The 121,896-nt window shown below is 43.7% G+C and overlaps 2 protein-coding genes across 4 annotated transcripts; both read right to left on the reverse strand.

The window, feature by feature from the left end:
- Positions 1-62,498: 62,498 nt before the first annotated feature.
- LOC142966320 (mitogen-activated protein kinase kinase kinase 7-like) lies at positions 62,499-88,068 on the reverse strand. 3 transcript variants are annotated; one of them, XM_076107013.1, is made up of 14 exons: positions 87,615-88,062; positions 86,903-87,013; positions 84,646-84,711; positions 82,333-82,378; positions 81,467-81,605; positions 80,476-80,600; positions 74,568-74,696; positions 73,535-73,665; positions 71,931-72,015; positions 71,680-71,810; positions 71,446-71,584; positions 68,902-68,963; positions 65,035-65,150; positions 62,499-63,814 (listed from the first exon to the last, which is right to left on the reverse strand). In XM_076107013.1, the coding sequence occupies exons 1-14, from the start codon at positions 87,678-87,680 to the stop codon at positions 63,643-63,645; spliced, it is 1,518 nt and encodes a 505-aa protein (XP_075963128.1). In that variant the 5' UTR covers positions 87,681-88,062; the 3' UTR covers positions 62,499-63,642. The 3 variants fall into 3 exon arrangements, with proteins under 3 accessions (XP_075963128.1, XP_075963129.1, XP_075963130.1); XM_076107014.1 differs by lacking the exon at positions 87,615-88,062 and adding an exon at positions 87,141-87,492; XM_076107015.1 differs by having other exon boundaries at positions 63,672-64,881; positions 87,615-88,068.
- Positions 88,069-91,933: 3,865 nt separating this feature from the next.
- On the reverse strand, positions 91,934-121,355 carry LOC142966322 (disheveled-associated activator of morphogenesis 1-like). The gene is made up of 26 exons (XM_076107016.1): positions 120,722-121,355; positions 115,120-115,337; positions 114,921-115,010; positions 113,177-113,248; positions 112,214-112,308; positions 111,876-112,095; positions 110,396-110,509; positions 109,948-110,058; positions 109,118-109,221; positions 108,901-108,967; positions 108,297-108,414; positions 108,069-108,207; positions 107,014-107,072; positions 106,237-106,424; positions 105,851-106,105; positions 103,864-103,971; positions 103,477-103,577; positions 103,216-103,300; positions 102,870-102,976; positions 100,855-100,943; positions 100,462-100,630; positions 98,451-98,558; positions 97,378-97,438; positions 97,104-97,238; positions 96,250-96,420; positions 91,934-96,019 (listed from the first exon to the last, which is right to left on the reverse strand). The coding sequence occupies exons 2-26, from the start codon at positions 115,303-115,305 to the stop codon at positions 95,801-95,803; spliced, it is 3,171 nt and encodes a 1,056-aa protein (XP_075963131.1). The 5' UTR covers positions 115,306-115,337; positions 120,722-121,355; the 3' UTR covers positions 91,934-95,800.
- Between the last annotated feature and the right edge of the window lie 541 nt (positions 121,356-121,896).

A 121,896-nucleotide genomic window follows, 5' to 3' on the forward strand; every position in this document is an offset into this window, starting at 1 on the left:
CTTGAGACCTGACTCTGACTCTTGACCAAAGACTTGAGACCTGACTCTGACTCTTGACACAATACTTGAGACCTGACTCTGACTCTTGACCAAAGACTTGAGACCTGACTCTGAGTCTTGACCAAAGACTTGAGAACTGACTCTGACTCTTGACCAAAGACATGAGACCTGACTCTTGACACAAGACTTGAGACCTGACTCTGACTCATGACCAAAGACTTGAGACCTAATTCTGACTCTTGACCAAAGACTTGAGACCTGACTCTGACTCTTGACACAAGACTTGAGACCTGACTCTGACTCTTGACACAAGACTTGAGACCTGACTCTGACTCTTGACCAAAGACTTGAGACCTGACTGACTCTTGACACAAGACTTGAGACCTGACTCTGACTCTTGACACAAGACTTGAGACCTGACTCTGACTCTTGACACATGACTTGAGACCTGAGTCTTGACCAAAGACTTGAGACCTGACTCTTGACCAAAGACTTGAGACCTGACTCTTGACCAAAGACTTGAGACCTGACTCTGACTCTTGACAAGACTTGAGACCTGACTCTTGACACAAGACTTGAGACCTGACTCTGACTCTTGACACAAGACTTGAGACCTGACTCTGACTCCTGACCAAAGACTTGAGACCTGACTCTGACTCTTGACACAAGACTTGAGACCTGACTGACTCTTGACACAAGACTTGAGACCCGACTGACTCTTGACACAAGACTTGAGACCTGACTGACTCTTGACACAAGACTTGAGACCTGACTCTGACTCTTGACCAAAGACTTGAGACCTGACTCTTGACACAAGACTTGAGACCTGACACTGACTCATGACCAAAGACTTGAGACCTGACACTGACTCATGACCAAAGACTTGAGACCTAATTCTGACTCTTGACCAAAGACTTGAGACCTGACTCTGACTCTTGACACAAGACTTGAGACCTGACTCTGACTCTTGACACAAGACTTGAGACCTGACTCTGACTCTTGACCAAAGACTTGAGACCTGACTCTGACTCTTGACACATGACTTGACTCTGACTCTTGACATATGACTTGAGACCTGACTGACTCTTGACCAATGACTTGAGACCTGACTCTGACTCTTGACACTAGCCTTGAGACCTGACTTTGACTCTTGACACAAGACTTGAGACCTGACTCTGACTCTTGACACAAGACTTGAGACCTGACTCTTGACACATGACTTGAGACCTGAGTCTTGACCAAAGACTTGAGACCTGACTCTGACTCTTGACAAGACTTGAGACCTGACTCTTGACACAAGACTTGAGACCTGACTCTTGACACAAGACTTGAGACCTGACTCTGACTCTTGACACAAGACTTGAGACCTGACTCTGACTCCTGACCAAAGACTTGAGACCCGACTCTGACTCTTAACCAAATACTTGAGACCTGACTCTGACTCTTGACACATGACTTGAGACCTGAGTCTTGACCAAAGACTTGAGACCTGACTCTTGACCAAAGACTTGAGACCTGACTCTTGACCAAAGACTTGAGACCTGACTCTGACTCTTGACAAGACTTGAGACCTGACTCTTGACACAAGACTTGAGACCTGACTCTTGACACAAGACTTGAGACCCGACTGACTCTTGACACAAGACTTGAGACCTGACTGACTCTTGACACAAGACTTGAGACCTGACTCTGACTCTTGACCAAAGACTTGAGACCTGACTCTTGACACAAGACTTGAGACCTGACTCTTGACAAGACTTGAGACCTGACTGACTCTTGACCAAATACTTGAGACCTGACTCTGACTCTTGACACAAGACTTGAGACCTGACTCTTGACACAAGACTTGAGACCTGACTCTGAGTCTTGACCAAATACTTGAGACCTGACTCTGACTCTTGACACATGACTTGAGACCTGACTCTGACTCTTGACCAAAGACTTGAGACCTGACTCTGACTCTTGACACAAGACTTGAGACCTGACTCTTACTCTTGACCAAAGACTTGAGACCTGACTCTGAGTCTTGACCAAAGACTTGAGACCTGACTCTGACTCTTGACCAAAGACATGAGACCTGACTCTGACTCATGACCAAAGACTTGAGACCTAATTCTGACTCTTGACCAAAGACTTGAGACCTGACTCTGACTCTTGACACAAGACTTGAGACCTGACTCTGACTCTTGACACAAGACTTGAGACCTGACTCTGACTCTTGACCAAAGACTTGAGACCTGACTGACTCTTGACACAAGACTTGAGACCTGACTCTGACTCTTGACACAAGACTTGAGACCTGACTCTGACTCTTGACACATGACTTGAGACCTGAGTCTTGACCAAAGACTTGAGACCTGACTCTGACTCTTGACACAAGACTTGAGACCTGACTCTGACTCTTGACCAAAGACTTGAGACCTGACGCTGAGTCTTGACCAAAGACTTGAGAACTGACTCTGACTCTTGACCAAAGACATGAGACCTGACTCTGACTCATGACCAAAGACTTGAGACCTAATTCTGACTCTTGACCAAAGACTTGAGACCTGACTCTGACTCTTGACACAAGACTTGAGACCTGACTCTGACTCTTGACACAAGACTTGAGACCTGACTCTGACTCTTGACCAAAGACTTGAGACCTGACTGACTCTTGACACAAGACTTGAGACCTGACTCTGACTCTTGACACAAGACTTGAGACCTGACTCTGACTCTTGACACATGACTTGAGACCTGAGTCTTGACCAAAGACTTGAGACCTGACTCTGACTCTTGACACAAGACTTGAGACCTGACTCTGACTCTTGACCAAAGACTTGAGACCTGACGCTGAGTCTTGACCAAAGACTTGAGAACTGACTCTGACTCTTGACCAAAGACATGAGACCTGACTCTGACTCATGACCAAAGACTTGAGACCTAATTCTGACTCTTGACCAAAGACTTGAGACCTGACTCTGACTCTTGACACAAGACTTGAGACCTGACTCTGACTCTTGACACAAGACTTGAGACCTGACTCTGACTCTTGACCAAAGACTTGAGACCTGACTCTTGACACAAGACTTGAGACCTGACACTGACTCATGACCAAAGACTTGAGACCTGACACTGACTCATGACCAAAGACTTGAGACCTAATTCTGACTCTTGACCAAAGACTTGAGACCTGACTCTGACTCTTGACACAAGACTTGAGACCTGACTCTGACTCTTGACACAAGACTTGAGACCTGACTCTGACTCTTGACCAAAGACTTGAGACCTGACTCTGACTCTTGACACATGACTTGACTCTGACTCTTGACATATGACTTGAGACCTGACTGACTCTTGACCAATGACTTGAGACCTGACTCTGACTCTTGACACTAGCCTTGAGACCTGACTTTGACTCTTGACACAAGACTTGAGACCTGACTCTGACTCTTGACACAAGACTTGAGACCTGACTCTTGACACATGACTTGAGACCTGAGTCTTGACCAAAGACTTGAGACCTGACTCTGACTCTTGACAAGACTTGAGACCTGACTCTTGACACAAGACTTGAGACCTGACTCTTGACACAAGACTTGAGACCTGACTCTGACTCTTGACACAAGACTTGAGACCTGACTCTGACTCCTGACCAAAGACTTGAGACCCGACTCTGACTCTTAACCAAATACTTGAGACCTGACTCTGACTCTTGACACATGACTTGAGACCTGAGTCTTGACCAAAGACTTGAGACCTGACTCTTGACCAAAGACTTGAGACCTGACTCTTGACCAAAGACTTGAGACCTGACTCTGACTCTTGACAAGACTTGAGACCTGACTCTTGACACAAGACTTGAGACCTGACTCTTGACACAAGACTTGAGACCCGACTGACTCTTGACACAAGACTTGAGACCTGACTGACTCTTGACACAAGACTTGAGACCTGACTCTGACTCTTGACCAAAGACTTGAGACCTGACTCTTGACACAAGACTTGAGACCTGACTCTTGACAAGACTTGAGACCTGACTGACTCTTGACCAAATACTTGAGACCTGACTCTGACTCTTGACACAAGACTTGAGACCTGACTCTTGACACAAGACTTGAGACCTGACTCTGAGTCTTGACCAAATACTTGAGACCTGACTCTGACTCTTGACACATGACTTGAGACCTGACTCTGACTCTTGACCAAAGACTTGAGACCTGACTCTGACTCTTGACACAAGACTTGAGACCTGACTCTTACTCTTGACCAAAGACTTGAGACCTGACTCTGAGTCTTGACCAAAGACTTGAGACCTGACTCTGACTCTTGACCAAAGACATGAGACCTGACTCTGACTCATGACCAAAGACTTGAGACCTAATTCTGACTCTTGACCAAAGACTTGAGACCTGACTCTGACTCTTGACACAAGACTTGAGACCTGACTCTGACTCTTGACACAAGACTTGAGACCTGACTCTGACTCTTGACCAAAGACTTGAGACCTGACTGACTCTTGACACAAGACTTGAGACCTGACTCTGACTCTTGACACAAGACTTGAGACCTGACTCTGACTCTTGACACATGACTTGAGACCTGAGTCTTGACCAAAGACTTGAGACCTGACTCTGACTCTTGACACAAGACTTGAGACCTGACTCTGACTCTTGACCAAAGACTTGAGACCTGACGCTGAGTCTTGACCAAAGACTTGAGAACTGACTCTGACTCTTGACCAAAGACATGAGACCTGACTCTGACTCATGACCAAAGACTTGAGACCTAATTCTGACTCTTGACCAAAGACTTGAGACCTGACTCTGACTCTTGACACAAGACTTGAGACCTGACTCTGACTCTTGACACAAGACTTGAGACCTGACTCTGACTCTTGACCAAAGACTTGAGACCTGACTGACTCTTGACACAAGACTTGAGACCTGACTCTGACTCTTGACACAAGACTTGAGACCTGACTCTGACTCTTGACACATGACTTGAGACCTGAGTCTTGACCAAAGACTTGAGACCTGACTCTGACTCTTGACACAAGACTTGAGACCTGACTCTGACTCTTGACCAAAGACTTGAGACCTGACGCTGAGTCTTGACCAAAGACTTGAGAACTGACTCTGACTCTTGACCAAAGACATGAGACCTGACTCTGACTCATGACCAAAGACTTGAGACCTAATTCTGACTCTTGACCAAAGACTTGAGACCTGACTCTGACTCTTGACACAAGACTTGAGACCTGACTCTGACTCTTGACACAAGACTTGAGACCTGACTCTGACTCTTGACCAAAGACTTGAGACCTGACTCTTGACACAAGACTTGAGACCTGACACTGACTCATGACCAAAGACTTGAGACCTGACACTGACTCATGACCAAAGACTTGAGACCTAATTCTGACTCTTGACCAAAGACTTGAGACCTGACTCTGACTCTTGACACAAGACTTGAGACCTGACTCTGACTCTTGACACAAGACTTGAGACCTGACTCTGACTCTTGACCAAAGACTTGAGACCTGACTCTGACTCTTGACACATGACTTGACTCTGACTCTTGACATATGACTTGAGACCTGACTGACTCTTGACCAATGACTTGAGACCTGACTCTGACTCTTGACACTAGCCTTGAGACCTGACTTTGACTCTTGACACAAGACTTGAGACCTGACTCTGACTCTTGACACAAGACTTGAGACCTGACTCTTGACACATGACTTGAGACCTGAGTCTTGACCAAAGACTTGAGACCTGACTCTGACTCTTGACAAGACTTGAGACCTGACTCTTGACACAAGACTTGAGACCTGACTCTTGACACAAGACTTGAGACCTGACTCTGACTCTTGACACAAGACTTGAGACCTGACTCTGACTCCTGACCAAAGACTTGAGACCCGACTCTGACTCTTAACCAAATACTTGAGACCTGACTCTGACTCTTGACACATGACTTGAGACCTGAGTCTTGACCAAAGACTTGAGACCTGACTCTTGACCAAAGACTTGAGACCTGACTCTTGACCAAAGACTTGAGACCTGACTCTGACTCTTGACAAGACTTGAGACCTGACTCTTGACACAAGACTTGAGACCTGACTCTTGACACAAGACTCGAGACCCGACTGACTCTTGACACAAGACTTGAGACCTGACTCTGACTCTTGACCAAAGACTTGAGACCTGACTCTTGACACAAGACTTGAGACCTGACACTGACTCATGACCAAAGACTTGAGACCTGACACTGACTCATGACCAAAGACTTGAGACCTAATTCTGACTCTTGACCAAAGACTTGAGACCTGACTCTGACTCTTGACACAAGACTTGAGACCTGACTCTGACTCTTGACACAAGACTTGAGACCTGACTCTGACTCTTGACCAAAGACTTGAGACCTGACTCTGACTCTTGACACATGACTTGACTCTGACTCTTGACATATGACTTGAGACCTGACTGACTCTTGACCAATGACTTGAGACCTGACTCTGACTCTTGACACTAGCCTTGAGACCTGACTTTGACTCTTGACACAAGACTTGAGACCTGACTCTGACTCTTGACACAAGACTTGAGACCTGACTCTTGACACATGACTTGAGACCTGAGTCTTGACCAAAGACTTGAGACCTGACTCTGACTCTTGACAAGACTTGAGACCTGAATCTTGACACAAGACTTGAGACCTGACTCTTGACACAAGACTTGAGACCTGACTCTGACTCTTGACACAAGACTTGAGACCTGACTCTGACTCCTGACCAAAGACTTGAGACCCGACTCTGACTCTTAACCAAATACTTGAGACCTGACTCTGACTCTTGACACATGACTTGAGACCTGAGTCTTGACCAAAGACTTGAGACCTGACTCTTGACCAAAGACTTGAGACCTGACTCTTGACCAAAGACTTGAGACCTGACTCTGACTCTTGACAAGACTTGAGACCTGACTCTTGACACAAGACTTGAGACCTGACTCTTGACACAAGACTTGAGACCCGACTGACTCTTGACACAAGACTTGAGACCTGACTGACTCTTGACACAAGACTTGAGACCTGACTCTGACTCTTGACCAAAGACTTGAGACCTGACTCTTGACACAAGACTTGAGACCTGACTCTTGACAAGACTTGAGACCTGACTGACTCTTGACCAAATACTTGAGACCTGACTCTGACTCTTGACACAAGACTTGAGACCTGACTCTTGACACAAGACTTGAGACCTGACTCTGAGTCTTGACCAAATACTTGAGACCTGACTCTGACTCTTGACACATGACTTGAGACCTGACTCTGACTCTTGACCAAAGACTTGAGACCTGACTCTGACTCTTGACACAAGACTTGAGACCTGACTCTTACTCTTGACCAAAGACTTGAGACCTGACTCTGAGTCTTGACCAAAGACTTGAGACCTGACTCTGACTCTTGACCAAAGACATGAGACCTGACTCTGACTCATGACCAAAGACTTGAGACCTAATTCTGACTCTTGACCAAAGACTTGAGACCTGACTCTGACTCTTGACACAAGACTTGAGACCTGACTCTGACTCTTGACACAAGACTTGAGACCTGACTCTGACTCTTGACCAAAGACTTGAGACCTGACTGACTCTTGACACAAGACTTGAGACCTGACTCTGACTCTTGACACAAGACTTGAGACCTGACTCTGACTCTTGACACATGACTTGAGACCTGAGTCTTGACCAAAGACTTGAGACCTGACTCTGACTCTTGACACAAGACTTGAGACCTGACTCTGACTCTTGACCAAAGACTTGAGACCTGACGCTGAGTCTTGACCAAAGACTTGAGAACTGACTCTGACTCTTGACCAAAGACATGAGACCTGACTCTGACTCATGACCAAAGACTTGAGACCTAATTCTGACTCTTGACCAAAGACTTGAGACCTGACTCTGACTCTTGACACAAGACTTGAGACCTGACTCTGACTCTTGACACAAGACTTGAGACCTGACTCTGACTCTTGACCAAAGACTTGAGACCTGACTGACTCTTGACACAAGACTTGAGACCTGACTCTGACTCTTGACACAAGACTTGAGACATGACTCTGACTCTTGACACATGACTTGAGACCTGAGTCTTGACCAAAGACTTGAGACCTGACTCTGACTCTTGACACAAGACTTGAGACCTGACTCTGACTCTTGACCAAAGACTTGAGACCTGACGCTGAGTCTTGACCAAAGACTTGAGAACTGACTCTGACTCTTGACCAAAGACATGAGACCTGACTCTGACTCATGACCAAAGACTTGAGACCTAATTCTGACTCTTGACCAAAGACTTGAGACCTGACTCTGACTCTTGACACAAGACTTGAGACCTGACTCTGACTCTTGACACAAGACTTGAGACCTGACTCTGACTCTTGACCAAAGACTTGAGACCTGACTGACTCTTGACACAAGACTTGAGACCTGACTCTGACTCTTGACACAAGACTTGAGACCTGACTCTGACTCTTGACACATGACTTGAGACCTGAGTCTTGACCAAAGACTTGAGACCTGACTCTTGACCAAAGACTTGAGACCTGACTCTTGACCAAAGACTTGAGACCTGACTCTGACTCTTGACAAGACTTGAGACCTGACTCTTGACACAAGACTTGAGACCTGACTCTTGACACAAGACTTGAGACCTGACTCTGACTCTTGACACATGACTTGAGACCTGAGTCTTGAACAAAGACTTGAGACCTGACTCTTGACGAAAGACTTGAGACCTGACTCTTGACCAAAGACTTGAGACCTGACTCTGACTCTTGACAAGACTTGAGACCTGACTCTTGACACAAGACTTGAGACCTGACTCTTGACACAAGACTTGAGACCTGACTCTGAGTCTTGACACAAGACTTGAGACCTGACTTTGACTCTTGACACAAGACTTGAGACCTGACTGACTCTTGACACAAGACTTGAGACCTGACTCTGACTCTTGACCAAAGACTTGAGACCTGACTCTGACTCTTGACCAAAGACTTGAGACCTGACTCTGACTCTTGACACAAGACTTGAGACCCGACTGACTCTTGACACAAGACTTGAGACCTGACTGACTCTTGACACAAGACTTGAGACCTGACTCTGACTCTTGACCAAAGACTTGAGACCTGACTCTTGACACAAGACTTGAGACCTGACACTGACTCATGACCAAAGACTTGAGACCTGACACTGACTCATGACCAAAGACTTGAGACCTAATTCTGACTCTTGACACAAGACTTGAGACCTGACTCTGACTCTTGACACAAGACTTGAGACCTGACTCTGACTCTTGACACAAGACTTGAGACCTGACTCTGACTCTTGACCAAAGACTTGAGACCTGACTCTGACTCTTGACACATGACTTGACTCTGACTCTTGACATATGACTTGAGACCTGACTGACTCTTGACCAATGACTTGAGACCTGACTCTGACTCTTGACACTAGACTTGAGACCTGACTTTGACTCTTGACACAAGACTTGAGACCTGACTCTTGACACATGACTTGAGACCTGAGTCTTGACCAAAGACTTGAGACCTGACTCTGACTCTTGACAAGACTTGAGACCTGACTCTTGACACAAGACTTGAGACCTGACTCTTGACACAAGACTTGAGACCTGACTCTGACTCTTGACACAAGACTTGAGACCTGACTCTGACTCCTGACCAAAGACTTGAGACCCGACTCTGACTCTTAACCAAATACTTGAGACCTGACTCTGACTCTTGACACATGACTTGAGACCTGAGTCTTGACCAAAGACTTGAGACCTGCCTCTTGACCAAAGACTTGAGACCTGACTCTTGACCAAAGACTTGAGACCTGACTCTGACTCTTGACAAGACTTGAGACCTGACTCTTGACACAAGACTTGAGACCTGACTCTTGACACAAGACTTGAGACCCGACTGACTCTTGACACAAGACTTGAGACCTGACTCTTGACACAAGACTTGAGACCTGACTCTGAGTCTTGACCAAATACTTGAGACCTGACTCTGACTCTTGACACATGACTTGAGACCTGACTCTGACTCTTGACCAAAGACTTGAGACCTGACTCTGACTCTTGACACAAGACTTGAGACCTGACTCTGACTCTTGACCAAAGACTTGAGACCTGACTCTGAGTCTTGACCAAAGACTTGAGACCTGACTCTGACTCTTGACCAAAGACATGAGACCTGACTCTGACTCATGACCAAAGACTTGAGACCTAATTCTGACTCTTGACCAAAGACTTGAGACCTGACTCTGACTCTTGACACAAGACTTGAGACCTGACTCTGACTCTTGACACAAGACTTGAGATCTGACTCTGACTCTTGACCAAAGACTTGAGACCTGACTGACTCTTGACACAAGACTTGAGACCTGACTCTGACTCTTGACACAAGACTTGAGACCTGACTCTGACTCTTGACACATGACTTGAGACCTGAGTCTTGACCAAAGACTTGAGACCTGACTCTGACTCTTGACACAAGACTTGAGACCTGACTCTGACTCTTGACCAAAGACTTGAGACCTGACTCTGACTCTTGACAAGACTTGAGACCTGACTCTTGACACAAGACTTGAGACCTGACTCTTGACACAAGACTTGAGACCTGACTCTGACTCTTGACACAAGACTTGAGACCTGACTGACTCCTGACCAAAGACTTGAGACCCGACTCTGACTGTTAACCAAATACTTGAGACCTGACTCTGACTCTTGACACAAGACTTGAGACCTGACTCTGAGTCTTGACCAAATACTTGAGACCTGACTCTGACTCTTGACACAAGACTTGAGACCTGACTTTGACTCTTGACACAAGACTTGAGACCTGACTGACTCTTGACACAAGACTTGAGACCTGACTCTGACTCTTGACCAAAGACTTGAGACCTGACTCTGACTCTTGACACAAGACTTGAGACCTGACTGACTCTTGACACAAGACTTGAGACCCGACTGACTCTTGACACAAGACTTGAGACCTGACTGACTCTTGACACAAGACTTGAGACCTGACTCTGACTCTTGACCAAAGACTTGAGACCTGACTCTTGACACAAGACTTGAGACCTGACACTGACTCATGACCAAAGACTTGAGACCTGACACTGACTCATGACCAAAGACTTGAGACCTAATTCTGACTCTTGACCAAAGACTTGAGACCTGACTCTGACTCTTGACACAAGACTTGAGACCTGACTCTGACTCTTGACACAAGACTTGAGACCTGACTCTGACTCTTGACCAAAGACTTGAGACCTGACTCTGACTCTTGACACATGACTTGACTCTGACTCTTGACATATGACTTGAGACCTGACTGACTCTTGACCAATGACTTGAGACCTGACTCTGACTCTTGACACTAGACTTGAGACCTGACTTTGACTCTTGACACAAGACTTGAGACCTGACTCTAACTCTTGACACAAGACTTGAGACCTGACTCTTGACACATGACTTGAGACCTGAGTCTTGACCAAAGACTTGAGACCTGACTCTGACTCTTGACAAGACTTGAGACCTGACTCTTGACACAAGACTTGAGACCTGACTCTTGACACAAGACTTGAGACCTGACTCTGACTCTTGACACAAGACTTGAGACCTGACTCTGACTCCTGACCAAAGACTTGAGACCCGACTCTGACTCTTAACCAAATACTTGAGACCTGACTCTGACTCTTGACACATGACTTGAGACCTGAGTCTTGACCAAAGAATTGAGACCTGACTCTTGACCAAAGACTTGAGACCTGACTCTTGACCAAAGACTTGAGACCTGACTCTGACTCTTGACAAGACTTGAGACCTGACTCTTGACACAAGACTTGAGACCTGACTCTTGACACAAGACTTGAGACCTGACTCTGACTCTTGACACAAGACTTGAGACCTGACTGACTCCTGACCAAAGACTTGAGACCCGACTCTGACTCTTAACCAAATACTTGAGACCTGACTCTGACTCTTGACACAAGACTTGAGACCTGACTCTGAGTCTTGACCAAATACTTGAGACCTGACTCTGACTCTTGACACAAGACTTGAGACCTGACTTTGACTCTTGACACAAGACTTGAGACCTGACTGACTCTTGACACAAGACTTGAGACCTGACTCTGACTCTTGACCAAAGACTTGAGACCTGACTCTGACTCTTGACACAAGACTTGAGACCTGACTGACTCTTGACACAAGACTTGAGACCCGACTGACTCTTGACACAAGACTTGAGACCTGACTGACTCTTGACACAAGACTTGAGACCTGACTCTGACTCTTGACCAAAGACTTGAGACCTGACTCTTGACACAAGACTTGAGACCCGACTGACTCTTGACACAAGACTTGAGACCTGACTGACTCTTGACACAAGACTTGAGACCTGACTCTGAGTCTTGACCAAATACTTGAGACCTGACTCTGACTCTTGACACATGACTTGAGACCTGACTCTGACTCTTGACCAAAGACTTGAGACCTGACTCTGACTCTTGACACAAGACTTGAGACCTGACTCTGACTCTTGACCAAAGACTTGAGACCTGACTCTGAGTCTTGACCAAAGACTTGAGAACTGACTCTGACTCTTGACCAAAGACATGAGACCTGACTCTGACTCATGACCAAAGACTTGAGACCTAATTCTGACTCTTGACCAAAGACTTGAGACCTGACTCTGACTCTTGACACAAGACTTGAGACCTGACTCTGACTCTTGACACAAGACTTGAGACCTGACTCTGACTCTTGACCAAAGACTTGAGACCTGACTGACTCTTGACACAAGACTTGAGACCTGACTCTGACTCTTGACACAAGACTTGAGACCTGACTCTGACTCTTGACACATGACTTGAGACCTGAGTCTTGACCAAAGACTTGAGACCTGACTCTTGACCAAAGACTTGAGACCTGACTCTGACTCTTGACAAGACTTGAGACCTGACTCTTGACACAAGACTTGAGACCTGACTCTGACTCTTGACACATGACTTGAGACCTGAGTCTTGACCAAAGACTTGAGACCTGACTCTTGACCAAAGACTTGAGACCTGACTCTTGACCAAAGACTTGAGACCTGACTCTGACTCTTGACAAGACTTGAGACCTGACTCTTGACACAAGACTTGAGACCTGACTCTTGACACAAGACTTGAGACCTGACTCTGACTCTTGACACAAGACTTGAGACCTGACTGACTCCTGACCAAAGACTTGAGACCCGACTCTGACTCTTAACCAAATACTTGAGACCTGACTCTGACTCTTGACACAAGACTTGAGACCTGACTCTGAGTCTTGACCAAATACTTGAGACCTGACTCTGACTCTTGACACAAGACTTGAGACCTGACTTTGACTCTTGACACAAGACTTGAGACCTGACTGACTCTTGACACAAGACTTGACACCTGACTCTGACTCTTGACCAAAGACTTGAGACCTGACTCTGACTCTTGACACAAGACTTGAGACCTGACTGACTCTTGACACAAGACTTGAGACCCGACTGACTCTTGACACAAGACTTGAGACCTGACTCTGACTCTTGACCAAAGACTTGAGACCTGACTCTTGACACAAGACTTGAGACCTGACACTGACTCATGACCAAAGACTTGAGACCTGACACTGACTCATGACCAAAGACTTGAGACCTAATTCTGACTCTTGACCAAAGACTTGAGACCTGACTCTGACTCTTGACACAAGACTTGAGACCTGACTCTGACTCTTGACACAAGACTTGAGATCTGACTCTGACTCTTGACCAAAGACTTGAGACCTGACTGACTCTCGACACAAGACTTGAGACCTGACTCTGACTCTTGACACAAGACTTGAGACCTGACTCTGACTCTTGACACAAGACTTGAGACCCGACTGACTCTTGACACAAGACTTGAGACCTGACTCTTGACACAAGACTTGAGACCTGACTGACTCTTGACACAAGACTTGAGACCTGACTGACTCTTGACCAAAGACTTGAGACCTGACTCTGACTCTTGACAAGACTTGAGACCTGACTCTGACTCTTGACCAAAGACTTGAGACCTGACTCTGACTCTTGACCAAAGACTTGAGACCTGACTCTGACTCTTGACAAGATTTGAGACCTGAATCTGACTCTTGACCAAATACTTGAGACCTGACTCTGACTCTTGACCAAATACTTGAGACCTGACTCTGACTCTTGACGAAAGACTTGAGACCTGACTGACGCTTGACACAAGACTTGAGACCTGACTTTGACTCTTGACACAAGACTTGAGACCTGACTCTGACTCTTGACACAAGACTTGAGACCTGACTCTGACTCTTGACCAAAGACTTGAGACCTGACTGACTCTTGACATAAGACTTGAGACCTGACTGACTCTTGACACAAGACTTGAGACCCGACTGACTCTTGACACAAGACTTGAGACCTGACTCTGACTCTTGACCAAAGACTTGAGACCTGACTCTTGACACAAGACTTGAGACCTGACTCTGACTCATGACCAAAGACTTGAGACCTAATTCTGACTCTTGACACAAGACTTGAGACCTGACTCTGACTCTTGACACAAGACTTGAGATCTGACTCTGACTCTTGACCAAAGACTTGAGACCTGACTGACTCTTGACACAAGACTTGAGACCTGACTCTGACTCTTGACACAAGACTTGAGACCTGACTCTTGACACAAGACTTGAGACCCGACTGACTCTTGACATAAGACTTGAGACCTGACTCTTGACCAAAGACTTGAGACCTGACTCTGACTCTTGACAAGACTTGAGACCTGACTCTGACTCTTGACCAAAGACTTGAGACCTGACTCTGACTCTTGACAAGATTTGAGACCTGACTCTGACTCTTGACCAAAGACTTGAGACCTGACTCTGACTCTTGACAAGATTTGAGACCTGACTCTGACTCATGACCAAAGACTTGAGACCTAATTCTGACTCTTGACACAAGACTTGAGACCTGACTCTGACTCTTGACACAAGACTTGAGATCTGACTCTGACTCTTGACACAAGACTTGAGACCTGACTCTGACTCTTGACACAAGACTTGAGACCCGACTGACTCTTGACATAAGATTTGAGACCTGACTCTTGACCAAAGACTTGAGACCTGACTCTGACTCTTGACAAGACTTGAGACCTGACTCTGACTCTTAACCAAAGACTTGAGACCTGACTCTGACTCTTGACCAAAGACTTGAGACCTGACTCTGACTCTTGACAAGATTTGAGACCTGACTCTGACTCTTGACCAAATACTTGAGACCTGACTCTGACTCTTGACCAAAGACTTGAGACCTGACTGACTCTTGACACAATACTTGAGACATGACTGACTCTTGAAACAATACTTGAGACCTTACTCTGACTCTTGACCAGACTTCAGACCTGACTCTGACTCTTGACACAATACTTGAGACCTGACTGACTCTTGATACAAGACTTGAGACCCGACTGACTCTTGACACAAGACTTGAGACCCGACTGACTCTTGACACAAGACTTGAGACCTGACTCTTGACACAAGACTTGAGACCTGACTGACTCTCGACACAATAATTGAGACCTGACTGACTCTTGACCAAAGACTTGAGACCCGACTCTGACTCCTGACCAAAGACTTGAGACCTGACTCTGACTCTTGACACATGACTTGAGACCTGACTGACTCTTGACCAAAGACTTGAGACCTGACTCTGACTCCTGACACAAGACTTGAGACCTGACTTTGACTCTTGACACAAGACTTGAGACCTGACTCTGACTCTTGACACAAGACTTGAGACCTGACTCTGACTCTTGACCAAAGACTTGAGACCTGACTCTGACTCTTGACACAAGACTTGAGACCTGACTCTGACTCTTGACACAAGACTTGAGATCTGACTCTGACTCTTGACACAAGACTTGAGACCTGACTCTGACTCCTGACCAAAGACTTGAGACCCGACTCTGACTCTTAACCAAATACTTGAGACCTGACTCTGACTCTTGACACAAGACTTGAGACCTGACTCTGAGTCTTGACCAAAGACTTGAGACCTGACTCTGAGTCTTGACCAAAGACTTGAGAACTGACTCTGACTCTTGACCAAAGACATGAGACCTGACTCTTGACACAAGACTTGAGACCTGACTCTGACTCATGACCAAAGACTTGAGACCTAATTCTGACTCTTGACCAAAGACTTGAGACCTGACTCTGACTCTTGACACAAGACTTGAGACCCGACTGACTCTTGACACAAGACTTGAGACCTGACTCTGACTCTTGACCAAAGACTTGAGACCTGACTCTTGACACAAGACTTGAGACCTGACTCTGACTCTTGACCAAAGACTTGAGACCTGAATCTGACTCTTGACACAAGACTTGAGACCCGACTGACTCTTGACACAAGACTTGAGACCTGACTCTGACTCTTGACCAAAGACTTGAGACCTGACTCTTGACACAAGACTTGAGACCTGACTCTGACTCTTGACACATGACTTGAGACCTGAGTCTTGACCAAAGACTTGAGACCTGACTCTTGACCAAAGACTTGAGACCTGACTCTTGACCAAAGACTTGAGACCTGACTCTGACTCTTGACAAGACTTGAGACCTGACTCTTGACACAAGACTTGAGACCTGACTCTTGACACAAGACTTGAGACCTGACTCTGACTCTTGACACAAGACTTGAGACCTGACTGACTCCTGACCAAAGACTTGAGACCCGACTCTGACTCTTAACCAAATACTTGAGACCTGACTCTGACTCTTGACACAAGACTTGAGACCTGACTCTGAGTCTTGACCAAATACTTGAGACCTGACTCTGACTCTTGACACAAGACTTGAGACCTGACTTTGACTCTTGACACAAGACTTGAGACCTGACTGACTCTTGACACAAGACTTGAGACCTGACTCTGACTCTTGACCAAAGACTTGAGACCTGACTCTGACTCTTGACACAAGACTTGAGACCTGACTGACTCTTGACACAAGACTTGAGACCCGACTGACTCTTGACACAAGACTTGAGACCTGACTGACTCGTGACACAAGACTTGAGACCTGACTCTGACTCTTGACCAAAGACTTGAGACCTGACTCTTGACACAAGACTTGAGACCCGACTGACTCTTGACACAAGACTTGAGACCTGACTGACTCTTGACACAAGACTTGAGACCTGACTCTGACTCTTGACACATGACTTGAGACCTGACTCTGACTCTTGACCAAAGACTTGAGACCTGACTCTGACTCTTGACACAAGACTTGAGACCTGACTCTGACTCTTGACCAAAGACTTGAGACCTGACTCTGAGTCTTGACCAAAGACTTGAGAACTGACTCTGACTCTTGACCAAAGACATGAGACCTGACTCTGACTCATGACCAAAGACTTGAGACCTAATTCTGACTCTTGACCAAAGACTTGAGACCTGACTCTGACTCTTGACACAAGACTTGAGACCTGACTCTGACTCTTGACACAAGACTTGAGACCTGACTCTGACTCTTGACCAAAGACTTGAGACCTGACTGACTCTTGACACAAGACTTGAGACCTGACTCTGACTCTTGACACAAGACTTGAGACCTGACTCTGACTCTTGACACATGACTTGAGACCTGAGTCTTGACCAAAGACTTGAGACCTGACTCTTGACCAAAGACTTGAGACCTGACTCTGACTCTTGACAAGACTTGAGACCTGACTCTTGACACAAGACTTGAGACCTGACTCTTGACACAAGACTTGAGACCTGACTCTGACTCTTGACACATGACTTGAGACCTGAGTCTTGACCAAAGACTTGAGACCTGACTCTTGACCAAAGACTTGAGACCTGACTCTTGACCAAAGACTTGAGACCTGACTCTGACTCTTGACAAGACTTGAGACCTGACTCTTGACACAAGACTTGAGACCTGACTCTTGACACAAGACTTGAGACCTGACTCTGACTCTTGACACAAGACTTGAGACCTGACTGACTCCTGACCAAAGACTTGAGACCCGACTCTGACTCTTAACCAAATACTTGAGACCTGACTCTGACTCTTGACACAAGACTTGAGACCTGACTCTGAGTCTTGACCAAATACTTGAGACCTGACTCTGACTCTTGACACAAGACTTGAGACCTGACTTTGACTCTTGACACAAGACTTGAGACCTGACTGACTCTTGACACAAGACTTGAGACCTGACTCTGACTCTTGACCAAAGACTTGAGACCTGACTCTGACTCTTGACACAAGACTTGAGACCTGACTGACTCTTGACACAAGACTTGAGACCCGACTGACTCTTGACACAAGACTTGAGACCTGACTCTGACTCTTGACCAAAGACTTGAGACCTGACTCTTGACACAAGACTTGAGACCTGACACTGACTCATGACCAAAGACTTGAGACCTGACACTGACTCATGACCAAAGACTTGAGACCTAATTCTGACTCTTGACCAAAGACTTGAGACCTGACTCTGACTCTTGACACAAGACTTGAGACCTGACTCTGACTCTTGACACAAGACTTGAGATCTGACTCTGACTCTTGACCAAAGACTTGAGACCTGACTGACTCTCGACACAAGACTTGAGACCTGACTCTGACTCTTGACACAAGACTTGAGACCTGACTCTGACTCTTGACACAAGACTTGAGACCCGACTGACTCTTGACACAAGACTTGAGACCTGACTCTTGACACAAGACTTGAGACCTGACTGACTCTTGACACAAGACTTGAGACCTGACTGACTCTTGACCAAAGACTTGAGACCTGACTCTGACTCTTGACAAGACTTGAGACCTGACTCTGACTCTTGACCAAAGACTTGAGACCTGACTCTGACTCTTGACCAAAGACTTGAGACCTGACTCTGACTCTTGACAAGATTTGAGACCTGAATCTGACTCTTGACCAAATACTTGAGACCTGACTCTGACTCTTGACCAAATACTTGAGACCTGACTCTGACTCTTGACGAAAGACTTGAGACCTGACTGACGCTTGACACAAGACTTGAGACCTGACTTTGACTCTTGACACAAGACTTGAGACCTGACTCTGACTCTTGACACAAGACTTGAGACCTGACTCTGACTCTTGACCAAAGACTTGAGACCTGACTGACTCTTGACATAAGACTTGAGACCTGACTGACTCTTGACACAAGACTTGAGACCCGACTGACTCTTGACACAAGACTTGAGACCTGACTCTGACTCTTGACCAAAGACTTGAGACCTGACTCTTGACACAAGACTTGAGACCTGACTCTGACTCATGACCAAAGACTTGAGACCTAATTCTGACTCTTGACACAAGACTTGAGACCTGACTCTGACTCTTGACACAAGACTTGAGATCTGACTCTGACTCTTGACCAAAGACTTGAGACCTGACTGACTCTTGACACAAGACTTGAGACCTGACTGACTCTTGACACAAGACTTGAGACCTGACTCTGACTCTTGACACAAGACTTGAGACCTGACTCTTGACACAAGACTTGAGACCCGACTGACTCTTGACATAAGACTTGAGACCTGACTCTTGACCAAAGACTTGAGACCTGACTCTGACTCTTGACAAGACTTGAGACCTGACTCTGACTCTTGACCAAAGACTTGAGACCTGACTCTGACTCTTGACACAAGACTTGAGACCTGACTCTGAGTCTTGACCAAATACTTGAGACCTGACTCTGACTCTTGACACAAGACTTGAGACCTGACTTTGACTCTTGACACAAGACTTGAGACCTGACTGACTCTTGACACAAGACTTGAGACCTGACTCTGACTCTTGACCAAAGACTTGAGACCTGACTCTGACTCTTGACACAAGACTTGAGACCTGACTGACTCTTGACACAAGACTTGAGACCCGACTGACTCTTGACACAAGACTTGAGACCTGACTGACTCTTGACACAAGACTTGAGACCTGACTCTGACTCTTGACCAAAGACTTGAGACCTGACTCTTGACACAAGACTTGAGACCTGACACTGACTCATGACCAAAGACTTGAGACCTGACACTGACTCATGACCAAAGACTTGAGACCTAATTCTGACTCTTGACCAAAGACTTGAGACCTGACTCTGACTCTTGACACAAGACTTGAGACCTGACTCTGACTCTTGACACAAGACTTGAGACCTGACTCTGACTCTTGACCAAAGACTTGAGACCTGACTCTGACTCTTGACACATGACTTGACTCTGACTCTTGACATATGACTTGAGACCTGACTGACTCTTGACCAATGACTTGAGACCTGACTCTGACTCTTGACACTAGACTTGAGACCTGACTTTGACTCTTGACACAAGACTTGAGACCTGACTCTAACTCTTGACACAAGACTTGAGACCTGACTCTTGACACATGACTTGAGACCTGAGTCTTGACCAAAGACTTGAGACCTGACTCTGACTCTTGACAAGACTTGAGACCTGACTCTTGACACAAGACTTGAGACCTGACTCTTGACACAAGACTTGAGACCTGACTCTGACTCTTGACACAAGACTTGAGACCTGACTCTGACTCCTGACCAAAGACTTGAGACCCGACTCTGACTCTTAACCAAATACTTGAGACCTGACTCTGACTCTTGACACATGACTTGAGACCTGAGTCTTGACCAAAGACTTGAGACCTGACTCTTGACCAAAGACTTGAGACCTGACTCTTGACCAAAGACTTGAGACCTGACTCTGACTCTTGACAAGACTTGAGACCTGACTCTTGACACAAGACTTGAGACCTGACTCTTGACACAAGACTTGAGACCTGACTCTGACTCTTGACACAAGACTTGAGACCTGACTGACTCCTGACCAAAGACTTGAGACCCGACTCTGACTCTTAACCAAATACTTGAGACCTGACTCTGACTCTTGACACAAGACTTGAGACCTGACTCTGAGTCTTGACCAAATACTTGAGACCTGACTCTGACTCTTGACACAAGACTTGAGACCTGACTTTGACTCTTGACACAAGACTTGAGACCTGACTGACTCTTGACACAAGACTTGAGACCTGACTCTGACTCTTGACCAAAGACTTGAGACCTGACTCTGACTCTTGACACAAGACTTGAGACCTGACTGACTCTTGACACAAGACTTGAGACCCGACTGACTCTTGACACAAGACTTGAGACCTGACTGACTCTTGACACAAGACTTGAGACCTGACTCTGACTCTTGACCAAAGACTTGAGACCTGACTCTTGACACAAGACTTGAGACCCGACTGACTCTTGACACAAGACTTGAGACCTGACTGACTCTTGACACAAGACTTGAGACCTGACTCTGAGTCTTGACCAAATACTTGAGACCTGTCTCTGACTCTTGACACATGACTTGAGACCTGACTCTGACTCTTGACCAAAGACTTGAGACCTGACTCTGACTCTTGACACAAGACTTGAGACCTGACTCTGACTCTTGACCAAAGACTTGAGACCTGACTCTGAGTCTTGACCAAAGACTTGAGAACTGACTCTGACTCTTGACCAAAGACATGAGACCTGACTCTGACTCATGACCAAAGACTTGAGACCTAATTCTGACTCTTGACCAAAGACTTGAGACCTGACTCTGACTCTTGACACAAGACTTGAGACCTGACTCTGACTCTTGACACAAGACTTGAGACCTGACTCTGACTCTTGACCAAAGACTTGAGACCTGACTGACTCTTGACACAAGACTTGAGACCTGACTCTGACTCTTGACACAAGACTTGAGACCTGACTCTGACTCTTGACACATGACTTGAGACCTGAGTCTTGACCAAAGACTTGAGACCTGACTCTTGACCAAAGACTTGAGACCTGACTCTGACTCTTGACAAGACTTGAGACCTGACTCTTGACACAAGACTTGAGACCTGACTCTTGACACAAGACTTGAGACCTGACTCTGACTCTTGACACATGACTTGAGACCTGAGTCTTGACCAAAGACTTGAGACCTGACTCTTGACCAAAGACTTGAGACCTGACTCTTGACCAAAGACTTGAGACCTGACTCTGACTCTTGACAAGACTTGAGACCTGACTCTTGACACAAGACTTGAGACCTGACTCTTGACACAAGACTTGAGACCTGACTCTGACTCTTGACACAAGACTTGAGACCTGAGTCTTGACCAAAGACTTGAGACCTGACTCTTGACCAAAGACTTGAGACCTGACTTTGACCAAAGACTTGAGACCTGACTCTGACTCTTGACAAGACTTGAGACCTGACTCTTGACACAAGACTTGAGACCTGACTCTTGACACAAGACTTGAGACCTGACTCTGACTCTTGACACAAGACTTGAGACCTGACTGACTCCTGACCAAAGACTTGAGACCCGACTCTGACTCTTAACCAAATACTTGAGACCTGACTCTGACTCTTGACACAAGACTTGAGACCTGACTCTGAGTCTTGACCAAATACTTGAGACCTGACTCTGACTCTTGACACAAGACTTGAGACCTGACTTTGACTCTTGACACAAGACTTGAGACCTGACTGACTCTTGACACAAGACTTGAGACCTGACTCTGACTCTTGACCAAAGACTTGAGACCTGACTCTGACTCTTGACACAAGACTTGAGACCTGACTGACTCTTGACACAAGACTTGAGACCCGACTGACTCTTGACACAAGACTTGAGACCTGACTCTGACTCTTGACCAAAGACTTGAGACCTGACTCTTGACACAAGACTTGAGACCTGACACTGACTCATGACCAAAGACTTGAGACCTGACACTGACTCATGACCAAAGACTTGAGACCTAATTCTGACTCTTGACCAAAGACTTGAGACCTGACTCTGACTCTTGACACAAGACTTGAGACCTGACTCTGACTCTTGACACAAGACTTGAGATCTGACTCTGACTCTTGACCAAAGACTTGAGACCTGACTGACTCTCGACACAAGACTTGAGACCTGACTCTGACTCTTGACACAAGACTTGAGATCTGACTCTGACTCTTGACCAAAGACTTGAGACCTGACTGACTCTTGACACAAGACTTGAGACCTGACTCTGACTCTTGACACAAGACTTGAGACCTGACTCTTGACACAAGACTTGAGACCCGACTGACTCTTGACATAAGACTTGAGACCTGACTCTTGACCAAAGACTTGAGACCTGACTCTGACTCTTGACAAGACTTGAGACCTGACTCTGACTCTTGACCAAAGACTTGAGACCTGACTCTGACTCTTGACAAGATTTGAGACCTGACTCTGACTCTTGACCAAAGACTTGAGACCCGACTCTGACTCTTGACAAGATTTGAGACCTGACTCTGACTCATGACCAAAGACTTGAGACCTAATTCTGACTCTTGACACAAGACTTGAGACCTGACTCTGACTCTTGACACAAGACTTGAGATCTGACTCTGACTCTTGACACAAGACTTGAGACCTGACTCTGACTCTTGACACAAGACTTGAGACCCGACTGACTCTTGACATAAGATTTGAGACCTGACTCTTGACCAAAGACTTGAGACCTGACTCTGACTCTTGACAAGACTTGAGACCTGACTCTGACTCTTAACCAAAGACTTGAGACCTGACTCTGACTCTTGACCAAAGACTTGAGACCTGACTCTGACTCTTGACAAGATTTGAGACCTGACTCTGACTCTTGACCAAATACTTGAGACCTGACTCTGACTCTTGACCAAAGACTTGAGACCTGACTGACTCTTGACACAAGACTTGAGACCTGACTCTGACTCTTGACACATGACTTGAGACCTGACTCTGACTCTTGACACATGACTTGAGACCTGACTGACTCTTGACCAAAGACTTGAGACCTGACTCTGACTCCTGACACAAGACTTGAGACCTGACTTTGACTCTTGACACAAGACTTGAGACCTGACTCTGACTCTTGACACAATACTTGAGACATGACTCTGACTCTTGAAACAATACTTGAGACCTTACTCTGACTCTTGACCAGACTTCAGACCTGACTCTGACTCTTGACACAATACTTGAGACCTGACTGACTCTTGATACAAGACTTGAGACCCGACTGACTCTTGACACAAGACTTGAGACCCGACTGACTCTTGACACAAGACTTGAGACCTGACTCTTGACACAAGACTTGAGACCTGACTGACTCTCGACACAATAATTGAGACCTGACTGACTCTTGACCAAAGACTTGAGACCCGACTCTGACTCCTGACCAAAGACTTGAGACCTGACTCTGACTCTTGACACATGACTTGAGACCTGACTGACTCTTGACCAAAGACTTGAGACCTGACTCTGACTCCTGACACAAGACTTGAGACCTGACTTTGACTCTTGACACAAGACTTGAGACCTGACTCTGACTCTTGACACAAGACTTGAGACCTGACTCTGACTCTTGACCAAAGACTTGAGACCTGACTCTGACTCTTGACACAAGACTTGAGACCTGACTCTGACTCTTGACACAAGACTTGAGATCTGACTCTGACTCTTGACACAAGACTTGAGACCTGACTCTGACTCCTGACCAAAGACTTGAGACCCGACTCTGACTCTTAACCAAATACTTGAGACCTGACTCTGACTCTTGACACAAGACTTGAGACCTGACTCTGAGTCTTGACCAAAGACTTGAGACCTGACTCTGAGTCTTGACCAAAGACTTGAGAACTGACTCTGACTCTTGACCAAAGACATGAGACCTGACTCTTGACACAAGACTTGAGACCTGACTCTGACTCATGACCAAAGACTTGAGACCTAATTCTGACTCTTGACCAAAGACTTGAGACCTGACTCTGACTCTTGACACAAGACTTGAGACCCGACTGACTCTTGACACAAGACTTGAGACCTGACTCTGACTCTTGACCAAAGACTTGAGACCTGACTCTTGACACAAGACTTGAGACCTGACTCTGACTCTTGACCAAAGACTTGAGACCTGACTCTGACTCTTGACACAAGACTTGAGACCCGACTGACTCTTGACACAAGACTTGAGACCTGACTCTGACTCTTGACCAAAGACTTGAGACCTGACTCTTGACACAAGACTTGAGACCTGACTCTGACTCTTGACACATGACTTGAGACCTGAGTCTTGACCAAAGACTTGAGACCTGACTCTTGACCAAAGACTTGAGACCTGACTCTTGACCAAAGACTTGAGACCTGACTCTGACTCTTGACAAGACTTGAGACCTGACTCTTGACACAAGACTTGAGACCTGACTCTTGACACAAGACTTGAGACCTGACTCTGACTCTTGACACAAGACTTGAGACCTGACTGACTCCTGACCAAAGACTTGAGACCCGACTCTGACTCTTAACCAAATACTTGAGACCTGACTCTGACTCTTGACACAAGACTTGAGACCTGACTCTGAGTCTTGACCAAATACTTGAGACCTGACTCTGACTCTTGACACAAGACTTGAGACCTGACTTTGACTCTTGACACAAGACTTGAGACCTGACTGACTCTTGACACAAGACTTGAGACCTGACTCTGACTCTTGACCAAAGACTTGAGACCTGACTCTGACTCTTGACACAAGACTTGAGACCTGACTGACTCTTGACACAAGACTTGAGACCCGACTGACTCTTGACACAAGACTTGAGACCCGACTGACTCGTGACACAAGACTTGAGACCTGACTCTGACTCTTGACCAAAGACTTGAGACCTGACTCTTGACACAAGACTTGAGACCCGACTGACTCTTGACACAAGACTTGAGACCTGACTGACTCTTGACACAAGACTTGAGACCTGACTCTGAGTCTTGACCAAATACTTGAGACCTGACTCTGACTCTTGACACATGACTTGAGACCTGACTCTGACTCTTGACCAAAGACTTGAGACCTGACTCTGACTCTTGACACAAGACTTGAGACCTGACTCTGACTCTTGACCAAAGACTTGAGACCTGACTCTGAGTCTTGACCAAAGACTTGAGAACTGACTCTGACTCTTGACCAAAGACATGAGACCTGACTCTGACTCATGACCAAAGACTTGAGACCTAATTCTGACTCTTGACCAAAGACTTGAGACCTGACTCTGACTCTTGACACAAGACTTGAGACCTGACTCTGACTCTTGACACAAGACTTGAGACCTGACTCTGACTCTTGACCAAAGACTTGAGACCTGACTCTTGACACAAGACTTGAGACCTGACTCTTGACACAAGACTTGAGACCTGACTCTGACTCTTGACACAAGACTTGAGACCTGACTGACTCCTGACCAAAGACTTGAGACCCGACTCTGACTCATGACCAAAGACTTGAGACCTAATTCTGACTCTTGACCAAAGACTTGAGACCTGACTCTGACTCTTGACACAAGACTTGAGACCTGACTCTGACTCTTGACACAAGACTTGAGATCTGACTCTGACTCTTGACCAAAGACTTGAGACCTGACTGACTCTCGACACAAGACTTGAGACCTGACTCTGACTCTTGACACAAGACTTGAGACCTGACTCTGACTCTTGACACAAGACTTGAGACCCGACTGACTCTTGACACAAGACTTGAGACCTGACTCTTGACACAAGACTTGAGACCTGACTGACTCTTGACACAAGACTTGAGACCTGACTGACTCTTGACCAAAGACTTGAGACCTGACTCTGACTCTTGACAAGACTTGAGACCTGACTCTGACTCTTGACCAAAGACTTGAGACCTGACTCTGACTCTTGACCAAAGACTTGAGACCTGACTCTGACTCTTGACAAGATTTGAGACCTGAATCTGACTCTTGACCAAATACTTGAGACCTGACTCTGACTCTTGACCAAATACTTGAGACCTGACTCTGACTCTTGACGAAAGACTTGAGACCTGACTGACGCTTGACACAAGACTTGAGACCTGACTTTGACTCTTGACACAAGACTTGAGACCTGACTCTGACTCTTGACACAAGACTTGAGACCTGACTCTGACTCTTGACCAAAGACTTGAGACCTGACTGACTCTTGACATAAGACTTGAGACCTGACTGACTCTTGACACAAGACTTGAGACCCGACTGACTCTTGACACAAGACTTGAGACCTGACTCTGACTCTTGACCAAAGACTTGAGACCTGACTCTTGACACAAGACTTGAGACCTGACTCTGACTCATGACCAAAGACTTGAGACCTAATTCTGACTCTTGACACAAGACTTGAGACCTGACTCTGACTCTTGACACAAGACTTGAGATCTGACTCTGACTCTTGACCAAAGACTTGAGACCTGACTGACTCTTGACACAAGACTTGAGACCTGACTCTGACTCTTGACACAAGACTTGAGACCTGACTCTTGACACAAGACTTGAGACCCGACTGACTCTTGACATAAGACTTGAGACCTGACTCTTGACCAAAGACTTGAGACCTGACTCTGACTCTTGACAAGACTTGAGACCTGACTCTGACTCTTGACCAAAGACTTGAGACCTGACTCTGACTCTTGACAAGATTTGAGACCTGACTCTGACTCTTGACCAAAGACTTGAGACCTGACTCTGACTCTTGACAAGATTTGAGACCTGACTCTGACTCATGACCAAAGACTTGAGACCTAATTCTGACTCTTGACACAAGACTTGAGACCTGACTCTGACTCTTGACACAAGACTTGAGATCTGACTCTGACTCTTGACACAAGACTTGAGACCTGACTCTGACTCTTGACACAAGACTTGAGACCCGACTGACTCTTGACATAAGATTTGAGACCTGACTCTTGACCAAAGACTTGAGACCTGACTCTGACTCTTGACAAGACTTGAGACCTGACTCTGACTCTTAACCAAAGACTTGAGACCTGACTCTGACTCTTGACCAAAGACTTGAGACCTGACTCTGACTCTTGACAAGATTTGAGACCTGACTCTGACTCTTGACCAAATACTTGAGACCTGACTCTGACTCTTGACCAAAGACTTGAGACCTGACTCTGACTCTTGACACAAGACTTGAGACCTGACTCTGACTCTTGACCAAAGACTTGAGACCTGACTCTGACTCTTGACCAAAGACTTGAGACCTGACTCTGACTCTTGACACAAGACTTGAGACCTGACTCTGACTCTTGACACAAGACTTGAGATCTGACTCTGACTCTTGACACAAGACTTGAGACCTGACTCTGACTCCTGACCAAAGACTTGAGACCCGACTCTGACTCTTAACCAAATACTTGAGACCTGACTCTGACTCTTGACACAAGACTTGAGACCTGACTCTGAGTCTTGACCAAAGACTTGAGACCTGACTCTGAGTCTTGACCAAAGACTTGAGAACTGACTCTGACTCTTGACCAAAGACATGAGACCTGACTCTTGACACAAGACTTGAGACCTGACTCTGACTCATGACCAAAGACTTGAGACCTAATTCTGACTCTTGACCAAAGACTTGAGACCTGACTCTGACTCTTGACACAAGACTTGAGACCCGACTGACTCTTGACACAAGACTTGAGACCTGACTCTGACTCTTGACCAAAGACTTGAGACCTGACTCTTGACACAAGACTTGAGACCTGACTCTGACTCTTGACCAAAGACTTGAGACCTGAATCTGACTCTTGACACAAGACTTGAGACCCGACTGACTCTTGACACAAGACTTGAGACCTGACTCTGACTCTTGACCAAAGACTTGAGACCTGACTCTTGACACAAGACTTGAGACCTGACTCTGACTCTTGACACATGACTTGAGACCTGAGTCTTGACCAAAGACTTGAGACCTGACTCTTGACCAAAGACTTGAGACCTGACTCTTGACCAAAGACTTGAGACCTGACTCTGACTCTTGACAAGACTTGAGACCTGACTCTTGACACAAGACTTGAGACCTGACTCTTGACACAAGACTTGAGACCTGACTCTGACTCTTGACACAAGACTTGAGACCTGACTGACTCCTGACCAAAGACTTGAGACCCGACTCTGACTCTTAACCAAATACTTGAGACCTGACTCTGACTCTTGACACAAGACTTGAGACCTGACTCTGAGTCTTGACCAAATACTTGAGACCTGACTCTGACTCTTGACACAAGACTTGAGACCTGACTTTGACTCTTGACACAAGACTTGAGACCTGACTGACTCTTGACACAAGACTTGAGACCTGACTCTGACTCTTGACCAAAGACTTGAGACCTGACTCTGACTCTTGACACAAGACTTGAGACCTGACTGACTCTTGACACAAGACTTGAGACCCGACTGACTCTTGACACAAGACTTGAGACCTGACTGACTCGTGACACAAGACTTGAGACCTGACTCTGACTCTTGACCAAAGACTTGAGACCTGACTCTTGACACAAGACTTGAGACCCGACTGACTCTTGACACAAGACTTGAGACCTGACTGACTCTTGACACAAGACTTGAGACCTGACTCTGACTCTTGACACATGACTTGAGACCTGACTCTGACTCTTGACCAAAGACTTGAGACCTGACTCTGACTCTTGACACAAGACTTGAGACCTGACTCTGACTCTTGACCAAAGACTTGAGACCTGACTCTGAGTCTTGACCAAAGACTTGAGAACTGACTCTGACTCTTGACCAAAGACATGAGACCTGACTCTGACTCATGACCAAAGACTTGAGACCTAATTCTGACTCTTGACCAAAGACTTGAGACCTGACTCTGACTCTTGACACAAGACTTGAGACCTGACTCTGACTCTTGACACAAGACTTGAGACCTGACTCTGACTCTTGACCAAAGACTTGAGACCTGACTGACTCTTGACACAAGACTTGAGACCTGACTCTGACTCTTGACACAAGACTTGAGACCTGACTCTGACTCTTGACACATGACTTGAGACCTGAGTCTTGACCAAAGACTTGAGACCTGACTCTTGACCAAAGACTTGAGACCTGACTCTGACTCTTGACAAGACTTGAGACCTGACTCTTGACACAAGACTTGAGACCTGACTCTTGACACAAGACTTGAGACCTGACTCTGACTCTTGACACATGACTTGAGACCTGAGTCTTGACCAAAGACTTGAGACCTGACTCTTGACCAAAGACTTGAGACCTGACTCTTGACCAAAGACTTGAGACCTGACTCTGACTCTTGACAAGACTTGAGACCTGACTCTTGACACAAGACTTGAGACCTGACTCTTGACACAAGACTTGAGACCTGACTCTGACTCTTGACACAAGACTTGAGACCTGACTGACTCCTGACCAAAGACTTGAGACCCGACTCTGACTCTTAACCAAATACTTGAGACCTGACTCTGACTCTTGACACAAGACTTGAGACCTGACTCTGAGTCTTGACCAAATACTTGAGACCTGACTCTGACTCTTGACACAAGACTTGAGACCTGACTTTGACTCTTGACACAAGACTTGAGACCTGACTGACTCTTGACACAAGACTTGAGACCTGACTCTGACTCTTGACCAAAGACTTGAGACCTGACTCTGACTCTTGACACAAGACTTGAGACCTGACTGACTCTTGACACAAGACTTGAGACCCGACTGACTCTTGACACAAGACTTGAGACCTGACTCTGACTCTTGACCAAAGACTTGAGACCTGACTCTTGACACAAGACTTGAGACCTGACACTGACTCATGACCAAAGACTTGAGACCTGACACTGACTCATGACCAAAGACTTGAGACCTAATTCTGACTCTTGACCAAAGACTTGAGACCTGACTCTGACTCTTGACACAAGACTTGAGACCTGACTCTGACTCTTGACACAAGACTTGAGATCTGACTCTGACTCTTGACCAAAGACTTGAGACCTGACTGACTCTCGACACAAGACTTGAGACCTGACTCTGACTCTTGACACAAGACTTGAGACCTGACTCTGACTCTTGACACAAGACTTGAGACCCGACTGACTCTTGACACAAGACTTGAGACCTGACTCTTGACACAAGACTTGAGACCTGACTGACTCTTGACACAAGACTTGAGACCTGACTGACTCTTGACCAAAGACTTGAGACCTGACTCTGACTCTTGACAAGACTTGAGACCTGACTCTGACTCTTGACCAAAGACTTGAGACCTGACTCTGACTCTTGACCAAAGACTTGAGACCTGACTCTGACTCTTGACAAGATTTGAGACCTGAATCTGACTCTTGACCAAATACTTGAGACCTGACTCTGACTCTTGACCAAATACTTGAGACCTGACTCTGACTCTTGACGAAAGACTTGAGACCTGACTGACGCTTGACACAAGACTTGAGACCTGACTTTGACTCTTGACACAAGACTTGAGACCTGACTCTGACTCTTGACACAAGACTTGAGACCTGACTCTGACTCTTGACCAAAGACTTGAGACCTGACTGACTCTTGACATAAGACTTGAGACCTGACTGACTCTTGACACAAGACTTGAGACCCGACTGACTCTTGACACAAGACTTGAGACCTGACTCTGACTCTTGACCAAAGACTTGAGACCTGACTCTTGACACAAGACTTGAGACCTGACTCTGACTCATGACCAAAGACTTGAGACCTAATTCTGACTCTTGACACAAGACTTGAGACCTGACTCTGACTCTTGACACAAGACTTGAGATCTGACTCTGACTCTTGACCAAAGACTTGAGACCTGACTGACTCTTGACACAAGACTTGAGACCTGACTGACTCTTGACACAAGACTTGAGACCTGACTCTGACTCTTGACACAAGACTTGAGACCTGACTCTTGACACAAGACTTGAGACCCGACTGACTCTTGACATAAGACTTGAGACCTGACTCTTGACCAAAGACTTGAGACCTGACTCTGACTCTTGACAAGACTTGAGACCTGACTCTGACTCTTGACCAAAGACTTGAGACCTGACTCTGACTCTTGACACAAGACTTGAGACCTGACTCTGAGTCTTGACCAAATACTTGAGACCTGACTCTGACTCTTGACACAAGACTTGAGACCTGACTTTGACTCTTGACACAAGACTTGAGACCTGACTGACTCTTGACACAAGACTTGAGACCTGACTCTGACTCTTGACCAAAGACTTGAGACCTGACTCTGACTCTTGACACAAGACTTGAGACCTGACTGACTCTTGACACAAGACTTGAGACCCGACTGACTCTTGACACAAGACTTGAGACCTGACTGACTCTTGACACAAGACTTGAGACCTGACTCTGACTCTTGACCAAAGACTTGAGACCTGACTCTTGACACAAGACTTGAGACCTGACACTGACTCATGACCAAAGACTTGAGACCTGACACTGACTCATGACCAAAGACTTGAGACCTAATTCTGACTCTTGACCAAAGACTTGAGACCTGACTCTGACTCTTGACACAAGACTTGAGACCTGACTCTGACTCTTGACACAAGACTTGAGACCTGACTCTGACTCTTGACCAAAGACTTGAGACCTGACTCTGACTCTTGACACATGACTTGACTCTGACTCTTGACATATGACTTGAGACCTGACTGACTCTTGACCAATGACTTGAGACCTGACTCTGACTCTTGACACTAGACTTGAGACCTGACTTTGACTCTTGACACAAGACTTGAGACCTGACTCTAACTCTTGACACAAGACTTGAGACCTGACTCTTGACACATGACTTGAGACCTGAGTCTTGACCAAAGACTTGAGACCTGACTCTGACTCTTGACAAGACTTGAGACCTGACTCTTGACACAAGACTTGAGACCTGACTCTTGACACAAGACTTGAGACCTGACTCTGACTCTTGACACAAGACTTGAGACCTGACTCTGACTCCTGACCAAAGACTTGAGACCCGACTCTGACTCTTAACCAAATACTTGAGACCTGACTCTGACTCTTGACACATGACTTGAGACCTGAGTCTTGACCAAAGACTTGAGACCTGACTCTTGACCAAAGACTTGAGACCTGACTCTTGACCAAAGACTTGAGACCTGACTCTGACTCTTGACAAGACTTGAGACCTGACTCTTGACACAAGACTTGAGACCTGACTCTTGACACAAGACTTGAGACCTGACTCTGACTCTTGACACAAGACTTGAGACCTGACTGACTCCTGACCAAAGACTTGAGACCCGACTCTGACTCTTAACCAAATACTTGAGACCTGACTCTGACTCTTGACACAAGACTTGAGACCTGACTCTGAGTCTTGACCAAATACTTGAGACCTGACTCTGACTCTTGACACAAGACTTGAGACCTGACTTTGACTCTTGACACAAGACTTGAGACCTGACTGACTCTTGACACAAGACTTGAGACCTGACTCTGACTCTTGACCAAAGACTTGAGACCTGACTCTGACTCTTGACACAAGACTTGAGACCTGACTGACTCTTGACACAAGACTTGAGACCCGACTGACTCTTGACACAAGACTTGAGACCTGACTGACTCTTGACACAAGACTTGAGACCTGACTCTGACTCTTGACCAAAGACTTGAGACCTGACTCTTGACACAAGACTTGAGACCCGACTGACTCTTGACACAAGACTTGAGACCTGACTGACTCTTGACACAAGACTTGAGACCTGACTCTGAGTCTTGACCAAATACTTGAGACCTGTCTCTGACTCTTGACACATGACTTGAGACCTGACTCTGACTCTTGACCAAAGACTTGAGACCTGACTCTGACTCTTGACACAAGACTTGAGACCTGACTCTGACTCTTGACCAAAGACTTGAGACCTGACTCTGAGTCTTGACCAAAGACTTGAGAACTGACTCTGACTCTTGACCAAAGACATGAGACCTGACTCTGACTCATGACCAAAGACTTGAGACCTAATTCTGACTCTTGACCAAAGACTTGAGACCTGACTCTGACTCTTGACACAAGACTTGAGACCTGACTCTGACTCTTGACACAAGACTTGAGACCTGACTCTGACTCTTGACCAAAGACTTGAGACCTGACTGACTCTTGACACAAGACTTGAGACCTGACTCTGACTCTTGACACAAGACTTGAGACCTGACTCTGACTCTTGACACATGACTTGAGACCTGAGTCTTGACCAAAGACTTGAGACCTGACTCTTGACCAAAGACTTGAGACCTGACTCTGACTCTTGACAAGACTTGAGACCTGACTCTTGACACAAGACTTGAGACCTGACTCTTGACACAAGACTTGAGACCTGACTCTGACTCTTGACACATGACTTGAGACCTGAGTCTTGACCAAAGACTTGAGACCTGACTCTTGACCAAAGACTTGAGACCTGACTCTTGACCAAAGACTTGAGACCTGACTCTGACTCTTGACAAGACTTGAGACCTGACTCTTGACACAAGACTTGAGACCTGACTCTTGACACAAGACTTGAGACCTGACTCTGACTCTTGACACAAGACTTGAGACCTGAGTCTTGACCAAAGACTTGAGACCTGACTCTTGACCAAAGACTTGAGACCTGACTTTGACCAAAGACTTGAGACCTGACTCTGACTCTTGACAAGACTTGAGACCTGACTCTTGACACAAGACTTGAGACCTGACTCTTGACACAAGACTTGAGACCTGACTCTGACTCTTGACACAAGACTTGAGACCTGACTGACTCCTGACCAAAGACTTGAGACCCGACTCTGACTCTTAACCAAATACTTGAGACCTGACTCTGACTCTTGACACAAGACTTGAGACCTGACTCTGAGTCTTGACCAAATACTTGAGACCTGACTCTGACTCTTGACACAAGACTTGAGACCTGACTTTGACTCTTGACACAAGACTTGAGACCTGACTGACTCTTGACACAAGACTTGAGACCTGACTCTGACTCTTGACCAAAGACTTGAGACCTGACTCTGACTCTTGACACAAGACTTGAGACCTGACTGACTCTTGACACAAGACTTGAGACCCGACTGACTCTTGACACAAGACTTGAGACCTGACTCTGACTCTTGACCAAAGACTTGAGACCTGACTCTTGACACAAGACTTGAGACCTGACACTGACTCATGACCAAAGACTTGAGACCTGACACTGACTCATGACCAAAGACTTGAGACCTAATTCTGACTCTTGACCAAAGACTTGAGACCTGACTCTGACTCTTGACACAAGACTTGAGACCTGACTCTGACTCTTGACACAAGACTTGAGATCTGACTCTGACTCTTGACCAAAGACTTGAGACCTGACTGACTCTCGACACAAGACTTGAGACCTGACTCTGACTCTTGACACAAGACTTGAGATCTGACTCTGACTCTTGACCAAAGACTTGAGACCTGACTGACTCTTGACACAAGACTTGAGACCTGACTCTGACTCTTGACACAAGACTTGAGACCTGACTCTTGACACAAGACTTGAGACCCGACTGACTCTTGACATAAGACTTGAGACCTGACTCTTGACCAAAGACTTGAGACCTGACTCTGACTCTTGACAAGACTTGAGACCTGACTCTGACTCTTGACCAAAGACTTGAGACCTGACTCTGACTCTTGACAAGATTTGAGACCTGACTCTGACTCTTGACCAAAGACTTGAGACCCGACTCTGACTCTTGACAAGATTTGAGACCTGACTCTGACTCATGACCAAAGACTTGAGACCTAATTCTGACTCTTGACACAAGACTTGAGACCTGACTCTGACTCTTGACACAAGACTTGAGATCTGACTCTGACTCTTGACACAAGACTTGAGACCTGACTCTGACTCTTGACACAAGACTTGAGACCCGACTGACTCTTGACATAAGATTTGAGACCTGACTCTTGACCAAAGACTTGAGACCTGACTCTGACTCTTGACAAGACTTGAGACCTGACTCTGACTCTTAACCAAAGACTTGAGACCTGACTCTGACTCTTGACCAAAGACTTGAGACCTGACTCTGACTCTTGACAAGATTTGAGACCTGACTCTGACTCTTGACCAAATACTTGAGACCTGACTCTGACTCTTGACCAAAGACTTGAGACCTGACTGACTCTTGACACAAGACTTGAGACCTGACTCTGACTCTTGACACATGACTTGAGACCTGACTCTGACTCTTGACACATGACTTGAGACCTGACTGACTCTTGACCAAAGACTTGAGACCTGACTCTGACTCCTGACACAAGACTTGAGACCTGACTTTGACTCTTGACACAAGACTTGAGACCTGACTCTGACTCTTGACACAATACTTGAGACATGACTCTGACTCTTGAAACAATACTTGAGACCTTACTCTGACTCTTGACCAGACTTCAGACCTGACTCTGACTCTTGACACAATACTTGAGACCTGACTGACTCTTGATACAAGACTTGAGACCCGACTGACTCTTGACACAAGACTTGAGACCCGACTGACTCTTGACACAAGACTTGAGACCTGACTCTTGACACAAGACTTGAGACCTGACTGACTCTCGACACAATAATTGAGACCTGACTGACTCTTGACCAAAGACTTGAGACCCGACTCTGACTCCTGACCAAAGACTTGAGACCTGACTCTGACTCTTGACACATGACTTGAGACCTGACTGACTCTTGACCAAAGACTTGAGACCTGACTCTGACTCCTGACACAAGACTTGAGACCTGACTTTGACTCTTGACACAAGACTTGAGACCTGACTCTGACTCTTGACACAAGACTTGAGACCTGACTCTGACTCTTGACCAAAGACTTGAGACCTGACTCTGACTCTTGACACAAGACTTGAGACCTGACTCTGACTCTTGACACAAGACTTGAGATCTGACTCTGACTCTTGACACAAGACTTGAGACCTGACTCTGACTCCTGACCAAAGACTTGAGACCCGACTCTGACTCTTAACCAAATACTTGAGACCTGACTCTGACTCTTGACACAAGACTTGAGACCTGACTCTGAGTCTTGACCAAAGACTTGAGACCTGACTCTGAGTCTTGACCAAAGACTTGAGAACTGACTCTGACTCTTGACCAAAGACATGAGACCTGACTCTTGACACAAGACTTGAGACCTGACTCTGACTCATGACCAAAGACTTGAGACCTAATTCTGACTCTTGACCAAAGACTTGAGACCTGACTCTGACTCTTGACACAAGACTTGAGACCCGACTGACTCTTGACACAAGACTTGAGACCTGACTCTGACTCTTGACCAAAGACTTGAGACCTGACTCTTGACACAAGACTTGAGACCTGACTCTGACTCTTGACCAAAGACTTGAGACCTGACTCTGACTCTTGACACAAGACTTGAGACCCGACTGACTCTTGACACAAGACTTGAGACCTGACTCTGACTCTTGACCAAAGACTTGAGACCTGACTCTTGACACAAGACTTGAGACCTGACTCTGACTCTTGACACATGACTTGAGACCTGAGTCTTGACCAAAGACTTGAGACCTGACTCTTGACCAAAGACTTGAGACCTGACTCTTGACCAAAGACTTGAGACCTGACTCTGACTCTTGACAAGACTTGAGACCTGACTCTTGACACAAGACTTGAGACCTGACTCTTGACACAAGACTTGAGACCTGACTCTGACTCTTGACACAAGACTTGAGACCTGACTGACTCCTGACCAAAGACTTGAGACCCGACTCTGACTCTTAACCAAATACTTGAGACCTGACTCTGACTCTTGACACAAGACTTGAGACCTGACTCTGAGTCTTGACCAAATACTTGAGACCTGACTCTGACTCTTGACACAAGACTTGAGACCTGACTTTGACTCTTGACACAAGACTTGAGACCTGACTGACTCTTGACACAAGACTTGAGACCTGACTCTGACTCTTGACCAAAGACTTGAGACCTGACTCTGACTCTTGACACAAGACTTGAGACCTGACTGACTCTTGACACAAGACTTGAGACCCGACTGACTCTTGACACAAGACTTGAGACCCGACTGACTCGTGACACAAGACTTGAGACCTGACTCTGACTCTTGACCAAAGACTTGAGACCTGACTCTTGACACAAGACTTGAGACCCGACTGACTCTTGACACAAGACTTGAGACCTGACTGACTCTTGACACAAGACTTGAGACCTGACTCTGAGTCTTGACCAAATACTTGAGACCTGACTCTGACTCTTGACACATGACTTGAGACCTGACTCTGACTCTTGACCAAAGACTTGAGACCTGACTCTGACTCTTGACACAAGACTTGAGACCTGACTCTGACTCTTGACCAAAGACTTGAGACCTGACTCTGAGTCTTGACCAAAGACTTGAGAACTGACTCTGACTCTTGACCAAAGACATGAGACCTGACTCTGACTCATGACCAAAGACTTGAGACCTAATTCTGACTCTTGACCAAAGACTTGAGACCTGACTCTGACTCTTGACACAAGACTTGAGACCTGACTCTGACTCTTGACACAAGACTTGAGACCTGACTCTGACTCTTGACCAAAGACTTGAGACCTGACTGACTCTTGACACAAGACTTGAGACCTGACTCTGACTCTTGACACAAGACTTGAGACCTGACTCTAACTCTTGACACATGACTTGAGACCTGAGTCTTGACCAAAGACTTGAGACCTGACTCTTGACCAAAGACTTGAGACCTGACTCTGACTCTTGACAAGACTTGAGACCTGACTCTTGACACAAGACTTGAGACCTGACTCTTGACACAAGACTTGAGACCTGACTCTGACTCTTGACACATGACTTGAGACCTGAGTCTTGACCAAAGACTTGAGACCTGACTCTTGACCAAAGACTTGAGACCTGACTCTTGACCAAAGACTTGAGACCTGACTCTGACTCTTGACAAGACTTGAGACCTGACTCTTGACACAAGACTTGAGACCTGACTCTGACTCTTGACACAAGACTTGAGACCTGACTGACTCCTGACCAAAGACTTGAGACCCGACTCTGACTCTTAACCAAATACTTGAGACCTGACTCTGACTCTTGACACAAGACTTGAGACCTGACTCTGAGTCTTGACCAAATACTTGAGACCTGACTCTGACTCTTGACACAAGACTTGAGACCTGACTTTGACTCTTGACACAAGACTTGAGACCTGACTGACTCTTGACACAAGACTTGAGACCTGACTCTGACTCTTGACCAAAGACTTGAGACCTGACTCTGACTCTTGACACAAGACTTGAGACCTGACTGACTCTTGACACAAGACTTGAGACCCGACTGACTCTTGACACAAGACTTGAGACCTGACTCTGACTCTTGACCAAAGACTTGAGACCTGACTCTTGACACAAGACTTGAGACCTGACACTGACTCATGACCAAAGACTTGAGACCTGACACTGACTCATGACCAAAGACTTGAGACCTAATTCTGACTCTTGACCAAAGACTTGAGACCTGACTCTGACTCTTGACACAAGACTTGAGACCTGACTCTGACTCTTGACACAAGACTTGAGATCTGACTCTGACTCTTGACCAAAGACTTGAGACCTGACTGACTCTCGACACAAGACTTGAGACCTGACTCTGACTCTTGACACAAGACTTGAGACCTGACTCTGACTCTTGACACAAGACTTGAGACCCGACTGACTCTTGACACAAGACTTGAGACCTGACTCTTGACACAAGACTTGAGACCTGACTGACTCTTGACCAAAGACTTGAGACCTGACTCTGACTCTTGACAAGACTTGAGACCTGACTCTGACTCTTGACCAAAGACTTGAGACCTGACTCTGACTCTTGACCAAAGACTTGAGACCTGACTCTGACTCTTGACAAGATTTGAGACCTGAATCTGACTCTTGACCAAATACTTGAGACCTGACTCTGACTCTTGACCAAATACTTGAGACCTGACTCTGACTCTTGACGAAAGACTTGAGACCTGACTGACGCTTGACACAAGACTTGAGACCTGACTTTGACTCTTGACACAAGACTTGAGACCTGACTCTGACTCTTGACACAAGACTTGAGACCTGACTCTGACTCTTGACCAAAGACTTGAGACCTGACTGACTCTTGACATAAGACTTGAGACCTGACTGACTCTTGACACAAGACTTGAGACCCGACTGACTCTTGACACAAGACTTGAGACCTGACTCTGACTCTTGACCAAAGACTTGAGACCTGACTCTTGACACAAGACTTGAGACCTGACTCTGACTCATGACCAAAGACTTGAGACCTAATTCTGACTCTTGACACAAGACTTGAGACCTGACTCTTGACACAAGACTTGAGATCTGACTCTGACTCTTGACCAAAGACTTGAGACCTGACTGACTCTTGACACAAGACTTGAGACCTGACTCTGACTCTTGACACAAGACTTGAGACCTGACTCTTGACACAAGACTTGAGACCCGACTGACTCTTGACATAAGACTTGAGACCTGACTCTTGACCAAAGACTTGAGACCTGACTCTGACTCTTGACAAGACTTGAGACCTGACTCTGACTCTTGACCAAAGACTTGAGACCTGACTCTGACTCTTGACAAGATTTGAGACCTGACTCTGACTCTTGACCAAAGACTTGAGACCTGACTCTGACTCTTGACAAGATTTGAGACCTGACTCTGACTCATGACCAAAGACTTGAGACCTAATTCTGACTCTTGACACAAGACTTGAGACCTGACTCTGACTCTTGACACAAGACTTGAGATCTGACTCTGACTCTTGACACAAGACTTGAGACCTGACTCTGACTCTTGACACAAGACTTGAGACCCGACTGACTCTTGACATAAGATTTGAGACCTGACTCTTGACCAAAGACTTGAGACCTGACTCTGACTCTTGACAAGACTTGAGACCTGACTCTGACTCTTAACCAAAGACTTGAGACCTGACTCTGACTCTTGACCAAAGACTTGAGACCTGACTCTGACTCTTGACAAGATTTGAGACCTGACTCTGACTCTTGACCAAATACTTGAGACCTGACTCTGACTCTTGACCAAATACTTGAGACCTGACTCTGACTCTTGACCAAAGACTTGAGACCTGACTGACTCTTGACACAAGACTTGAGACCTGACTCTGACTCTTGACACATGACTTGAGACCTGACTCGGACTCTTGACACATGACTTGAGACCTGACTGACTCTTGACCAAAGACTTGAGACCTGACTCTGACTCCTGACACAAGACTTGAGACCTGACTTTGACTCTTGACACAAGACTTGAGACCTGACTCTGACTCTTGACACAATACTTGAGACATGACTCTGACTCTTGAAACAATACTTGAGACCTTACTCTGACTCTTGACCAGACTTCAGACCTGACTCTGACTCTTGACACAATACTTGAGACCTGACTGACTCTTGATACAAGACTTGAGACCCGACTGACTCTTGACACAAGACTTGAGACCCGACTGACTCTTGACACAAGACTTGAGACCTGACTCTTGACACAAGACTTGAGACCTGACTGACTCTCGACACAATAATTGAGACCTGACTGACTCTTGACCAAAGACTTGAGACCCGACTCTGACTCCTGACCAAAGACTTGAGACCTGACTCTGACTCTTGACACATGACTTGAGACCTGACTGACTCTTGACCAAAGACTTGAGACCTGACTCTGACTCCTGACACAAGACTTGAGACCTGACTTTGACTCTTGACACAAGACTTGAGACCTGACTCTGACTCTTGACACAAGACTTGAGACCTGACTCTGACTCTTGACCAAAGACTTGAGACCTGACTCTGACTCTTGACACAAGACTTGAGACCTGACTCTGACTCTTGACACAAGACTTGAGATCTGACTCTGACTCTTGACACAAGACTTGAGACCTGACTCTGACTCCTGACCAAAGACTTGAGACCCGACTCTGACTCTTAACCAAATACTTGAGACCTGACTCTGACTCTTGACACAAGACTTGAGACCTGACTCTGAGTCTTGACCAAAGACTTGAGACCTGACTCTGAGTCTTGACCAAAGACTTGAGAACTGACTCTGACTCTTGACCAAAGACATGAGACCTGACTCTTGACACAAGACTTGAGACCTGACTCTGACTCATGACCAAAGACTTGAGACCTAATTCTGACTCTTGACCAAAGACTTGAGACCTGACTCTGACTCTTGACACAAGACTTGAGACCCGACTGACTCTTGACACAAGACTTGAGACCTGACTCTGACTCTTGACCAAAGACTTGAGACCTGACTCTTGACACAAGACTTGAGACCTGACTCTGACTCTTGACACAAGACTTGAGACCTGACTCTGACTCTTGACACAAGACTTGAGACCTGACTGACTCTTGACACAAGACTTGAGACCCGACTGACTCTTGACACAAGACTTGAGACCTGACTCTGACTCTTGACCAAAGACTTGAGACCTGACTCTTGACACAAGACTTGAGACCTGACACTGACTCATGACCAAAGACTTGAGACCTGACACTGACTCATGACCAAAGACTTGAGACCTAATTCTGACTCTTGACCAAAGACTTGAGACCTGACTCTGACTCTTGACACAAGACTTGAGACCTGACTCTGACTCTTGACACAAGACTTGAGATCTGACTCTGACTCTTGACCAAAGACTTGAGACCTGACTGACTCTCGACACAAGACTTGAGACCTGACTCTGACTCTTGACACAAGACTTGAGACCTGACTCTGACTCTTGACACAAGACTTGAGACCCGACTGACTCTTGACACAAGACTTGAGACCTGACTCTTGACACAAGACTTGAGACCTGACTGACTCTTGACACAAGACTTGAGACCTGACTGACTCTTGACCAAAGACTTGAGACCTGACTCTGACTCTTGACAAGACTTGAGACCTGACTCTGACTCTTGACCAAAGACTTGAGACCTGACTCTGACTCTTGACCAAAGACTTGAGACCTGACTCTGACTCTTGACAAGATTTGAGACCTGAATCTGACTCTTGACCAAATACTTGAGACCTGACTCTGACTCTTGACCAAATACTTGAGACCTGACTCTGACTCTTGACGAAAGACTTGAGACCTGACTGACGCTTGACACAAGACTTGAGACCTGACTTTGACTCTTGACACAAGACTTGAGACCTGACTCTGACTCTTGACACAAGACTTGAGACCTGACTCTGACTCTTGACCAAAGACTTGAGACCTGACTGACTCTTGACATAAGACTTGAGACCTGACTGACTCTTGACACAAGACTTGAGACCCGACTGACTCTTGACACAAGACTTGAGACCTGACTCTGACTCTTGACCAAAGACTTGAGACCTGACTCTTGACACAAGACTTGAGACCTGACTCTGACTCATGACCAAAGACTTGAGACCTAATTCTGACTCTTGACACAAGACTTGAGACCTGACTCTGACTCTTGACACAAGACTTGAGATCTGACTCTGACTCTTGACCAAAGACTTGAGACCTGACTGACTCTTGACACAAGACTTGAGACCTGACTCTGACTCTTGACACAAGACTTGAGACCTGACTCTTGACACAAGACTTGAGACCCGACTGACTCTTGACATAAGACTTGAGACCTGACTCTTGACCAAAGACTTGAGACCTGACTCTGACTCTTGACAAGACTTGAGACCTGACTCTGACTCTTGACCAAAGACTTGAGACCTGACTCTGACTCTTGACAAGATTTGAGACCTGACTCTGACTCTTGACCAAAGACTTGAGACCTGACTCTGACTCTTGACAAGATTTGAGACCTGACTCTGACTCATGACCAAAGACTTGAGACCTAATTCTGACTCTTGACACAAGACTTGAGACCTGACTCTGACTCTTGACACAAGACTTGAGATCTGACTCTGACTCTTGACCAAAGACTTGAGACCTGACTGACTCTTGACACAAGACTTGAGACCTGACTCTGACTCTTGACACAAGACTTGAGACCTGACTCTGACTCTTGACACAAGACTTGAGACCCGACTGACTCTTGACATAAGATTTGAGACCTGACTCTTGACCAAAGACTTGAGACCTGACTCTGACTCTTGACAAGACTTGAGACCTGACTCTGACTCTTAACCAAAGACTTGAGACCTGACTCTGACTCTTGACCAAAGACTTGAGACCTGACTCTGACTCTTGACAAGACTTGAGACCTGACTCTGACTCTTAACCAAAGACTTGAGACCTGACTCTGACTCTTGACCAAAGACTTGAGACCTGACTCTGACTCTTGACAAGATTTGAGACCTGACTCTGACTCTTGACCAAATACTTGAGACCTGACTCTGACTCTTGACCAAATACTTGAGACCTGACTCTGACTCTTGCCCAAAGACTTGAGACCTGACTGACTCTTGACACAAGACTTGAGACCTGACTCTGACTCTTGACACATGACTTGAGACCTGACTCTGACTCTTGACACATGACTTGAGACCTGACTGACTCTTGACCAAAGACTTGAGACCTGACTCTGACTCCTGACACAAGACTTGAGACCTGACTTTGACTCTTGACACAAGACTTGAGACCTGACTCTGACTCTTGACACAATACTTGAGACATGACTCTGACTCTTGAAACAATACTTGAGACCTTACTCTGACTCTTGACCAGACTTCAGACCTGACTCTGACTCTTGACACAATACTTGAGACCTGACTGACTCTTGATACAAGACTTGAGACCCGACTGACTCTTGACACAAGACTTGAGACCCGACTGACTCTTGACACAAGACTTGAGACCTGACTCTTGACACAAGACTTGAGACCTGACTGACTCTCGACACAATAATTGAGACCTGACTGACTCTTGACCAAAGACTTGAGACCCGACTCTGACTCCTGACCAAAGACTTGAGACCTGACTCTGACTCTTGACACATGACTTGAGACCTGACTGACTCTTGACCAAAGACTTGAGACCTGACTCTGACTCCTGACACAAGACTTGAGACCTGACTTTGACTCTTGACACAAGACTTGAGACCTGACTCTGACTCTTGACACAAGACTTGAGACCTGACTCTGACTCTTGACCAAAGACTTGAGACCTGACTCTGACTCTTGACACAAGACTTGAGACCTGACTCTGACTCTTGACACAAGACTTGAGATCTGACTCTGACTCTTGACACAAGACTTGAGACCTGACTCTGACTCCTGACCAAAGACTTGAGACCCGACTCTGACTCTTAACCAAATACTTGAGACCTGACTCTGACTCTTGACACAAGACTTGAGACCTGACTCTGAGTCTTGACCAAAGACTTGAGACCTGACTCTGAGTCTTGACCAAAGACTTGAGAACTGACTCTGACTCTTGACCAAAGACATGAGACCTGACTCTTGACACAAGACTTGAGACCTGACTCTGACTCATGACCAAAGACTTGAGACCTAATTCTGACTCTTGACCAAAGACTTGAGACCTGACTCTGACTCTTGACACAAGACTTGAGACCCGACTGACTCTTGACACAAGACTTGAGACCTGACTCTGACTCTTGACCAAAGACTTGAGACCTGACTCTTGACACAAGACTTGAGACCTGACTCTGACTCATGACCAAAGACTTGAGACCTAATTCTGACTCTTGACACAAGACTTGAGACCTGACTCTGACTCTTGACACAAGACTTGAGATCTGACTCTGACTCTTGACCAAAGACTTGAGACCTGACTGACTCTTGACACAAGACTTGAGACCTGACTGACTCTTGACACAAGACTTGAGACCTGACTCTTGACACAAGACTTGAGACCCGACTGACTCTTGACATAAGACTTGAGACCTGACTCTTGACCAAAGACTTGAGACCTGACTCTGACTCTTGACAAGACTTGAGACCTGACTCTGACTCTTGACCAAAGACTTGAGACCTGACTCTGACTCTTGACAAGATTTGAGACCTGACTCTGACTCTTGACCAAAGACTTGAGACCTGACTCTGACTCTTGACAAGATTTGAGACCTGACTCTGACTCATGACCAAAGACTTGAGACCTAATTCTGACTCTTGACACAAGACTTGAGACCTGACTCTGACTCTTGACACAAGACTTGAGATCTGACTCTGACTCTTGACCAAAGACTTGAGACCTGACTGACTCTTGACACAAGACTTGAGACCTGACTCTGACTCTTGACACAAGACTTGAGACCTGACTCTGACTCTTGACACAAGACTTGAGACCTGACTGACTCCTGACCAAAGACTTGAGACCCGACTCTGACTCTTAACCAAATACTTGAGACCTGACTCTGACTCTTGACACAAGACTTGAGACCTGACTCTGAGTCTTGACCAAATACTTGAGACCTGACTCTGACTCTTGACACAAGACTTGAGACCTGACTTTGACTCTTGACACAAGACTTGAGACCTGACTGACTCTTGACACAAGACTTGAGACCTGACTCTGACTCTTGTCCAAAGACTTGAGACCTGACTCTGACTCTTGACACAAGACTTGAGACCTGACTGACTCTTGACACAAGACTTGAGACCCGACTGACTCTTGACACAAGACTTGAGACCTGACTCTGACTCTTGACCAAAGACTTGAGACCTGACTCTTGACACAAGACTTGAGACCTGACACTGACTCATGACCAAAGACTTGAGACCTGACACTGACTCATGACCAAAGACTTGAGACCTAATTCTGACTCTTGACCAAAGACTTGAGACCTGACTCTGACTCTTGACACAAGACTTGAGACCTGACTCTGACTCTTGACACAAGACTTGAGATCTGACTCTGACTCTTGACCAAAGACTTGAGACCTGACTGACTCTCGACACAAGACTTGAGACCTGACTCTGACTCTTGACACAAGACTTGAGACCTGACTCTGACTCTTGACACAAGACTTGAGACCCGACTGACTCTTGACACAAGACTTGAGACCTGACACTTGACACAAGACTTGAGACCTGACTGACTCTTGACACAAGACTTGAGACCTGACTGACTCTTGACCAAAGACTTGAGACCTGACTCTGACTCTTGACAAGACTTGAGACCTGACTCTGACTCTTGACCAAAGACTTGAGACCTGACTCTGACTCTTGACCAAAGACTTGAGACCTGACTCTGACTCTTGACAAGATTTGAGACCTGAATCTGACTCTTGACCAAATACTTGAGACCTGACTCTGACTCTTGACCAAATACTTGAGACCTGACTCTGACTCTTGACGAAAGACTTGAGACCTGACTGACGCTTGACACAAGACTTGAGACCTGACTTTGACTCTTGACACAAGACTTGAGACCTGACTCTGACTCTTGACACAAGACTTGAGACCTGACTCTGACTCTTGACCAAAGACTTGAGACCTGACTGACTCTTGACATAAGACTTGAGACCTGACTGACTCTTGACACAAGACTTGAGACCCGACTGACTCTTGACACAAGACTTGAGACCTGACTCTGACTCTTGACCAAAGACTTGAGACCTGACTCTTGACACAAGACTTGAGACCTGACTCTGACTCATGACCAAAGACTTGAGACCTAATTCTGACTCTTGACACAAGACTTGAGACCTGACTCTGACTCTTGACACAAGACTTGAGATCTGACTCTGACTCTTGACCAAAGACTTGAGACCTGACTGACTCTTGACACAAGACTTGAGACCTGACTCTGACTCTTGACACAAGACTTGAGACCTGACTCTTGACACAAGACTTGAGACCCGACTGACTCTTGACATAAGACTTGAGACCTGACTCTTGACCAAAGACTTGAGACCTGACTCTGACTCTTGACAAGACTTGAGACCTGACTCTGACTCTTGACCAAAGACTTGAGACCTGACTCTGACTCTTGACAAGATTTGAGACCTGACTCTGACTCTTGACCAAAGACTTGAGACCTGACTCTGACTCTTGACAAGATTTGAGACCTGACTCTGACTCATGACCAAAGACTTGAGACCTAATTCTGACTCTTGACACAAGACTTGAGACCTGACTCTGACTCTTGACACAAGACTTGAGATCTGACTCTGACTCTTGACCAAAGACTTGAGACCTGACTGACTCTTGACACAAGACTTGAGACCTGACTCTGACTCTTGACACAAGACTTGAGACCTGACTCTGACTCTTGACACAAGACTTGAGACCCGACTGACTCTTGACATAAGATTTGAGACCTGACTCTTGACCAAAGACTTGAGACCTGACTCTGACTCTTGACAAGACTTGAGACCTGACTCTGACTCTTAACCAAAGACTTGAGACCTGACTCTGACTCTTGACCAAAGACTTGAGACCTGACTCTGACTCTTGACAAGATTTGAGACCTGACTCTGACTCTTGACCAAATACTTGAGACCTGACTCTGACTCTTGACCAAATACTTGAGACCTGACTCTGACTCTTGACCAAAGACTTGAGACCTGACTGACTCTTGACACAAGACTTGAGACCTGACTCTGACTCTTGACCAAAGACTTGAGACCTGACTGACTCTTGACATAAGACTTGAGACCTGACTGACTCTTGACACAAGACTTGAGACCCGACTGACTCTTGACACAAGACTTGAGACCTGACTCTGACTCTTGACCAAAGACTTGAGACCTGACTCTTGACACAAGACTTGAGACCTGACTCTGACTCATGACCAAAGACTTGAGACCTAATTCTGACTCTTGACACAAGACTTGAGACCTGACTCTGACTCTTGACACAAGACTTGAGATCTGACTCTGACTCTTGACCAAAGACTTGAGACCTGACTGACTCTTGACACAAGACTTGAGACCTGACTCTGACTCTTGACACAAGACTTGAGACCTGACTCTTGACACAAGACTTGAGACCCGACTGACTCTTGACATAAGACTTGAGACCTGACTCTTGACCAAAGACTTGAGACCTGACTGACTCTTGACAAGACTTGAGACCTGACTCTGACTCTTGACCAAAGACTTGAGACCTGACTCTGACTCTTGACAAGATTTGAGACCTGACTCTGACTCTTGACCAAAGACTTGAGACCTGACTCTGACTCTTGACAAGATTTGAGACCTGACTCTGACTCATGACCAAAGACTTGAGACCTAATTCTGACTCTTGACACAAGACTTGAGACCTGACTCTGACTCTTGACACAAGACTTGAGATCTGACTCTGACTCTTGACCAAAGACTTGAGACCTGACTGACTCTTGACACAAGACTTGAGACCTGACTCTGACTCTTGACACAAGACTTGAGACCTGACTCTGACTCTTGACACAAGACTTGAGACCCGACTGACTCTTGACATAAGATTTGAGACCTGACTCTTGACCAAAGACTTGAGACCTGACTCTGACTCTTGACAAGACTTGAGACCTGACTCTGACTCTTAACCAAAGACTTGAGACCTGACTCTGACTCTTGACCAAAGACTTGAGACCTGACTCTGACTCTTGACAAGATTTGAGACCTGACTCTGACTCTTGACCAAATACTTGAGACCTGACTCTGACTCTTGACCAAATACTTGAGACCTGACTCTGACTCTTGACCAAAGACTTGAGACCTGACTGACTCTTGACACAAGACTTGAGACCTGACTCTGACTCTTGACCAAAGACTTGAGACCTGACTCTTGACACAAGACTTGAGACCTGACTCTGACTCATGACCAAAGACTTGAGACCTAATTCTGACTCTTGACACAAGACTTGAGACCTGACTCTGACTCTTGACACAAGACTTGAGATCTGACTCTGACTCTTGACCAAAGACTTGAGACCTGACTGACTCTTGACACAAGACTTGAGACCTGACTCTGACTCTTGACACAAGACTTGAGACCTGACTCTTGACACAAGACTTGAGACCCGACTGACTCTTGACATAAGACTTGAGACCTGACTCTTGACCAAAGACTTGAGACCTGACTCTGACTCTTGACAAGACTTGAGACCTGACTCTGACTCTTGACCAAAGACTTGAGACCTGACTCTGACTCTTGACAAGATTTGAGACCTGACTCTGACTCTTGACCAAAGACTTGAGACCTGACTCTGACTCTTGACAAGATTTGAGACCTGACTCTGACTCATGACCAAAGACTTGAGACCTAATTCTGACTCTTGACACAAGACTTGAGACCTGACTCTGACTCTTGACACAAGACTTGAGATCTGACTCTGACTCTTGACCAAAGACTTGAGACCTGACTGACTCTTGACACAAGACTTGAGACCTGACTCTGACTCTTGACACAAGACTTGAGACCTGACTCTGACTCTTGACACAAGACTTGAGACCCGACTGACTCTTGACATAAGATTTGAGACCTGACTCTTGACCAAAGACTTGAGACCTGACTCTGACTCTTGACAAGACTTGAGACCTGACTCTGACTCTTAACCAAAGACTTGAGACCTGACTCTGACTCTTGACCAAAGACTTGAGACCTGACTCTGACTCTTGACAAGATTTGAGACCTGACTCTGACTCTTGACCAAATACTTGAGACCTGACTCTGACTCTTGACCAAATACTTGAGACCTGACTCTGACTCTTGACCAAAGACTTGAGACCTGACTGACTCTTGACACAAGACTTGAGACCTGACTCTGACTCTTGACACATGACTTGAGACCTGACTCTGACTCTTGACACATGACTTGAGACCTGACTGACTCTTGACCAAAGACTTGAGACCTGACTCTGACTCCTGACACAAGACTTGAGACCTGACTTTGACTCTTGACACAAGACTTGAGACCTGACTCTGACTCTTGACACAATACTTGAGACCTTACTCTGACTCTTGACCAGACTTCAGACCTGACTCTGACTCTTGACACAATACTTGAGACCTGACTGACTCTTGATACAAGACTTGAGACCCGACTGACTCTTGACACAAGACTTGAGACCCGACTGACTCTTGACACAAGACTTGAGACCTGACTCTTGACACAAGACTTGAGACCTGACTGACTCTCGACACAATAATTGAGACCTGACTGACTCTTGACCAAAGACTTGAGACCCGACTCTGACTCCTGACCAAAGACTTGAGACCTGACTCTGACTCTTGACACATGACTTGAGACCTGACTGACTCTTGACCAAAGACTTGAGACCTGACTCTGACTCCTGACACAAGACTTGAGACCTGACTTTGACTCTTGACACAAGACTTGAGACCTGACTCTGACTCTTGACACAAGACTTGAGACCTGACTCTGACTCTTGACCAAAGACTTGAGACCTGACTCTGACTCTTGACACAAGACTTGAGACCTGACTCTGACTCTTGACACAAGACTTGAGATCTGACTCTGACTCTTGACACAAGACTTGAGACCTGACTCTGACTCCTGACCAAAGACTTGAGACCCGACTCTGACTCTTAACCAAATACTTGAGACCTGACTCTGACTCTTGACACAAGACTTGAGACCTGACTCTGAGTCTTGACCAAAGACTTGAGACCTGACTCTGAGTCTTGACCAAAGACTTGAGAACTGACTCTGACTCTTGACCAAAGACATGAGACCTGACTCTTGACACAAGACTTGAGACCTGACTGACTCATGACCAAAGACTTGAGACCTAATTCTGACTCTTGACCAAAGACTTGAGACCTGACTCTGACTCTTGACACAAGACTTGAGACCCGACTGACTCTTGACACAAGACTTGAGACCTGACTCTGACTCTTGACCAAAGACTTGAGACCTGACTCTTGACACAAGACTTGAGACCTGACTCTGACTCATGACCAAAGACTTGAGACCTAATTCTGACTCTTGACACAAGACTTGAGACCTGACTCTGACTCTTGACACAAGACTTGAGATCTGACTCTGACTCTTGACCAAAGACTTGAGACCTGACTGACTCTTGACACAAGACTTGAGACCTGACTCTGACTCTTGACACAAGACTTGAGACCTGACTCTTGACACAAGACTTGAGACCCGACTGACTCTTGACATAAGACTTGAGACCTGACTCTTGACCAAAGACTTGAGACCTGACTCTGACTCTTGACAAGACTTGAGACCTGACTCTGACTCTTGACCAAAGACTTGAGACCTGACTCTGACTCTTGACAAGATTTGAGACCTGACTCTGACTCTTGACCAAAGACTTGAGACCTGACTCTGACTCTTGACAAGATTTGAGACCTGACTCTGACTCATGACCAAAGACTTGAGACCTAATTCTGACTCTTGACACAAGACTTGAGACCTGACTCTGACTCTTGACACAAGACTTGAGATCTGACTCTGACTCTTGACCAAAGACTTGAGACCTGACTGACTCTTGACACAAGACTTGAGACCTGACTCTGACTCTTGACACAAGACTTGAGACCTGACTCTGACTCTTGACACAAGACTTGAGACCTGACTGACTCCTGACCAAAGACTTGAGACCCGACTCTGACTCTTAACCAAATACTTGAGACCTGACTCTGACTCTTGACACAAGACTTGAGACCTGACTCTGAGTCTTGACCAAATACTTGAGACCTGACTCTGACTCTTGACACAAGACTTGAGACCTGACTTTGACTCTTGACACAAGACTTGAGACCTGACTGACTCTTGACACAAGACTTGAGACCTGACTCTGACTCTTGACCAAAGACTTGAAACCTGACTCTGACTCTTGACACAAGACTTGAGACCTGACTGACTCTTGACACAAGACTTGAGACCCGACTGACTCTTGACACAAGACTTGAGACCTGACTCTGACTCTTGACCAAAGACTTGAGACCTGACTCTTGACACAAGACTTGAGACCTGACACTGACTCATGACCAAAGACTTGAGACCTGACACTGACTCATGACCAAAGACTTGAGACCTAATTCTGACTCTTGACCAAAGACTTGAGACCTGACTCTGACTCTTGACACAAGACTTGAGACCTGACTCTGACTCTTGACACAAGACTTGAGATCTGACTCTGACTCTTGACCAAAGACTTGAGACCTGACTGACTCTCGACACAAGACTTGAGACCTGACTCTGACTCTTGACACAAGACTTGAGACCTGACTCTGACTCTTGACACAAGACTTGAGACCCGACTGACTCTTGACACAAGACTTGAGACCTGACTCTTGACACAAGACTTGAGACCTGACTGACTCTTGACACAAGACTTGAGACCTGACTGACTCTTGACCAAAGACTTGAGACCTGACTCTGACTCTTGACAAGACTTGAGACCTGACTCTGACTCTTGACCAAAGACTTGAGACCTGACTCTGACTCTTGACCAAAGACTTGAGACCTGACTCTGACTCTTGACAAGATTTGAGACCTGAATCTGACTCTTGACCAAATACTTGAGACCTGACTCTGACTCTTGACCAAATACTTGAGACCTGACTCTGACTCTTGACGAAAGACTTGAGACCTGACTGACGCTTGACACAAGACTTGAGACCTGACTTTGACTCTTGACACAAGACTTGAGACCTGACTCTGACTCTTGACACAAGACTTGAGACCTGACTCTGACTCTTGACCAAAGACTTGAGACCTGACTGACTCTTGACATAAGACTTGAGACCTGACTGACTCTTGACACAAGACTTGAGACCCGACTGACTCTTGACACAAGACTTGAGACCTGACTCTGACTCTTGACCAAAGACTTGAGACCTGACTCTTGACACAAGACTTGAGACCTGACTCTGACTCATGACCAAAGACTTGAGACCTAATTCTGACTCTTGACACAAGACTTGAGACCTGACTCTGACTCTTGACACAAGACTTGAGATCTGACTCTGACTCTTGACCAAAGACTTGAGACCTGACTGACTCTTGACACAAGACTTGAGACCTGACTCTGACTCTTGACACAAGACTTGAGACCTGACTCTTGACACAAGACTTGAGACCCGACTGACTCTTGACATAAGACTTGAGACCTGACTCTTGACCAAAGACTTGAGACCTGACTCTGACTCTTGACAAGACTTGAGACCTGACTCTGACTCTTGACCAAAGACTTGAGACCTGACTCTGACTCTTGACAAGATTTGAGACCTGACTCTGACTCTTGACCAAAGACTTGAGACCTGACTCTGACTCTTGACAAGATTTGAGACCTGACTCTGACTCATGACCAAAGACTTGAGACCTAATTCTGACTCTTGACACAAGACTTGAGACCTGACTCTGACTCTTGACACAAGACTTGAGATCTGACTCTGACTCTTGACCAAAGACTTGAGACCTGACTGACTCTTGACACAAGACTTGAGACCTGACTCTGACTCTTGACACAAGACTTGAGACCTGACTCTGACTCTTGACACAAGACTTGAGACCCGACTGACTCTTGACATAAGATTTGAGACCTGACTCTTGACCAAAGACTTGAGACCTGACTCTGACTCTTGACAAGACTTGAGACCTGACTCTGACTCTTAACCAAAGACTTGAGACCTGACTCTGACTCTTGACCAAAGACTTGAGACCTGACTCTGACTCTTGACAAGATTTGAGACCTGACTCTGACTCTTGACCAAATACTTGAGACCTGACTCTGACTCTTGACCAAATACTTGAGACCTGACTCTGACTCTTGACCAAAGACTTGAGACCTGACTGACTCTTGACACAAGACTTGAGACCTGACTCTGACTCTTGACACATGACTTGAGACCTGACTCTGACTCTTGACACATGACTTGAGACCTGACTGACTCTTGACCAAAGACTTGAGACCTGACTCTGACTCCTGACACAAGACTTGAGACCTGACTTTGACTCTTGACACAAGACTTGAGACCTGACTCTGACTCTTGACACAATACTTGAGACATGACTCTGACTCTTGAAACAATACTTGAGACCTTACTCTGACTCTTGACCAGACTTCAGACCTGACTCTGACTCTTGACACAATACTTGAGACCTGACTGACTCTTGATACAAGACTTGAGACCCGACTGACTCTTGACACAAGACTTGAGACCCGACTGACTCTTGACACAAGACTTGAGACCTGACTCTTGACACAAGACTTGAGACCTGACTGACTCTCGACACAATAATTGAGACCTGACTGACTCTTGACCAAAGACTTGAGACCCAACTCTGACTCCTGACCAAAGACTTGAGACCTGACTCTGACTCTTGACACAAGACTTGAGATCTGACTCTGACTCTTGACACAAGACTTGAGACCTGACTCTGACTCCTGACCAAAGACTTGAGACCCGACTCTGACTCTTAACCAAATACTTGAGACCTGACTCTGACTCTTGACACAAGACTTGAGACCTGACTCTGAGTCTTGACCAAAGACTTGAGACCTGACTCTGAGTCTTGACCAAAGACTTGAGAACTGACTCTGACTCTTGACCAAAGACATGAGACCTGACTCTTGACACAAGACTTGAGACCTGACTCTGACTCATGACCAAAGACTTGAGACCTAATTCTGACTCTTGACCAAAGACTTGAGACCTGACTCTGACTCTTGACACAAGACTTGAGACCTGACTCTGACTCTTGACACAAGACTTGAGACCTGACTCTGACTCTTGACACAAGACTTGAGACCCGACTGACTCTTGACATACGACTTGAGACCTGACTCTTGACCAAAGACTTGAGACCTGACTCTGACTCTTGACAAGACTTGAGACCTGACTCTGACTCTTAACCAAAGACTTGAGACCTGACTCTGACTCTTGACCAAAGATTTGAGACCTGACTCTGACTCTTGACCAAATACTTGAGACCTGACTCTGACTCTTGACCAAATACTTGAGACCTGACTCTGACTCTTGACCAAAGACTTGAGACCTGACTGACTCTTGACACAAGACTTGAGACCTGACTCTGACTCTTGACACATGACTTGAGACCTGACTCTGACTCTTGACACATGACTTGAGACCTGACTGACTCTTGACCAAAGACTTGAGACCTGACTCTGACTCCTGACACAAGACTTGAGACCTGACTTTGACTCTTGACACAAGACTTGAGACCTGACTCTGACTCTTGACATAAGACTTGAGACCTGACTGACTCTTGACCAAAGACTTGAGACCTGACTGACTCTTGACAAGACTTGAGACCTGACTCTTGACCAAAGACTTGAGACCTGACTGACTCTTGACCAAAGACTTGAGACCTGACTGACTCTTGACACAAGACTTGAGACCTGACTCTTGACACAAGACTTGAGACCTTACTCTGACTCTTGACACAAGATTTGAGACCCGACTCTGACTCTTGACACAAGACTTGAGACCTGACTCTTGACACAAGACTTGAGACCTGACTGACTCTCGACACAAGAATTGAGACCTGACTGACTCTTGACACAAGACTTGAGACCCGACTCTGACTCTTGACCAAAGACTTGAGACCTGACTCTGACTCTTGACCAAAGACTTGAGACCTGACTCTTGACACAAGACTTGAGACCTGACTCTGACTCATGACCAAAGACTTGAGACCTAATTCTGACTCTTGACCAAAGACTTGAGACCTGACTCTGACTCTTGACACAAGACTTGAGACCTGACTCTGACTCTTGACACAAGACTTGAGACCCGACTGACTCTTGACATAAGACTTGAGACCTGACTCTTGACCAAAGACTTGAGACCTGACTCTGACTCTTGACAAGACTTGAGACCTGACTCTGACTCTTAACCAAAGACTTGAGACCTGACTCTGACTCTTGACCAAAGACTTGAGACCTGACTCTGACTCTTGACAAGATTTGAGACCTGACTCTGACTCTTGACCAAATACTTGAGACCTGACTCTGACTCTTGACCAAATACTTGAGACCTGACTCTGACTCTTGACCAAAGACTTGAGACCTGACTGACTCTTGACACAAGACTTGAGACCTGACTCTGACTCTTGACACATGACTTGAGACCTGACTCTGACTCTTGACACATGACTTGAGACCTGACTGACTCTTGACCAAAGACTTGAGACCTGACTCTGACTCCTGACACAAGACTTGAGACCTGACTTTGACTCTTGACACAAGACTTGAGACCTGACTCTGACTCTTGACACAAGACTTGAGACCTGACTGACTCTTGACCAAAGACTTGAGACCTGACTGACTCTTGACAAGACTTGAGACCTGACTCTTGACCAAAGACTTGAGACCTGACTGACTCTTGACCAAAGACTTGAGACCTGACTGACTCTTGACACAAGACTTGAGACCTGACTCTTGACACAAGACTTGAGACCTGACTCTGACTCATGACCAAAGACTTGAGACCTAATTCTGACTCTTGACCAAAGACTTGAGACCTGACTCTGACTCTTGACACAAGACTTGAGACCTGACTCTGACTCTTGCCACAATACTTGAGACCTGACTGACTCTTGACCAAAGACTTGAGACCTGACTCTGACTCTTGACACAAGACTTGAGACCTGACTCTGACTCTTGACACAAGACTTGAGACCTGACTGACTCTTGACACAAGACTTGAGACCTGACTCTGACTCATGACCAAAGACTTGAGACCTAATTCTGACTCTTGACCAAAGACTTGAGACCTGACTCTGACTCTTGACACAAGACTTGAGACCTGACTCTGACTCTTGACACAAGACTTGAGACCTGACTGACTCTTGACCAAAGACTTGAGACCCGACTCTGACTCCTGACCAAAGACTTGAGACCTGACTCTGACTCTTGACCAAAGACTTGAGACCTGACTCTTGACAAGACTTGAGACCTGACTCTTGACACAAGACTTGAGACCTGACTGACTCTCGACACAATAATTGAGACCTGACTGACTCTTGACCAATGACTTGAGACCTGACTCTGACTCTTGACCAAAGACTTGAGACCCGACTCTGGCTCTTGACCAAAGACTTGAGACCTGACTGACTCTTGACACAAGACTTGAGACCTGACTCTGACTTCACCAAAAAAAAGCCCAGCAAAGACCGGCCTCCTTCCCTTTATACAGCCATCACTGAGAGCGTACTCTCCTTATCCATGACAGTTTGGTACGGCAGCATGGACAGTCGCATGCACAGAAACTGCAGCGCGTAGTCAATAAATAATTAAGATTATTGTCTCCCCCCTCCCATCAGTTGAATCACTGTATCCCAAACGCACAATCAAAAGAGCCACAAAATAATGTCGACCCCTCTTACCCGGCCCACCACCTCTTCCAGCTGATGCCCTCTAGGAGGTGCTATAGGTCCCTGCCTGCCAAATCAACATGAAAACACGAAGTACCTTGTAATTTCGGTAGTTTATTGACCAAATACTTTTATACTTTTATCTGAGCAGGTTTATCCAATGGTCATTTTTATACCAGCACACCCCTGATGTTTTATCTTCCTCTTTTTAAAAGGCAGATGAAGTCTGTGTTGTACCATCAAAACAGAGGGTGGTGAGTTAAAATTTAGTCCAACCTATCATCCAGGAGCTTTTGCTCTGTGAGTGTGTGTGTGTGAGAAACCAAATTACCGCAGAACATGTCAAACTGTTGTTGAAGGGAGTACTGGGATCTATAAAAACCTCCGCATCGCTATGGAAACTGAAGCCTTGCGTTCGGATAAATCCAGTCCCTCACTTAAACCAGACACACACCTCCAGAGCGGAGATGGCAGTTAACATCAGTAACCTGCTGTACTGTGGCTGACGATGATGAGGAGGGCTTCTGGGACAAATTGTTTCGCCCCACTCGTTTCTCAATTTCACCCACAAATCAAAGCAATACTCTCGACTTATTCCTCAACCAATTGTATCTTCTTAAACTGTCTGTTTGGAGGTGCAAGTTAAACTGAGCATGAAATTAGAAAAGAAAATACTACGTTGTTCGTGAATATATTTGGTGTACTTGGAATAGATAGCTATAGCCATCCATAACTGTCTAATTGCTGCATTTTTCCAGATGTTTGTTTTTAATCATGCTTTTTTTCCCCTTTATCAATTCAAATGTATAATACCACAGCTTGTGCTGTATAGTAATGTGCACTATTTCTTGCCCGTATTGTTTCGTTCTGCTAACATTAGGTCTTGGGAGCTATAAACCAGTGGGGACAGCAGATCGGTGGTTCAGTGTTGCAGCTGTTTGTCTCTGCGATGTGTTCTTCCAGTCCAGTCGCCAGCAAACAAATATGGTATGTTTCTGCAAACCACGGATACGTTGAATGTTGATGTTTTGGCAGCGAGCAACGTAAGGCGAAAGTTACGTGTTACAATAGTGAGTATGACAGGAAAGAAAGTCCACCGAGGGGGGGTGCAAATGGTTGTGGACGAGTGGTTACTAAGTTAGGTACATTGTTATGTTACGCTGTTATGTTGTGTTGCTACGAGCAGTTTTGTTGCCTAAACCTAACCAATTATTTCACAACGCTAACCACGTGGCATGGTTACATTTCTGTAAGTGTGATACGAGGCTGATATGAATCATATTCATCAAATGTATTTTTGGTTCAGAAACATTGACATTCAACGTATCGGTGGTTTAATTGACTTTTACAGAAGGCCTAATTGCTTTCTCACCTTTTTTTTTTTTTTTGCACCAAAACACAATTCCTTGTATGTGAAAACTTACTTGGCAACTAATTCTCAATACAAAGCTCCACCATTCAGTTAAACAGTATGAGGCACAGGTTTGAATCCAGATCGGCCATCTGGATGGAGTTTGCAAGTAAGTTCTTTAAACATAGGTCGCTGTGGTTTCCTCTCATAGTCCTAAGACTTGTTGGGCTAACTGGAGACGCTACGTTGGCTGTGTGTGTGATAGACTGGAGACCTGTCCAGGTTCTCTCCACGTCTCACCCGACGTGAGCTCCAATAGATACCTGCAAGAGATTAGGAGGTAAAGGATGGAAAGGTATTCAGTGGGCATGTTTATTTATTATTATTTATGTTCATGCCTCAAGAATTTGTCTTGCAAATGAGGCCATGTCAAACAAGTCCCCAAAATAACTCAGCCCAATTTCTTGTCCCACACACACACACCTTGCCCTACCAGCAGTGGGGCTATAAATGTAAAGTTTGTCCTCAAGGCAGCACTACAGGAAACAAACATAGGACTTTTACTCAGGGGACCGGCGTTCATGTCCCACGTGAAACCAAAAGTTGAGCTATATTTACTGACAACGTTCCGTCAAGCGACGCCATACGTCACTGAGTCACATGACGTTACGTCCGTAGCTTAAGTTCCGTAACAACTAAACATGATCACATTGATTATTAATGCACTAACTCCAGGTCACCAACAAATATTCCAATGATTCTTTTGGCACATTGAATATCTACAGCAGAATCCATCCTCCACACGATATTGTTATTGGCTGTATTGTTTGTCAGAGGGAAATTTGACCCCATAACGGGAATGCCACGGTTATTTTGCTAGTGGTTGAACTGGACCAAGGTGGTGAGGGACCGACACGTCCATCCTGGCACTAATGCAACAAAAACGGGGCTGTGAAGCATCGTTGATCATTTCTGTGTATAGAACAGTAGCTGTAGCAGCTCTTTCACTGTAACATTCAGACGAACCAGCCCTTTAACTGGCTGTGCACGGAGGCTGCGGGAATGTGAGGGATGACAGCGAGCTTTAGTGGACACGGAGGTTTGTCAGTCGTCCTGCAGACAAAGCTGTTCCTCTGCAGCACACTGTGGGCTCCGCTGCCCCGTCACCACAGACGTGCTCGCTGCTCGACGGGACCGGCCCACTACTGCTCACCACTCTGTGTACAGGCCAGGAGCCGAGAGGGCCGTGAACACAATGTTAAAGCTTTATGGGAGAGAAATGCTTAATGTCTTCATTATCATAGTCAAGATTTGTATCAATGCGTATACATTGTTCTTTAGGCACAAAAAAAGTAGTAATTATCTAAATGAATCAACATTATTGATATGTCCACTTGTTAGGTTCAAGGAACCTCTAGACTGTGGGGAAACCTCATGTAATCCAGCCGCTTACACAAAGAGAACCGGTTTCAATTATAAACAAAGCATTTAATACATCTCATGCTTTACAGTTACACCGAATATGACCTGCTCACCCCAAATAACGTTACCACCCACCCAGTGGTACAGGAGCAAGAGGCCGGAATTTCTTTATCCCCCGCCTTACATAGTTCAAAAAACCTCCCATAATGTCCGTAGTTCCTATTGGCTAAATCCAGTTGGCTCCTCCTCCTCGCAGGACCCTCGCACGGGTATGACCTGTAATTGCCTGTCTAGAAATCTATCTGTCCCTTACTCCCAACATACTATTCTTTACAGTTTAAAACATTCAATGACTGTCTTTTATGGCTTAACACTTCTATGGTAAACATTCTATATAAAGATAAAGATTTGCAACTTTTGGCAAAAACCTTCACAAGTTTCACAAGCATAGAGCTAAAGGTGCTACAAATTCTACTAAGATACACTTCTAACTACAAATCACTTGTAACTACAAATTCTAAAACACTTCTACAATTATGAATCTTCTAATTATGTATTCCAAGACACTTCTAATTATGATTTCTTATTTATGAATCATTAAACACTTCTATTATAATTTCCTAAAACATAGTTCTAAACCCAAATTTCCTACACACTCTGTATGAGGAACTTTTAACTGGTTGTGAAACAGTCTCACTTAATGCTGATGCCTCTACATGACCGGCATAGCGAGACCATCAGCTAGACATAGTTATTCTCCTCTCTGGGAGACAACACCGACACCACGCTGCTGGAGACCCAGGCCGTATGGCTGGACCCACTCGAGGGAAGGGAGGCACGGGAGAACCAGAACCAGGACTGGGAGGGGCAGACTGTCAGAGCCTGCTGCAGTAAAATGAGAGGTTTTCTCACTACGACATTTGATGAGATTAACTTCATTTCTTTGGTCAAATCATTCAAACACATTCAATTCGGGGAACAATTGTTTGGTTAACGAGTCACGATTCGCAAAAAAGAAGGAAAAATTTGAATTTCCTCCACAAAGCAGCATTAACAATCTGAAACTGGGCTTTTTCGGGCAGGGAGGTGTCTCAAAGAGACACGTTTCAGATAGAGGGTGGATAGAGGCGCTGCAGCCATGGCCAGTGAAAAAGAATGTGTTTTTGAACATTAAAGCATGCAAACATGTTCTAGTAGAAACTCAAAATAAAAGCATCAACCTGAAAATTTAAAAAATATGTCCTCTTTAAAAGGAGCGTAGGGTGTCAGCTCAGCTCCACAAGCCTTCACACTGCACTGAAAGCTGAGCAGCGAACAGCCTATTTCACCAAATCAACACCAACAATCCTCCATTTTATGATCCGTTTTATGATCCGTCTGCTAGTCAACTTGCAACTGAAGCGGTGTTCTCAATGAAGACAACGGACAAAATCCTACAAACTTTGTTTTTACTCTCTAAAAGCATATCATTGCAGTCTGTACATTTTTAAATCACAGGAGACATGTTTTATGAAATAAACTGAGATGAAAAAGATGAACTGTACAAGAACAATCCTTAGGCAGCGTCTGAAGAGATGCATTAAAACAACAAGCCATCCCAGAGTAACCCCGCTGTCATAGAAACCACCCGACCAAAGTGAGACTACAACACATTCCTTTGACCCAAATAAGTGCAGTGAAGAACAATGTCAATATCATTCTGTGAAATATAAGTGTGTGTAAAAAAAGTAACGAAAGGAAAGAGAAATGAAAGCGATATAGAGATGTCTGCCAGGTTCATTATTCCACAGTTATTTCCATTTCAAACACAAAGCTTTTCTTTTGCTCCGAGGCAGCGCGGCTCTGAAGCACAACTCCTTTGGTTACGTCTTGTATTCACAGTAAAATATTTGAAATGATTAAAATGATACGGCCCACACTGTCGGTACCTCTCCTCTTTTCATAAATCATAATACAATAGGTGATATACTGAATATGTAAAAGGTAAGAATTTACAAATTACAATCGTAGTTACTTTTAAACAACTCAAAAAAAAGAGAAAATATAGTCAAATAAAACTCACTGGCTGAAAAAAAAAAAAAAAAAGCAAGTCACCTTTAGGTCCATTTCAGAGTACAAGTCCATGTGAATGTCCTTGGTCCACCCATCAATACCAATGTGAATGCTGAAATGAACACTGACTGTTATGGCCAACCCACCATCTGATGTACGGAGGCCCAGAAAGGACGTGCTAGTTTATTTGAAAGTCAAATTGAAATCATTAAAAACCGTAATAACTAAAAAAGAAGAACTTTCACTTATTTTCCTGTAGTGTCGACACCCTCTACATTGGTGTTCTCCAGTGGGAGTGAATTTTTGGCACTGATGGGAAATGTTTGTCGTTTGAATTCAGTTTGGGACGGGTTCTCGACCAACGGCCCCATCCGTGATCTCCGGACACATGGTTCTGACGTGAGCCACATATGTCGATTTCCTCAACATAAAGGGCTTTCCCTACTTTGAATGTCGGTTCATGGAGTGATTCCTCTCATGCGTCGGAGAAAGAGCCGGTGGTGAAGAAAAGGTGGAGCGGGTCCTAGCTGTGTTGCTGGTTCTGGTTCTTGATCAGGCTCAGCTTGCTCCTCAGGCCCTGGCAGTTGGAGGAGAGGCTGCTGTTGTCCTCCAGCAGCTTGCTGTGCTCCTGGATGAGTCTGGATGAGGTCTGCTGCTCCCTCTGGTCCTGCTCCAGCTCAGACATGAGCTCCTCTCTAAAGACAAGGAGCCTCTGTTACTGTCTGCGGCTACTTTTCACGTAAAAGTCACGGCAGCAATCTGACTAGAACACCTGGAACTTTTCAAAATCACTTTCACTTTTAAAATGGCTCTCATTTTTTCTCTCTGCTAGATGAAACCGTTGTTTGAAGGAGATGTTTTTTTTAATCAAGGCCAATAGTGAAATAGAAATACAATCATTTATTTCCTAATCATTAGAATTTTGTGTTTTTATGAAAATAACCACTATGGCTCACAAAGTCAAAAGATAACATTTAGAAGTTTTACGTTCACCTCGGGACGCTTGAAATTATTTTTTTGAATTGATCCGGGACGATGGTAAAAAAAAGTTGTTTACCAGCTGCTATAACGGAAAAAAAACATTATTCATCGATGACAGTCAACCGCTAACGGTGGAAAAAATATAATCGGGGTGTGGTTAGCTTAGCATAAAGACTAGAAGCAGGAGGAAAACGCTTGCCTGGCACGAATGAATCCATCCATGCACGAACAAACAGGTTTCTTGGGGAGCTACCTGCCACTTTCCCCCAGCTTCCAGTCTTTATGCTAAGCTAGGCTAACTACGTTCTGACTCCAGGTCTGTACTTGGATTAATCTAAATCTTCTCATCTCACTCTCAGAAATGTTGAACTGTTCCTTTAAATTCAGACTTACAATTACAAGGGAGCCAGTGGCAGCAGACGCCCTTGAAAAGGTCTCGTGTATTTCAGAATGTTCAGTTCCTGATCATTTCATCTAAACTGGGTCATATTTAAATCACCCAGGTTCCTATTAGTTTTGGTTGAGGGAACATTTGTGTTTTCAGTGTTGTGAACTCACCGATCTCTTACACACCTGTTTAGTTCCGTTTATCTGGCCTAATGGAAACATGCTACCTTTGTTTCCTGGCCACACCGACTCATCGACACAGAGCATGAACGTCACATGACCCGACAGGTGACTCACTGATTATATTAAGGTGAGGATAGTTGCTGTGCAGTCGCTATGTTTCACTCACTGTTTGAGAAGGAACTGTTCAAACACACGACACACTCTCCACTTTCTAACGGATCGGGGAAAATCACATACATGTTACCATACCAAACATGTACAGCATGCTGCTCATACAGATGCTGATTTTATATTAATTAGTAAAATATCTACTATTAAAAAGAACATGTCTAAAGAAGTTCAAGCAAAGACAACAGCAGCTTACTTCCTGCGAGCGAGGTCAGCGATCTCTGACTGGATTTTAAGGTAGTCCTGAGCCATCCTGATGTGCTGTTCAAACACGGCCATGGACTCTTTGGAGTTGGGACACGGGGCCAGAGGCTGGGAGCACAGGGACAGTCGGTGATTAGTACACTGCTACAGAGCAGGTTTCATCACGACCAACACGTGAGGAACTTCTAATGTATGAAAGAAACAATACATCATCCGTCAAACCTCATCTCTCTCTGGCTCAGTGTCAACGGTGGAGCTCGATATTAGGAGATAAGAAAATATGGACTCACTTAAGTATAGTATTTTATAAAAATTGCAATATATCGCCTTGTTTATAGTATCACAATGGCAGTATATTGAATTGTAACCCTGTATCATGATATGCATCATCCAGCCAGTGGCCGACTCAAAAACATGAAAATGTGACTGAGCCTGTCTAGAGCCAGTGTTTGGTTTGTCCCTTCTGGGCTCATGTAGAAACACGGCGGCCATGAAGAGGACCCGCTGTGTATGTAGATATAAACGGCTCATTCCAAGGCAACAAAAACGAAATTATTCAGATTTTCAGGGGATTATACACTAATGACAACATACTTGTTAACATTATATTCAATTTCTGTCACTAGAGCCCCCTAAATGCTGCACACGGGCGCTTTAAGTGTTACTGGAATTCTGCTCTTTTTGATTTATTTACATTTTTGTATTGTTTTCACTTACAGTTCAGATGTACAGTGGGTACGGAAAGTATTCAGACCCCTTTAAATTTTTCACTCTTTGTTTCATTGCAGCCATTTGCTAAAATCAAAAAAGTTCATTTTATTTCTCATTAATGTACACTCAGCACCCCATCTTGACAGAAAAAACAGAAATGTAGAAATTTTTGCAAATTTATTAAAAAAGAAAAACTGAAATATCACATGGTCATAAGTATTCAGACCCTTTGCTCAGTATTGAGTAGAAGCACCCTTTTGAGCTAGTACAGCCATGAGTCTTCTTGGGAATGATGCAACAAGTTTTTCACACCTGGATTTGGGGATCCTCTGCCATTCTTCCTTGCAGATCCTCTCCAGTTCCATCAGGTTGGATGGTGAACGTTGGTGGACAGCCATTTTCAGGTCTCTCCAGAGATGCTCAATTGGGTTTAGGTCAGGGCTCTGGCTGGGCCAGTCAAGATTGGTCACAGAGTTGTTCCGAAGCCACTCCTTTGTTATTTTAGCTGTGTGCTTAGGGTCATTGTCTTGTTGGAAGGTGAACCTTCGGCCCAGTCTGAGGTCCAGAGCACTCTGGAAGAGGTTTTCTTCCAGGATATCTCTGTATTTGGCCGCATTCATCTTTCCTTCAATTGCAACCAGTCGTCCTGTCCCTGCAGCTGAAAAACACCCCCACAGCATGATGCTGCCACCACCATGTTTCACTGTTGGGATTGTATTGGGCAGGTGATGAGCAGTGCCTGGTTTTCTCCACACATACCGCTTAGAATTAATGCCAAAAAGTTCAATCTTGGTCTCATCAGACCAGAGAATCTTATTTCTCATAGTCTGGGAGTCCTTCATGTGTTTTTTGGCAAACTCTATGTGGGCTTTCATATGTCTTGCACTGAGGAGAGGCTTCCGTCGGGCCACTCTGCCATAAAGCCCCGACTGGTGGAGGGCTGCAGTGATGGTTGACTTTGTGGAACTTTCTCCCATCTCCCTACTGCATCTCTGGAGCTCAGCCACAGTGATCTTTGGGTTCTTCTTTACCTCTCTCACCAAGGCTCTTCTTCCACGATTGCTCAGTTTGGCTGGACGGCCAGGTCTAGGAAGAGTTCTGGTCGTCCCAAACTTCTTCCATTTAAGGATTATGGAGACCACTGTGCTCTTAGGCCCTGTCCACATTACTCCGTTTTTACTCCGTATTTGCTACGTTTACACTGAGCGGCCACACTACGCTGGAGTTTTGGAGCACCCTAAACGGAGGAATCTGAAAACTCCGCCGAGGTTGGAGGTATTTGAGAACTCCGGGGTTGCGTTTGCGTGTGGACGGTCGTATACGGATGTGCTTAGAAAAAATTACGCCCACACCCGTGTTCGCTACTGGATTGGTTCTTGGCAACCATGACGTCTCCGTCCCTGATTCGTCACACTCACTATCACGTGACCCGTACCCGGAAGAAAACAAACTGGGCTACCAGCGATTCATTTCAACATGGATAACTAATTGCAAGCGTTGCTGCTAGCACAACAGCTACATGATGTTGCTGCTAGCACAACAGCTAGCAGCAGCTAGCAGCTGTTGTGCAGTAAAAGTCTGCATTTCTGTGGAGGTAGCAGCTGTTGATTAGCTGAGTGATTAGCGAGCGGCGTGACCGTCATCAGCCCTATCGAGCAGCTCGTTGTTTTTAGATTCTAATGACAAGACACGCTGCACTAACGTTTTACTTCTTCCGTTTGGTAGCCTTGAGAGACCTTAGTCTGTAAGTATGTATTTATGAAGCATGAAAAGATGTACGTAGATATATTCTATTCGCGTGTTTAGTATAACATTTGTGTTGTATTAAATGCTAATCGCGGTTAGCATTTCTCCATTGGCAGTAATGTTAAAATTAGCTTAGAAGCTAGCTAGGCGGACATGATGTTCAGAGCTACTAGTGAGAACAGACATCAACAACACGGAGGAAACGAATGAGAGACCACATTGATGGACCCATAATCTAGTAAACGTTTACGTGTAAGTGTTGATGTTAAAGTAAATTTGATGTGAGAGAGAGAGCGAGAGACCCGCAGCTCTGTAACTACGTCTGAAAAATAAAACTTCTAAAACTTTCCACGAACTGTGTCTGTTTGAGTTTATAGAGGGAGATTTTAGAGGAAGATCTTAAGTATCAAATACAACCTTTCATTATTAAAGACTACTTTATTACTCTGTCGTATTATTTTTTTTTAACTAAGCAAGCAATCCACTTCCTGTTTACACCGTCACGCGCATGCCCAGTGTACGTTAATGGTCACGTGCTGTCTGCCTTCGAAGGCTGCCGTGTGGACGCAGATCAACTCGAGAATGATGCTGAAACTCCCGTGTGGACGGAGATCGTTTCTATTTGACAAATCTGCATCCAAGGAGAAACGGAGTAATGTGGACAGGGCCTTAGGAACCTTGAGTGCTGCAGAAATTCTTTTGTAACCTTGGCCAGATCTGTGCCTTGCCACAATTCTGTCTCTGAGCTCCTTGGGCAGTTCCTTCGACCTCATGATTCTCATTTGCTCTGACATGCACTGTGAGCTGTAAGGTCTTATATAGACAGGTGTGTGCCTTTCCTAATCAAGTCCAATCAGTTTAATTAAACACAGCTGGACTCCAATGAAGGAGTAGAACCATCTCAAGGAGGATCAGAAGAAATGGACAGCATGTGAGTTAAATATGAGTGTCACAGCAAAGGGTCTGAATACTTATGACCATGTGATATTTCAGTTTTTCTTTTTTAATAAATTTGCAAAAATTTCTGTTTTTTTCTGTCAAGATGGGGTGCTGAGTGTACACTAATGAGAAATAAAATGAACTTTTTTGATTTTAGCAAATGGCTGCAATGAAACGAAGAGTGAAAAATTTAAAGGGGTCTGAATACTTTCCGTACCCACTGTATGTATGCCAAACCTGGAGAAACGTATAATGAAGGGACAGTGTGTATTGAGGACACACTACAGCTGTGACCATGTAAAGTGGTCTATGAGCAGAGTTATAGAAAGCAATTTACATAAAACAGGCAACAGTCAAACAACTATGAAATTTTATTATTTAGAGTTGTAGTAGCAATGGTAGTACTATGTTGAAGAGGAGAGTTTTTTTATCTGATGAACACAAAAACATATTTTCAACTTACCTGTAACTGGTGATCCAGTTTCAGGTAGGCCATGGGAATGGAGCTGTCTAAACCATTGGTAGCTAAGGACACACACACACACACACACACACACACACACACACACACACACACACACACACACACACACACACACACACACACACACACACACACACACACACACACACACACACACACACAAAGAGCTCCTGTATCAAAAAGCACGCAAGTACAAACACTGGTAGGTTGCACTGTAAGGCCCCCTAGTGGTGCATTGTGGGCAGTGAAACATAACTCAAAGCTTTAACTCCTGATGAACTCAAGCCGTTGACGCAGGATTCAACGAGAAACAATGAATGGTAGAGATCCAGGTAAACCCTGCAGGTCTAACTTATGTATTATCATCAGGCTAGGGTTACAGAGGGCGCTCCCCTTGAAAAACACGACGGCCAACATTCACACCCGCTCCACGCTGTGATTGGTTAGCTGTGTGCAGGTGAGAAAAAAAGGCGAGATTACACCAATCCACATGGAGTGTGTGTTTAGGAGTGTATTTGACCGACAGCCACACGTCTCGTGGAACAGACACACTTCCATTTTATTAAAGGTAACACCACATTTTAATGTTTGTAGTATTCACATTACTTTCTGATTTGTAGTTTGTATGTTTGTAGTGTTCACATTACTTTCTGATTTGTAGTTTGTATATTTGTAGTATTCACATTACTTTCTGATTTGTAGTTTGTATATTTGTAGTGTTCACATTACTTTCTGATTTGTAGTTTGTATATTTGTAGTGTTCACATTACTTTCTGGTTTGTAGTATTCACATTACTTTCTGATTTGTAGTTTGTATATTTGTAGTGTTCACATTACTTTCTGATTTGTAGTTTGTATATTTGTAGTATTCACATTACTTTCTGATTTGTAGTTTGTATATTTGTAGTGTTCACATTACTTTCTGATTTGTAGTTTGTATATTTGTAGTATTCACATTACTTTCTGATTTGTAGTTTGTATATTTGTAGTGTTCACATTACTTTCTGATTTGTAGTTTGTATATTTGTAGTATTCACATTACTTTTTGATTTGTAGTTTGTATATTTGTAGTGTTCACATTACTTTCTGATTTGTAGTTTGTATGTTTGTAGTGTTCATATTACTTTCTGATTTGTAGTTTGTATGTTTGTAGTATTCACATAAATTTCTGATTTGTAGTTTGTATGTTTGTAGTGTTCATATTACTTTCTGATTTGTAGTTTGTATGTTTGTAGTGTTCACATTACTTTCTGATTTGTAGTTTGTATGTTTGTAGTGTTCACATTACTTTCTGATTTGTAGTTTGTATGTTTGTAGTGTTCATATTACTTTCTGATTTGTAGTTTGTATGTTTGTAGTATTCACATAAATTTCTGATTTGTAGTTTGTATGTTTGTAGTGTTCATATTACTTTCTGATTTGTAGTTTGTATGTTTGTAGTGTTCACATTACTTTCTGATTTGTAGTTTGTATGTTTGTAGTGTTCACATTACTTTCTGATTTGTAGTTTGTATGTTTGTAGTGTTCACATTACTTTCTGATTTGTAGTTTGTATGTTTGTAGTATTCACATTACTTTCTGAATTGTAGTTTGTATGTTTGTAGTATTCACATTACTTTCTGAATTGTAGTTTGTATGTTTGTAGTATTCACATTACTTTCTGATTTGTAGTTTGTATGTTTGTAGTGTTCACATTACTTTCTGATTTGTAGTTTGTATGTTTGTAGTGTTCACATTACTTTCTGATTTGTAGTTTGTATGTTTGTAGTGTTCACATTACTTTCTGATTTGTAGTTTGTATGTTTGTAGTAATCACATTACTTTCTGAATTGTAGTTTGTATGTTTGTAGTATTCACATTACTTTCTGATTTGTAGTTTGTATGTTTGTACTGTTCACATTACTTTCTGATTTGTAGTTTCTTGATAGCATTAGCTGGAAGGATGCCAGACTGCAGCACACAGACACTGAACTCGCTTGGTATTATTATGTGTGAAACCACCCATCAGATTTAAACTCAAAATAACACTAATTGTATGTAATTGTTGAGCACAATACATTTCAAGAACTGTGCTCAACCATTACATACAATTAGTGTAATTTTGTATATATTTACTGTGTACAAATATACTGTGTATATGTTATGTTGCCATGGATAACCTGCTGCTGTAACACAACCATTTCCCAATATTTCTATCTTCTTTTGTAGTTTGTTCAGTTTGTCTGACCTAAAATAACGTTCCCATGTCCGTATGTACACTGTTGCTTGCTGTAATTAGTACTCCTGTTCATACTGGCCATTAAGAATATGACGGGGGACAAAATCCAGTGTTCTGTGCAAAAATATACTCCAAAGTTTATCTCAGGTTAACATGAGGCTTCAGCAGTGGGACTTCATGAAACCAGGAGGGTCTTCTAAAGAAGACCGTAAAATGCTGTATAATTAACAGCTTTGTGGACTGCTGTTGTTAGCCTGCTAGCCGATTTCAGTATCAGCTGGTGTCCCTCTCATGAGGCTCCCTACCTGTGGGACTAATGGTCATCCTCAGCTCTGATTGGCCGGTGGTGGTTATGGGGCTGGTGCAGGGGGTGGGGCTTTGGGAGCGTCCCGGTTGACTGTCTACACTGGACACTTTGGACAGACCGGTACGCAACGTGGCTGTCTGAGGGGGAAGAGAAGACGTTGGCATCAATAAGGTTGGGTTAGACAAACACAGACAGTGTGAACCTGTACGATCAGTGTTCATGGTCATCTCACCTTTGAGGGTTTGAACTGGAGGGGAAACTTGGCCTCAAAGCTTTTCAGGGTCTCCTCCCTGCCGACTGAGTTCCTGCGCTCTGTGTTGTCGTCGCTCCTGTTGCTGTTCATGGTGTAGTCCGCATACGAGCCTGCAGACGGCACACACCGATTCATCAAAACACTTCCTCACCTTTCCAACTGTCCACTAGACACAGTATCTCCAAGTTGACAGGAACAATGGCGTTGGAAGCTGCGGAGCTGATAGTCACCTGTGCTCGTGGCCGATGAAGAGCCGCTTCTGTTGGGTGAAGACTGGTGAGGGAGCTTGAGTGGTTCATCGGAGCCTGGGAAGTACTGGAAGATCCAAACACAACACCCAGCGCTTTTCAACTGATTCATAAAGCCTCATTTGATGGAAAAAAACAAGTATCAAAAGGGAATTTATCGGTACCGACTAAACAAACCATGAGCACATTAAAAGGTAAAGTTCAAACATGTTTTCCTCTTTCTTTCTTAGAGTAAGAGATCAGACCATCATGTCTGTGTGTTAAGTACAGAGCCAGATATCTTATTATTATTATTTAGTCAAGTTTAAGTTAGTTTGACCTAAATCACCATGGAAAGTGATCCCTCCAGGCTAGCCTGGTCCTGGTCAGGTTAGTTATCAGGTTTAGATTCACTTCAGGCTGAACCAGTGTTACAAAATAAATCTGTCGGACTGAAACGCAGTGATTTCTCCAAAGTTAAGCCAAGTTCACTGTACACGACTTTCACAGTGGTCAGAATGCTGGAATGCGACACCACACAACTGGCTGTGTTGTAATCGGGAGTCTGGAAGTCATTGTGGTGTTCACACCACAATGACTGACCGGCGACAGGGGGGGTCCCACGCTACCAAGATTTGTCCTTTGGAATCCCCGATGAGGTCTTCAAACAACTGATTGATGATGACACATGTTCACATAATAGTAGATCAGTCACTGTGTTATGTGTTGTGTTTATTCATGCAAACATCCAACACTATGTTCAGCAACAACAACTTTTGTCGGTGTTGCAAACGCATGCAGTAAAGCTCCTGATGTTGCAGGTTTCCCTCTACCTGTCAGTAGCTCCCCGACAGACTTCCTCACAGCTCCACATGTTTAGAATGCTAGATATCTAGGATGCCTCTGCGATGCACCGGCGAGACTCTCGCCATGGAAATCAAGATAATAATCAACTTTGGCAACATTTCCACTATGTGTTCTCCCTTTAAATGTCGGCTGTTATGCTGCTTTGACAAACCACATCATCTAAATTGAAGAGAGCTTTCATCTCATGTTCCTGCTATAAAATAAATTCCCTGGCTAGTATCCTATTGGGTGCTGTTATGTTGCATCTCACACATCTTGTACGTTCATATTCAGCTCATACGATACAAAGAAAACTCACAGTTCTGACACGCCAGGAGATCAAATTGTTGACTTCATCTCTACTCCTGTCAATGTCTCCAACGGGCTTCCAAAACATCTCGTTCTTGCTCTGTTTATGGCAGCTGTTCTGTTTCTGGGTTTTCACTGTAATATTATCCTCTCAGTGCTTTATGTTTCATATGTGCAGGACTTTTGTTTTCTCGGGTCCGTGGATGGATGTGATCGGGTCTGTGTTTCATAGTCAGTTCTTGAATCAGACTTGACTTAGTCAGATCTCATTATCTCAGAGTTTTTCAAACTTTTTTCTTTAGTTCAGGTTCAGTTTGTTTGGCTCGTTCAAGACCAGCTTGTCACAATGAGCGCCTGCTTTTCAAAAATACACTTGTAAAGCAAAGCAGTATGTTATATTTCCTCCGTTTAGTACAGAATAACAGATTTAACAGTACGTGTTGGGACGATACCTTCATGAGATAGTTCATGGTGTTCTTGACCTCCTCCATTGACGGTCTCTGGCTGGGTTCTTTGTCCCAACAGCGGGTCATCAGAGTCTCTATGGGCTCTGGGAGGTCTTTGATGAGAGGAGGCCGTGTACCTGCGTCACAGTGAACACTCAGTCAGTCAGTCAGAGGCCTGGGATGTCTAAATATGACCAGCTATACTGACGCCACATTAGTCCGGATCCGAAAGTCACAGTGACACAAACAAACCAACCGATTGATGCAACGGCAGACCAGCAACTATGTCTTCTGCGAGGTCAAATTACTGATTTTGTCAATTGAGTCTGGTGGCTTTGAAGAGAGAAATGGAACGTCTTCAGTTCCCCCGTCTGAAAAGGCTGACTGATGGCAAAGTAAAGAGGTGAAAATGTTCTAAATATAGCGTACAATTAAACAGATATTGATATTTTTTAGGTGTCCCGTCCACAGCCACTTTACTTCGCCGTCAGACAGACATCTATTCAAAGTCACGGGACTTCATTTTACCTCACTGAACACGGGAGTATACGTACTAATCCTTAATTCGTTCATTTACTGTCACCGTACAACACAGGGTTCCACAATGAAATGCCACACAAGAAAAACTCAACTACAACAGTAGTGCATTCCTGCAGTGGCTGCTTGATTGAATGTTGGTGAAACACTCTACTTCATGTAGAAATAAAACAAATGAGGAAGCATTCTGACTAATCTAGTTGTCTTGATCAAAGATGAAAGAAACCTTGGTAAGCTCAGAAATGTCACAAAAAGCTTCCCTCACATCGCTCACACATCCAGCTCACTCCTGAGAAACGTTCCTCTCTTTACCATGATGAGCAGTGGGACTCTGTTTGAGCAAACCAAAACAAAGAGCTCAAAGTGGCCAAAAGATGCACTTTCATTGAAAGAGTACTCCACTGCACTTCTATCATCAAACTCACGGTGGATAGTTGTTGTTTTTAAAAGGAAAGAGAATCAATGCAGCAGAACATCATAAAAAAAACAGGATTTCTCTCACCTCTGTGGACGGCCCACATTATACAAAACGCAGAGCCGCCGATCTCATCGAAGGGCTTCTTGCGTGTGATGACCTCCCACAGGATGATGCCCCAGCTGAACACGTCACACTTCTCACTGTAGTTGCTGCCTGAGGGATCACACACACACACACACACACACACACACACACACACACACACACACACACACACACACACACACACACACACACACACACACACACACACACACACACACACACACACACACACACACACACACACACACACACACACACACACACACACACACACACATTAGATTCACCGTCTTCACGACTTGATATCCACAAGCAGAAAAATGATGCTGGTGATGCTGATAAGCTATGAGCCGAATCCAATTCGTCCGGCCTCATAACACTGCAATCGCAACGCATGCGAGTGTATGCAATGAGGGCGTGTTTAACAGCACCTGCTGCATGTAAAAGAAATGCGTAAAGAGGAAATATATGCAGTGTATGAATCAATTAATGCCATAAAACTTCCTTTTATTATCTAGTTTGACAGTCTTCCCAGCGTATGTATAAATATGACCAAATTGTGAACACTTTGCTAGCTCTGGCTAATGTCACTCTCCACTAGCACCTGCCCGATCGCACTGAGCATGTGCAACTGTCAACAGAGACGAGAAGGAAGCGAGATGGCTCACACGTTAGTACGCAGGTGATGATGAAGTAGCTCAGTACCGATCGCACAGGTGCTAGTGGAGAGAGCGGAACATTAGCCAGAGCTAGCAAAATATCAGCAATTTGCTCATATTTATACATAAACTAGATCATAAAATTAATTTATTTGCCATTCATACTCTGTATGTATTTGTTCATGTTTTACAAAAGGTTGACTGGACTAGTAGTATACAGCTGATAAAAAGTGAATTATATATGTTTAGAGTTTTTAATGCAATGCTATCAGACTGGTGGTCGGTAACAGTTGGTCAGGGGAAACAATGTGTCTGAACATCTCTGCAGAACACAGGCGGCCCACATATACCACCAGAATGAGAGACAAGTATAGAATGTGCCGTTACTGATTCTGCAGCACAAGAAATCTGTATATTAAAGTCAAACTCCGACCTGTGACCTCGACCCTATCCCTTCCACTTTAGTTATGGCCTGTCTCCCGGCCCTCCGCCCGCACCTCCTCTCTGTCATCAACTCCTCACTGTCTACTGGCTCCGTCCCTCCCGCCCTCAAACTCGCCTCAGTCACACCCATCCTCAAAAAACCTGGCCTTGACCCTGACATTCACAACAATTACAGACCCATCTCCAATCTCCCTTTTCTGTCTAAAATACTGGAACGCATTGTTGCCCATCAACTGAAAACTCACCTGGACTCAAACCAACTGTATGAACCATTTCAATCCGGATTCAGATCTCATCACAGCACAGAAACTGCCCTCATCAAAGTCACCAACGATCTCCTCCTCTCCTCTGATGAACACTCCCTCAACATCCTGATACTGCTCGACCTCAGCGCAGCCTTCGACACCATCAACCACTCCATCCTCCTTTCACGTCTCGAGTCCTCCCTCCACATCACTGGCACAGCCCTCTCCTGGTTCAAATCATACCTCTCCGACCGTGAACAGTTCATCAGCATCAACAAATTCAAGTCTGACACAGCCCCAGTCTCTCAAGGTGTCCCCCAAGGTTCAGTACTCGGTCCCCTCCTCTTCATCCTCTACCTGCTCCCCCTTGGTGACATCATACGCCACCATGGTCTCCAGTACCACTGCTATGCTGACGACACCCAGCTCTACATCTCCACCAAATCCATCACCCCCACCATCCACTCCACCATCACCAACTGCCTCACAGATATAAAAACCTGGATGCAAGCTAACTTCCTCAAACTCAACACCGACAAATCTGAAGTCCTCATCATCGGCCCCAAATCATTAAACAATTCCCACCACAACTTCTCCCTCTGCATTGATGGCATCACTGTTCCTGCCTCCACACATGTCCATAACCTCGGGATCATTTTCGATCGAACTCTCTCATATGAACGCCACGTCAATCAGATCACAAAAACCGCCTTCTTTCATCTCAAAAACATCGCCCGTCTCCGTCCCTCCCTCTCCTCCACAGCCGCTGAAACACTCATCCACGCCTTCATCACCTCTCGACTGGACTACTGCAACAGCATCCTGTACGGCTCACCCACCAAAATCATCAATAAACTACAATACATCCAGAACTCAGCTGCCCGTCTGCTCTCCCACTCCCGCACCAGAGACCACATCACCCCAGTCCTTCAAAACCTCCACTGGCTCCCCATACAGCAAAGAATCCAGTTCAAGCTCCTCCTCATCACCTACAAAGCCCTCCACAACCTTGCCCCTTCATACCTTTCGGACCTCCTGTACCATCACACTCCCAACCGCAACCTCAGATCTGCCGACGCCAACCTCCTTACCCCCCCTACTCTGTCCAAGCATCGGACCTGGGGGGACAGGGCCTTCTCCGTTGCTGCCCCCTCCCTCTGGAACTCCCTGCCCCAACACCTCAGACATTCTTCGTCACTCGCCACCTTCAAAACTGCACTTAAAACTCACCTATTCAAATCTGCTTTTAACCTCTAAAGCAGGGGTCTCAAACTCAACTTACCTGGGGGCCACTGGAGGTAGAGTCTGGGTGAGGCTGGGCCGCATCAAGTATTCCAAAAAAAAGTACAACTGATCCAATCTTCATTAATAACAGTTCAGAACATGAACGGTTCTTCAGAACATGAACGGTTCTTCAGGCTTCTCTTGCCTACTCCTTGCTACCAGAGACCTGGCAGCGCTTCCTCTCACACAGCTCAGCCACATTTGGCTTGAGGGAGGAAGCAGTTGAGACCCTCAGTATGGCTTGAAGATGCTCATCAGTAAGTTTGGACCTGTACTTTGACTTATTAAAGTTCATGGTTGAGAAGAGCTTTTCACACAGATATGTGCTCCCAAAAAGGCACATGGTCCGCTTGAACATCCTGAAAAGTTCAGGGAAGGTGGGGGGCAATTCTCTCAAAAATTGTCCAAGCTTGTCTGCTATTCCACTCACCTCCCTGAACTTGGCTTTGAGTTCAGAATTGCACTGCAGGCCAATGAGCTCCATTTGAAGCACAGGAGGGGCATCTTGCACATCAAAGGAGAAGGGGTCAGCAAACATTTGAAAAGTGGCTCTGTGTGTCTTGAAGTCTGCAAACCTGTGATCAAATTCCTCCTGTAGGTTTACAATGGCATCAGCATACTTCTCACCACTGAATGGTGTGCCCGCACCCATGAGTGCCTTGCATGTTGGGAAATGGCAGAAGTTTGTCTGAGAGAGCTGGGCTTTCCATAACACAAGTTTTGTGGAGAATGCTCTGACGTTGTCATAGGCAGCACTGACAAGCTGCCCTTGGCCTTGTAACTTCTTGCTCAGTACATTCAGCTCCTGTGTGATGTCAACAAGAAAAGCTAAGTCCATGAGCCATTTGGGATCACTTAGCACAGGAACAGCCATCCCATCCTTCTCCATGAAGGCTTTCACTTCTGCTCTCAACTCAAAGAACCTCTTCAAGGCGTTTCCCCTGCTGAGCCAACGTACCTCGGTGAAGTAGAGGACATCCTCATATTCTGACTCTATTTCCTCCAAAAAGGCGCGGAACTGCCGGTGCTTTAAGCCCCTGGATCTAATACGGTTGATGCATTTCACAACAACAGACATCACATTGTCAAACTTCAGGCATTTGCTGCAAAGGGCCTGCTGATGGATAATGCAGTGCAGAGCAATGGCCTCCTCCACACCCTCCTCTTCCAGTTTTCTTTGAACAAGTGCCACCAGTCCATTTTTCCTCCCTGTCATTGATGGTGCTCCGTCGGTTGTTATTCCAGCAAACCTCTTCCATGTTAAACCGGCATCCACAATGGCATCACACAGCTGGCGGAATATCTCCTGAGCAGTGGTCTGGCCATGCATTGGAATCACTGTGAGCAACTCCTCCATCACTTCAAAACTGTCATCAACTCCGCGGACATACATTGCGAGCTGTGCAGTGTCAGTGATGTCTGTGCTCTCATCAAGAACAACTGAGAATGCACAGAAATGTTTGGCTTTCTCCCGCAGTTGATCATATATGTTACCTGACAGGTCAGAAATGCGCTCTGCCACTGTGTTGGCTGAAAGGCTGATGTTGCTAAACTGACTCTTTTTTTCCGGACAGACTATACTTGCAGCCTGTAACATGCAAATTTTTATGAACTCGCCTTCTTTGAATGGCTTTCCCGCCTTGGCGATCATCTCACTCACCACGTAGCTCGCTTCGCCTGCCGCGTCACTCGCTTTGCTCGCTTTCTTAAAATAATCTTGTCGCCTCAGTAAACATGTTTTAAGATCGCCGACCCGGGCCTCTCTCTCTCATCTCCCTGGTATTTTGTATACTCCTCGGCATGTCTCTTTGAGTTGAGGTTGTACTCCTTATGTACCGCGACTTTCTCTGTGCATATAAGGCACGTCGGAGTGCCCCGGTGCTCAACAAAAAAATATTCCGTCTCCCACTTTTCCTGGAATTGTCTGTGCTCTTCGCCAACTTTTCTCTTCACAGCAGGTTTTGAGAAAGACATGACTGGGACTGGGTGAGATATATTTTCCTTCCACTTGGTGTCACTCCTGAATCACGTTTCAACCAAGTGACGAGTTTCGCTAATTCACGTTGTAAATATAAAACGCCCACAACGACTCGCGCAACAACTCGGCAAAAAGGTGCGCGTGAGAAAAACGCGCGGGCCGCATTAACATTACACTTTTATGTTAGGTAGGGGGCCGCACAATATTGGCTCGCGGGCCGCGAGTTTGAGACCCCTGCTCTAAAGTCAGTCATGTATGTTTTCTTTCTTTCTTTTCATGTTTATTTTATTTTATTTATTTTTTTCTTACTGTTATGTCGTATATTTTGTTCTTATTATAAATGCTTCTATTGTTTCTGTTTTTAACATGTAAAGTGTCTTTGAGTGCCTTTTAAAGCGCAATATAAATAAAATGTATTATTATTATTATTATTATTAAATAAAGAAAAATGTGATATATTTTCTTCCCAGGTTGCCTTTTATTTGTTTTATGTGACGCCGTATTAAGCGTAGTTTGTACTCGCCGTAGTGAAGCCGGTGCGGTCATGTGACTGTCACAAATAGTTGACTGATACAAGCACTGTTTACATGTCTAGGCACTATATAAAGATGGACTATTTGTTTTCAGATGCTTCAGAAACAAGAGGTGTTTACGATCTACATTTGAGTAAATAGTTTGCAGGATATTCAACCTTTGTGTCTTAATAATGCATTTAATACTTGACTTCTTTATCTACAGGACTTGTATGAAGGCAATAAAGTAGTCCATGAATATGAGGTATGAGTTTACAGATAATTACAATTCATCCTGCGCATTGTGGAGGTTAGGTTAGGGTGTCTTTTTGAGTATAAACGCCGACGTTCATGCTCGGAGGCTCGCGCTACGACGTCAAGAGCAAGTTCAAACAAAGCTTTAGGGCCTTTGTAGGTAAAAATAAATAAAATAAAAAAATAAAAAATAAAAATAAAAAGAATAGAGCCTGGGGAGGGCTGTAATATTCAGAGAGAAATAAAAGTGAAACAAACTCACAAATTTGTGAGATTATTAAGAACAAAATTTATGAGAAAAATAAATAAATTCATGACTTCTCTCGTCAATTTGTATGCTTTTTTTTCATAAATTTGCCAATTTAAACAGAGTTTTTTTTCTCATGAATTAAATCTCTGAGTTTATATGTATATGCGTATATACACACACATTTAAAAAAATACAGATCCAGATGGTGGAAAACTAATCTTAAGTTCTCGCTTGGAGCAAAAGTAGTGTTTGCAGCTCACCTTCAAACACCTCCGGTGCCATCCAGGCTGCACTGCCCTTATTGTTGGTCATGTAGGTCTGAATATCACAAGCTGTTCCAAAGTCACATATCTTCAGCACGGTGCCACGAGCCACCAGCAGCAGACTGAAACAGTACAGTGGACGGCCATTAAAGGCTGAAGACAATGTGTTATACACTCACTTCTACAAAACATATCTGTGGATGAAAATGAGGAGTTCAGATAGAAACATTTGCAGGTATTTGGTCATAAAACAGAGTATTGGACGGGACCGTGAATGTCTGAATAAAATGCCACGGCAATCCATTAAACAGAATTCAGTCTGGCACGAAAGAAACCGACCAACCAAGACTAACGTTGCCAACTAACGGTGCCATGCCACCAACCAAAATAAAAGACATAGTCGAGAAAAAGTACAAATGAAAATACAATATTTCATTGTCAATGTGAATAGGTAGTTCATATTAGATAACGGACTTTCTTGCTCAAACTGGAGGCAAGACATCAGAGAGTGTATAATTTATTACATCAATCTAAAAGTGGAGGATAAATGTAGAGGGGAGTTTTCCTTTGTGTTATATAGACTTTTCTTTTCCAGTTGTAGAGGCCGTACATCTTGTGTATAGCTCTCATCAGGCATTTCCATACATGCTTTCCTCTTAAACATGCGACATAAACCAATCAGCGACCGTTTAACACACTCGACCGCAGCTCATATTTCACAAGTCAACCCCTAAACCACAATTACCCAGAATCCATTTCCCTGTAGCATCAGCAGATGGTGGCCATTGCAGAGCTAGAAGCTCATTCATCTTTCAGGAACACGGCAGCAGTTTAAGGAGACATCACGGGGACCGTCTCAAGTTGTTGAGTGCAGTCTTCCATTATTACAAATCTTTTCTTTTAAAGCTTCTCGTGACTCATCACCGTGTTTTTAACAAACACTCTGACCTGTATGACTTTCAGTCTGTTTGATCATAAAGAGACTTACTTGGGTGGTTTGAGGTCCCGGTGGATTAAGGCCTTTGGCTTCATAGAATGCAGATAGGCGACTCCCTGGGCACACTGCAGACACCAGCTCATGGCGTGGGATGCTGTGTAGTGGGGCTGAGGGTCGGCACTGTGCAGGACTTGGATTGGGAGACAAGAAAAGAATGAGATATGAAGACAGACACGGGGCCAATCTCAAATCCATTGTGGAACTCTTGTGTGATGAGCGTGGATGGTATCATCAGTGGGGTTTTGCATATGTCGTACATTTAGCAGAAAAACAAACTAGTCAGATATTCTTTGAGGTTTAAGTGGTACATTTATGAGATTTAAAGAAAAATACATATATTTTCAAAAATTATAAAGTCATAGATTTGCGAGAAACATTAAATATTGTTTTTTTCTTGTGCATTTGTTTTTTCTTGTAAATTCACCACGTAAATCACAGAAACCCCCCCCCCCCCCCCCCCAGCTCTGACATATAAGTTTATTGTTTTTTGTACTTTTTTTTAACAATAGCCCTGACATGCTGTGGTAATTCAGCCCAAGGTGTGCCAACATTGCCACTACATCTTTTTTTTTAAACAAGACTCTTAAGAAGCTTATGTTGTTGATCATGATACAAATTAAATCAACATTTTTTTGGCACGTACACGATCCTACACATTACATTGTGTAGTGCAATTCTTTCGTGCCTAGCTTCAGAAGCAACATAGAAAAAATACATTTATTACATTAAACAGTGTAACCATAAGTAAGTTCCAGAAGAAATGAAACAACATAACCGGTACTGTACTGTACATCATGTGCAATGCGCCCAGTCAACATGAATCATCAAGAATATTCTCCAGACATAATAGGACTTACGGTTGTATAAAGAGCCACACTCTGCATACTCCATGACCAGACAAACCTGAGAACACACATCACATTCCCTTAGCAGTGAAAGCATGACAGTGAGGCGTTGGTGATCTGTAACTTCCTGTAAGCTTAGCTGCATTTATTGCTCGGCCACTGGCGGCTACCTGACGAGACGTTCACACGTCCCCTTTGTGGAGCGACAAACACGTCTTGGGGTTGGCTCTGTAACTAATCTCAACAAAGTCTACATCCACACTACTACGTTTACATTTTTTAATTATACTACTGCCGACATGAGGAGGAAGCAGCTGTTATTGGAGCGATTAGCGCGCAGCGTGTCCTGCGTATCAGACCTACGGAGCGGACGTTTGAAGTTACAGTTAGCGGCCTTGAGGAAGACGATGGACACAAAACAGAGGACTTTCCTGTCCTTATTAATGCTTATTTTGTTCTGCACAACTATTGTGAAGTCCACACAGAAACTGTAAAGGAACAAAAGCATAAATGTTCTCCAGTGTGACAGAGTCTTCAGCCACCAGCAGAGCTACGAGTGAGAACAGACAACGAAACAGTGGAAACAAGTGAGAGACGTGTGTTGACCACATTTATGGATCCATAAATATATATAAACTTTGATTTGTAAGTGTTCATTTTATAGTAAATGGAATGTGTGTGGCAGAGAGAGATGGAGCAAGACCTGCAGCCTTGTGACCAAGTTTGAAAAGTTTTTTTCCACGAAACGTGTCTGTTTGAGTTTATAGAGGAAGATTTTAAAGGAAGACCTTAAGTATCAAACATGACCTTTGTTGGAGCCATAATGTGGTTTTGTTGTTTTCTTATGTCTTTCAGGGAAACATGGGGTGTGTACACATGCAGTTCTGACATTGAACAGTGGGTGGCACATTAACCTAAAAGTGCATATATGTAAGTGCCTGGTAATGAGGATCTGGTGTGTGTGTGTGGACGGGAAGCCAACAGTTTTTGACCGTGTCAAGGTGTCGTATCAATGTAGCGTGTCAGCCGGCATGTGAGCTAGTTTCAAGGTCTTATACTATCCTCTAAAATATCCTGTATTCTGTTACGGTGCCAATATGTATTTGAATAAAAGGATCAACGGATCTAAAGACAGAGCATTGGACATTGAAATGTTTGTGGAACACGCGTCCGAACAAGGTCTCCCGTTCGCCCCCCAGTGGCTTTAATATATAAAAATGGATATTTGTTAAAGTCACTACAACCTTTTATTATTGAAGACTACTAAAATACTAGTGGTGTAACGGATTGTTGTTGATCCTGATGACCCCCCCCTCACAGTTCAGCACACGTGTGAACCGTGGATTAATGACACAGTTCACCTTCACAGTGTGAAATAAAGTTTTACTGACACCAATGTTCAGTGAAATATGTGATCAGGACATCATTGATGCTTTCTGTTCACTGATTGTCTGATAATGTGACATTGTTTTAAAGTGACTGGAGGAGAGCTAACGAACAAAGCTTCACTTCAGTTACATTATGATGCGTTCAGGCTCTGTTCGGTTATATGAGTACTGGGTGAAGGTAGATTATAACATTGTCATGTGTTCACATGTGATCTGTAAAATGTAGTGTTAGTGATAAACTTGAATAAATGCAGTTGTTTGAAGGAGACGTTTTCACAACAACATAAATAGATATTAGAGATGACTTATGAGCTGTTTACATTACAGATTATAATACATCATTAAACTAAAACTTTATTGTTTACAGACTTCAGAGTCATTGAAATGATTTTTGGGACGGTGGCAAAAAATAAATTGTATAAATCCTTGTAGACCAGCTGCTATAATCAAACAAGGGATCTGTATCTGCCAATATGGATCGGCAATTAGTATCAGCGGCAAAACAACCCGATCAGGGATCTATGAACGTTTTGTTTGCTCCATTTTTCTTTTGTGCTGATCCGATTTTGAATCCGATCCGTGATACGATCTGAACCGTGACTTTTATGATCCGTTGCACCACTATCTAACACTCGTCGTATTTTCTGTAACTAAGCAACCATTCTACTTCCTGTTTACACCGGCACCCGCATGCCCAGTGTACGTGAATAGTCATGTGGTATTCGTTTTCAGGCATGCTAGTATGGACGGAAATCATGTCGAAAACACCTGTGTGGACGGAGATGGTTTTTGCTTTGAAATGGAAACGTATTAGTGTGGATGCAGCCTAAAGTCCCGGTGATGTGCTCCTCAGTTTATTCAGGAACCACACACATCACGAGAGGAGGGCGCTGATATGATGGACGACACTCGAGCTCATAGCGCGTTGTATACTCACTGGATTGTCACAGGAGCCATACAGCTTCACAATGTTGGGGTGATTCACCCGGGACAGCTGGCGGAGCTGTGCACACAGGAAAAATGACTTATTACCATGAATATGTTCATCTCTGTAGGTCTGTGTGTATTACATTCTGAACAGGTATTATGGCGATTCTCATGTAAGGGTTTTCACAGATTCACGGTATACATATTATCATAATGCTCTCCACATATTATTTATTACCTTTGATGTATGAAAACAATATGCAACATACATGTGCCTAGATTTACAGTACAAAAGGTCACAGTAACAAACGATTCATTATTTGATCAAGTAGTTCCTGAGATAAATCCAAATTTCATACATTATAAAGGTATTTTAGAGTTTTTGTAGGGCTGCTTGTGTTTAGAGACATTTGACTTCTGAGAACTTTGGTTTCTTTCTTTTAAACGGGGAAAAAAATGGTTTTCTATAAAATTTTGTTTTCATATTCCTCAAACTACGGCCTCAAATGTAGGACTGCCCCATCTTTGTCGATTAGTCGACTAATCGCTCGTTTAGATCCAAGCTGACTAAGACTTCTTTAGTCGATTCTTCATTTGTTTATGCTTTTTCATGCTGAATGATTTATGAGCACTAGATTAAAAAAGAGTGGCGCTTTTGTGCGATTCTTCGACCTTGATTAAATCAAATAATTGATGAGTCTCCAAAACCGTAAGAGTGTTAGTCAACTAACAATAACAATGATGCAGAGGGAAGAAAATGTCATTTAAGATGGGAAAGCGAATACATGTTTGTTCTTCAAGGAGAAAACCGGGTCTGTCTTCTGTGCTATGAAGCAGTGTCGGTGATGAAGGAATATAATTCACGTCGGCATTTTGACACCAAACACGGAGCTGAATTTAGCCTCCAAGAAAAACATCAAATTGTCCAAGAATTTGGACAATTTGATGTTTCTGCTGCAATCACAGCAGAATATATTTACAGAAGCTACAGCCCAGTGCATGCTAAAGGTATGTGAGCAGGTGCGCTCCGACCAGATACAGACTTTAACAAATGTCAGTTTGTGAAGAAACACCATCGCAGACCGAGTTCAGGAACTAGCAGCAATCTAACAACACAGCTAGCTAAGAGACGAGCAGGTACTCGTCTTCTTCATTAGCTGTTGATGAAAGCACAGATAACACGGATACAGCGCATCTATCCATGTTTATAAGACCTGACTCTCAGTGAGGAGCTCTTGGATGTAGCTGCCATGCACAGGACGACGACGGGGACATTAGTGATGCAGAGAGGTGACAAAAATAGCTTTGAACAAAGTTAATGTAATAACTTGTGTTTGATGATATTTGTCTTTGTTATTTTCTTTAATAGTTTGATCTTTGATAGAGTAATGTGGGTTTCTTAACCCTAAATTAAAATGATTTAAGTTATAACAACAGAAATGTGTTTCAATATCATTTTTCATTTATATAACTGCATGTACAATATTTTAACACTTGAATAAACAATAATCAAATGCAGAGACAGTTATTTACCAATATGTTAGGGAGTAGTTACAGTTATACACTCTTACATTTACAACCGGCCCTTTGAGGGCGACCATGACACTGATGTGGCCCGGAGTGAAAATGAGTTTGACACATCTAGTTAAATGGCTCCACCTAGCACAGTGGTTCTCAAACTGTGGGGCGCACCCCTCTAGTGGGGCGCGGTGGTATTACAGGTGGGGCGCAGGGGGAAATGCAGAATCTATTTTTTTTTTTTTTGAAGTAATTAATAAATACATGGCAAATGTATGGAAGCCCGTTTCCGCCACTGTGAGGAAAAATTACAGATCCTGTAAGTCATTATAATGAGATACTATCTCAAAATAATGACTTAGCATCTCATAATTATGACTTAGCATCTCATATCAGCCAATTGCAATAAGCTATTTTTTGCCAAATTGTAGTTCTTTTTTGCACAGATATAACTTTATTTGCATTGTTCTAACAAAGTGATTGCACATTTTATTTGTTTTTGTCTGATGGAGCAATCTGGTTTACTTAAAAGTGATTGCAATTTTCTTTATTCTATTATTTGATAAAGCATTGACGGAGGAGTCACAAAATGTTATTTCAATAAAAATTCAACATGGACCATTTTGTGGGGGCGGTGGGGCATGAACATTTTTCTTCCTCCAAAGTGGGGCACGACAGAAAAAGTTTGAGAACCACTGACCTAGCAGCTCCAACCAATCAGGTTTGACTCCGAAAGGCGTTCACAGTACCTCAACTAGGAACGCGTTCCTTTCGTTTTCACTCTCGATGGTCTTGATGGCTACGTCCTGTCCTTTCCACACGGCCTTGAAGACAACTCCAAATGTCCCTCTGCCAACAGCCTGAAGAGAAGTCAACATGACAATATAATACTGCAGCTCAGGACACAATGCTCTAAGAAGGGGGGGGGGGGCTCTTTGTGCCTTGGAACCCCCCACAAGCAGGTTAATAATGAGTCCATGTACATACCCATAACATACCCTCCCCTAAATATGAGGAGACGGGCTTTAAATGCTTGCACTTTTCTTCTCTTCAAAGCACCAACCGTATTTGTACTACCCTTGCACTTTTTAGAAGTACCCACAAATGAGTTTGAACTTGATTTGACTAGAATGCCTTTTTGTTTTTTCAACGGAGGCCTCGCTCTGGTTGTTAAAATGCTGTTCGGGTTACAGGAGCAGATCTGTCGCGTTTCACGGTTTTGCTCGGACCTCAAATGTACGCAACCGTCTCCGTGTCTTACATTAGAGCACCGTAAACGGTAACGTTACAGTTACACCAGCAGGCTAGCCCGTGTCTGTCCTCTACCCTCGGCGTTGCCCGTCGACAGAAACAGCACGCAGTTGTCTCTGAACTACCAGCACCCGGAACATTTCCCCCCCTACAAAGCAAGAGCTGACGTTAATGTCCTCTCCCGAGCCTGTTGTCGGTCAGTAAGTTTACCGCTTCAACTTGGATGTCTTCATACTGGATGTCTTCAAACAGACAGCCGGCTGGAGTCTCCACCATGACAGCAGCAGCAGAGCGGCGACACTCCTCAGCGCGAGCCGGCGATGCCGGAGTTCAAAAACCGAAGCTCGTCTTGTGGTTATCGGGATAAAAAAACGAGACGTTTGTTGGCTCCTGTTGCTGAGAATACAGGAAGTGGGCATCAGCAGCTCGCGGCAGCGTCGTTGCCTAATGAAACATCTGTGGGCCGGGTGCTCGTGAACGTCCCACCGCATAGAGAGGGGAAGACAATGAGCGTAAACGGAGCGTTTCTGACACTCTAAACCGTAGTTGTATTGATTTCAGACTACCGAGCATGTTGCATTTCAGCTCTGTGACCCGCGGTTTAAATTATTCTTTTTAAAAAGAGGTAGAAGGCTTTGTCATCAAAGCACCCAGTTCCAGTTGAAGCGCAGTCTTGAATGCAGCTTTGTTTTGTTTCTGGCTGCACGAGAGCCTCCACAAGGGGCGGCAAACAATATTTCCACAGCTAATAAACACACACATACACGTTTGCCTTCTTACATACTCTTAAACCTTGTATTTATTAACCTTTAATTACTAATTTCCGAGTGAACATCCAGCATTATTCTGCCGATTCCATCTTGAAGAAGCAGTGTGGGGCGGGGCTTATACAGCTACTTCATCACCGTGTTTGGTTCAGTTGAAACTTGTTTAGGTTCAGTTGAGTCCATGCTGATTTAGTTCAGAAGTCAGGTCCAAACCAAACACGCAGCTGCATATTAAACAGCTTCCGGTTTAGTCGAACTGTTCTGCAGTTCAGCAGCAGCCCCAAATGTCTTCTCTCTCTCTCTGCTCTCTGTAGTGTGTGTGTGTGTGTGTATATATAGTGCTGGGCAAATTTTTAATCGCGATTAATCGCATTGTTATGCGCAAAGTTGAATAATGAATTCAAAAGTAGTGTATTGCGCACTTTTATTTTAAAAGTAGGCTACTGCTATATGAACAAAAGTGCAATAACATTTGGTTTGCAAACACTTTAAACAAATAAGGTTATTTTTAACAGCAGTATTCCCTTTACACAGTAGCAGTTAAAATACAGTTATAATGATTTTGATAATAGATATTCAGCCGGTGTTCACAACTTTATCTTCATGTGTGTAATAAATGCAATTTGAAATATGCTTCTTGAAAACTGCAAACCTATCTACGTCATGTTTTTATGTTTTTTAAATTCTCAGTAGCGATAACTAAATGATATGCTTATTATACATATTCCAAACAAAAACACTTTAAAAACTCTAAAAATAATAATATGAATTAATTTATTTTTTGCTTTTTTTTGGTATTTTGGTCAGACACGCTGATTACCGTAATATGTGTGGTATTTGTTATGTACGTTGGTACATAGAAGGTGATAAGAAGCTTTACTTGGCGGGACTTAGGACCCAGGGGAATGTAGGTGACGCATGTAGTCTGTACCGTGGCAGTAACCTGCATGATGAAGTTATGCTAATAAAGAGTTGTAGTTAAGAACAGTTTGTTCTCACATGCTTATATGTTTATTTAAAAACACGACAATATGTGTTTTGATATTGTCACGATTCTGTGACGAGACGATCGCGCGTGTGTGTGTGTGAGACAGCAGGGACCGATGGTTCTGGATCTGGCGTGCCACCCGGTGGGGGGGAGAGCGGCAGCAGAAGGAAGAGACGCCACACAAACACAGCGGTGAACTCGCTGCCCGGTTCTTGTGTTAAAAATGTCCACTTAATGATAAAAAAAAAAAAACTGCATTAACGCGCAATAATATAATTGTCGGCATAGTTAATGAATGCGTTAACTCGATAATAACGCGTTAACTTGCCCAGCACTAATATATACAGTATGCTACAGTACAATATGCACTGTAATGTATCACAGAACATGAACATCAGCTTCAGTATATTTTATTTCAGGGTAGCATTGACAGTTTTACAGTATTATTATTTTTAACCTCCCTGTTCTACTACTTCAATTTAAATCTGTTAAGTCATCTACAATTCTTAAAAAAAGAACATGACAAAGAAGAAAAACACATTGTAGATATATTGTTATTCCCACTTTTACATGTGAACAGACAGAATTAGCATTATATTTTTTTAATTACATTAACTCAAGGAGTCCGAATAATCTAGAACAATACAAAACTAGTTTTGGACAGATTTGTGATGACTTGGAAACATTCATTACTCAGGAAGATGCATCTTGAACCTCTGAGGTCTCTGACTAGAAATGTCACATTGTTATGTAAATAGTCCCAGATAAAGGAACATTTGTGTTGAGTGCCAGTTTCAACTAAAGAGGCCATTCAACTAAAAGGCCACATTCTCAACAGACAGAGTTGGATACCGGCAGTCTTAGGCCCTGTCCACATTACTCCGTTTTTACTCCGTATTTGCTACGTTTACACTGAGCGGCCACACTATGCCGGAGTTTTGGAGCACCCTAAACGGAGGAATCTGAAAACTCCGCCGAGGTTGGAGGTATTTGAGAACTCCGGGGTTGCGTTTGCGTGTGGACGGTCGGATACGGATGTGCTTAGAAAAAATTACGCCCACACCCGTGTTCGCTACTGGATTGGTTCTTGGCAACCATGACGTCTCCGTCCCTGATTCGTCACACTCACTATCACGTGACCCGTACCCGGAAGAAAACAAACTGGGCTACCAGCGATTCATTTCAACATGGATAACTAATTGCAAGCGTTGCTGCTAGCACAACAGCTACATGATGTTGCTGCTAGCACAACAGCTAGCAGCAGCTAGCAGCTGTTGTGCAGTAAAAGTCTGCATTTCTGTGGAGGTAGCAGCTGTTATTGGAGTGATTAGCGAGCGGCGTGACCGGCATCAGCCCTATGGAGCAGCTCGTTGTTTTTAGATTCTAATGACAAGACACGCTGCACTAACGTTTTACTTCTTCCGTTTGGTAGCCTTGAGAGACCTTAGTCTGTAAGTATGTATTTATGAAGCATGAAAAGATGTACGTAGATATATTCTATTCGCGTGTTTAGTATAACATTTGTGTTGTATTAAATGCTAATCGCGGTTAGCATTTCTCCATTGGCAGTAATGTTAAAATGAGCTTAGAAGCTAGCTAGGCGGACATGTTACATGCTGGCTATATCATGGATTGTTGTTTTGTATTCATGTAATGTGTATAGGGACAGTTTGTAAAGCCATATTTCATATTGTGTTTCCACAGTTTTACAAATAAGAAAGATTCACACTGAAGTCTTGAAACTCTTCTATGGATTCCATGGTCTTTATTTCACGGATCTACTGTTAGCGATCTGCTAAGCTTTCCTGCACGAAGCAAGAGCAGAATAGAGTGAGAGACGTGTGTTGACTACATTGATGGACCCATATTCTAGTAAACGTTTACGTGTAAGTGTTGATTTTAAAGTAAATTTGATGTGAGAGAGAGAGATAGACCCGCACCACTGTAATGCTAATCGCGGTTAGCATTTCTCCATTGGCGGTAATGTTAAAATTAGCTTAGAAGCTAGCTAGGCGGCCATGATGTTCAGAGCTACTAGTGAGAACAGACATCAACAACACGGAGGAAACGAATGAGAGACCACATTGATGGACCCATAATCTAGTAAACGTTTACGTGTAAGTGTTGATGTTAAAGTAAATTTGATGTGAGAGAGAGAGATAGAGAGAGAGACCCGCAGCTCTGTAACTACGTCTGAAAAATAAAACTTCTAAAACTTTCCACGAACTGTGTCTGTTTGAGTTTATAGAGGGAGATTTTAGAGGAAGATCTTAAGTATCAAATACAACCTTTCATTATTAAAGACTACTTTATTACTCTGTCGTATTATTATTTTTTAACTAAGCAAGCAATCCACTTCCTGTTTACACCGTCACGCGCATGCCCAGTGTACGTTAATGGTCACGTGCTGTCCGCCTTCGAAGGCTGCCTTGTGGACGCAGATCAGGCCAGGGCAGGCCCTGTCCACATTACTCCGTTTCTCCTTGGATGCAGATTTTTCAAATAGAAACGATCTCCGTCCACACGGGAGTTTCAGCATCATTCTCGAGTTGATCTGCGTCCACAAGGCAGCCTTCGAAGGCGGACAGCACGTGACCATTAACGTACACTGGGCATGCGCGTGACGGTGTAAACAGGAAGTGGATTGCTTGCTTAGTTAAAAAAAAATAATACGACAGAGTAATAAAGTAGTCTTTAATAATGAAAGGTTGTATTTGATACTTAAGATCTTCCTCTAAAATCTCCCTCTATAAACTCAGACAGACAGTTCGTGGAAAGTTTTAGAAGTTTTATTTTTCAGACGTAGTTACAGCGCTGCGGGTCTCTCGCTCTCGCTCTCTCTCTCCAAATTTACTTTAACATCAACACTTACACATAAACGTTTACTAGATTATGGGTCCATCAATGTGGTCTCTCACTCGTTTCCTCTGTGTTGTTGATGTCTGTTCTCACTAGTAGCTCTGAACATCATGTCCGCCTAGCTAGCTTCTAAGCTAATTGTAACATTACTGCCAATGGAGAAATGCTAACCGCGATTAGCATTTAATACAACACAAATGTTATACTAAACACGCGAATAGAATATATCTACGTACATCTTTTCATGCTTCATAAATACATACTTACAGACTAAGGTCTCTCAAGGCTACCAAACGGAAGAAGTAAAACGTTAGTGCAGCGTGTCTTCTCATTAGAATCTAAAAACAACGAGCTGCTCCATAGGGCTGATGCCGGTCACGCCGCTCGCTAATCACTCCAATAACAACTGCTTCCTCCACAGAAATGCTGACTTTTACAGCACAACAGCTGCTAGCTGTTGTGCTAGCAGCAACATCATGTAGCTGTTGTGCTAGCAGCAACGCTTGCAATTAGTTATCCATGTTGAAATGAATCGCTGGTAGCCCAGTTTGTTTTCTTCCGGGTACGGGTCACGTGATAGTGAGTGTGACGAATCAGGGACGGAGACGTCATGGTTGCCAAGAACCAATCCAGTAGCGAACACGGGTGTGGGCGTAGTTTTTTCTAAGCACATCCGTATCCGACCGTCCACACGCAAACGCAACCCCGGAGTTCTCAAATACCCCCAACCTCTGCGGAGTTTTCAGATTCCTCCGTTTAGGGTGCTCCAAAACTCCGGCGTAGTGTGGCCGCTCAGTGTAAACGTAGCAAATACGGAGTAAAAACGGAGTAATGTGGACAGGGCCTTAAAGATGGATCAGTGGAACACCATCTACACACCTAATGCTGACTTCAAATGAGTAAACAAGTTCTATATATGAGATTTTGAGCAGCAAACAACTTTTTGCAAAGTAAAGATATAGTGAAGTGATGGCGTCCTGACCAGGGAATGAAGTCACACTTCTTTTGTGTTTGTTGTAATCTGAGTTTCTCTATTCTGTGTTTTTGGTAGCTGGGCCGGCCACACATGCATGTGATACATGTGAGTCCCTCCCTTTAAAACTGTTGGCCCTCGCTTCATTTAAAAAGAGACTTAGGCCCTGTTCAGACCTGGCATTTACATGCGCCTTGGGTAATCCAATCACTAAGTACATCAGTTCAGACATGGCGTCTCCACATTCGTCTCGACTGACCACTTGTGATCGGATTGCACTTCCCCAGCTCTATGTGCAAATAAACATGTACATCATTTCCGTTTGCAGACCAAATGCGTTGTTTTTTAACAATGCATTTATTGTGGCTAGTCTGCCATATATTAAAATAAATAGAAATCAAAACAATACAAACTGAGTCTATTCCTTGGTGTGTTCCAGGCATGGATGGATTACTGAAAGGTCCTACCGGACACAGGAACAGGGACCTAAAGTGTCGAGGGGCCGCTGGTCTTCATATACAAAATGTCACTCAATGTATGACCACAAAGAAACATAAAACGATTTCAAAGAGATGCAAAACAGCTGCAAAGAGACTCACAAGGACTATGAAACTGGGGAAAACAACCTGAAAGGGACACAAAATGACTACAAAACAACTACAAAGAGACACAAAACAACCAGAAAAAGACCAACATGATTACAAAGTAAAACTGGAACAACTACAAAGACTTACAAAAAGACCGTAACAATTTAAAAGTGACACAACACAAATACAAAGAGACATCACATGGCCAATATGTTTATGCACATATATCTCTATAGTTTCTTTTTTGAATTTTTAGGTGTTGTGGACAAAGCCAGTTTATGCGATTTTCCTGTTACTTTCTTTTTTGGGAGCATCAGGACGCATATACACTACAAAAGATATGTAGTCAAACACCAGACCTCCTTGGCAAGCGGTTTGAGTGGTTGGTGGTTGTTTACGCCTGGATTAAGAACTGTCAACTTGTGATCCAATCACCCAATCTAAAAAAGTATAAAGGGTGCAAGAGAGTGACCCCCCCACGCAGCAGAGAGCAGTTCAAAGCGTTACACTTTAGCTGCCTAAAGCATATTTCCCTTTATGTTTTAGGTAGCTAGCAAGCTAATAATTATATTACAAGGAGTTAGGTCACTCGGCAGATTGAAGAAATATCTCCTCACCAAGCTGAATACATTGCTAATGTTACTAAAATAACTCCATACTGTAAAAAGATATATATTCCAACCAGGTGTGGCTGATGCACCCATTTCTTTTAGTCCAAGAAGCTGGTTCTCTAGTGCAACATCTAGTGGTTCTAAATGTCCTATACAGAACATTTCTAGAGTTCTCAGAATGGACCCAGGTGACTTCTGTTCAAACTCAAACCCAGGACATTGTTAAAATAAGCAGCAACAAAAATTCACAAAATTTGATCTGTAGCCAAATGAACACACTCATTTCCCAGCTTTTTCACCAATGCACCTCAAACCCACCAAACAGGCATTTATATAATATTGTTACAAAAATATCAAGGCTGCATCAACTTTGGAGCGATTGAAAGTAGAAGATCCGAAAGACAGATGTCAATGCAATTGATTGCAATTGTTTGGATTTTAATTTGACATATATGCATGCATTTCTTGTTAAAAAAAACTTTGCAACACCTTAATAAATGAAGGTTGATCGCCATCATGGTCCTTCAGTCTTCCCCTGTCCCAGTGGATTATGACCCAACACGCTGGCCAGTTATTGCTTATTCGCTTTCTGAACCAAAAACACGTTTCATAAATACGTTTCATATCAGCCTCGTATCATGCTTGCAGACATGGTTAAACAATTGGGAAACAATTCTTTAGATTTAGCCAACAAAACTACTTGGCTAAGGTTTGAAAAAAGAGCATGGTTTGTGTTCAAATAGTAACGCAATGACGCAACAACGTACCCGCACATCGTATCGTAAAAAGCTAAGAAGCGTAAACAGATAACAACTGCATTAAGTGGACTTCCTTACGTAACGTTACAACGTTACATAACAAGCAAAAACTCAACATTTACTTTTGGTTGCACACCAACAGTGGTCTCCTGGGTGAAAGTCCTGTGTTTGCTTTACCCATCCATCACCTGTCCTAATTCCTCTAATTCTTCTAATATAAACACTTCATCATTTCACCCATATTACATTTACTATTGTATATCTACCCGTATCAAGTGATAATACTGATCCTTGGTCAGAGAAGAACAATCATCATTATCCATTTTAAAGGAATGCAATCCACCCAAAATAGTTTTGTTCGAATCTATTGTAAATATTAACAATGAATACATCAACTTTATAAATGCAACTATTACATGATATAATTGTAGATATTTACAAACTGGCATTAAAAAAAATGGACTGAGTAACACTTTACAGAAAGGAAACTGTCAGAACTTTATTGTTGACAGTTACTAAATCATCCATTTTCAAAGTTTAGTATGAATATTACATTGATCAGTGAATGTTTTAGAGGATGAACTGACAGATTTTCTTAAGTTAACAATTCTAATGGAACTCACAAACCAGAGTTGTGCAAACTTGAGCAAATATACAAGGATATAATTATCGTACTATAATGACTCACATATTCGATCTGAGAACATGTGTCTTTTTGTTACTTTTTGCTTCAGGTCCATACATTCAGATACATTCATTACTGGACATCAGATACATCGTCACAGAGTGTAATTGTAGTTTCAGACAGCTCAAGTGTCTGCTGTTGTCGGCAGCGACACCATACATTCAGAGGTCACACCGAGTCCTCCTGCTGGTTCAGTTCTGTCACGGGTCTCTCCCGGCCGCCGTCAAACAAGTTATGTCTCCGCTGTTTTCTACGGTTCATTTTGGACATGTCCATTTCGAACACCTCTCCGGAGCGCAGAGCGGACACCAAGTCATCAAACTCACCGCCCCCCTCTTCCTCGTTTGCTTTGGCCTTCTTCGCCTTCTGCTCCCTGTCTCTCTTCAGCTGGACGAGAGGAGAGAGAGGTCAGGACAGGAGAGGACAGATGGACATACTGTACGTTGATCTATGACTGAGGTGATCATCAGTATATGGACACAGGGAAAGTGGGTAGGCAATGTCAGTGACTTTTTAATTATCTAACCACTATGTTTGACACCTGGTAAAGGACAATTCAAATACATTTAGCATCCTATCAAAACTCACGACATCTCTCTCTGACAATGTCTTCTAACCTGTGTCTCCATGAGTGTCCTCTTCTCCTCCTCTTCCTTGCGTCGGGCCATCCTTTCGTTGTCCTGTTCGGCCTCTGAGAAAGCTGCGAGGAAAGTGTCGAAGATCCCAAAGAAGGTATCTGGTTGCAGGTTGGACGAGTCTTCTCCAAAGTGTCTCAGTGCCTTTACAAACTTTGACAGGAGACATGATGGTGGAAGGTGATCATTTGGTCAGTTGCTGCACTCTTGTCTGAATCTGCTTCAGGCCATTATACACCAAGTTCGTGTTTCCTCCGTTGTGTCAATCACGTTTACACAACGACTCCGAAACTTCTGTCCGGGATTAAAGTTTTTGGAACAGGCTTTTTTGCATCTGTCAAAATTGTTTGACCACTCACAGCCGCCGTAAATGAAAACCTCATCATCCAAAACGGCATCTGATGAGCTGATTTACTGGGTTTCGTTTCCCAGCACAAAGCACGATAAACAAAGTAACGCAAGATTTAAAAGACAGATTGTGGCAGGAGATCACAGAACAACTTGGAATATTGCATGGTTCCAAAACAAAAGACGTAGGAAAGATTAGATGGTAGGGATTGTCCTCTAGGCAGCTTTATGATAGCTTCTTGCTAATGCCATTCATTCATTAGCCCCGTTTGGGACCGACGTAATTTATTTAGTTTTGTCTTGCATTGCAACAAATAGAATAACATGCATTGGACTCGGTGTGTGATAATTATTGGATAATGAATTAATAAAACACTAACCTGGTGTGCAGAATTCCTTCAGTATTACGACGATGTTCAAAGTCATTGAAAGCGGAGGCCGAAAACGGGACAAAATGAATGTGAATAACAACGATCTGTTTTACTCACCACTTCTTTGGCCTCGCTGAGCGACTCCTCCACCTCCGAGAAGCTGAAGGAGGCCACGGTGACGAACTGACTGACCACGGGGACAAACTTATCCGCAGGACCCTGAGGGGACTGACCCCGCTGGTACTGCAGCTCCTGGAGATGAACGAACACACGGACTGATATTCACATGTTTGAATATTATCCATGCATTGCTTCTATAGATTTACAGACCATTGGGGCGATTAAACATATAGGCAAAGAACAGATTGTAAATCACTCTGAGCTCACTCACCGCCTCAACACTCTTTAGGCCAGATCTCAGACTGCCGATGTCCTTCTCCAACTCTGTCATACTGGAGAGACAGTGCAAGAGGCGGAGGGACACATGGGAGGATGGAGATAATGAGTAACGTGACAGCTGCATATAATGAAATTAACATTTTAAACTTTTTTTGGACTTTTTGCTTCTAGGTGTAGTCGGAAATATTTCTTGGGGTGTCAACAGTTCAACAAGTCTTGTTGTCACAGTGAGGTTGCCAGGTTTGGTACCATCCCAGTGTTCCTGCACAGCGCTTGTATACTTAGTTTAAAAGGCGAGATGGTTCAGAAGCCCGCAACTGATTTCATATATACGACTAAACCATGCTGACAATATATTTAAAGGGACAGTGCGTAAGATTTGGTGGCTTCTAGCGGTGAGGTTTGCAGATTGCAACCAACTGAATACCCCTCCGCTCACACCTCCTGTGGTATATTGATCACATTAAGTTATATGGTTGAAATGAGTACAAATGCTTTTTGGACCTCAGTGAACACGGTCCTTTCATAGTAACTGTAGCGCACATGCACAGTACAGACTTAACAGTTTTCCATGGCCGAATAAAGTAACTAACACTACATGTGCGTCTGCCTCGTCAATACACCACACCTCCTTTTCCAAGACTGTGGTAACGCTGTTCACCTCGCTCAAAGGCCATGCTTACCTTAATAACTCCACTATAGGGGCAACAGAAGTCAGATGGCCGCTGGTTAACCATGGTTTTAAACTCTGTAGCTCACATTTTACAAGTGTGTCGGAGAACTATGGTGGCCTTTAGGTAACGTAAAAACATGAAAGGCTCTCTAGAGCCAGGGTTTAGTTTGTCCATTCTGGGCTACTGTAGAAACACAGCAGTGTCAGACTCACAAAAACACAACCATTCTTAGCTTCAGGTGATAGAATGACAACATAGCTATGAATATTACATTCCATTTCTGTTCATAGATCCCCCAAAATACTGCACACTGGCCCTTTAAATTTTACTCCAATAGACTTGATTCCGCATGTATTACTTCGACAATACGAGTGTTCCCGCTCGTTCTTACTTGACTTTGGCAGCCTCTGGCACATTTTGCAGCTCTTCACTGAAAGCTGCCAACTTCGGGTACTTCTTTTCCAGTACAGTGATCATGTAGTGGAGCAGAGTGACGTTTCTACAAACACACAACACATACTGTACATTCAGCAGTCAATCGTTTATCACGACTTTTCAAAGCAAACTTACAAATAGACCTTTCTCCACAGCAGACATTTGACTCGTCATTGTAGAAAAAACACAGATAAAATGAACAATCATGGCGACGCTTTCTATGACGCCGATGTTGATAATGTAATATAAACATAATGTGTTTTGATCAGCTTATAGCACTGTATGATTATAGTTATAATCCCTCATAAACATGCATAAGGCTTTAATAAACATTGTAAAGCACTTGATAATGACTTATAAAGTCAAGTATCATACTACTTCATAATTGCTGGTCACTCACTGACTTTGTTTGCAAGCCCATGTCTATAATGCATTATAAACATACTTATAATGCATATGATCTGCTTATAGTACGGTGTAATTATACAGGTAGAGTTCTTTCAGGTGTGGTCTATAATTTCGTTAGTGAAATGTAAATGTTCATCATTCAGGGGGGTCAAATTGGTATGACCTGTTGAACATTTTTACGTTTCATGTTTTGTTCTTGATTTTTATTTAGAATTTTATTTAGAATATTCTTAAAGTAAATAATGACGAATTACAGTGATTTATAACCAGCTTGTAATGTATCATATTATCCCATACATCAGGAATTTCATTACTTGGTTTAAAGCACCCACCAGCCACTTAGAATAATCACATTATAACACATTATAACTGTGCTTATAATGCATTATAAAAATATTCTGATGTATGACAACTATGAGAATTATAATACATATAATCCAGTGGTGGGCCGTCAGGGCCAGCTAAGCCTTCTCTGCTGGCCTAAACAGAATCACAAAGTTATAGCTATTTTATAATTTAATAATTTTTCATAAATACACTACATGTATTAGAATTTTTTTTCCCATTAGCTTATTTTCTCATTGCACAGCTGTCTGGCTGACAGCGTCGCACATTTTATGGCTGGGAATGTGTTTCATTGATGTGTTTCATGATGTGTTTCATTCATCTGAGCATCTTGGTGTTTGGAGCTACACTAAGCTAACCTGAGGACGCCATAGCACGGCAGGACACTACGGTGCTTTTGAAAACTTTTGGAGAAACCCGAGTGGATCTACAGATCAACGAACACGCTCGCACGGTCCGCGGAGGTGGGATACCGGCCGGCGGCCAGGGCCGGTCGCCGGTCGCACCGGCCGGCGTTCGGGGCCGGTGGAGGTGGGATCCCGGCCCCGCTGCGAACCGGCTGCCATAGACCGGCGAGATACAACTGGGGAGGCTCGACTGTCACTCGAGAAGGACTTCTTATTGGAACTGGAACGATGTACTGGGATTAAACTCTTTGTCAACAAAGAATTCGGTAAATGACACACTGCAGTCACGTTTTTATGAATAATATTTGATGGCTCGTGCTCTTGTGTGGTGGAATGCGTGGATCCGCTGCAGGTCTGCTGGATTGATGTGTCATGCTTTGTTGTCATATGAATATATGTGACTGGTTCTTATGACTTTGTTGTTATTGTGTTAATTACGTTGATTTGACTATGCATTGTCCGTTAATGACGCAGCGTCCCATCATGCACGGATTCATGTATCTGCACCGTAGCTGTTCAACTGTAGTAGGACAGCACAGAAGGCCCAGGCATAAAATGCACGGCCCCCCACTGATATAATCCCTGTGTCAGTGAGTGACCAGCAACTATGAAGTATTATGATACTTGATCTTAAAGTCATTATAAAATGCTTCATAATGGGTTGTGATTGGTGTTATACAATACTATGGATATTTATGAGCACTTATATTTATGATTATACAGTGTTATAAGCAGATTATGAACAACACCAGGTTCCTGTATTATTTCCTCCTGCTGTGATGTACAAAGCCCTGCTGTGAACTGTACTTGTCAATGCTGGACTTGGTGTCAGCTATCTTGTTGAGGCTGGACACTTTAAATCCGTAGGCGTTCCCCCGTTGTCCTTTGTTCATGTAGTTCCCGAAGGCCAGGACCACCTCCAGGAGCTGCCGCAGCGTCCCGCTCTGTACCACCTCCCTGGACGCCAGACTCAGAGCTGAGACCGCAGAGACGAAGAGGCAATGTCATATATATATATATATATATATATATATATATATATATATATATATATATATATATATATGTCCATGTACATTTAAAATCTATAATGGAATATCTGATATCTTAAAAAAAACATCTTACAAAACAGAATTTAAAGACACATATTAGTGACACGCAGATTCAAATGAACATAAACACTCTTTGGAAGTAGCCTACCTTTAATTTTAGGTTTGATGTCGGCCACTCTTTCAGCAAACTTCTTCTTGAAGTAGAGAGAGTGGAGTCTCTGTTGATAGTGGTTGATGCTGGGGAGGACACACATGAGACAGCAAAACATTGTCACTGGTAGCTGTTAGCAGGAGGAGGGGGAACTATATAGCTTATATATCACTATGTAAATCCCTATGTGATGAAACGCACAACTACGCATCAAAGGTCTTTGCAGATCCTACGTAGACTTTGGTTTTTAGGTAAACCCTTTAAGAGACAGTGTGTAGGATTTGGAGGCCTAGCTGTGATGTTACAGATCGCCAGTTGAAACTATTTGAGTGTGCCAAGCGCGTATAGGAGAACGTGCAGCGGCAGACGTGAAAACGCGAATGTCCTTGGAGAGATAGGATTTTCAAGTAAATGTACAGTGGAAGTTACCGTTTGTGGAGAAATAAGGACTGCAGCTCCTCAAGACCACCAACAGAGGTTTCCCATGTTTGGGTTTTTCAGCCCTGGAGACCAAAACAAGGGTGTTCCCACCCTGTGTTTCCCAACCACGGTCAGAAAGTCAATAACTGTGGGTTTTGTCCATTCTAGGCTACCGTATAAACATGGCAGCCAGCTTCGTGAAGAGGACCGGCTCCGTATGTAGAAATAAACGGCTCATTTTAAGCAAATAAAAACATAACGATTGTTATTTCCAGGTTTTATACAAAAGAAAACATACTTATTAATGTTACATTCCATTTCTGCCTATAGATCCTCCTAAATGTTACGCACTTTAAATGCATAAAGTTCCTTCTCTGGTCATTTGCAACCTGGCACTATATTACACTCTTCTCTGATTCATTAATTTCATTCAATGAAACTCCTCCAATTGTAACAATGTTGTGCTTTCAACGATGTCAATAATTGTTAGGCCTCATGGTGGCGCTGTTGTCTCACTGTTACTGTGAATATCACAGCCACAATTTTGAAAAGAGTTTATATGAGCTCACTGTCACGGTAACGCGATGCATTGTAGGGTCTGGAAATGAAGACGAGGCTGCTGATGGTGAGGAAATAGTTTCGTGCTATGTGATGGTTTCAAAGCAGAACAAGGAGCGTGAGAACGACGGAGCTACAGCTCAGACAATACCAGCTCCGAACAGGGACAAAGGTTACGACGCCGTCGACGTAGTGGTCCTGAGACAAGTTAGCTGCCTCACACCTTAGCTATCTCAGCTGCCTCCACAGTGCTGGTGTGCTGAACGAGCAGATAGTCCAACTTGAGGAGGCCAGAAAATCTCACACTTTCCTGGGCCGAGCTTGAGTAAAGGAAAGAGCTGTCTAAAGCTGACGAATGCTCTTCGTCAAGAAACAGAGCAGCCTCAGCCGAGGGGCCCCCACAAAAACTGCTGGAGGTTCCACATCTGTCCGTCGCGCTCAACCACAAAGAGCGGCGCTTTTGTGATTATTGTGCTAATTCAGGTTCGGTCGGTAGTAGATAGTGGAGTAGAAACTTGAATGTGTTTTTGTGTGTTTCTGTTATTGTAAATAATACATTCTGAACCCAACCAGAGCCCAATTAATGCGGCAATAGACAAATGTCGGTATTCAAATTATGCACAACAGTCGCTCATTGGTTATAACGTGAAGTGTTCCTGCTCAACTGAAAATAAAAGAGGCGAATGAGTGCACATATTTTTAAAAAGACTTGCAGTGAACCCAACCCGATTGAAGCTAGGGTGATTTTTGCGAAATTACATCCCGGTCCTAATAATGACACCATGACCTTTGGTCAGTGCTGCTATGACAAACAGCTCTGGACACGCTCTACGGTCGGGTCATGCTCGAACAGAACTAGTTATAGTTATAGTTATAGTTATAGGTACAGCTGTTCCTAACGGACACACTTGAGGACAGAGTGCATTTTTTTCAGGCAGTCTCTGCTGGAAGACATATACAGGCTGGGTTGCTGCTTATGCATGTGTGTGTGTGTGTGTGTGTGTGTGTGTGTGTGTGTGTGTGTGTGTGTGTACCTGCTCATGTCATACAGGAAGCGGTCTGCTTTGGCCATACGTTCCAGCTCGTGCTTGTGTTCTCCCAACAGCTCCATGTCGCTCTTCTCAGGAACAAACTTCAGAAGCTTCACACACACACACACACACACACACACACAAATGTGTAATGCATTTGATAAGTTCTTTATGTATGTATTTATCAGACACCCATGAGTCCTAAATAAATACAATTTTCTTCCAACACGCATCACAGTGGCTTGTTCAATATTATCCGAAAATGCGCTGCTGAAATCACGGTACATGTAGTTTTATATAACAATATCAATATATGTATATTGTGTTACTTTGAGTGTATGTTTGGCACCTGCTCCAGCATGTCTCTAGGTAAGTCCTCCTGTTCGTCCATGGTCAGGACGGCACGGCGGATCTCCTCATTGGTCAGCCTCAGACTGCGACACGAACATTCACGTTACTTTTCTTATACAGGGGTTTTGAATTCAAATGAATCCCTAAAGCAATGCGTTACACGGGCATAACATGCACATGTTTGTATTGAGGCTGTATCAGAGAGGAGTTTGTTCAACTTTGAAGAATGGAGGATAATCATTCTAGGCTACACACTGACCGTGAGAGCAGAATGTTACAGTTCTGTGCTCGGCGACCATCGATCACTGACAGTTCCTTGACTTTCTTCACAACAGCCTGCTCATCCTCAGCATCCTTCTGCTGATACACAGAAAAATGATAGAATGCAACCAAATGCTGTACAATATATAATATAATCTGTAATAAGACTGGGAACTTGACAATTCATTCATGTATACTAGTATCTTAAGATAACTGTTTCAAAACATAAACAGAGCAACAAAATCTACAAAAATAAAAGACATGACCTCTTCATTAGTTCATTTGACTGAGCACGAGAAGTGTCTGTGACACAATGAACATAGTATAAAACGACAGTGCTGCTGACGGTATGACACAGATGTTATGCAGAGTCGGTGTTTGATACCTGTGGTTTCTGGTAAGCTGAGAAGGTCCTCTGCAGCTCCTCTAGATCCAGAACTTTAAACACCTTGATGTCATTGATCTCTTTCCATATGGTTCCTTCTGTCTTGTTCTGAAACAAACAATATGTGTGTGTTCGTCAACAAAACATTTATTCAGGGTTCAAATAACTTCTTCTTCCAGAGATTTAAGCTGTTTACTCCAAAAGAAGACCGTCAGCTGTTGTTCGTCATTCGCTGATTAAAGCATCGGATGTTATTCTAGATGTTTCTTACTGTCAATAAATCCAACAAACGAAAATACAGTGTGACTTCCCTCTATGGCCCTGAGCTCCAAGCCCATTGGTTCCCTCTGAAGACACTCACAAATACTATATATAACACTTTCATTTTGGGCTGAACTGAAGCAAAGCAGGCACCAACGCTGACACAGACGCACTACTCGTCTGTGCCAGTAAAAAATGTTAAAGGTAATAAAGTTAAAGCAAAAATGCACGCATTTGGGAAGTAGTGAGCACACAAACGGATAAATGAGACTTGGATTATACAATATATTTCAACTCATCAAGACCTTTCTCTGGTTTTAGTTTCTCCGTTCAGCTAGAAACGGTTTCTTCAAGAATTCAAGGTAACACAGGTTGAGTAACTCATATACAAATGCTCATTTTGTAGGTGAAGTATTCCTTTAAAGACATCATGTGATATGCTACTTCAGGACACTTTAAGAACAAATATTACTGGGACCACTACAGACAGCTGCAGATTTCATATCCAGGAATTCATGTTATACTCTTACCAATGGCTGTGTAACATACACGGTGCAGCCAGTCAGTAGGTTTTCACCTCGTCTAGTTTAGAAAGGTTCCTCAAACAGCTGGTCACTGTAGTTTTTATCAAACATTATTAAAAACAGGGGGGAATAGTGTCTTTTGTTGGGGACTATTTTCAGCGGTGGATTAATCCATATTTGGTGCTCTAGTGAGTATTTGAGGCAGCAGGACGGTGTATATGGGATTGAGTCAAAACAAACTAGTGTGTGTGTTCATGGTAATGAAGGAACGTGTCACCCAGTGCAACAGTGTGGCTCACTGACGTGTCGTAATGGAGCTCTATAGTACAGAGGAAGAAGATACACCAGTATCAGTCGTAACCGAGGCAGCCTTAACATCTGTATGAGATGCACCAGGTTTTCAACTGACTGTAATGTAAACACATCCACGAGACTGGCGTTCGAGTCAATGTGGACTTATTTGACCATAACTGTGTTATGTAACTTACGTTGTTAAATAACGCCAGTTATTTAACAAAATGCATTTTATGTAACAATGTCACGATCAGGCTTTGCCCTGTGTGTTCTGTGTCTTTGTTTCTTTCTGTAGCTCCTCACTCACCTAATCAGTTCATTCAGTGCACCTGCCAGTCACACTCACCTCATCAGCTCATTTAGTCTCACCTGTTCAATCTGCCTAGTCACTATTTAAACCCCTGTCTTTCACTCACTCACGGCCAGATGTGTTTGTTTTCCGTCCAACCCGCCCGTTTTGCTCGTCCTGTTCCCGGTTTTCCAGTCTGCCTGTTCTGCCTTTTCCTGCCGGATTTTCCCCCTCGTCTTTTGTCTTGTCCCTGGATTCCCTGTTTTGTTTTTGGTTGATTAAAAACCTTATTTTTTCACTACACCTGACTGTCTGCGTTTGAGTCCTCATCATGCCCCGTGACAAACAAAGATACTTATTTTAACTCAGACCACAGTCTTTTACTAAACCCAACCAAGTACTTTTGTTGCGTAATGAACCTAAAAACGAAGTAAAACTCCGAAACCGACCAAAAAATGTTGGGCCACTGACCAAGTGGGGCATTCGAGAGATGGGGGTGAGAACATGTTGTACTGCACAAGTAAATGCAGTTTGTGTAGTGGTATAATATAACAGCAGCAGTGACAGTATCAGTAGGAAGTGTAGCAGCAGGAACACTAGTCCCACACTGTAAATGTACCTCAGGCAGTTTGCTCCAGTTGAATGACTTCAGAGGGTTGGATGGCTGAGGAATATTCTTCTTCTTCTGGATAGCTCCCGGTGGAGCTCCGGGTGGAGGAGGCGGGGCGAATGGAGCCATGCCAAAACTTGGCAGGCCTCCTGGAGGAGGAGGTGGCGGAGGAGGAGGAGGAGAAGAAAAAGGGCTGGCCGGGACGGGACCGGGAGGGACTAAACCGCCGGAAGACACAGGAGGTCCTCCTGGAACACTGGACATCTAACAAGACAACAGAATTGCATCCATTATGAACTGATGACCGAGACACTATCATTATGGTGACGGGATCTGACGGACACTGTGAGAAAAGGATCAGTAACATTTGTATCTGGTGGTGTTGGCGGACATACAGAGCTGAGCTGCTGCAGCCGAGCAGACAGTTCTCCCACTTGCAGCCGAGCTTGCTTGTGGTCGTTGCTCTCTCGCTCCAACTTGTCTTTCAGCTTGTTCAGCATCGCCATCATGTCCTCTTTCTCCTCGTTCTTGGCCTCGCACTCCCTCTCTTTCTTTTCAAAACGCTGCTGCAAGTTGTGATGCTCTGGAGAGAAGGTGGGACAGACAGAGACAGGTGACTTGCGGGAGGTTGTTCATTCTGCCGACTACGGTTGAGTCAATCAAAGTGTTGGCCATTCGTGCTGCATCTTGACTTATTTACCACGAGTGTTATGATTACGTGCTGGGACCTTGATGAGCCAACTTTGCAGGCTTTGTGGGTTTTGTTGATTACATAGTGAAATTAGCAAAACACTTACTAAGCACTTACCCTGTGACATCAATTTCAATCTATATTGTCTGGATATTACCTTTGTTAATACCAAGCTACCTGGTTATTACTTACATGATATTACTTAATTATTACCTCTTTATTATCAAACGATTTCCGCACTATTACCATGTTATTACTGCGCTGTAATGTAAAGTGACACCAACACAGAGATTATTGCATTGTTCATGATTATTCTTTTGTAACCTGCAGTAATTATGAAAGAGAAATATTTTAATCAAACTGACTTGTCCGGCCAAGTCCTCCATTTCCACTGTGATACGGTAAACAGGATTCAGAGTTGTAGTCCTCTCTACTACATGTATATACTGTATAGTGTATAGTGTATAATGTGAGTGTTTACCTTTCCTCGTTTTATCAGCTTGTTCTTTCCATTCTTTGACCTCGCTCTCCTTGACGAGCCTATAGACACACACGCACACACACATACAACTGAAGGAAGTTTTCCAAACATGATTTGCATCTATACTACTACTACTACTACACACTACTACACACAACATAATAGGCTTAAAATGTTCCTATCAAAATGTATTTCATTAATTACTTAGAAATATAGCACCATAGAAATTAGGCTTGATATGTTTAATGATGTAAAAATAGTCACAGGCAAACAATCTATTTGTTAACTTATTTTCTTAGAAGGTCAGAGTCGGTTGTTTTGTCCAAAAGCATTCCTTATTACTATCACCCAGGAGACCAGTGTCCATGTCCCATGTGAAACCAAAAGTCAACGTTGCCTTTTCTTGACATTGGGTAAAGCAACGTTACCTACATAGCTTTTATAAAGTACATGACATTACTACGTCCTACTTCACTTTATCTTACTTATTCAAACCCAAATCTAAATTATTTTCCTAAACCTAACTAAGTGCTTTTGTTGCCTTTAACCTAAGCAAGTGTTTTGCTGTGAAAACGGACGTTTTGTTTTTTAAAGACAGTGAGAGTGAGAACGTGTTGCTTCATGACACAATTATACGTTAGATGTACTTACTCACTTCTTTTGATCAAAATTACAAAACAAAGATGTTTTTGTAAATCAAATGTTTTTATTTAGGTATTTATTTGACTTCACTACATCATCAGCAAGTGGTGGATTGCTGTATGTTTATGGTTAATTATTCAAATCACTGTTGGGTTTCTAAAATATAACAAGGCATTTCTCGGAATCATTAAGATTTTGTAGGATTACTATTAGAGCTATAATGATTACCATTCAGATTACTGAGCAACCTGTCAAAGTTTTTTGAATGTGAAACGTGTTATAAACTGAATGTTCTCCTCTTAGAGAGCACTATTCCACTGGTAGTGTTTGAATCTCATCTGTTATCGTAACTAAAAAAACTGCAGAGTTTGCTGCACTAATGCTCCCCAAAATAAGAAACCCCAGAAACTTACATGCGTACAATATTTTGGACGTTGAAGTCCTCTAGTGGAGCGACATCGGGGTCCTCCCCTTTGTCCGTCTGCAGAACCAGCTGCTGAACTATCCGATCCAACAACACCCAGTAATGAAGAGTGGTACTGCTCTGCTTAACTGCAGACAGACAGATCATGGGTCATTTCATGCAGATTTAAATAAATGAAAAGTAAAGAAGTGAATGGCAGGCAGACAGCCAGTCTTACATGGCATCATGAGACAGTGCTGCAGTGCAGACAGGAGGTGAGGGTAAGCTTCAGTGTGGTTCAGACTCTTCTTGATCAGCTCAAACATCTGGCTGCCACTTTTAGTTTCTATATGGACCTGAGGCAGAAGACATTCATCAGCAGGCTTTACACATCTAATTTTCATGTTTTAATGGCATTCATTTCCTAATTATAATAATGATAATAAACTTTGTATATATAGCACCTTTCAAAACACTGTTACAAAGTGCTTAACAATAAATCAGAACACATTTAAAACACAAAGAGATTGAAATGAAATAAAAGCCAAGAGTAAACACAAAAACAGAGTAAAACAAACAAAAATGTTTTAAATCACAAATAAGCTCACAGCTACTCTCAAAAAGTGTATAATTGTAGAACTTATAATAGTAATAATAGTATGCAACATGTTTTAATGTGTTATTTTGTTTTCCAAGATTCCATTAAATTCCACTTAACGTTTTGGTGTGTCAGAACTAATGGTGTTTATTGTTAAAAATAAAAAAACGTAATCTTTCTTTTCATCCTTAAAGATCTTGGATCTCATATATAGAAAACCTTTCAGGTAGAAAAATGGACTTACAGCATCAAACCGTTTGGACATATGAAGCTCATCTTCATTCCTCAACATCTGAAAGAAGTCCAGATGTCTGAAAACAACACACAATAAACAACTGAACTCAATCAAGGTAAGCCGAAGTGCAAATATGTTTCCCGTCCTGCTCACTGTTTGTTAGTTCAATGGCACAGTATTGAGGTTTGAAAATGCTAGCACCTGTTGGCGCAGCTGACGTAGCTACCTGTTCAGGGTGGCGTTGTCATTGGAGCGCAGTTTGTCAATGACCGGCTGAATGCCCAACATCAGAAACTCATAACGCAAATGGATGCGGAACTCCAGGCTGGTCTGAAAACACGCAAACACATGCACGCACACATGACGTGCCATGTGCAGTTTATTCCCCAGCAGGAAGGAAGACAGTGTCATCAGCATATCCCGTAATCATAAAATGTAATCATCGTATTCATGTTCTGGGTCGACAATATGTAAAAATAAGACAGGTAGAAAAGTTATACATAGAGTTCAGACAGAGTATCAAACAAACACAAAGGCAAATATATATACCAGCATGATATCACTTAAAGATACAGTACTTATAGTGCAGCTTTACTGGTGTCTGATAGCAGTAATTATTTCAGCTTTCATTAAGAACAGCAGAAAACATCAGTGCCTCAGAATCAAAATGTAAAGGTGTGTCTCTAGATCTATTTCTTGACCAACAACAAGTCAATCAACCTGAAGAGAACAACTGGACTGCTACTGGAAACTAGAGAAGGCGATTTCTACGCCAATTAGCAGTTAAGTTATAGTGGTACTAAATGTACAGTGTGACCCCCATAGTGAGCATCATCTTTTGGACCTGGAAGCTAAAGAAAGCACCCCCCTGTGCAGGAACGGGTAACACTGCCTTTGTGTTGCCACATTACATATTAACTTTTGAAAATAAAATCAAGGTGTGAGCACCTAGACGTATATCTTTTGGGATCATGCTACATCACAAACCCAAGTCCTATAAGACATTTGACACGATGCACAGACGATATTTCAAACAGACGAGAGATGCTTCTTCACCTCTCCTGCTCCCTGGCTGAGCACGGCGTTGATGAAGGACATGATGGCAGTCTTCAGGTTCACTTCATCTCTGTAGCGGCCTGTGGATCTATCCAAGTCTGTCAGCAGGGTCTGCAGACAAAAGACAAAAAATGTTTCACCATTATAAAACATTCTTCCTTTCTTTTAACGCCCACAAAATTGGAAAACGTTGTAAATTGTGATGTGAAATTGATACACATTTGATGTGATTTGCTGCTTGTGGACTCAGATAAAATGATGCCGATTACTTTCTGTCCCAATCTGATATATGAATATGAGTGGCAAAAATGGGCTTCAACTGAATTTGGTCGTGCATCCCCGTGTTACATAATGACAATAAATGATCCTTGAATCCTTGAATTCTTGAATATCAGTGGTCTCTAGCAGAAGACTAAGAGAAGCACACACAGATGAGACAGAAGCAGACCTGAAAGCGAGTTCTCTCCGAAGCAAATTTCTGGTAGTGCAGCATGGCTTCTAGTACTTTCTTGTGGCCCCCTGGCACCAAACACACCGCGCCGAGGATCTCTAACACTGCAACCTGTAGGGAGAGGGAGAAGAGCGGAGAAAGAAGGCCGTGTTCTGTTTGTTCTGTTTGTCTTTGCCCTGTAAAGCGTCTTTGGGTATCTTGAAAAGCGCTATAGAAAATCTATGTATTATTATTATTATTATTATTACTTTATTATTATATGATCTTGTCATCAGATCTGGGCAAAAATGTTATCACGGTCAACAGAACCAGCAGACCACTAGAAGCATGCTCCCTTGTCACCTTTATTAGTGGTCACACGTCTCTTCTGACATGTTGCCATGACTAGTGTAATCCTCAGAGAAGTGCACACCTGCCTGTTTGTCTGGTCTTTTTGGTAAACTTTTGGGTTTCCTCCTCCTTTGCCCACCTGATTAACTGTCATCTGCCCAGGTGCATCTTGGAAGAACAGGCCAAATACAGTATTTATTCCTGTGTTTCAGTGACTTTATTTCTTCAGCTACATTTCCTCAACAGTTTTGTGTTGTTTCATTGTCTCTTTTTGGATTTCCGTCATGTGCTTCATAGTGGGCTACTGCCACCCGTCCTCAGGCCCTGGGGATGACTTTTTATGTGACCCTCCATTCATTGAAAACAGAACAAAACAAAAACAGCAGCATACCAATGCAAAAGATAGGCAGGCTGCAAAAGAAAAACTGAAAGCTCCCAAAAATTGAATGAGGTAATGTTTCAACAATCAGGGTCTGTGTTTTGCAAACATCCATGTGAAGGAGAAATCATTTTGTCTATTTTGCATTTATTATTTTCTCCTACAAAACACACTACACAACTTTGTACATATTTAGTTTTTTGACTCTTTGTGGTTGTATAGTCTCTCTTTGTAGTCATTTAGTGTCTCTTGATGGTCTTTTTGCGTCTCTTTGTGGTCTTATTGTGTCTCTTTGTAGTCATTCAAAGTCTCTTTTGGTACTTTGATGTGTCTTTGTGGTAATTCTGCATCTCTTTGTGGTGGTTTTGTGTCTTTTGATGGTCTTTTTGTGGACCTGTTGTGGATCTGTTTGTCTTTGAGGTGGTTTTGGATTTCTGCAGCTGTTTAGCGTTTCTTGTGGACATAATCATTTTTTTTGTCTATTTTTTAAAATCTTCTAGCAAAAAATGTCATGTTCTGTGTTTTGACGGTGACTTCAGTATTACATCTTCAAAAGAGAACTCTGAGCTCTGAAACAGGAACCGGACTGCAAAGACTCAAAGAGGAAAGGGATGGACGGGTCAGTGACACATGGCTAATTTTACCAGCTGGGTTTACCAGTCCTGGTTGGTGCAAACTTCTTCTAATTAAGAAGTATGTAGACCACTAAAATCATTCTAAAATCGAGGTGTTTCTTTGTCATCACGGGGTATTGAATGCACTGTGTACCTTGGTTTTGATGCTCTCGGTGGTGAGACTTTGGGCGATGATATTAATGCTCTCACAGTGACCCAGCACATGAGCTCTGCCTTGCGAGTTGTTCATCAGAGCTTTGATGCAGCCGATCAGAGAGGTGTGGACCTGAGAGTTGGTGGTCTCATAGTCCATTGACTTGAGGAAATTCAGGATGCAAGACAGGCCATCCAAGTCAATGAATCGAGTCACAAACCTGGAGGGGATGGATCAGAATGGCACAGGGTGAAGGTTACTCTCTAGGTCAGTACAGGGGAAAGCAATGCAGCTTTGGGAAATCTCAAAATTTCAGAATAGTGTGCATGTAGTTGTACCTCATTGGCTGTGTCCTCAGTGCTGTCTTTAGACCATCTACGATTTTATGTCTTCCCTGCTCTTCCTCATCCTCCGGTCCCAGCAGAGTCTTCCTCTGGGAAGAGAGGGGTCGGACTAAATAATGCCTGACTACAGGTCACATACTCACTCAGAGGCGATAACGGAGAGAGTTTGGGCCATAGAATCAAATGTTTCTGGTTTGTAGTGTAGGATCGGTGCACTCCGTGATATTAGCTGATATTAAGTTACAAATAATTGCAATGGCATTTGAATTATCATTATTATTCAAAGGCAGATATATATCAATATATGTATGACAATATCTATAATGAAAAATAACCCATCTTAAAGGCCCCATGTATCAAATTATTCTGGTGAAATAAGTTTGGTATACATTGTCATCTGCAGTGTCCTTGTTGACACACAGGGGGTGGAGACAACATAAAAAAACATGTTTAAATGTACTCAAAGTGGCTTTAAAATTCATCAATATTTTCACATTTTATAAAGAAAATTAGCAATAAAGATAAATCTGTCTGTCTTTGAATGAACTTAGAACAGCAGGATGTAAACAAATGGACAAATTCACAAAGAACGGATCGCGGAGGCTAATGCCATGAATTTTGCATCACTTGCAGCCACTATCCACCCGTCTCAAGTTCTGATCTACAAAAGATAATGTGCTAATAATATTACAGTTCAAAAACATCCATAAAGTTTAGCAGATAAGTGCAATTTGCCCCTTTTTTAAATCTGATTACCATGTAGCAAAGTGTAAATATTGTAGGCAAAACAAAGTCAGAGAGAAAAATAAAAATGAAATGTTCCCACCGCGAGCTACAGGTCCTGATCAAACGAAGTGCAGAGGCGTTCCACAGAACTACAGGTCAGAATTTCAACGTGACAGAGAGAAACCGTAACAGGAATTTAATATCCCTCAGTACAAACGCAGAGTTACTCACAGCAGCCATGGACCTGAGCTGATCAATATAATACTCTGGCCATCTGGTTGCTCCTTTATTCTCCGCTGCCTCCTGCAAGACACACATGTACAGACACACAGGTCAGGGCCATGGATATACTTAGTTATACTAGACAACAAATCTATGTGTCGTCCTACTACTTTGTAATTTTAAGAATCGTGCTTTGAAATGTACACAAGATGGGGATGGATTCCAGTCGTGGTGAAGGTAACATCATATGATGAAAAAGCCACCCGTAGGCTGTCGTAGAGAATTCATGACATCAGCGCAGGTTTCTGAAGTTTAGATTTGGGTTTTCTGGAGCCAGAACATTGAGGTTGAAAGGCAGGAAGCCTTGGCGGAGCTGAAGAGTGACCATGCAGTTAACTTCGAGGGTATTGGTGGAGACACCTGTCAATACTACAAAAATGCTCCCAGGACATAAGCTTTAATATTTCATTAATTGATCAAAACGTACTCTTCGGCAAGAAGAGTACGTTTTCACCTCTGTGGTAAATTACTGAGACCGTAACGTCTTGTGAGAAAAAACGAACAAAGGTTTAAGGATGCCAGCATCTCTCATCTACTATGAACCGTAACTCAAGACACGTCACTATTGATCAGTACGATGGTGTCTTCTTGAATCTATCAGCCACCGAGGGGACACATTCAGTCGTTACTCTGTGAGTAAGTGACTGAATGACGGAATGAGCAATGAAAGAATATGTAAGTTACTCACTAGGTGTTATGGTCCTTTTTCATCTAACTAAAACTAAGGTGGTTATTTAGTAGCCAGGACATTTTTGTCGTCAGTATGCTTCAAACTAAATATTTGTTGGATCAACTTCTTAATTGATTTGAGGTCGACAATTTTTTTGACTTTATGAACCCCAAAAATCTGACGTTCTTCAGGTAAACTCCTTTGAACAACCAAGAGCAACACCACGAATGTCTGTCTGAAACTGAACTCTATCCCTATTTGTTCGATTCATCACTGCTCTCAACTCTCATTTCTACCTCACGTGTGTCCATTGGACACAAATGGCAACACCTTGTATGATGGTATTTGTTTGAAGCATACTGAACTCTTAAGCTATAGTTATACTTTCCCTGTCCTTGAGTATGCAAGGACGTGGCATAAATTTCATCATCAGAGGGTCAACGCTAGTCTCTGTGTGGTCGTTCCATGGACTGTATATTAGAAGCGGACGTAGTCGTCGTGACGTCACCCATTGATTTGTGGACTGTGATGAATAATACACATTGGGGCCAGAATTCCTAACCAAATGACACCTAGAAGCTACTTCAGGCCCCTGCTGTGTCGACCCCTTGATTGACCAAATGCCAACTGTGTGTCCTTCCTGCAGGTCTGAATGTGAATGCCCCCCCTTCCTGCCCTTTGTTCATAGTCTCCTCTTACCTCTGTTTTACATACAGTCTAACCACTGCTCTGGCTCCCTGTATAAAATGCTTCTTTTTCATTTGTTCGGGGTCAACTCACCGGCTCAGATCTGCTCTGTGTCTGTGAGGTCACCAGTATACCGGTATGCTTTATTAAACTCACAACACCACAGCAACTTCTGAACTGGACTTAATGATTTCTTCAACAACTGCTGTTATGAAGCCTTGAGTTCGACGATTTCGCCGTCGCCATTTTGAAGTACGGACGTTGTCAGCTTGGCTTTTTTGCAACGAAAGTTACCATATTTGGAATGCGATGAGTGACGTAGAGACGTATCCTTACCAATTTCTTACTCCAGTAGAGCTGCCATTTCTTCTCTGCTGGCAAAGAAAACATGGCAGCTCTGTGCTCCTCTGTAAGGTCCAGTTCATCCTGGGACAGAAGACAGAAAGGATGGAGAGGGAGAATGATGAACATAAGAAGAAAGCTGCTGAATAAATATGGATGTTTGAATGCATTCAGAATAGGAACTTTGACTCACCACCAGCTCAGTGAACATGGAGTCCAGCTCTTGAAGGGGGGGCATGGGCAGGTTGGGCTCCAGCACAGCCATGGTTTTGGTGTTGTCGTGGCAGTGGGTGATCTCTGGTTGGTCGCTTCCTTTGAAGCAGCAAGAAAACAGAGAGGACAGGCCACGCCCCTCGGGCTGCTTCACCCGGGACACCATGGTTACAGCGGGGACTTCACCAGAAGTGCTGACTAAAGAGGGAAACAAAAAGATGAATCAAACGATAAAGAGTGGGGTTACTGCTGCACAGCACTTGGGCTTGTGTTCAGCACCACCATGGGGACAGAATGCATTTCTAGACCAACTTACTTCATTAAAGTTAATTGGTAATTTAATTTGTATGTATGTTCTACCATGACATTACAGGCAAAAACATAGTACATTTTGAGACTTTTGGTCTATTTTGCTTCCATAACATGTCTTCTTTCAGACTATTGGAAAGAAAGCATCTCATATATTCATTTAGGTGTTTATTTTGCTACTTTGTGTCTGTAGACTTCTGCTAAATTCACTGAAAGTTAGCATTAGATAATGCCTTGTTGGTATATTTTAACATAGAATTTGAGAAAACTTGGAATACAAACACAAATTTTTTAGATGTACGTAATCAACTGGGGAAGTTTCATGGTGATATCTATTAGTTTAAAAAATACTGTTGTATCTTACAAAATGTATCTCATTTTAAGCTACATATCTTTAAAGGATGTTTTTTCTCAGCCTCAGACAGAAATCAACACTTCAGTAACACTTACACACACCAAACTTTCCAGATTCATTCCTAGCTATATTCTGAAGGTTTTTACAGGAGTTTGTGTAAAAGCACACTTCCCACAAGTGTCTACAAGAAATGACTCATGAGTTATGAAAGAATACGTGGCTTAAGTATTAGGGGCAAGGCTAACATACAATGAAAAAGGAAAAAAACCTGCTGAGTGCAATGATGCCTGCAACAAGAGTCTACGAGAAAAACGCTTCATGAGTTTGGCCTTAGTGCTTGAACCCATTTAGAAGTGCTGCGCCCCCTTTTTGTTTCGGCCACTCTCACTGCCACGCCCCCTTTTCTGCCAATTGGTATGAAGACAAACAAACACCTTTGCACCCACACACTTGGCCGCAGAGCCAAATTTCTGCCTGCTAGGGTTGAAAACTGTGGCCACCAAAAGGGGGGTGGAGAAATTTGTGGACCTGCTGCAGCTAAAGAATACTTGTTACACAATCCTTAACAAATGCTAACTCTTCAACATCATTCTGATAGTATTGAGTTGCTGATTTCTGCAACAGATGTTGAAATGTTTTTTGAAGAAAATGTGCAAAGACCTTGATGTACAAACTTACACAACTGAAATAACAATGAAACAATTCTCTTTCCAAGCACAGCACACCTTTATGACTGATTAAATGCAGTAACCATGACTCATCAACCAGCCTGGATCAGGTATAAGTGCACAACACACCATGTTGAACTTGTAGCTAGTCAGTAACCTTCCTCACCATCATCTTATCTAGATCCATCCTTGATATGAGGTGGCTGGATCTCTCTGCTCTTGTCACTGATCCCAATCTGGTTTAAATGGGGAATGTTGATTAATGATCAGCACCCCCCCGTCAGTAAGTGAAAGTTGGCTGCGATGTCAAGGCGCGACCGGGCTGACAGGAGGTGTAGGAGTGGCAGGGCAGTTATGTGAAGCAGGATGACCTGCCAGACGGGGCACGCAGAGACACACCCTCAGCAGGAAGATGTCGTACTGATCGAGGACATTCACGCCCAGTGAAAAGTGATGCTTAACTTGATTCAGGTATGGAGTTTTTAATGCTTTTGAATAAAAAATATCTTGTCAAAAAAAAGTCCGGAAATGGTTCCCTGCTAAGTCCCGTCAGTAACACAGAGCTCTAATGGTTAGGTAGTCTGAGATGTAGCATTACTTAAAAAACACTGAAACCAACTCATACCGTGGAGGAAATATGAAAATAACTTGTATTTCAACATTTAATATTATGCTAATATTTTATTTCTCCACTGGTTTCAACCCACGTTTTCCTGTTGTCCCCCTAACGTAGCTTTACAGTTGTTAAAATCATCTTCGTCCACAGTTTGACAGTATCACATGTATTGTGCATTCATGTTTTATGCATCATTCTATCAAATAGAAATATTCTAGATGTCTTGTATCATAGAACATTCCCCAAATTTCAAGAGGAAAGCCGGTTTCAGACATACAGAAAACAGAGAAAGCCTTTCTAAGAATGGCATCCCCCACATCCTGTCTGTGTACAACAATGCTAAACCTGTGTTTGAGGACATGACGTATCTTTGTATTCATTCACCTAAGTCATCTAAAACTTTCCAGGGAAACTTACATTTTTTAAGTGTGCGTTAATTGACAGTGACCCACAACCTCACACGTGTAAACAAACCAGCACACGCCAATGAACATGCAGCTACTTAGGTTAGCCGACAATTAGCTACAACGACGATTCCTGTTCAGAGACAAGAGTTTGACCTTAAAATACTTCAACTTTATTATAGTTGTCATTATACATTAGGTACATATACATCAAATATCAATATATATCCATTGGGAGCAGTGGGCTGCTGAGAACTGCCCGGGAAGCGGTTAGGAGTTCTGTGTCTTGCTCAGGGACACTTCGACACACGTAGCAGCCAAGGATCGAACCGCCAGCCTTGCTGGTAATCCTATGATAGAAGTTTATTTTGAAAAGACACTGTCTGCGTGTAAGGAAAGGAAACTATGTTTCCTGTGAACACGGAAGTTTAAATTGAGAAGACACTATGCATGTAACTGATATCCCAGTGATAGAAGAAGTATTCAGACAACACGGGGTGACCGTGGCTCACTGGCTTAAGAGGGTTGTCTGGTAACCGCAGGGTCAATGGTTCAATCCTCGACTGGGATGTGCCACGTGTTGAAGTGTCCCTGACAATAAAAAGGGTTTCTATTCTATTTTTCTATTTCTAACACCATTAAAAAAATAAAAAATCATCCATTACAAGTAAAAGTTGTACAATCAAAATGTTACTCTAACCTATATTCAGGTATTTGTTGGCCACTTGGATGCAATGCTCAACAACAAGCCCAAGTCACACCACATATTATGGCAATATATAGTTGATCATGCTATTGTGTTAGCAATCAAGCACCAGTGACATCCATTCAGGGTTGTGCTAGCATCCACATGATGAATACAAGTTAGTCGGTGGGGGAAAATATCTCTCTCTTTCGCTGCAAATTTCTCCACTTTGTGTCTCTAACTGTGTCTGTCTGCTGATTGGTGCTGCTACTTTTCACTTTTTAAAGTGAAAACCGATTGATAGCAAGAGAGCAGTGAGACTAAACCAAAAGTTGCAAAGCTGCACAAGCTGAAAGATGCTCTGAAGCTCTGATGAGCTGAGGGGAACTCCTCTCACATTACATTTGATCCAATGCTAATATGAAATAAGGATTAGCGCAGCTTTAAGTATTGCACATTATTATTACTGATATGCTGACGTGTGGGCAACAGTAATTATAACTAACAACTGACAAAATTATCTTGAAACCACTCACTTTTTTATTTTCTGGAGCTTTCAGCCGTTTTACAGTCTTCATTAGCAGAGGGAGTTTTCTAGGTTGTCATTAAAGGCGTGTCCTTGAGCCCAGTGTTGACATCTCTTTTCCAATGAAAGTTTAGCTCTAAAGGTTGATAAATCTATAGCGACAAGAAAATCGCCAAGTCGGCAACACTAAGAGCCTTCAGCCCTCCCTCCAAAGCCACGCCCCCAAAAAGATCAACGTAAACAACAAACATGGCTAATGTTAGCACTCACAGTTTACTTCAATACAGGAATATGAGTGGATGAACTTAGTTACATTTCACCACTGGATATTACTAAAAGGTTTTGCCTGTGACTGTTAATAGAGAAAAGGTCAGGAATCCCCACAGTGAGTAAGATCTGTCCCCTGGGGACCATAACATAAGAACATACTGTATTTTTTCTGCATCATCAATCATTGCTGGACAGATTGAGTCACTGACCGGCACACAAACAATAAATACACCCGTCAATCAAAGTACTGGAACTCGGGCAACTGATGTCCATGCATGCTTTGTTAATAGTTGACAATGTCCACCGTCAGTATCCTTGCCTCAGTTACGTAAATGTGTTCAAGCTCACCAATGGTTGCTGCAGGACTCCAATAACGATCAGCAACGTGTGTGTATGGTTATGTCGTGTATAGATTGATGACAGGGTTATTATTCACCCTGACGCTCAGATGAACCAATCAGCCCTGAGTTCGCCGGGTTTAATCGATACTTCATCAAACCCTATGGGGAAAGTGTTTTTTCTAACTACGCGGAGGTCAGAGGTCAGTGTCCTTGACAGAACAGCAGTCCCTCTGGCTGGTGGGGGAGTCACTGTCTCCCTCAAGGACGATTCAGTCAGTAAATGTTTGATAAGAGCTTGTTGTGTTGATGAGGCTGCTAACAAGCCGTCTGTCTTCTGATGAGCTCATCTCTAACCAGCTCTGTGGTCCTCAAGCTCTCTGTATTTTTCTTATTGGTGGACAAATCCAATCAAAAGAGCACAAATACCACACATATTACGGTAATCAGCGTTGCATATGTGTCTGACCAAAAAAGCAAAAAATAAATGATTAATTTAAATTATTTTGTTTAGAGTTTTTAAAGTTATTTTGTTTGTAATATGTATAACAAGCATATCATTTAGTTATCGCAACTGAGAATTTATCAAACATAAAAACAGGAAAAAAACATTTGCAGTTTTCAAGGTGTATATTTCAAATTGCATTTATTACACACATGAAGATAAAGTTGTGAACACCGGCTGAATATCTATTATCAGAATCATTATAACTGTGTTATAACTGCTACTGTGTAAAGGGAATACTGCTGTTAACAAGAACCTGATGTGTTTAAAGTGTTTGCAAACCAAATGTTATTGCACTTTTGTTCATATAGCAGTACTTTTAAAATAAAAGTGCACAATACACTACTTTTGAATTCATTATTGAATTTTGCACATAACAATGCAATTAATCGCAAAAAAATCATGCGATTAATCGCGATTAAAAATTGGAATCGTTGCCCAGCACTAGTTTTTTTATAATGTCTATTCTTGAGCACATTTAGATGTAAAAAATAACTAACCTTGTAAATGACCAAAAATGTATTTTTACATCCAACCCTTTGACAGTACCTCTACTACTCACAAGATGGCGCTCTTAACTATTGGCACACTAGCAATAAGTTGGCCAGTGAGTTTTTTGGAAAAAATTTTGGAAATGTTGACGTTCACTCTCATCTGCGAGTCTCTTTCACAGCCTTTGATATTTACATTAGTTTGATTTTTTTTTTTTTGATGATTTCAACTCAGATGTGGATGTATTCATAAGGACGGCAGCCTTCTTGTATATTGCTTATAACCGTTAACCCTAATGTCGATACGTCAAACACTGATTAACAAGAACATTTAAAAATGACGCTTTGCATTTGAAAGGTTGGCGACCCCTGACCCCTGCTGTACACAAAGTGTGCGGATCATCCTGGGTCTTACCTCTCTGATCCTCTCCTATGCGATGTGCTGAGATGCCATGTTGAGCTCCAGCAGTGTGTGTAGCAGCGCTCAGGCGTCAGATGAACATCTGTGGCGGAGATCATTCACTCTGCCTTCAGCCCAGCTCCAATGTCATTCCAACGTTGAAACACCTGGTTCTCGCTGAAGAACACACTGAATTTCTTCTGAGAAATTATTTGACATGCTCTACATAATCCAGAGAAATAGAATGAAAGTCAGACGGCGATGCTGAAGTGAAGCTTCGACTCCAAAGACGCGGATTTTAACCAAAAATAAACAAATCTGAAATGTAGATTTCAGTAGAGCTGGAGGAGAACTAGAGTTGAATTTACAAACAGACCTTAATCTGTAAAAAAAAGTTTGTTAAATTAGAAAGTGTGTAAACACAAAATCCACCAAACATAGACGTCACAGAGTGCCGGTTCCTCAAAAGTTAGTCAGAAACCCTGCAGGTGTCCAAAATAATACAAATCCTCTTTCAGTCGTTTCATCTATTCAGACAACACCTGCTCTTGTCTCTTGTGTTCGTCCTCCTCCTTTGACCCCGTCAGTGTGCTCATGTGAGCTGATCAGAGTCTCTCTGTCTGTCCGTCAGATGGAATGAACAGAGAAACTGCCAGATCTGCCTGGGCGAGATTGTACAGTATGCGGAGAGTTCAAAACACACACTACTGCATTCCTGGTGGAGGCAGTCACGCCCAGACCTCACCCACTGCTGGTTGTGTGTGTGTGTGTGTGTGTGTGTGTGTGTGTGTGTGTGAGAGAGATAAGTGGGACAGTGTCTGTGGTAATATCTGTGCAGCGTCTCATCATGTCTCATAATGAGACAACATATTTAGAAACTTTTCTGAAGTGTATTTGAATCAGAACCTCGTCAGACAGCTTCTATGAGCTTCCATCACATGTAACTGTGGCTCCTTCTAAAGCCCATGAAGCTCATGTTCTGTTCTATTTTTAGAGCTCTGGTCACATGATGACAATAACACCGTCTCCATCACTATAGAGTGCTGCAGGGATGACGGATTTTTCATTGGCCAACCAGGAAGTTAGCATTGCACTGGCTCCCTTGACAAAAAGTCCAAAACATTTCCATTGGATTTCTGATTATTGCAGAAAATAAGCTCTGTGGCAAACAAACGTTTATGATACTTACA

This window comes from Anarhichas minor, unplaced genomic scaffold (assembly GCF_050575085.1).
Source record: "Anarhichas minor isolate MPS153535 unplaced genomic scaffold, ASM5057508v1 ptg000037l, whole genome shotgun sequence".
In the NCBI taxonomy this organism is placed as follows: Eukaryota; Metazoa; Chordata; class Actinopteri; order Perciformes; family Anarhichadidae; genus Anarhichas; species Anarhichas minor.

What these genes read in the sequence shown, in the direction of transcription:
- LOC142966322 (XM_076107016.1), bottom strand. Translation starts at nt 115,305, where the DNA reads ATGGTGTCCCGGGTGAAGCAGCCCGAGGGGCGTGGCCTGTCCTCTCTG. An exon ending in TCTACTGGAGTAAGAAATTG is followed by an intron (nt 113,249 to 114,920) that starts GTAAGGATACGT and finishes TGTGTCTTGCAG; the next exon opens with GAGGCAGCGGAGAATAAAGG. An exon ending in GGACACTCATGGAGACACAG is followed by an intron (nt 96,020 to 96,249) that starts GTTAGAAGACAT and finishes CCTCTCGTCCAG; the next exon opens with CTGAAGAGAGACAGGGAGCA.
- LOC142966320 (XM_076107013.1), bottom strand. Translation starts at nt 87,680, where the DNA reads ATGGTGGAGACTCCAGCCGGCTGTCTGTTTGAAGACATCCAGTATGAA. An exon ending in AAGACATCCAAGTTGAAGCG is followed by an intron (nt 87,014 to 87,614) that starts GTAAACTTACTG and finishes ACTTCTCTTCAG; the next exon opens with GCTGTTGGCAGAGGGACATT. An exon ending in TTCATCGGCCACGAGCACAG is followed by an intron (nt 71,811 to 71,930) that starts GTGACTATCAGC and finishes TGCCGTCTGCAG; the next exon opens with GCTCGTATGCGGACTACACC.